The sequence below is a fragment of the Ziziphus jujuba genome, chromosome 6 (assembly GCF_031755915.1).
Source record: "Ziziphus jujuba cultivar Dongzao chromosome 6, ASM3175591v1".
Taxonomy (NCBI): Eukaryota; Viridiplantae; Streptophyta; class Magnoliopsida; order Rosales; family Rhamnaceae; genus Ziziphus; species Ziziphus jujuba.
In genome coordinates, this window is record NC_083384.1 from 29,891,480 (window position 1) to 30,035,658 (window position 144,179).

At 33.8% G+C, this 144,179-nt stretch overlaps 6 protein-coding genes, 1 long non-coding RNA gene and 1 pseudogene across 8 annotated transcripts; 1 reads left to right on the top strand and 7 right to left on the bottom strand.

Annotated features, from left to right (window-relative positions):
• Positions 1-2,694: 2,694 nt before the first annotated feature.
• LOC107429751 (TMV resistance protein N-like) lies at positions 2,695-5,399 on the bottom strand. The gene is made up of 4 exons (XM_048464105.2): positions 4,894-5,399; positions 3,395-3,632; positions 2,909-3,223; positions 2,695-2,820 (listed from the first exon to the last, which is right to left on the bottom strand). Exons 1-4 carry the CDS (start codon positions 5,397-5,399, stop codon positions 2,695-2,697), a joined length of 1,185 nt encoding a protein of 394 aa, XP_048320062.2.
• Positions 5,400-24,159: 18,760 nt separating this feature from the next.
• Positions 24,160-27,741, bottom strand: LOC132804067 (disease resistance protein RUN1-like). The gene is made up of 4 exons (XM_060817969.1): positions 27,295-27,741; positions 26,068-26,319; positions 25,609-25,950; positions 24,160-25,092 (listed from the first exon to the last, which is right to left on the bottom strand). Exons 1-4 carry the CDS (start codon positions 27,739-27,741, stop codon positions 24,160-24,162), a joined length of 1,974 nt encoding a protein of 657 aa, XP_060673952.1.
• A 26,078-nt stretch (positions 27,742-53,819) lies between these two features.
• LOC132804068 (disease resistance protein Roq1-like) lies at positions 53,820-54,322 on the bottom strand. Its single transcript, XM_060817970.1, has 2 exons — positions 54,144-54,322; positions 53,820-54,015 (listed from the first exon to the last, which is right to left on the bottom strand). The coding sequence occupies exons 1-2, from the start codon at positions 54,320-54,322 to the stop codon at positions 53,820-53,822; spliced, it is 375 nt and encodes a 124-aa protein (XP_060673953.1).
• A 10,870-nt stretch (positions 54,323-65,192) lies between these two features.
• Positions 65,193-83,746, bottom strand: LOC125419059 (TMV resistance protein N-like). Its single transcript, XM_060817971.1, has 10 exons — positions 83,666-83,746; positions 83,194-83,415; positions 82,748-83,018; positions 80,013-80,113; positions 79,613-79,956; positions 67,585-68,701; positions 67,068-67,181; positions 66,848-66,970; positions 65,912-66,628; positions 65,193-65,822 (listed from the first exon to the last, which is right to left on the bottom strand). The coding sequence occupies exons 1-10, from the start codon at positions 83,744-83,746 to the stop codon at positions 65,193-65,195; spliced, it is 3,720 nt and encodes a 1,239-aa protein (XP_060673954.1).
• On the top strand, positions 77,816-77,935 carry LOC125419208 (U6 spliceosomal RNA; annotated as a pseudogene).
• A 989-nt stretch (positions 83,747-84,735) lies between the features above and the next one.
• Positions 84,736-90,759, bottom strand: LOC125419201 (uncharacterized). The gene is made up of 6 exons (XR_009639425.1): positions 90,037-90,759; positions 87,648-88,771; positions 87,143-87,448; positions 86,100-87,046; positions 85,234-86,017; positions 84,736-84,966 (listed from the first exon to the last, which is right to left on the bottom strand). It is a non-coding gene; the product is annotated as an uncharacterized LOC125419201 (long non-coding RNA).
• A 4,167-nt stretch (positions 90,760-94,926) lies between these two features.
• Positions 94,927-102,030, bottom strand: LOC107424097 (TMV resistance protein N-like). The gene is made up of 5 exons (XM_016033792.4): positions 101,311-102,030; positions 97,920-99,030; positions 97,423-97,737; positions 96,321-97,334; positions 94,927-96,236 (listed from the first exon to the last, which is right to left on the bottom strand). The coding sequence occupies exons 1-5, from the start codon at positions 101,784-101,786 to the stop codon at positions 95,538-95,540; spliced, it is 3,615 nt and encodes a 1,204-aa protein (XP_015889278.3). The 5' UTR covers positions 101,787-102,030; the 3' UTR covers positions 94,927-95,537.
• Positions 102,031-109,918: 7,888 nt separating this feature from the next.
• Positions 109,919-116,156, bottom strand: LOC125419194 (TMV resistance protein N-like). 2 transcript variants are annotated; one of them, XR_007238196.2, is made up of 6 exons: positions 115,414-116,156; positions 113,947-115,054; positions 113,460-113,774; positions 112,273-113,328; positions 110,273-112,188; positions 109,919-110,009 (listed from the first exon to the last, which is right to left on the bottom strand). XR_007238196.2 is itself a non-coding variant. In XM_048464662.2 (5 exons), the coding sequence occupies exons 1-5, from the start codon at positions 115,887-115,889 to the stop codon at positions 111,559-111,561; spliced, it is 3,585 nt and encodes a 1,194-aa protein (XP_048320619.2). In that variant the 5' UTR covers positions 115,890-116,156; the 3' UTR covers positions 109,919-111,558. The 2 variants fall into 2 exon arrangements, 1 of the variants encoding a protein (XP_048320619.2); XM_048464662.2 differs by having other exon boundaries at positions 109,919-112,188.
• Between the last annotated feature and the right edge of the window lie 28,023 nt (positions 116,157-144,179).

Genomic DNA, 144,179 nt, shown 5'->3' on the forward strand with positions numbered 1-144,179 from the left:
AAAATTATATTTTGGGTTTTTAAATAAATTATGTTTTAAATTGTTATTAAATTTATTTTTGAATTTATGATGCCAAAAGTTTATTGATTTAAGCATATATTGCATGAAATTCATATATTTGGTTTTAAAGAAGTTATGGATTTAAATTACGATCAATTATTGTTAAATTTATATTAGAATTTATTGCGTATAATAAATGTACTTATGTGGATTTAAGCAAATATTAAATTTATATGATTTTGATATAAATTGATTTTAAGATTTTGAGAAAAATAATTGTATTAAAGTATTGAGTTCAAAATTTGTATTTATATGTTTGATTATTTATGGATCAGGTTTTCATGGTGTTGAAAATTGTTGTATTTAAATGGATGGATTTGAAATTGATGGATTTTAAAGTGATGAATTTATTACGAGGATTAGAGAAAATATGAGATTGTGAATTTGAAAAATTGTATATTTCCCACGATGAATTTTGGAAAAACTTGGTATTTTAATAAATTTAGTAATTGATTTTAGACGCACTTATACAGTACTGGTGTTCTGTACTGTATATGTGGATGAGCGCGCAAGTTGTAATGTCTCCCGTGAGTTGCCATCGGAACGAGGGTAGGCAAGTTTTATATAGTGCACATAAGCCGCTCCCCTCCATGGCCGGGATGACAGTTTAAGCAGCGGAGCTGTCGGGACGCCAAAGCGACCATACGCAATTTTCTTTCTTTAACCCCTTGCTAGATGGTGCTTGGGACGCCGGGTATCATAGGGCATCACTGGTATATAGGGTGATGCGTCAAGTTATTTTCTTGATACGAATTTCAAACCAAGATGCTTTAAAATTGTAGTTAAAATTAAACGTATTTAACTTTGTTTTATTGCTTATTTCAAACTAATATTTTCTAAAATGTATTTATTCATGTTTTTATCAATTATTTTAAATTGGTGTTTTAGAATTTTATTTTACCATGTTGATATTATTTATTTAAATTTTGAGATTTTAACATGAACTTTATTGTATTCTTTTATCTATTTTAAATTGAGGTTTAAAATCTATTAAAATGTTTCTTTGATTATTTCATTGATTTAAATAATAAATTTTATAATTTATATATTGAGTTTATTTTTGTTTTATGCCAAATTTCTTTAATACAAGTTTATTTATGATTTTATTTATTTTATCCAATGATGTCTTATTCTAAATTTAATTATTGGATTTTTAAAATGTTTCAATGTATATATTGAGTTCTAAATTAATATTTGTATTTATGTGCATTCTAAATTATTGCATTTCATTTAACTTGATATTTCCTTAATTATTTTTAATGTAAATTTTATTGTGATTTTGCTTATTTTATTTATGACATCTTGTGTACAATTTAATAATTGTTATTAAAATTATTCTTGCTTCTTATTATACATTCTAGATCTAATTTAATGTATTTTATTTATAAGTTATTTAATTAATTATTTCTTGATTTTTGGGGTACAATTATTGGGTTTTGTGAAAATGTTTTAAAATGTAAACTTTTCCAACTGAGTGAACAGTGAGGGTTTTGAGAGAAAGCAATATTTCAACTACTTATTATTTATTTGATTATTTATTATTAATTAATCAAGTTCATTTTATCGTTATATTATTTTTATTATTATTATGATTGTGTCGTAGTTAGGATCACTCACTGAGATGATTAGCATCTCATGTTTTTAAATTCCATTCCCCTAGATCCAGGTTAGTAGACGTTGATCGTTCGGAGGTGAGTTCGATATCTTGTTCTTTGCTGAAAGTTCAAGGAGCCTTACTTACTTTTCTTCACTATCTTATATTGTTTCTTTTATCCTTTGCTGTATTAAATTTCATATTTAATTGTATCTCGATAAAACTCTGTATACTGTCTTGGACATTTCTTTATTAATTATGCACTGATTTTCTGTTATTCATTTGAAGTGCTGCAAATTTATGGAATTAAATTATAGTAAGGTGGGAGGAATAAGGTGGTGTATATAGAAGTGTGTTTTCAGTACAGGAAGTTTGTGGTAAGTCCAACCCCTAGGGGAGGTTCTGTCGGATTTTCCATTGGAGGGTCCGGTAGGGTTTCCCTGGAATCAGGGCTTGTCTAGGGTTCCGATGAGGAATTTTGGACGGGTCCTGACACGGTTCTTCACTCTAAGATGAAGCACATCACGGTTGACTTCCACTTTGTCCGAGAAAAGGTTTCTCAAGGAGAACTATAGGTGTGTCATATTTCCAGCACAGAGCAGCTTGTTGATGCTCTAACCAAACCACTCTCCAAACAGCGATTAGAGTTTCTTCGACCCAAGCTAAGTGTTCATTCCACCCTTAGCTTGAGGGGGCATGATAAAGACTAGTTATTTTGGTGTTATCTCTTGTCTTATCTATCTGTTGTAAATAGTACCTATCACTCTAACGTGTAGCTATCTTTATTAACTGTCAGCTTGTATAAATACCAGTTACTATTCATTCAATAAAATAACTTTTCTGATCAACTTTTCATCAGCTCCTTTAAAATGTTGCTCAGAAAATTCTTTATGCCTCCAAACTCTACAAGATCCAAATACCATGTGCTCCTTGATATCTCTTTAAAATCGCTAAGTTTGGAGCAACCATTCAAATTTAGATCAGTAAGCTTGTGAAGGTTTTAAAGGGTTGGAAGAACTTGAACCAAACTGGTACAGCCTTCAAGATTTAAACTTTCCAGGCAGGGAGCCAGTTGAGACAAATCTGGTAATTCTATAAGGAACTTGGAATAACTGAGATCCATCCTTCTCAACATCGGAAAAGAATGTGGTGATGCAGAAAAATGGCTAAAATTATTTAGTATATATTCATGTACTTGACATATAATACAATTGAACTAAATTAAATTACTAAAAACTAAAAAGTTACACATACCTGAACTTCATGATTCCAAAGTTTTTCAACATGGTTGCCAAGTAGTCTCAGTTCAACAAGATTTTTAGGCGTAAAATTTGATGGCAGTGATTTCAAAGGGTATAAATCCCAATGAAAATAATTTTGTTTCTCAGAAAGATAAGAATCAAGGCCTTGAGGAAAGTACAATTTGAACTTATTATCACTAATATTGTTCCCCCAGAAAATTTTGAGGATTCGTAGATTGCATATCTTCGATAAGGCTGTACGACACGCTTTTATATCTCTCATCATGCCAGACATGTTAAATGATATGAATTTAACTGCTATAGTTCCCTGACAATCAAATGAACATTAATTTAGATAAACTAATATATCTGAGTAAACAATATTTTAAAAAAAAAAAATTTGAAAAACACTGTGTACATAAAAACCCAACAATTTACTTGTTGTTAAAACATAATTTCTATAATTTTTAGAAGGAGTCAATAATCCGTTTGCACTTACAGTATTTCTTTCCAACACATGGCAAACATCCTTAGCATCCCACAGTCTGCTGTAATCACCAAGTTCTGTATGTCTATCACAAGCAATTTTTTGACCCATTTGTCTCAACAAATCATGCATCCATAGCTTATTGTCTATCCAATATTTACCATCTTCAATTAATGACTTTTCAATGAAAACACTTAGACCCATTTTCACCCAACAATCACCATCATCTAATAATCTTTCTGCATTAACTCTGGAAAAAGACCCATCAAATAGACGTGCAATGTCAAGAAATATACTTTGGATCCTTTTATTTAGTCCCTCGTAACTAGTTCTTAACACATTTAAAATTTTGTCTTGATCCGGAAATCTTTTCTGGTTATATAATACATTTTCCTAGTCTTGATTATTTCTCGAATAAAGAAAAGGACTCCAAACTTTAAGAGCTAATGGATTTCCATGTGTGCAAAACTTGCCACCCTTTTAAACCATTTTATCATCTATTGGAGGAGAATTTTTCCCAAAAGCATGCAAATGGAAGAGCTCAAGGGATTCAGTGTGACTTAATCCCTCAACCTTGTATATTTTTTATCGGTAACTTTCTTAAGGACTTGCAAATTTGTAGAAGTAACTATAATTCTACTTCCAGCAACAAGTTGATCATATCCTTCAATTAAATCTAATTAGGTCAAACTATCCACATCATCAAGAACCAGGAGTACCTTTTTATAGCGAAGTTTGTCAAAAATATATGGTGATGCTATAAACGAGGTATCCATCTTTAGAATAGCTTGATCAGTATTTAATAATTCTGAATGAAGCTTCTTTCTCAAATAATTTGATCCATGTCTTGTATATAGCAACCTTCAAACCGAGAATGTGATAGGTACTCTTGATATACTACACTAGCAAGGGTGGTCTTACCAATACCTCCCATACCCCAAATACCAATCATACGCACATCTATTGAGCCAATGGATAATAATGATTTAATTTCCATGAACTTTTTTTCCAATTCCAATGAGTCACCCCTTGTAATGCTCATTTGAAAGTTGGTATTTGGGTAATTTCAATGACATATCTTCAACAATTTTTTGAACTAACTTAGGCTCAGGACTACATAAATGTGAAAAAAAAAGAAAAAAAAGAAAAGAACGTACACTTGTTAGGAAAAGAGGAAAACATGTAAGGTTAAGTAGATTCAAGTAAAAAGATAAGTAAAAGGGAGAAATTTTAAATAATATTTTATTTATTCAATTACATTATTCAATATTTTGGTTATTATTGTCATTGCCTCTACTAAAATAAAAAATAGTATCTTTCAAAAAAATTAAATTAAATTAAAACAGTATTAGTTATTGTCTGATTTGCATTATTCAACATAAAAAAAGAAAAAAAAATCATGTTTTATGTTATATTGATTGTAAACGGTGAGATACAATTGAAAATTGCTAGCCTACTTTATTATGCTACTACTGGTAATATATAATTAGGATATGTAGAAATTAATATACCTGAAAGCCTTTGAATCGAAGCCATGCAGATTGGATGCTTCTGTTAAAGCATCCTTCCATTTTTGGACCTTCTCCATTATATCCTTAAAGTGGTGTTCAAGTTCAACAAATGCAACTCCATAATTCGCCTTCTGATTCTGTACCATCGATGGATCTATATGGTAAAAGATTGGCATAACAATCTGTCCTTTTGTTCTTCTACATTCAAGTATTTGCAATAGCTCATCCAGACATCTTATGGACGAAGCATAGTTTTCTGAGAAAATGATCACCGAAATCTTGGATTCCTTGATAGCTTTCCTAAGTATGGGGGACATTTCTTCGCCTCTATCAAGTTCATGATCTATGGAAGTCAAGATCTGGTTTGCAGATAAAGCTCCATAGAGATAGCTAGCAAATGTATTGAGGGTGTCATCACCTCTGAAACTCATAAACACATCATATGTGTCTTCAAACTCATACCTTTGTTCAGGAAAGATTGGTGAAGAAAGAGAAGAAAAAGCCATGCTTACAAATTAAGCTTCCAGATTAAGTGAAGAACTAAAGTTGGGTGTGGAGAGATGGATATGGAGATGTACCGCTTTATGAAGTAGATCCAAGAAAATGTTTATACTTTCTCTCCTTAGTCAACTACAAATTGTTGACTAAAAGATAGGAGTCATAACAATATGATGTATAAGTCGGCCTCCGTCAGTGAAAATCATTGAGAGAACCTCCAAAACTCAAAGCTCGAGGAAGGTGAAAAATCTCCCTCTCGAAGTTATATTTAAAATATAATTTTGAAGTCAGCTTGTATTTAATATTTAACTACCATGCGACGGGATCATCAATTTGGGATGGTTGGAGGGTTGTATTTTTATTTTCATGTAATTAATATTCTCTTTAATGTCATTTGAATGATAATTAATCATTGAAAACTACACTTGAACTATGAATTAATTAAGCATCGTAGAACTTTGCGCAAACACATTTTAACATGTTCATTGTCATGCTAAAGCATTACTACTACTACTACTGAAAAATTAAAAAAAGAAAAAGAAAAAAAGCATTAGCCTCGACAATTTTAGCAACTATAAACTTGTAGCTAAAAACACTTTTGACAATAATAAATAGTTTATAACCACAATAATTAGTTTTAGCTACAAACTGTGTTACTGTTAAAAGCCAGTCAATATATATAGTGTATAGTGTTCCCGACCATAATTATTTGACTAAGAAAAAATCTAAGACTTCCACCTGTATATTTATGTCTTTTTCATTAAAGCTTGCTATAAAATGTGAATATACTTGCACAAAAAGTCAAGATACCACACCTTTCATTAGTAGCAAACGTATACGTGTCTGCATGCATATCTCACACACAGTTTCTTCACAACCAGAAACTAACAGAAAAGCCAAAATGCGGATAAGAGTAAATCTAAGCACAGCTCATGTTAAAATTTGTACAGCTATACGTGAATACATAATGGTAGATATTTAAAAAACTCTGCACTTTTCGATAGTGTTTTGCTTTATCGATATTGGCTAGATACTCGATCTCTGGGCTTGTTTGGAAACCACTAATAAAAGCAAATGGACATATTTTTTGCCAAATAACTTAAATTCTCTTCATATTTAAATTGTGGATATTCCTTTAAAGGGGGATGGAACAATACCTTTGTAAGTGCTTTTCAAGAACACCGGTAAGCTTTTTTGTGAAAATCTTGTAATGTTTGCAACGTTTTTTTGATTTTGAATAATTTTGAATTAATGGGCCTTTATGTGCATTATTTGTGGCCTTTTTGTAACACCCCGTCCTAAAGTACAACGGAAATTTTCCAACTTTGACCGAGGTTGACCGTTGACCGTTGACTTTGATTGTTGGCTGTTGACCGAAGGGGTTAAAAGTTGACTTTTTGATTCGGATAGAATTCTAGGTTGACTGAGGTACCATTACGAAGTACATGTTGGCACGAGTTCGTAGACTAGTAGCACGTTGAAAACGGAGCTACGGTTTGAAAGATATGAGCAAAACAAGTTAAGGTCCAAACTATCCAAGGGGTTCCGAAGTTGACTTTTCATTCATGTAAAGTTGAGCTTTGACTCATGCATGGTTGTAAAGTACTCGTCGATACGAGTTCATAGACTAGCGGCACGCTTAAATTGGACATCGGGTTAAAACGTTATAGACATGCAAGGTTTCCGAATACAGTATTATTTTAATATATTTGGCTTGAGTGAACAGTGTGTGCCATGTGTCGCAATTTCAGCCAATCCCGTGAGTGAATAGTGTCACCCACGGGTGGCTTTTATTTTGGCAAAACGCGTGAGTCGGCGGGGGAAAGGAGAGAGAAAGAGAGGAGGGGAGAGAGAGAGAGAGAGAGAGAGCTAGAGAGAGAGAGAGAGAGAGAGCTAGAGAGAGAAACCAACTGGCCGCCACTGTTCACCCATTTCTGGCCATCAGAATAGTACACGTGCCACCGCACCTTGAAGCCCACTTGAAAACCGGCCGGCCAACCAAAAATCACGGCCAGCAGACCCCCGACGCGCCGGGATCGAGGCTTTTTTAGGCGGCGCATCGATTCCTTCAAATCCCAATTTCTCCCTATTCTGGCCACCGTTTGCCTCACTGATGGTCCCATTGAGTTACCCATCACCATATCTACCTTCCCACCAAAAATCATGGCCAATGGCCATCGGACGCACCGCCGGCGGTGGCGAATTCCGATGACCACGGCGGCTCACCGGGAAATTGACTTTCCGGCGAGTTTCCGGTTGCACCGCCCCTCCTTTCCCACTAATTCCAACTCTCTGAACCCAAATCCGGTGTCCCCTTTCCTCAAATCTCAACGGATTGAGAGAATCGAGGAGTGGAATCCCGAAAGCTTTCCGGTGAGATTCCTACCACCACGGGTCCGATCTCCGAGAGGTAAGCCTCAATCCGCGTTCCTCATTCCATAAGCTTCGATTCGGTATATTATTCGTCAATTTTGGTTAACGTTTGTGTTAGTCCCCCCGGGTACCGGGTATTATTTATCCAAATAAAATATTAATTTATTTGAGATGTGTAATATTGTTGTTCTAGGAGCACGTGTACATCGTGGAATTGATCCCATGGAGGATCTTGGATTAATTGCGTGCTCGAGGTGAGTAACCCACCTTCAAAATTATTTTGGGATATTAAAATTATATATTTTGTGTTAATTGGTTATTTGAAAATATGTTTGATGTGTTGAATATTTAGTAAATTTATATTTGGAATTTTTGATGCCAAAATTGAATGGCATTAAATATTTGGGCATCATAAAATATGTTGGTTCTAAGGAATTTGAGATTTTGGTAAATTTTATCAAATTTCATTGTTAAAATATCTCATAATTAAATATTTGATAAATATGTTTTAGGTATTTGATATTAAGAGAATTTCCAGATAAATGATATTGCTAATTTATAATGTTTTTAATATATGTTTTGGTGCCAAAGGAATATATTTGGAAATTTAAAGAAATTGTGGTTTGATTTATTTTAATTATTACTATGGTTAATAGTTTTAAAAATTGTTTTGGGGTATAATATAATATATATGTGCTCGAATAATTTGGCTTATATACCATTGGATTGAATGTTTGGATTATGCATATACAAATATTTGCCTTATTAAATATGAGTTGTTATTTTACGTAAGGTTTGACAATATATTAAATGGTTTTAAATTCTAATAGGTTCATAAGTGAACTTGGAGTAATTAAATATTTTGATATTTAATTTAGGGTTTTAAATTAGTTCGGAAATGATTTATTTGAGAAGCAGATAGAAAATTTTATGATTTTAAGCACGTTCAAGTATTTTAAGAATTTTATGGGTTTAAAAATTGATTTATGGTGAATATATTTCACTGTGGTATTTCTAGTTTTCGTATGAAATGACGATTTGAAAATTTTGAAATATTTAAACAAGCGGTTGAACTTGACAATTAAATTATGATTATGATACAGTAGGATACTGTATCGGTTATTTTTTTTTATTTACATACCATATAGTACCAGAGTTTGGTTCAATATTATATTACAGCGTGCTGGGTTTACCACGGTACCGTGAGGTTGGTTTCATCCAACGGTTATCTATTATTACCACGGACTGTGAGGTTGGGTTTATCCGACGGTTTATTATTATTACCACGGTGCTGTGAGGTTGGTTTCATCCAACGGTTATCTATTATTACCACGGACTGTGAGGCCGGGTTTATCTGACGGTTTATTATTATTACCACAGTGCCGTGAGGTTGGTTTCATCCAACGGTTATCTATTATTACCACGGACTGTGAGGTCGGGTTCATCCGATGATCTTATTATTATTACCACGGTGCCGTGAGGTTGGTATCATCCCACAGATTATTATTGCCACAGACCGTGAGGTTGGGTACATCTTGACGGTTATTTATTATTTCCACGACACCATTCATATAATGAGGGTCGTGAGGTGGGTGTATCCCACGATTTACAAATTGGTACATCGTATGGTACATCGTATATGTTTGTATATATACTGTTGAGTTACAATTATTGGGGTGATTCCTGCATTTTCATATTTATTTGGTGGAACTGTATTTATTATAGTATATGCTCAAATGTTTATATCTGGATTTGAAACATTTCATAATATTACAATGATCGCTCATTCGTATTTTTGAGCATCGGTTTTTATGATATTAATTAGGGTACAAGTTTGGGTTTTGGTGAAATGATTTTTAAACGGGGAACTTTTCCAACGGAGTGAATGGTGAGGGTTTTGGGTGAAAATATTATTTTCAATTAATTATTATTTATTTATTTATTCTTAATTAATCAAGTGTACTATAATTATTATTACGGTTATAATTGTACAGTAGATAGGGTCACTCACTGAGATGATTTGCATCTTATATTTCTGAATTTCGTTCCCCTAGGTACCAGGTTTGGGAGACGTTGATCGTCCGGGACGAGCCCGACGTCTCAGCTCTTTGCCGAAAGTCCAAGAAACATTTCTTCCCTTTTTCCTCTTCATCTTGTATTGCTTCTTTATCTGACATTGTATTAATTCCACATTTATTTGTATAATGCTCTGTATATTGTATTGGACATTTAGTTATTAATTATGCACTAATTTACCGTTATTCATTTGGAATGCTGCAAATTTGTGGAATTAAATTGTAGTAATGTGGGAGGAATAAGGGGATGTATATAGAAGTGTATTTTCAGTCCAGGAAATTTGTGGTAAGTCCAACCCTTAGGGGAGGTTCTGCCGGATTTTCCATTGGAAGGTCCGGTAGGGTTTCCCTGGGATCAAGGCTTGTCTAGGGTTCCGGTGAGGAATTTTGGACGGGTCCTGACGTTTTAACTTTCCAAATGTGGGTTTTTTGACTTGATGTATGAATTTTTAGTAAAAAACAAGTTTTTGGAATAAGGATTCTCAACGGGAGAATCAAAGGGAAAGACGAAAAAGAGAAAAATTAGTTTTATGGACATTTTGGTTAGTGAGTGTGGTAAAGATCAGGTACTCTAAAAGCTCGAGGGAAATCCAAGTGGTGTTTTGTCTGAGATTTCGAATCCGTTGTATCCTGGGAGACTGCCGTCGGAAGACACTAGCACCAGTGGGACGGAAATAGTCTTAAAGACACTATGGTACCACACAGGCTTCGAACCAATATTTCAACAAGCAGATCAAATCTAGAAAAATACAAGTTCCCAATTTTTTTTTTATTTGTATCTTCATTCCACATATATATATTCATACATTATGTATATTTTTAGCAACATTCTTACGACTATTCCGTGAATATATGTTTATGTATGTGGGATTGAGGAAAAAAAAAAAAAAATTGCTTTCAACCCGTGGAGATTTAATGAATGGGTATGTTGTTATTTTTAATTTTTGTTTAATTAAAGGAATTTTATTTAAATGGTTTTATTTTTATACATGCCTATGATTCATCTCTTTATTATTATTAGGTATGAAAGCAATATATTTATATATTTTATGTTTTAATTTCTTATCTTCAAACCCGTATACAACTTGGTGAGGGGCTTCTATTTTAATTATTTATTTTGTTTTATTCTAGTAAATTTGATGCCCATGATTTTATGATATGTAGAGTTTTCAAATTTTTTGTGTATCGGGTTTGAAAAAAAAAATGAAAAAAAAAAATTTGTTCCCCGTGGGTTTGGAATTTTTTGGGCAATATTTAGTTTTGTTTTAAATCAAAATTTTTTCCTAAAATTGAGTTGCCCATGAAATTCTAAACCTTTTGGTGTTTTTCGGGCAATTTTCCGGTGCCGAAATAGTCTAAAAAGCAAGAAAAATAGTGAATCGGGTCAAAAACTCCGTTTACCAATGAAACGCGTTAAAAAAACCCGGCTGAAGGTTGAAGATGGGTCAGAAAAAGGATTAACAGGTTTGGATAGGTTTCTGGGTCAGTGGGCCTAGATTTTAAATTTGAATGGACCTGGCTCAGTTCCAAAGCCCAGCTCATGGTTAGAACAGGCTACTGTTCAGCCCAAGCCCAGTCCAAACCCAGGCCCAATGAAATTCGACCTGACTGGATATGCCATGTGTCGCTGTAACAGAACTCCACGTGGCAATATGAAACGACGACACATGGCTCACCATGGTGAGGCCACGTGTCGTATAGTAGTAAAGCCACGTGTGGGATTCCATGGGAGCAACATGTCTGACTTTGCTAGTGCCACGCGTCGACCTGTTACAGGTGACACGTGTCACATTCAAAGCAAGCCACATGTCGTCCTAAGGATGATCCACGTGTCGATCTGTAGCGGATGACATGTGGCAGTCCGAGAGTGGCACGTGTCGGTCTTTAGTGCGACACGTGGCAGTATCACATGGTGACATGTGACAGTAAACAATGACAGTGAACGGTATACGTGAACAATGACACATGAATAGTAATTTATGGGTGTATACAGAAACCCTAAAAATCACATTTTTGTATATTTTCCTTATGGAAATTGGTTTGAATTAGTTTGTTGAAATAGAAATAACAACTAATTGATTTCTGTTTTTGTGAAAAATACAGGAATGGCTGGTGGAGATGTGCCTATTGCACAAGTGCCTTCACAGACTCCTATTTTTCAAGTGCCTCCACCTGCAGGCCATGCAGAAAGACCTGAGAAGTTTGATGGAGCAAATTTTAAGAGGTGGCAAAAGAAAATGCTGTTCTATTTGACTACTCTAGGCCTTGCGAGGTTCCTAATTGAAGACGAACCACTAAGTGATGAAAAGAGTGATAAAGAAACTCTGATGGCGGTGGATGCGTGGAAGAATTTCGATTATTTATGTCAAAATTATGCCTTGAATGACCTATCTGATGCCTTGTACGGAGTGTATTGTGGCACGAAATCAACAAAAGAGCTATGGGAAACTCTGGACCGAAAATACAAGACTAAGAATGCAGGGTCCGGAAAGTTTGTGGTAGGTAAATTCTTGGACTATATGATGGTGGATACCAAGCCACTGATAAGTCAAGTACATGAGCTGCAAGTGCTTATCCAAGAACTTCTTGCCGAAGGGATGTTCATTAATGAAGCCTTTCAAGTTGCTACAATGATTGAGAAGCTGCCTCCTAGTTGGAGAGACTTTAGAAATTATCTTAAGCACAAGAGAAAGGAAATGGACATGGAGGCTCTTATTGGAAACCTTCAAATACAAGATGACAATAGGAGGGCTGATAGAAGATCCATGAAGGCTGGAATAAAGGCTAATGTTGTAGAGCATGGTAGTAGCTCCAAGAACAAGAAGAAACCTGGAAAGAGTTCCAAGTTAGGGCCTAAAGGAGGCATCTCCAAGAAGGCCAAGTTTCAAGGAAAATGTTTCAATTGTGACAAAATGGGTCACAGAGCGGCGGATTGTAGACTGCCGAAGAGAAAGAGGAACATAAAGACAACAATGATGGAGCATATCACAAGAGATGTTGATGAAATTGACCTAAGCGCTGTTGTCTCTGAGGTGAACCTAGTGGGTTCTAACCCAAGAGAGTGGTGGATAGATACAAGTGCAACCCGCCACGTGTGTGTAGATAGAAGCATGTTCACCTCCTTCGAACCAAAGGCAAATGGGGAGAAGTTGTTCATGGGGAATTCTTCATATTCATAAATCCAAGGGGAAGGTAAGATTGTCTTGAAGATGGCCTCTGGGGAGGATCTGACTTTGAATAATGTACTATATGTTCCAGATATTCATAAGAATTTAATGTCTGGATCGTTGCTAAGCAAATCGCTTAGTGTTTGAGTCAGACAAGGTTATCTTGTCCAAGTATGGAATGCTTGTGGAAAAGGGCTATGCAGTCAATGGTATGTTCAAATTGAATGTAATAACTGTAATGCCACAGAATATTAATAATAAAGCTAGTACTTCTTCCGTTTACTTGCTTGAGTCTTCCATTTTGTGGCATGGTAGACTAGGTCATGTTAATTATAATTCTTTGCGGAGGTTAATTAACTTGAATCATATTCCCATGTTTGATATTGATACCACACATAAGTGTGAAACTTGTGTAGAGGCAAAATTAACGAGATTATCATATCAAACAATTGAAAGAAATAATGAACCTTTGGATTTAATACATAGTGATGTATGTGCCTCCATTTGGAGAGTATTGTGCTCAACATGGCATAATAAGGATTCCCAACGGGAGAATCAAAGGGAAAGACAAAAAAGAGAAAAATTAGTTTTCTGCACATTTTGGTTAGTGAGTGTGGTAAAGATCAGGTACTCTGAAAGTTCGAGGGAAATCCAAGTGGTGTTTTGTCTGAGATTTCGAATCCGTTGTATCCTGGGAGATTGCCTTCGGAAAACACCAGCATCAGTGGGACGGGAATAGTCTTAAGGACACTGTGGTACCACACAGGCTTCAGACCAATATTTCAACAAGCAGATCAAATCTAGAAAAATACAAGTTCCCAATCTTTTTTATTTATTTATTTTTTATTTTTTGATCTTTTTCTGTATTTTTATTTGTATCTTCATTCCACATATATATTCATATATTATATATATTTTTAGTAACAAGTCTTCCTTGAACTGCTATATGACATGAATATCTCATAGGCAATAGTCGCTAATGTTGAAAAATTTCATTTGATCAATTATATAAATTATTATTATACCAAGAAACAACCAAAAGACTAATAAGTAAGTTTAAGTAATATTATTAGCCAATCACAAGTTTTCTTCCATATTAAGTACCCAATTGAAACACTTCATTCTATATGAATAAGTTGCTGAATTTTATAGAACTACAAGTTATTGTTTTTAACAAGAGATAGAATTGATGTATCACTGCTTTTATTTGTCTCCCACACAAAAGTCAAACTTTATGTACATATGAGTCCATTTTTACACGGTAAGGTTGAACCAGGATTTAAACTTAGATCATAGATATGATTTTGTGGAATTCTGATGATCTGCATTTTGATCACATGTCTGTTCAAATAATACAACAAAGCAAGTCAAATAATGAATAAGCCGAGACTGGTGATTGCTACATTTGTTGTGCCCATCTGTCCGTAAGAAAAGCACTGTTAAAATTAGTATACAAAAATAAGCAAAAACAAAAACAAAGATAGAAACAGAGGTTTTTTTTTTTTTTTTTTTTCTCTGTCAGAAAAAAGACAAGAGGATCTTAATTATAATTTTGATGGGAATTTTGGAGAGACTTTCAGAGGTAGTATGGAAATATGTCCCCATATATATATATATATATATATAAATCCAAGAGACATAGATATATAATGGATGCTTCTCTTAAAGCGTCCTTCCAACCTTCTCCACTATGTCCTTGAAACGTTCTTCAAGTTCATATATTTGTACTAGCTTTTGTAATTCTATATATATAATTGTTTAAAAGCTAAACATCACAACGATTCTAGTGTAACTTTGGACAAAAAATTCCTGAATAATAGAATTTTTCTATATATATATATATACATATATGAAGATCTAGACTGGACTCTCCTGTTTTTCCATTCTAGAAGTTATCATTGATTTCTTATATGTCTGCTTGTACAATTTTGCTTTCTACCCATTTCATTCGTTATTTGTAGTTATTAGAGCTGCTGTTTCTGTGTTGCTTTGGTGCTTGGTGCAGTTTCATTTGAGAGAGGGACTTAGAAATTGTCCACCTTTGCATTCCACATCAAGCATTAATTCCACATCTGCTTTTAGTCATTCCAATTCACTGCCCTCTTTTGATTGGTCCATAGTCTTTTATCTTATCTGGTTTCTGTTGGTTGATTTACTGCTCTATAGCTTCACTTACTGTATAAAAAGGTCAAAAACCTGGATTGCTTTTTATTTTCTTAGTTCTTGTTGTTTGACTTTTTATTTTCTTAGTTCTTGTTGTTTGACTTTTTATTTTCTTAGTTCTTGTTGTTCTCAATTACTGCTTTAGTGCTTTTCTTATTCTTCAATTCTATCATTCGTTTTCTCATTGCTGATAAAGGAAAAGAGAAAAAAAAAGAAAGAAAAAAAAAATCTTTCATTGCAAGTTTAAGCTTTAAGGAACAAAAAGAAGATAAATAAATTCTATATGAACACCACCCATATCGGCTTTTTCTGGTATTCCACAGGTGCGTCTTGATTTGAAACCCCTTTTTTTTTTTTTCTTTTTTTTTCTTTTTTTTTTTTTTCTTTTGCACATATCAGGTTTTCGGAAAAAAAAAATTTGTTTTCTTGTTCTACAAGTTATCCTCCCATTGGTCATGTACAATTGTAGTTGTCTGTTGTTCGATAGATGAGGTTGGCCCTATGTTTCTTTACATCCATATCCATATCTTTAGTCAGATTCAAGTAATGCTTTCCTCACTTTTATATTAGGAAATTATTGTAATTATTATGACCAAAAAAACTTCTTTGTTATTCATTTTCCCTTCTATTTTTTTGATAAAATATTTATCTTCTCACTGCTAATATGTAGTAGTATAACCTTTGCACTGTTGCCACATATGTGGAGAAAATACTTACACTTTTTTTTTTGATACATTACAAAAACAGAAAAACTTGCTTACCAAATATTAGAATCCATTTTATTTGCCTAAAAAACCAACAGCATTTTCATGCAATCAAAATTATTTACAAAACCAGTCATAATGAAATAAGTTAATATACATTTTTAGTGCTCCCACCAGAAAAAAAAAAAAAGATATACGGCTTCCAAATGTGTATATATCTAATTTTTTATTATACCCTACTAAAAAATGTCGACGTCCTTACATAGAAAGACAAGGCACCACACCATTCATTTGTAGCCAAGTGTTAACGTGTCTGCATTGACATTTCACGCACGGTTTCTTCATTTGTACAAAGGCACCACCCCATTCATTTGTAGCTAGCTATTAGCTGATCTTTATTTATACAAAAGCAAATGATCACTATTCACAAGTTCAGGTTGGATCAGGATTCAAATAGAGATCATATATATGATTTGGAGAATTTTGATGATCTGCATTTTTGTCACGTGTATGTTCCATTGGAGAATAATGAATATGCTGAGACTGGTGATCATTACTTTAGTTGCGCTCATCCTTATAACATGTTTGACATGCAAATTTTGAAGAATCTGAGGCTTTTTTTTTGCAGTTCTTGTAGTAATGAAGTTTCTTTTTATTAAGGCCCTGTTTTATATTAGGCATTCTTTCCATGGGATATATGAACGAAACAGGATGGAACAGATGAAATAAAATGTCATTTTTTTATTTGTATCTTGCTGTCAAGTGGTAGTCAAAATCTGTACAGACTTTATGTAGAAATAATGAATACGCTGAAAATGGTGATTCTTGCTTTAGTTGTGCTTATCCTTATAGCATGTACTTTCACATTCAAACTTTGAAGAATCTGAGGGGTTTTTGCAGTGGTGAACCATTTTCGGTTTTTTATTTTTTATTTTTTCCCCATATAAGGATAAATGGAAATTTACAAGCTTATTGGACCTTTTCCCAAGGCCACATCTGTTTTAGAGAAAAAATATATACCAAATTGACATTATCAAATTCAAATGAAAATATACAGTATCATTCAAGGAAACAACATCCAAACACAAAAATGATCACCAACTATACACAAACACATTTTGTCAACCATAAGCGCGGAGAATTTGGGGGGCAGGGTTGGGTGTGGATTGAAAATCAATCAAGAATACTATTTCTTTCTTATTCGGAAAATTTTTCCAGAAACCAAAGTCGGAAAGCCTTTCAAATACACATTCTTTAACCTGATATTAAGAAAGATAAGAATGTTTAAAGAAATTCATATGGATATGTGCACATATACAGAGTATACCAACTCCAATACCAGGACCAAAAAAGAGGACGAGTGAGGACTTTTCTATAAGTGTTGTGTTGCCTGCAAAGCATACAGAGTGTCTTCATAACCTGAAACTGAAAAATCCATAAAAAATACAAATAAGCATTATCTTTTTCCTGTATCATTTCAAATGAAATCAAATGCGCTTCTATTTTGAAATAACCTTATAATTTACAAACTTAGCATACAAATTAAATAAAATTAAAATACCTCAAATTGCATATTGAAAATAAAGAATACTAACTTGTAAAATTAAATTTTTGTTTTGAAATTGATTTACAAAAGCAGCCATAGAATATGCTTAATTTTCTACAAAGCAATCTTTAGGATATTCTGTCAGTGTCTTTACGATCCAATTGCTCTGCTTCTTCATCATTCACACCAAGCAAACTCCACTCGTTTGTTTGCAATTGTAAGACACTAGAGTAGTGACAACACATAACCTTGTATGTCATTGAATTAATGGTAGGATGTGATTAATCATGATGATCTTCTTCGTAATGAGAGCCAGAGGGAACAAATTCATCACTTCCACTTCCACTTCCACTTGCTTCACAACTTTCATCATCAAAGCGTTGTCTCTTTTTCTTGTATTGAATAGTTTCTGCATTAAATCTCTCTACGTCTTCCTTGTTTATGAACCAAACCTCACACTTCTTTATCTTGCAATATTCATTCTCCAAGTTGAAAACTTCAGCATATGGATTAAACAGATCAGAATAACCATTTTGAGACCTGCATAATGTACACGTGATCTAAACATTTGTCTACCGGAACAAGCATATTTGAATGGAATTTACAAGGACACTCATCATCAATGGTTTTGAAATTGAGTTTAAAATTAATACGAACTTGTGCATAAGGTTTCTTTTTATGCACATCAAGAACAACGCAGAGAGCCAAACCCAAAAAGTTGTCATCATTCCAAAATGAAGGAAGCATAATTTTCAGTGATGTCCCGGAAGTTTGATTCCTGAACCAATTTGGAATTTGGTCACCCTGATAACAAAGTTCGGCTTCTGAATTTGAATTGGCCTGTACCACATATCAATGGGAAAATAAGAACCTGGATAACAAAACTTGTTAAATAGCAACTAGCTAGGGAGAGAGATAAACATACAGATTTTAGTATGTTAAAAATTGCATTATCAGGGATGATGGTGTTGAGGGTATTCTGATCCAACTTTTGACAACCAAAAAAGTCAACTTCTGAAGGAATTTGTTCAGTGATGTGTTGAATTGCAATCCTCCAATCTGATACTGATGTAGGACAGATAGGGAAAGAAAGAAAATAGAAAAGAAACAGAAAAGATTCTAGTATCACACTAGATTGATTTTAGGAATCACTCCCAAAACTGTAGGCATCACACCTAAGTTTGTTTTGCATCACACAAAACCAGAGACAATAATCTCATAAAATTCTTGTAATATTGATTGACTCCTCCAAGAATTACAAAGAACCATATTTATATTAAAATCATCTAATAACATTAGGAAACTAAAATAATAGGAAACCTAGTTAAATAAGGAAACTAATAACATTAAGAAACTGAAAACAATAGGAAACCTAATTAAATAATAAAATACTCTAATTAAAAATAGGAAACTAAATTAATCTGCTAAAATCCTTGAAAATTCCAAATAAGCCCATCTTGTCCTAGATCATGCCTAATTAATGTTTGGGCCTTAGAATCTGTTTTTCCTCTTCTTTGATAAGTTTTCAGAGGTTGTTTCCATCTTGCATCAATTCCCCTTGGCTTAGAAAAACTCGACCCTGGCGAGTTGATGGCATGGAATTGATCATAGAGGTCTTGATTGAGTTTCTGAAATTCTTGGTCAGTGATCCATGTGCAATCTGAAAGTGGTCGGTTCTTCCACTTGACAAGATACCGTTGATATCCTCCACCTCTAGTTGATACTATTTAATAATCAACAACATCTTCAATTTCCTCTTTTAACCGAAATGTAGATGGTAGACTTGCTGCCTTGCTACTACTTGCTGTATCATTTTCATGTCCCTTATAAGAACTTAGATCCTCAATATTGAAGACATTACTTATACCCATATCCTTTGGTAGATCAAGGACATAGGCATTTGAGCTGATTTTCTTTAAAATCTTATATGGACCAACATTCCTTGAATGTAGCTTCTTATAAGTGCCCCTAGGAAAAAGTTCAGGCCTTATCCGAATCATTACCATATCCCCTTCATTAAATTCAGCAAATTTTCTCTTCAAATCAGCATATGCCTTGTAGCTTTCATTACTTAGAGCAATTTTTCTGTGAATATCATCATGAATTTCTTGAATGTGTCTTCCAAAAGTTTTAGCTTCAGCACTTGGTCTTGCTGCCAAAGGCAAAGGAACCAAGTCAATAGGCTTCCTAGGGAGCATGCCAGTTACAATTTCAAATGGGCTGCGACCTGTGCACCTATTTATGGAGCTATTATATGCAAATTCTGCCATAGGAAGTATTTGATCCCAACTATTATGTGATCTCCAACTAGACAGCAAAGTAAATCTCCTAAGCTTCGATTTATAATTTCTGTTTGACCATCTGATTGTAGATGAAAAGCAAAAGAGAACTTCAATTTGGTATTCATTGTCTTCCATAAGGTTCTCCAAAAATAACTCATAAACTTTACATCCCAATCTGAAACTATTGTCATAGGTAGTCCATGAAGACGAACTATTTCTTTGAAAAATAATTTAGCTACATGAATGGCATCCATGGTCTTTGAACAGTCAATAAAGTGTGCCATTTTTGAAAATCTATCAACCACAACCATTATGCAATCATGCCCCCTTATTGTTTTAGGTAACCCTAAAACAAAATCCATGCTTAACTCCTTCCATGGCTCATGAGGTATGGGAAGAGGCATATACAAACCTGTATTCTTCTTTCTTCCTTTTTATAATTGACATATTCGACATCGAGAAATTTTTTTGATAACATCCCTCTTCAAAGTTAGCCAATAGAATCGATCTTCAACCATGGCTATGGTTTTATCTCTTCAAAAATGACCAGGTGCCCCTCCACCATGTAATTCTCAGATCATTTGCTCACGTAAAGATGTATTAGGGAAACAAAGTTTAGTTTCCTTAAAAAGATAACCATCATGTAGTGAAAAATTAGGATATTCACCTAGCTGTCCTCTTGTTAAAGCTGCATGTATAAGGCTAAAATCCTTACAAGAAGGATAATCCCTTTTAAGAAATTCGCACCCCACAACTTGAATTGCCATAGAAGCTAAGATATACACAACTCTACTCTATGCATCAGTAACCTTGTTTTCTGCATCAGATTTGTGTTTGATAAGGAATGAGTATTCTTGCAAGAAAGAAATCCATTTCCCATGTCGATAATTCATTTTCTTTTGTGAGTTGATGTACTTGAGGGCTTCATGATCTGAAAATAGAATAAACTCCTTTGATATGAGATAATGAAGCCAATATCGTAAAGCTTGAACCATCGCATAAAATTCTTTGTCATAAGTAGAATACTTTTGCTTAGCTTCATTGAATTTCTCACTGCAAAATGCAATAGGATACCCTTCTTGACTAAGTGTTCCACCAATTCCCACATTAAATGCATCACATGCTACTTCAAAAACCTTCGAAAAATCTGGTAGTCGAAGAATCGATGCTTCAGTCAATCTTTTCTTAACCTCTTCCAAAGCTTTTGTTGTTGTATTGGTCCAAAGAAATTGGTTTTTCTTTATACAATCAGTTATTGGAGCCATAATTGAGCTGAACTTTCGAATAAATCTTCGATAAAATGTAGCTAATCCATGAAAGCTTCGTACCTCTTGCAATGAACTAGGAATTGGCCACTCTAGGATAGCTTTAATCTTCAAAGGATCCATTTCCAGTCCTCTTGACGAAACAACATAACCTAAGAAGACCACTAATGATGTCATAAAACAACATTTCTTCAAATTTATGTAGAGCTTCTCTTGTCGAAGAACTCTCATAACTTGCTGCAAATGTGAAAGATGGTCTTCCCTACTCTTGCTATATATCAATATATCATCAAAATATACTACCGAAAATTTACCAAAGAATGGCTGTAGAATTTGATTCATAAACCTCATAAATGTACTTGGAGCATTTGAAAGACCAAATGGCATTACCAGCCATTCATAAAGACCATCATTTGTTTTGAAAGCTGTTTTCCACTCATCTCTAGGCCTTAGATGAATTTGGTGATATCCACTTTTTAGATCCAATTTTGAAAATATACACGAACCAGCCATCATGTCCAACATGTCATCAAATCGAGGGATAGGGAAGCGATATTGGATTGTAATATTGTTAATCGCACGACTATCAAAACACATTCGCCAACTCCCATCTTTCTTGGGTGTAAGCAAAGCAGGAACAGCACAAGGACTTAAGCTCTCACGGATGAATCCCTTGGACAGCAACTCCTCCACTTGCCTCTTAAGTTCTGCATGCTCGCTAGGATTCATACGATATGCTGGAAGATTAGGTAATTGAGCTCCTGGTACAAAGTCTATGGCATGCTGAATGTTACATAAAGGAGGTAATTCACTTGGAAACTCTTCCGGAACCAAATCTAAAAAATCAGACAGCAACTTTTGAATCTGTATTGGAAACGTTTGCTTGCTGGTTGCTGTTTCCTTCTTTGTTTCCTTTGCTAGAACAGCATATATAACTCCATTTTTCTTACTTTCTTGCTCAAAATTCTTCTTAGTAAGAATATGTAGAGACTTTTGTGGATTGTTAGAAACCTTACTTGGTTTTTCCACCTTATATTTATCCATCTCAGCTACCGTCATAGGCTTCAACACAACTTTCCTATCTTTGAACATGAAAGAGTAGGTATTTTCTCTCCTACAGTGAAACACATCTCTATCATAAAGCCAAGGACGACCAAGAAGAATATGTGTTACTTTCATCGGAATCACATCACACCAAATTGAGTCATTGTAAACCCCACATTGAAAAGAAACTAGATAGCGTTAGGTTACCGGAATTGAAGTACTGTCAATCCATGCTACTTTATATGGATGTGGATGCGGTTCAATAGGAAGTTTTAATCATCCTACCATAGATGCCGAAACAACATTCATACTACTACCACCATCAATGATAAGTTTTTGTGCTTGATTTTCACAACGAACCAACATTTGAAAAATAGAGGTGCGTTTCCAATCTTCCTTCTCATCTTTCGAAATTGAAAGGATACGTCTAACAACAGTATTTAATGAAGTATCTACTTCATCTTCTTCCAAGTCATCAGGATTATAAACTCCATAGTTGAAATTGTCTTCATCTTCCTCTCTTTGTTGATTAGGTTCTTCATGATGTTCTACATCAAGATGTAGGTTTCTTTTAGGACAATTATATGCCATATGACCAGGCTGTCCACATTTGAAACATTGGTTGCCTTTTCCTCTAAGTTCAGAAGCATTAGGAAAAGGTACCTTGGCCTTCATAGGTTGTTTTGAAGGCTGATTTGCTATAACTCTGTTGCTACAATTTATATCAGGTCTTTTGAAACTTCCAAGATACTCCTCCAAATCCAAAGAAACTTGAAAAGCTTGTTCTAAGCCATAGATAGGTTGTCTTAATAGCTCCCTCCTAATGTGGGACCTCAAACCAGATTTAAATCTTGCTAATGTTTGCCTTGGATCTTCAAGTAGTTGGCTTCGAGTCTTCAACTCATCAAACTTCTGCATATACTCAGCAACTGACAAATTACTTTGCTTCAAGTTGATTGCTTGCTCACATAATTTATCATAGTAAGTGGTAGGCATGTATTTTTCCCTAAGCTTAGCTTTCATCTCTTGCCAAGTACCAATGGGTGGTAATCCCATTCTCCTTAAATCTCCTTCAACACACATCCACCAAATTTTGGCAAGACCTACTAGTTTCATCTTAGCGAACCTTACTCTCCGATCATCATCCATATCATATCAATCAAAATATTCTTCAATGGAAGAAAGCCAATCAGCAACTCAGTTGGATTTACTTTACCTTCAAAATCTGGTACTTCAATCTTTACCCTCTTTGTGATGTCATCAAAAGTATTGTGACGTCCTTGTGTTGATTGCAATATATTTCTCACCCAATTAGGTGTCTGTTGGGCTGTAGGGAAAGGCACTGGAGCAATTGTCTTTGCTGGCAGCTTCTCTTGACTTTTATCATCATTGGCTTCAGGATTCTCATCTTGTTCATTGTTAGTTGAAGAACTGCTAGGTTGAGATATTAAGGCTTCAATATTACTAACCCGAACATTAAGAGACTCCACTTGTTTGACCATACGAATAAATAATTCTTCAAATTGATTGTCAGTTATTCTACCTCTAAAACTCTTTCTAGATCTCATAGTCATGATTCCTTAATTCAAAGAAACAATCTTATCACTGGACATTGTTCATGTCGGATTACTGTTCACGCTACGAGTTACTGTTCACGCTGAAGAATTACTGTTGACGAAACTGCTTACGCGGCTAGGGTTGGAACCAGTCTCTGATACCAAACTGATGTAGGACAGATAGGGAAAGAAAGAAAATAGAAAAGAAATAGAAAGGATTTTAGTATCACACTAGATTGATTTTAGGAATCACTCCCAAAACCCTAGGCATCACACCTAAGTTTGTTTTGCATCACACAAAACCAGAGAAAATAATCTCATAAAATTCTTGTAATAATGATTAACTCCTCCAAGAATTACAAAGAACCCTATTTATATTAAACTAAAATAATAGAAAACCGAGTTAAATAAGGAAACTAATAACATTAAAAAACTGAAAACAATAGGAAACCTAATTAAATAATAAAATACTCTAATTAAAAATAGGAAACTAAATTAATCTACTAAAATCCTTGAAGATCCCAAATAAGCCCATCTTGTCCTAGATCATGTCAAATTAATGTTTGGGCCTTAGAATCTGTTTTTCCTCTTCTCTAATAAGTTTTCAAAGGTTGTTTCCATCTTGCATCTTTCTCCAGCGATGTGAAATGTCTTGCATCCACACTTTCATAAAATAATGGAAGTTCTGGTAGTGATTTCAAGCTATCACAACATGGGACCTTCAAAACTAACAAAGCAGGTGGAAGGGGAGGCAATTTTTGAAGTTTTGAACAACTTCCGAGGTACAAAAACTGAAGTGTCCTTGAATCGCACAACTTGTTTGGGAGAAACTCAATTTCCTTGCAACTTTCTAGTTGGAGTATTTGGAGGGAAATTAGATTATCAATGGACTCTGGTAACTCTTTAATCCCTGTTCGAGATATGGTAAGATCTGTCAAGTGTTCCATAGGCTCTAAGATTTGAGGAAAATTTTCCAATTCGCTACAACAATGCAGATTTAGCAATTCAAGAGATCTCAACTTGCAAATGTTGGTTGGAAGACTTTTAAGTCTTTTGCAACAACTCAAATCTAATTCAACAAGACCAAAGAGACTCACAATTGATAAAGGCATTGCTTCTATAGGTAAACTTCGCAAACCTAAAACTGTCAAATTCATAGGAAACTGTTGGCAAATCATGTGGGATCTAGGTGAGGAGAGGGACGAAATATTGTTCGTAAAACGTTTGAGAAATGCCAACTTCTGCTGACAAATGTTGATCAGAAAATTCTTAATGCCTCCAAACTTTACCAGATCCAAATACCATCTGCTCCTTGATATCTCTTTAAATTCACTAAGTTTGGAGCAACCATCCAAATTTAGATAAGTAAGCTTGTGAAGATTTTGAAGGGATGGAAGAACCTCAACCAAATTTGTACAGCCTGCAAGATTTATACTTTCCAGATTCGGAGCCAGTTGAGACAGATCTGGTATTTCTGTAAGGAGCTTGGAATAACTAAGATCCATTCTTCTTAACACCGGAACAGACTGTGACCAGATATGAGAGAAAAAGGGCTATAATTATTTAGCATATATTCGTCATGCAATTGACATTTAATACCATAGAAGTAAGTTTAAAAGTCAAGCATACCTAAACTTCATGACTCCATACTAGTTTTTCAACATGGATGCCACGTAGTATCAGCTCAACAAGATTTTCAAGAGTAAAATTGGATGGCAATGATTTCAAAGGGTATAAATCCCATCTAAAATATTTGAGTTTCTCAGAAAGATAAGGATCAAGGCCTTGAAGAAGGTTGAATTTGAACTTCGTTTCGAACTTATTATCATAGATATCTATGTTGTCACAATAAATTTTGAGGATTCGTAGATTGCACATCTTTGATTCGTAGTTCCTGACAATCAAATGAACATTAATACATATATATATATATATATAAACTAATATATCTAAGATACAATAGTATAAAATTCATTGAAAGCAATGCTATATACGATATTTCTATCATTTTAAGGAGAAACCAATAATGCATTTGCACTTACAGTATTTCTTTCCAATATATGGCAAACATCATTAGCATCCCACAGCCTACTACGATCACCAGGTTCTTTATGTCCATCACAAACAATTTTCCGACCTATTTGTCGCAACAAATCATGCATCCATAGCTGATTGTCTACCCAATGTTTACCATCTTTAATTAATGAATTTTCAATGAGAACACCCATTCCTATTTTCACTAGGGAATCACCACTATCTAGTAACCTTTCTGCTTCATTTCTAGTAAAAGACCCATTAAACAGACATGTAATGTCAAGAAATATATTTTGAATCCCTTCATCTAGTCCCTCATAACTAGTTCTCAGCACATTGAAAATTTTATCCTGATATGGAAACTTTTGCAGGTTATATAATACATTTTCCTAGTCTTGTTTGCTTCTGGAATGAAGAAAACAACCCAAGACTTTAAGAGCTAATGGATTTCCATCTGCATAGCTTACCACACTTTTCAACAGCATTGCATCATCTATTGGAGGAGAATTTTTACCAAAAGCATGGAAACGGAAGAGCTCAAGAGAGTCACTCTGACTTAATCCCTCCACCTTGTAAATGTTTTGATCAGCAACTTTTTTAAGCACTTGCACATTTCTGGTTGTAACAATAATTCTACTTCCAGGAGCAAATTGATCATATCCCTCAACTAAAGCATCTAATTGAATCCAATCATCCACATTATCAACAACTATGAATACCTTTTTATGGCAAGTTTGTCAAGAATATATGGTGATGCTACAAATGGCGTATTCATCTTTAAAATAGCCTTTTCATTTAATAATTCAAAAAGGAGCTTTTTTTTCAAATGATATGGTGTGCGTCTTTCACATTCTTCCTTAACATTTGGAAGAAAAGAGCAACCTTCAAATTGAGAATTTGATTACTCTTGATATACAACACTAGCAAGTGTGGTTTTGCCGATACCTCCCATGCCCCAAATACCTATAATACGAACATCTTTTGAGCCAATGGATAACAATGATTTAACTTTCTTGATACTTTCTTTAATTCCAATGAGGCCACCCCTCTTGTAATGTTCATTTGAAGGTTGGTATTTTGGCAATTTCAATGAAATATCTTCAACAATTTTTTGAACTAGCTTGAGCTCAGGCCTACATAAACGCCAAAAAAAAATAATAATAATAAATAAAAAATAATTTTTAGAAAAATAGGACCAGCATCTTGATACGGAGTTGGGTGCTTCAAGCAAAAATGAAAAATAAAACATACAGTACATTTATTTATTTATTTGCATTATTCAATTTTTCACTCCCTCTCTATATATTATTCATTTATTTATTTTGGTTCTAAGGCGCTTCAACTAAAATGGATGGAGATCTTTTGTTCCTTCTTTATTCACATTTCTATGTTATCGCTCTCACCTAGTTAAACTTACATTTTTAATTTCTCTTATGGAAATGCTTAGGGTGAGAGAAAAAAAATAGTTCTTCTTTTTCACTTAAATTTATTTTATCTTTATAATAATTTTTAATGACGTAATGTTATTTTGCTAGACTATTTTATGCTACCATTTTTTTTTTTTTTTGATGATTTGTTTTATGCTTGTATTGGTAATATAATGTTAGGATATACAAATTAAAATACCTGAAACCCTTCGAATCCAAGCCACATAGATTGGATGCTTCTGTTAAAGCATACCTTCATTGCTGCACCTTCTCCATTTTGTCCTGGAAACGGTGTTCAAATTGAGCAAATGCAACTCCATAACTACCATTCTGTTTCCGTACCACCGAGGGATCTATGCCGTAAAAGATTGGCATAACAATCTGTCCATTTGTTCTTCTGCATTCAAGTATTTGCAATAGTTCATCCAAACACCATGTTGAGAAAGCGTAGTTTTCCGAGAAAATTATTACCGAAATCTTGGATTCCTCGATAGCTTTGCGAAAGGTGGGCGAAATTTCATCTCCTCTCCCAAGTTCATGGTCATCCATGAAAGTTGAGATCTGTTTTGCAGATAAAGCTCCATAGAGATAGCTAGCAAATCCATTGCGGGTGTCCTCGCCTCTGAAACTGAGAAACAGATCGTATTTTTCTTGAATCTCATGCTTTTGCTGAGGAGGGATTGGTGAAGAAAGAGAAGAAGAAGAAGAAGCCATGCTTACAGATTAAAGCTTCCTTAGTGAAGAAGGGTGTAGATACAGAGAAATGAATATGGAGAACAGTTTATAAAGCAGATCCAAGAAAATGGTCGAACTCTGTTTCTCCTCAGTCATAAGAATGTGAATTTAAAGTGCTCTTCAAGCTGGCATAGAGGAAAGAAGTAACTCAGCTCGACTTTTTACTTTCCTCTCACCCAATCATTTTCGTTAGAATTTTTTTTATTTTTTATTTTTTATTTTTAACTCTGGTTAATTAAGTCATTTTGAAGTTAGATTTTATTTAATATTTATCTACATGGGTTTATCAATTTGGGGTGTTCGGAGGGTTATAGCATCATTTTGTTTCTTGTTGCACTTTTTTCCATTTAACGTGTAAAGGACTGCACATGGTAGACCAAGAAATTAATTTCTCGGATGTTTCCTGCAAATTTATATGTACTTTCTTATATTTTTACGCTTTTTGAAATGATGATAATCGAAGATTACACTTTTATTTATTTATTTATTATATATAGAAATTCTAACAAGCCATTAATTAATTAAGAACCATATTACATTTAGCTCAAGAAATATTAATTAACTGAGAACTAGAAAACTTTGCATAAACACATTATAACATGTTACATTGTCATGCATAGCCAGATTAGTTTTCAGATCAGATAATACGTTTTAAGTCAAGCTTATGTTATTACCCAAAAAAAAAAAAAAAAAGGAAAAAGTCAAGCATAAATATTTAAGGAACTAGAAAACTTTGCATAAACACATTATAACATGTTACATTGTCATGCATAGCCAGATTAGTTTTCAGATCAGATAATACGTTTTAAGTCAAGCTTATATTATTACCCAAAAAAAAAAGAAGAAAAAGTCAAGCATAAATATTTAAGTATTGGACGCTCCAAGTGGACCATAATATATATATATATAATAAATTAAATTCTTAAGCAGGTTATATAAAATATGCATCACAGTTAAGATGTACTAAAAGATTCTAGTGCTGCTTGTTGAGTGATATTAGTAACAATTAACAAATTAGAAAGACTTCCAGATTCACATATTATATTATTTGCCGCCCCCCTCCTCCTCCTCCTCCAACACCAGAAAAAGAAAAAATACACAATACACACATTATATTATACTCATAAAGTTTACATAGATGAGGTAGAGGAAGAATCACATACAGATAAATCAAAGAAGAAGCTTGTAATTAATATCTTCTGTAACTGTCAGATTGTAGTGCGTGTACATGTAGTGCGTGTACATACTTTGTGAAATGTCCCGCTCGATCATTGGCCACGGCGAGAACTGCAGGGGAAGACAGAGACTGCTAGCTAGAGAGAGGTGTTCTTTTTTTCTTTTTTTTCCCTAGTAAACGAAAATAGGGTCTTAATTATAATTTCGTGATCGCAATTTTGGAGGAAACTTTCAGAGGTAGTATGGAAACTTATCCACATATAAATTTGTACAGTTCTTCTGTCTAATCTCATTTACTTTGCTCGTTGCTTTTTTTTTTTTTATTGGTGAAATTCGTTTTCTCTTTGGTGATAAAGGAAAATGGAAAATTCTTTATTGAAACTTTTAGCTTCGAGCAAAAAAATAAGAAGAAAAATAAATTCAATGAACACCACGCATATTAGCTTTTCCGGTATTCCATGAGTGAATTAACGTTTTTGAACCCCCCTTTTTTTTTTTTTTTTGTTTTACACTAGTCAGGTTTTCTTAAAAAAAAAAAAATTTCTTTTCTTATACTACAAGTTACCCTCCCTTTGGTCATGTACAATTGTTGTTGTCTATTGTCTACATTATTTCTTTTACTATTCAGTGAATGAGGTTGACCCAATGGTATATTTTCTTCACATCCATATCCACCCCTTTAGTCAGATTCAAGGCAAGCTTTCTATCACATTTATATTAGAAAATTATTGTAATTATGATAAAAAAAAAAAACTTTTGATATTCGTTTTCCCTTTTATTTTTTGGTAAAATATTTATTTTCCCATTGCCAATAAGTAGTATATGAACGTCTTGAAAGTTTGAAACCATTTTCCAACGCATCAAGGTCATGCTGTAATTGTTTATAAAAACACTATACAGTGTAATTAATTACTTGCTTTAAGTAATACTTAGTTATTTGGGCAAGGTGTTTGGATAAAGATGGAGACTTGGTTATTTTATGTTTTATTGGAGGAGGCTAATTTAACTAAAGGCTATATTTTTATAAAAAGTAAGAGATAGGGGGAGAGGTACCGGAAATGGATTGAGGAGAAATGCTTTGCTAATGACTTGGTTACAAATTAGTTTTAACATCAAGTAATTAGTTTCAAGTACGTTTTCTATATTATATGACTCTATAATAACTATGAATGTTTATTAATATGTGATTAATAATTTTTTTTAGCACGTTTTATCTACCATGGGATTATCCATTTGGGGTGGTTGGACAGCAATAGCATCCTTTTGTTCTTTTGTTTTGTTTTGTCTTTTTTTGTTTTTTTTTCCTATGCAACGGGTGAAGACTAACTTTCCCAAAATAAAAAAAATAAAAAATGGACCTTAAGCTAAGATTAACAAAATTTGCATATATTGAAACTGTGAATTAGATTTGATTAAAAAAAAAAAAAAAAAGAAGAAGAAGAAAGAAATGGTCAGTTAGATCTCTGTTTTTTTTAGGAGATAGAGAGAGGCAGAGTATCATACTATCATGGAGTGCCCTCACAAAAGTAGTAGAAAATTAAGGAAGTTGATGAAGATACTTTGACCATTTCCCAAGGGCCATATATATGGACCAAATTTTGATGTAAAAAATATATAAATAAATAAAACAAAAGACAAGAAAAACAAGCTCTTAGGAAATGGACCAACTATACACGTGAGCTAGACAGCACAAGAGAGAATGAAAGATCCATATAAATTAACTATAACAAAAGCTGTGTTGGAGCCAAGCAAACCATTACCAAAATCAAGTTACATATAAACATGAATCACAGATAACATTTTAATTGAAAAATTTTCAGTGCGGCTTATTTTGTACCATTAGTAACAAAAAGTAGTGGAACAAATACAACTCAGCTTCTTAAGTCTCAAACACTGCTCCTTTGCCATTGCTATGGAGAAAAAACTTTTTATTGGACGCATAAGAAAAACTTACCAATCAAATATTAAAACCCATTTTCCTCAAAAACCAAAAACATTCCATGCTTTCACAATTATTAACAAAACCAGTCAATGTAAAAGCACGTCAATATATATTTTGTAGTGTCCTCGACCATAATTATTTTGCCAAAAAAAAAAAAAAAAATCTAAGGCTTCCCAGCGTGTATATATATATATATGTGTGTGTGTATATATTGTAAAACCTTGCTAGAAAATGTGAATATACGTCATAAAAAGACAAGGTACCATACCTTTCACTTGTAGCCAATTGTTTACGTGTCTGCATACATATCTCATACGCAGTTTTTTCATAACCTGAATCTAACAGACAAGCCGGCCAAATTGAGGATAAGCAAATTTCACCAATGTTTATATAAAAAAAAAATCATAAAAATACTTTCTTTTCCTTTTTTTTCGAATAATGGTTCTCTTTAATATATATATACATGAAATTACATTATAACAAGTTAAATTAGTTTAAAAATTAACAAAGCATGTCTCTTAGTTGTAGCACCGAATTGTTGTGCTCTCTGGCTCGTTTACATCCAGTTGCTCTCCATAGCTTTATAAGCAGTCACATAAACTTTAATTTCTCTTCCACCTGCTTCACAACATTCATCAAAGCATCTCTTGACATAATGGAAGTAAGTAACAGATGCAAGAGAAGTAAATGAAAAAGAACTAATCTGATTTCTATTGCACTGGGGTACATTACAAGCTAAGAGACTATGCATATTGATAATCATCCAATGGCAGTAATTGAGGATTGTAAGAGTCTGTTTAACTGACAAATAGGTATCAACATATAAGAGTAAGCTTTGACAGCTTATGCTAAAATTTGTACAGCTATATGTGAATCCATAATGGTAGACAATTAAACTGCTATGTGACATGTATCTCACTGGTAATGATCACTATAATGGTGAAAAATAACATTTTTCTTTAATCAATTACATAAGTTACAATGAAAAATAACATTTTTCTTTAATCAATTACATAAATTACTATTTTCCTAAGTAACCACCCAAAACATCAATAAGTAAGTTCAAGTAATATTAGCCAATCACAAGTTTTCTTCCATATTAAGTACCTAATTGAAACACTTCCGTGTATATGAAGTTGCTGAGTTTTATAGAATTACAAATTATTGTTATTAAAAAGAGATATAATTGATGTGTCACTGCTTTTATCGGTGTCCCACATAAAAGTAAAAGCTAGTTGTTGCCTGCTCTTGATTTATACAAAAGCAGTCAAGTTTAAAAGTCAAACTTTAAACATATGAGTCCATTTTACAAGTTCAGGTTGGATAAGGATTCAAACTGAGATCACATATATGACTCTAGAATTTTGACCATCTACATTTTTATAACATGTCTGTTAAAAAAGAAAAGCAAGTGAAATAGTGAATAAGCCGAGACTGGTGATTGCTGCTTTAGCTATGCTCATCCTTATAAAATGTTCGACATGCAAAATTTTTTGAAGAATCTAAGGCCTTTTGGCAGATATTTGCAATAATGAAGTTGGTTTTTTATTAAGGGACTGTTTTTTCTAAGGCATTCTTTCCATAGGAAACTGATATATCAAAGAAACATGATAAAAATCATGGAATAAAGAAAAATAAATAAATAAATAAAAAACCACCACCTTTTACAAAGATAATCAAGGCTCCCTAGTGTGTGTGTGTGTGTGTGAGAGAGAGAGAGAGAGAGAGAGAGAGGGAAAAAAAACTTTTAGAATGATTTCACCACTTTAACCCCCAAAAGAAAACAAGCTCAGTTTTTTAAGTCCTATTTACACAGTTGGTGAAGAAAACTCCAAGACATGAAGAAAATTAAATCCTAATACATAGCAGCAAGCAAACATTAAATAAAGAGAAAGAAATAGGCCATGGGACCAAGAGAGAAACCTGGCATAAGGAGCAGAGTGGAGAAGAAAGTGAAGGATTCCTCAATCCAACACTAACCCAACCCCCAACTCCCCCTAAACTGTTTTTTTTTTTTTTTTTTTTAAAAGATTCGTAAAGATCTTTCAACGAAAATTGAAACCCTAGATTCTAATTTGAACCCTCCCCTATGTAACCCTTTTTTCAAATTTTTAAAAAAAAAAAAAAAATTCTTTTCCTCGAAAGATCTGAGAGAAAAATTACAGAGACAGGTCAGAGAGATCAGAGGGGATCAAAGAGAGCGAGAGACAGAATAGAAATGCAAGTCACAGAGGGTTTCATCGGCTTCTCCTTCTTTCCGCTTCTTCTTCTTCTTCTTGCTCTTGGGTTTTTCTTTTATCTACTATTTTATGCTTTTTTCTTTTTTAACATATATATTTCTACTGACATATACTATACTATTTTCTTATACGGCAGTGACCGTATTTGTAATTATCTAAATACAAACGGTCTTCTTGTATTATTACCCAATTTAGATAAAATATATATATATATATATAGATATCCACACATATATATTATTTTCCTAAATTGGCTTCCATTTATTTACAGTTAAAACTAAAATCGAATCTCATAGGTATTTTTTCTATTTAAATTATTTTACAAAAATGTCCACAAGAAAAAGTAATTATTTTATATGCCCTTATGAAGTTTTCATCTCTAGACTTTGAATTGCAATTTATAAATAATCATTTTTTTTTCTTTTCTGTTCGTGATTTCATGAGCAATATTCAATAATGCAATCGCTACTAAACTTGGTTTTATTCCATTGCCTTTATAAGAAGATATATTATTTAAAAAAAAAAAAGGTTAACCCTAAATCTGACATTTCTATAAGATTATTATATAAGTTTGGTTTATGGTATTTAATTTAATTTGTTGATGCATGTGCAATTTGTGCATGTTCATGAACACTTTACCATCCCAGCTAAATTCAAAAACCAAATTTAAGCTGTTTAGATTATTTAAATATTTCCTTTTTTTAAGCTATCTCTACTTTTTTATGCTAACCACCTTTGGTATGTGATCTTTAATTTTGATAAATATTCCAAGTAACGGAAAAAACAAAAAGGAAAGATATATTACATCTTTTAATAAATATCAACATACTATATCCATAAAATTTGGTAATTAATCAAACTAATATATTACTTTTTTTTTAAGGAAAAAAATTTTGAAATTAGATAATATCATAATAATCGGTCAAATGTTTGCTAATGTAAAGTGTAAGGCAAACATGGAATACGTTTGAACCATTTATAGTTGAGAAATATACAGCATAGTTTATTTTATTATATCATTATTTGGTAAATTTTTAGTGAATATGAAATTTCACAAAAATAACTAAAATACCCTTTTTCTTATAGAACTCATCAATTGACTTATTAGTCAATTGACTCATCAATTGTCAATTCCCTAGGAAACCCACCCTCCATATAGTTCTTGAGAATCACCTGCTTATTTTTAACCCCTACCTCTTTCATTTTACTCTCTATCAAAAGATTCACTGAATTGCATATGTATGCAACTTAGACAGCCTTTCCTATAATGTACAAATGTGTTTCTATAATTGTTGACTTCATTTTCTATAAAAAATTAATGGAGTCAAGATATATATAACTTGAGTATGTAGAAATGTGTACTTACTTAATATTCTTAATTAGTCCTCTCTTCACTTATCAGATCACCATTTTATATTTTTCAGTTTTTTCTACATTTTTTGCCTGCGTTTTTTCTATACTTTTTTTTTTGGTATTAATTAGAGGCTAAACTGGTTTCGGCCACCCCTAACAAAGATTTTTAAAAAATAATAACAAAGAAAAACTTGAACCGTAAGTTCTTGAAAATTAACTTGTTAACTTTGTAATTTATTTATTATATGGTTTAGATGTTTCTGTATTACTTTTACTTAAATTTTGTTGGATATTAGAACTTTATTTTTGTTGGATATTAGAACATTATGAATTTGTTGTTTTTTTTTAAAAAAAAAAAAAAGTGGCAAGTGTGGTTGTTTTTCTTTACCCTTTTTTTTTATAATTATGTTCTTTACTAATGTTTCTCTGTAAGCAATTTCTTTTAGGTGTTTGTTGCTTTTACAACTTAAATTTGTCATTGCTTTTGTTAGTTGGGAAGTTTAGTAAGCTTATACATATGTTTGTTTCTTTGCTAGATATGTTTTTTAAAGTTTTAAAAAAATTAACATGGTTTTAATTTTGTTGAGTTGTTCTGTTAGTACATTATTATTGGTTGATAAAGATGAGTAGAATGTAAATAGCATGGTCCATATTAATATTATTGATAACTCTTCACTGTTTTTTTTTTTTAGTTTAGAGCAATTAATATTAGTTGATTTCCTTATTTTCAATCCGAAAAGTAAAATAAATTATAATAGTTAGTCATAAAATATTCATTAATATTTTCATACGATTAAGTTCTTTTAGGTTCGTTCATATGGAATTTAAGATTCAAAATATTATACTATTTATATCTAACACCATTCTTTAACAACACATAAATGTTATCAAGTCAACATATATAGGTGCACTCTTTTCACTTTTATATCATATCTAATTAACCAAAGTAACTCAATACATGGAAATTTCCTTTCTTAAAACTATAAAATTACATAGACTTTTGTTTAATATATTAATGCATGTATTTTACAACTTTTAGAATCTGTTATGTTTGGAAATAAGAGAGAACCATAATTAATAGTATTTGGTCAGGTTAACCAAGATAATGAAGTCTTGAAAGTGAGGCAAAAATGACAAGTTGTATAGACATTTCACAACTAAATGATACTGAGAAGAGATCACAAAAACTGCAAAGTCCTCTCCTACTTATTGATGAGGGCAGCAAGAGAACGCTTGCTCAGCCTAAGGACATAAAAAGAATGCTAAATTTGCCCTCATGGGATTTTTTTTCGTTTATATTGGGATGATAGAAAACTTAACTTTTTGTCAACTATTACAAAATACTTTGTTTTCAATTATCCTACAATAGTAGCACTAACATTGATATTTTGAAAATTGCAAGATATAAAAGAAAATAGTTTAGGTATTACCTGTTACATTTCTATTAAATCTTGCAATTATCTTAGAAAAGTATCAATGGTGTTAAAATATCCTCATTTATGATGCAAGTAACTTGTGTTTTTGCTACTCAATAACTTGTTGTTTAGTGAAAAAATATTCTATTTTCTACAAATAAGTCACCCTTGATAGAATGCTTAATATAATTATTCTATTCAAACAAATTTCCTCCTTCCTATTAATATAAAACTGAAATGATGATTAGTAGATATACACTCTTTAAATTATCATGCCATAGCAATCAAAAAATCATTTTAGTTAGAACTATTCACATTAAGCCACATGTATCGCATGTGGCCACACCTAGTATACACTACTAGAATCGCATTGATAAATGATGCAATAAATGCGTCGCACAAAATAAATAACGACGTAGCACACAGCATCGCCTAACGTCCTATCGCTAAATCCATAAGACAACAAGCGACGTAGTATGAGAGTCGGCTATTTTTTAGTTTTTAGTGATGCATATTGACTTTTAGCGATGCATTCTATCAATCCACTTATAGCGATGCATTATTTAGCGACTCTTCACAACAATGTCGCTAAAAGTATATAAGCGACTGTTTCATATAGCGTCGTTAAATATATTAGTCGCTAATGAGTCGGCTATTTAGCGACGCATTAATAGAGTGGACTACTTAGCGATACATTAATATAGTGGACTATTTAGCAACGCATTAACGTCTATTTAGCGATGCATTAATAGAGTCGTCTATTTAGCGACGCATTAATAGAGTGACCTATTTAGTGATGCATTAATAGATTGGACTATTTTTAGCAACACATTAACGTCTATTTAGCGACGCATTAATAGAGTCACTTGTTTAGTGACGCATCAACACTTTTAGCGACGCCTTATTTGTTAATGGGTCGCCCCTTCTTTTTTTTTTTAATTTTTTAAAATTTTGTGAAAAAGTGATTAAAATAGTAAAAATATAATAATAATTAAAATACAAAAAAATCAAAACTACCTTCATCCAAAATAATTAGAATATAAAAATTTAAAATAAATATTTTGTCATAACAAATTAATTATCAAATAAATTAAATATCATCTCATTGACATATTTTTACATAATTTGTAAGCTATTGTATTTTTCATAACAAATTTAATACTAATGAAACTTTCATGAATGCATACTCATTGAGATGGAAGTTGACGTCCTCTTGTTGACGATATTACACCCTCATACTGCATATGGAAAAATTAAAAAAGTTATTAACACTTATGCAAACTAAATAAAATATTAATCATTATTAAATTTGTAATTTAGTAAATGAAAATTTAAAAAATATTACCATTGTTGTGAGATCCCACATCGGTTGGAAAGGGGAACGACGCATGGCTTATAAGCGTGTGGATACATTTCCCTTCAATACGCGTTCCTGGGAGGGAAAGTAAAACCGTGAGGGGGGCTACAGCCTGGAATACCCCAAAGCAGACAATATCTTGATTGGCCTGGGAGGCCCAGGCCAGTGGAACTGGCAGGTTAAAGAGGTGGGACCTCTAACCATTAAGACGCGTTTTAAACCTGTGAGGGGCTAGGAGGGCTTTGGGCCTGAACCCGGTGAACCCAAAGCGGACAATATCTTGATGCAGGTGGTCTGGGCTGTTACAGATGGTATCAGAGCCAGTACCCGAATCGGTGTGCCAGTGAGGACGCTGGACCCCAAGGGGGGAGAATTGTGAGATCCCACATCGATTGGAAATGGGAACGAAGCATGGCTTATAAGCGTGTGGATACCTTTCCCTTCAAGATGCGTTCCTGCGAGGGAAAGTAAAACCGTGAGGGGGGGCTACGGCCTGGAATACCCCAAAGCAGACAATATCTTGATTGGACCTGGGAGGCCCGGGCCAGTGGGATTGGCAGGTTAAAGAGGTGGGACCTCTAACCATTAAGACGCATTTTAAACCCGTGAGGGGCTAGGTAGCTGGGGCTAGGAGGGCCTTGGTCCTAAACCTGGTGAACCCAAAGCTGACAATATCTTGATGCGGGTGGTTTGGGCTGTTACAATTGTTCTTAAGATTTAACGAGGCACATTTCTCCCCTCACAGTCATTACAAACATAGTCACTCTCACATTCATCCTCATTATCATTTTCATCGATACTTGGCAACTATATGACAAATGGATTGTGAGTCATCGTAGTATGTCAGGACCCGTCCAGAATTCATTCCCCGGAACCCTAGACAAGCCCTGATCCCAAGAAAACCCTACCGGATCCTCCAACGGAAAATCCGGCAGAGCCTCCCCTAAGGGATTGACTTACCACAAATTTACTTGCACTGAAAACACACTTCTATATTCATCCCCTTATTCCTCCCACAAATTACAAATGGTTCCACAAATTTCAGCACTTCAAAATAAAACAACAGCAGCAACCCAATGCATAAAAACAACTACACGTCCAATACAGTATACAGAGCATTATACGACAAATGTGGAATTTATAAAAATAACAGATAAAGAAACAATACAAGTTCAAGAGGAAAAAGGGAAGAAAAACTTCTTGAACCTTCGGCAAACGAACTGAGACGTTAGGCTCGCCCCGGACAATCAACGTCTCCAACCTGGACCTAGGGGAACAGAATTTAAGAGTGTGAGATGCTAATCATCTCAGTGAGTGACCCTATCTACTGTACACCTTTAATAATAATAGTAATATATCAAATAAAGGGATTTAATAAATCAATACCGAATAATTAACTAAATAAATAAATAAACATTGGAAGTAACACTTTCTCTCAAAACCCTCACTATTCACTCCGTTGGAAATGTTCCCCTTTTAAAACCTTTTCGCAAAACCCGATGTACGTACTCCCCGAAAACCAAAACATCAAATAATTTAATAAACAACAAACAAATAAATAAATACCCCAAATATAAATAAAATGTAATAACTTATAATAAATAATTTTAGAACACCTTTGGGGTTTAAAACATTATTTGCAATTTACACCGACGCACCACACCATATACCGGTGATGCCCTCCGATACCCAGCGTCCCGAGCACCGACTGGCGGGGGGTTAAAGAGAGAAACCTGCAACGGTCACTTTGGCATCCCGACAGTACCACTGCTAAAACCATCAACCCGGCCAAGGAGGGGGGCGGCTGTGCACAACAAACTTGCCTGCCCACGGTCCAATGGCAACTCACGGGTGAAGTAATAACCGCGCGCTAAACCACATAATAACCGCGCGCTACCACGTGTCCATACACCATACACCATACACCAGAACACCAATACTGTATGAGTGCGTCTAAAAATAAACATTATTAACCAACCGTACCGTTTTCCAAAATTACCGTGGGAAATATACCAAACTTTCACAAAATACCATCCCACATATTTTTATTTAATAACCCGGTACGAAACAGCGATAACAATAAACCACAATTTTCTCGAAATACGAGATGCAACCATAAAAATACCGCGGGCATAATTTATAAAATTTAACCAAATATTTTCGTAAAATATTTAACCCAATTATGCCCGAAAAATCATATTTGAAACCACGTACAAATACTATCGAAATACACTTTGCTCATGCACAATAAATTAAACCACAATAAAACCATAATTAAATCACACCACATGAGCATAATTTAAATACCAATTTAAATACCAATTAAACATAATTAATTGCCCAAAAATGATATAAAATCTAGACACAATCAATTACTGAAAATACTTTCTCATGTGTAATAAATACCATTTAATTACAATAAAATAATAATTGGGAATTTTCTAATGACCCCAAAATTTCATTTAGCACCAATGGGTAAATATATATATAAAATAATATTTTTCCCGATTGTATTTAAAACACGCCACATGAGCACCAATTACAGATATCGAATTAATACCACATAAATACAATTAATTACCCAAAAATATTTTTAAAGGTGGGTCACTCACCTGGAGCACGCAATTAACCCATGATCCACCACGGGATCAATTCCACAACTCACTGGTGCTCCTAGAACAAAATTCACAGACAGTCAAATAAATTAATATTTTAATCGGGTAAATAATACCCGGTACCCGGGGGGTCAAAACACAAACGTTAACCAAAATAGGCGAATGATATACTGAATCGAAGCTTGAGCGACGAGGATCACAAATCCGGTCTCCATCGACCCCAATTCCGCCGGAGGTGGCCGGAATTTGGTCGGGAAGTTTCGGCCGGTTTAAAACTTGAGGGGATCTTTCAAACGGTGGGGATTTTGGGCAATCTAACCCCGGAAATGGACTCAGAGGGGTCGAAAATAGTGGGATAAAGGTATGGAACGGGCTGGGTTGGTCGGAAACGGCGAAAATCGCCGGAAAAATTTCACCTCGCCGTCGCGACTTCGCCGGCCTGATCTGGGCGCGTCCGGCGGCGACAGGCAGGGAAATTTGGTGGCTGAGGTCATGGCGGGCTGGGCTTCCTTGGTGGCCGGCGCGTGAGGACTATGGGTGGCCGGAAAAAGTGCAGCAAGGAGAGAGAGAGGGACGGCCGGTGGAAGAAAAAAAAACTGTGCGTGTTTTGTTTTGATGGGCTCGGGGAAGAAGAAGGAAAAAAAGGAAAAAAGAAAAGAAAAAGAAAAAAAGAAATGGTGTTTTCCCACGTGGGGAAAAGAAAAGAAAAAGAAAAAGAAAAAGAAAAGGGAAAATAAAACAAATAAATTCAAATTAATTAAATAAAAATATTATTATTTAAAATAATAATAAAAATAATTTGATTTTTCACATGGTTGACATGTGGCTTCTCAACATGGTGACACATGGTCACCTTCAGTAAGTCACACGTGGCACATCGTTATGCGTTTAAAAATAATATTAAAATAATACGGTATTTGAAAAACTCTACAGGTCCATAACTTTCAAACCACGTGTCCAAATCGGACGTGCCGCTAGTGTATGGACTCGTATCGACGAGCACTTCACAACCATGCATGAGTCAAAGCTCAACCTTGCATGAATAAAAAGTCAACTCCGGCACCCCTTAGACAGTTTGGACCTCAACTTGTTTTGCTCATAACTTTCAAACCGTAGCTCCGATTTCAATGTGCTACCAGTCTACGAACTCGTGCCAATGTATACTTTGTAACTGTACCTCAGTCAACCTAGAATTCCAACCGAGTCAAAAAGTCAACTTTTGACCCCTTCGGTCAACGGTCAACGGTCAACCTCGGTCAACGTGCAAAAATTCCGACATGGTTCGGGACGGGGTGTTACATAGTATCTCCAAGAACATCTTCTTCAACAAAAGTACAATGTTGTGGTGAAGTTAAAACAATAGACCATATTAAATCAAGTTGATTTTCGACACAAAATACTTGTTGAACTTAGCAAAACAATATCAAGCAATATCACAAACAAAATTTCTACAAAAGCAAGATTAATAAAACCCAACGAACCTAACCTGCAGTTAAAATGAAAAAAAAAACAACCCACCTCATGTCTCCACCAACCATAAAGAAAAAAGAAACTCACCTACATGATGGAGACAAAGAAAGAAGAAACCCAGAAAATCACGAGGGCGACACAAAGAAATATAGCTTTCTGGCCGACGAAAACATAGGCAAATGAAAAATAAAACCTGAAATATCTCACTCTTCGAGTCTCTCTTAGATTGCTTCCAAATCTAATATCTATTAGGTAGTGTATTTGATGTAGTTTTAAAAAAGAAAAAGGGATTCAAAGGAGCGCGTAAAAATTTTAAAATGCGCCAAAAATTTTCAAAAAATGGCAAAAATGCGCCTTTTCTCCAATACAATTTCAAAACATTTTATTTTTAAATCACAGTTCCGAAAATCAGTTGATGCACCCACTATATACCAGTGGCGCCAACAGTACCCAGTGTCCCAAGGTACCGCCAGACAGGAGGTTATAGAAAGAAACCGGCATACGGTCGCGTGGCGTCCCACTGCGCCGCTGCTAACCTGGTGTCCCGGCCATGGAGGGGTGGCCACCCTCATCCGATGGCAACCACAGGACAACCTCATAATATCACCTGCGGGCTACTCACACCCACCTGCGCGCTAATCATAACCGTGTGCACACTAACCATATCACATATAAACAGAACACCAGTACGTGCACGGTGCATCTAAAAATCATAAAATCCACATATTTAAATTATATAACAAATTTCACATTTTGCATAAACACAGCGGGTATATTCCATCCGCTTGAACCGGGAAATTCTCCACAATTCCTTTATAATCAATACCATAAATTCCATGATTTTCAAATCCACCAACTCCCAAATCCACCAATTCAAATATTCACATTTTTCCAATATCACAAATAATTCTCGAAATATAATAATCAAATCTCATAATATTCCATGGGCATATTTTATAAAAATTGAAATCACCAACATGAGCAAATATTTTCCTTGAGATATTTGAAAATCAAATCGTGCCCAATTTACTATTAAAACCACACCAATTTCAAAATCCTCAAAACCATAAAATAATTTCACATGGCATAATTTTGTAAAATGCACATTTTCTTAAATCCAATAAATTCACAATAAATCAAATAAATATTTGGCACATAGAAATTAAATTCCAAATATTTAAATCACACATAATATGCACCAATTAAATTCCCAAAATTATTTTGAAGGTGGGTCACTCACCTTAAGCGTGTATCTCAATCAAGATCTTCCGTAGGATCGACTCCGCTACTCGCACGTGCACCTAAACATCCACAGTACACCAAACCACAAATATTAATATTTTATTCGGGTAATTCCCAAATGGGTACCCGGGGAGCGAACACCAAACGATATCTAAAATTTACGAATTATATACCGAATCGAAGCTCGAGTGATGGTGATCACAGATTCGGTCTTAATTTCCGGTGATCGGACCCGACGGGGTCGGAATCTCGCCGGAAAGCTTTTCGGGTTTCGGTTCCGCAATTCTCCCAAACCGTCGCAAATTGGCAGAAATGGATGCCGGATTCGGGTTCAGGAGGTCGAACACAGTGGACTGGAGCCTGCCGGGAAAAACTCGCCGCCGATCTTCGAACGTCCGATCCGGGCGCATCCGGCGGCCGATCGCCGTGACAATTTGAGGTTTTGCCAGAAATGGGGAGGGGAATATTGCTGGCCGGTGCATGTACAGTAATTCGGCCGGAAAATTTGAAAAATTCCGACCCGGTCGGACTCTCTCTCTCTTTCTCTCTCCTCTCTCTCTTCCCCGAGAATTTTATCAAATAAAAACCACCGTGTGACACTGTTCATGCCACGTGGACCAATCAGAAGCTGACACATGGTGTCACTGTGCACTTAAGCCAGATATAATAAAATAATACGGTATCCGGTGAATTTCAAACGTCCATAACTTTTTAACCAAACGTCCGATTTAAGCGTGCCGCTAGTCTATCAACTCGTATCGACGAGTACTTTACAACCATACAAGAGTCAACACAAAATTACACCACAAGAAAAGTCAACTCCGGCACCTTTTGGACTGTTTGCACTTCGACTTGTTTCGCCCATAACTTTCAAACCGTAGCTCCATTTTCGACGTGCTACTTGTCTACGAACTCAGGGCGTCATGCACTTCGCCACAGTACCCTGGTCAACTCGAAATTCCAACTGGAGCAAAAAGTCAACTTTTGACCAGCTCGGTCAACGTGCACGGATTCCGGTGCGATTTGGGACGGGGTGTTACAACCTTCCCCCCTTACAAAAATTTCGTCCTCAAAATTTCCGCACGTCACTGGAACAGATACGGGTACTGCTCATGCATCTGCGCTTCGGGCTCCCATGTTGCTTCCTCGACTAAGTGGTTCCGCCATAAGACTTTAACTAGAGGAATAGTCTTGTTGCGTAGCGTCCGTTCCTCACGATCCAAAATCTGTACTGGCTGCTCCACATACGAAAGATCTTCCCTTAACTCTATGTCCGGACTCTCGAGTACGTGCGAAGGGTCTGCAATATACTTCCGTAGCATCGACACATGAAACACGTTGTGTACTCGAGCTAACTCTTCCGGTAATGCCAACCTATACGCCACAGGGCCAATCCTCTCCGTAACCTCGTAAGGCCCAATATAACGAGGACCCAACTTACCTCGTCGACCAAAACGTACTACTCCTTTCCATGGAGATAACTTTAGGAATACCCAATCTCCTACCTCGAATTCCAAGTCCTTTCTACACACATCGGTGTAACTCTTCTGTCGATCTTGGGCAACCTTCAATCGATCCCTAATGATCTTCACCTTGTCCAAGGTCATCCTTAAATACTCAGATCCGACCGCATTATTCGTTGCAAGGAGTCTCTCTTCTCCTACCTCACTCCAACACAAAGGTGTCCGACACTGCCTCCCATATAAAGCTTCATACGGGGACATCCCAATGCTCGCCTGATAACTGTTGTTGTAGACAAACTCTATCAATGGTAGTTGTTCATCCCAGCTACCGCGAAATTGCATAATGCAAGGCCTTAGCATGTCTTCTAATGTCTGAATTGTACGCTCTGCTTGTCCATCAGATTGCGGGTGAAAAGCGGTGCTGTAATTAAGTCTTGCTCCTAATGCATCAACCAACTTCCGCCATAGTCGTGAAGTAAAATGCGGATCTCGATCGGAGACGATGGCTAATGATACTCCATAAAGACTTACAATGCGTTGCACGAACAACTGGGCTAACTTCTCGGGTGAAAAACGTTCTCGTACCGGTAGGAAGTGTGCCGACTTGGTGAGACGATCGATGATTACCCAAATGTCGCCGTACCTTCTAGGTGTGGAAGGAAGCTTGAATACGAAGTCCATGTTGAGTTCTTCCCACTTCCACACGGGAATCAGTAAGGATTGGAGTAGTCCCGAAGGCTTCTGTCTTTCTGCCTTCACCTGTTGACAAATCAAACACTTTGATATGAAGTCTGCCACTTCTCTCTTCATACCAATCCACCAATAATACTTAATAAGCGTTCGGTACATCTTGGTACTCCCAGGATGCATCGCATACATCGAGCTATGCGCCTCCTCTAAAATCTCCTTCTTGAGTCCTGGGATATCCGGAACGCAAAGTCGTCCTTTATACACGAGGGCTCCATCCCTCCTTATGGAGAATTCCGGATCAAGACCTTCTTGTACCTTGCCCTTAATTGTCCTCAACTTAGGATCTTCCATTTGGGTCTCTACTATACGATCCACCAACACCGATCGTACCTGGAAAGTAGCCATAAGAACTCCTGAAGGATGCATATGCATTAACACCCCCATCTTCTTCAACTCCACCATGGGAGGTAGTTGGATGACTTGGATGTGAGCAAGGGATCCACTAGCCTTCCTACTCAAAGCATCTGCCACTACATTCGCCTTGCCTGGGTGATAATCAATCACACAGTCATAATCCTTTAACAACTCCATCCATCTCTTCTGCCTCATATTTAACTCCTTCTGAGTGAAAATATACTTGAGGCTTTTGTGGTCGGTGTAAACTTGGCATGTGGCCCCATACAAGTAGTGTCTCCACTTCTTTAGAGCAAAGACTACCGCCGCCAATTCTAAGTCGTGCGTAGGGTAATTCTGTTCGTGCTGCTTCAATTGCCGTAATGCGTACGCTACCACCCTTTGATTCTGCATTAGCACGCAACCCAACCCTTGATGGGATGCATCACAATAGACTTCAAAACCTTCATTCCCATCAGGTAAAGTTAAAACAGGTGCGGATGTCAACTTTTGCTTCAACTCCTGAAAACTCTGTTCGCACCTGTCTGTCCAACTAAATTCAACACTCTTTCGGGTTAAATTATGAAACGGCCCGGCAATCCTTGAAAACCCTTCAATAAAATGTCAGTAGTAACCCGCTAATCCAAGAAAACTTCGTACTTCCCTTATAGTGGTAGGGCGCTCCCAACTCAACACTGCCTTCACCTTATCGGGGTCCACATAGATGCCTTCGGCCGACACGATATGTCCGAGAAAACCCACTTGATTCAACCAGAATTCACACTTGTCGAACTTAGCATATAGCTGATGCTGCCTTAGAGTTTGGAGCACTCTCTTCAAATGCCTCACGTGCTCTTCTTGGCTCCTTGAATAGATCAGAATGTCATCGATAAATACAATGACAAAATGATCCAAGTACGGATGAAACACCCTATTCATCAAGTCCATAAAAGCTGCTGGGGCATTGGTGAGTCCGAACGACATCACTAGGAATTCATAATGTCCGTACCTCATCCTAAAGGCAGTCTTAGGGATGTCCGACTCTCGGATTCTTAACTGATGGTATCCCAATCTCAAGTCGATCTTGGAGAACACCTTGGCACCTTGGAGTTGGTCAAATAGATCATCTATCCTTGGCAACGGGTAGCGATTAGGGATGGTGATCTTATTAAGTTGTCGGTAGTCTATACACAGCCTTAGACTACCATCCTTCTTCTTTACAAACAAAACTGGAGCTCCCCACGGTGATATACTTGGTCTGATAAACCCCTTATCTACCAAATCTTGCAATTGGACCTTTAGCTCCCTTAACTCCGCTGGAGCCATCCGATACGGTGGTAGAGAAATAGGCACGGTGCCTGGAATTAATTCAATGGGAAAGTCAACTTCCCTTTCCGAAGGCAATCCTGGTAACTCCTTAGGAAACACATCCGGAAAATCCCTCACAATGGGCATGTCTTCCACCCTGACCCCACTTACTCGGGTATCTATCACATGAGCCAAATACCCTTGGCAACCTTTATTCAGTAGCTTCTTGGCAGTAAGGGTAGATATCAACCTCGGTAAGGGCCTCCCAACTCCCCCACGGAATACTACTTCTGGAAACCCTGGCCTCCTGAATGTAACTTCCTTGCTGAAACAATCTACAGATGCATGGTTCCTTGCCAACCAATCCATGCCCAAAATTACATCAAGTCCGGATAGATCCAACAGGATCAAGTCCGCCTCCATCACTTGATCTTCGATGCAGAAGAAACATTCCTTGATTAACTGGCTAGGCCACAAGGATTCTCCTGCAGGAGTGGCTATCTCTACTAGACATCCTAAAGGAGTAGGGGTCATACCGACCCGAGTGACGAATTCCTTGGAGATGAATGAATGTGTTGCTCCCGGGTCTATAAGTACCAGTGCATCATTACCGAATATATTCAATGTACCTGTCACCACGTCCGGTGTAGCTAGGGCCTCCTGCTGCGTCATCGCAAACACTCGACCCTGACCCGTCTGCTGGGGCCTCCGTCCTCTACCCCTGCTCTGCCCAATAGGCTGTGGGACTGATCCCGATGAACCTCCTACTGCATAACTCCCTCGGGAACTCTGACCCCGCGATCCACTGGCCTGTTGTGATGGTGGGCTCGCCCTTAACACTCCCGTCTCTCCATAAGGGCAATTCCTCTTAATATGTCCCGCCTGTCCACACTGAAAGCACACACCCTCATACTGGAAAATCCCATGGTGTGCTCTATTGCAACGTCTGCAGAATGGCTTGGGGCTAAACCCAGAGCGCTGATATGAACTTGTGCCGCCGCTAATGGAATGGCGCGCGGGTTGGGGCATACGATAACCGCCTGTCCTCTGAAATCTGCCTCGTGGGCTGAACCCTTCACTGTCTGAGCCTGAACTATGGCTCTTCTTCGCTGCCCCCTGTCGAGGTACCCCGCTATACGAACCTTCGAATGATCTGCGCCTCGAGGGTCTATGTATCTCTGCCTGTCTCTCTAGCTCGAGCGCTGCATCCCTGGCGGACTGATAAGTGGGGTGTACTGATCCAGAAAGGGTGTAGCCGATGCTCTTGTTCAATCCGTCTATGAACCTCACCTTTTTCGCGTGATCGTCGGGAATCAGGTGCATGCAGAATTCTGATAGTTCCCGGAACCTCCTCTCGTACTCGGTCACTATCATGTTCCCCTGTCGCAGTTCCTCGAACTCTCTCCTTCTTGCCTCACAGTAGGCAGGAGGACAAAACTCAGTAGAGAAGGCAATCTTGAACTGATCCCACGTATGCCTTCTGCGAGTCTTCTCTATTTGCCACCACTTCCGGGCGTCTCCCTCTAACATGAACCCAGAAATCCTCACCATATCTTCATCGGGGCACTGCATCCCCTCTTCCAAGATTTTCTCCATGCTGGATAGCCACTTCAAGGCTGCAGCTGGGCCTTGGCTTCCATCGAACTCCACGGCTCCTAAACGTCGAGCCTGATCCACGGATCGATTACTAGAGCTTGAACCCCCTAAGGCTCTAGTTAGCTGAGAGACCAGATTTCTAAGGCTCGATCGACTCCCGGAACTCTCAGCCAAGCGTTCCTGAGTTCTACGTGTGTCCCGCCGACTCATCGTAGTAGATTCTGAGGAAACAAACAAGAGTTTAGAAACAGGGACACTTAAGCACGATTACAAAAAGGAAGGAATTTACGGATGGGCTGTACAGTAATGCATAGTCCCTTAGGATTACAAGAACCTATGCTCTGATACCAACTGTCAGGACCCGTCCAAAGTTCCCCACCGGAACCCTAGACAAGCCCTGATCCCAGGGAAACCCTACCGGACCCTCCTATGGAAAATCCGGCAGAACCTCCACTAAGGGATGGACTTACCACAAAATTACCTGCACTGAAAACGCACTTCTATAATTGTCCCCTTATTCCTCCCACAGTGCTACAAGTTGGTTCCACAATTTTCAGCACTTCAAAATAAATACAGTAATCCAGTGCAAAATAAATACATAGTGTCCCATACAGTATACAGAGCTTTATGAAGTACTACTAAGTATAGAATACAGCAAGAGTGAAAGAAATATTACAACTGCAATAAAGAAGAACAGGGTACAGCACGAACTAAAACAGCGAGGAAGATTAGGTCCGCTCCGAATAAACACCGACAACCTGGTACCTAAAGGAACGGAATTTAAGAGTATGAGATGCTAATCATCTCAGTGAGTGACCCTATCTAATATACAATATAATACCACGATAATACAGTAGATAGATAATAATTAATTGAAAAATAATAATTTCTCTCAAAACCCTTACAATTCTCTCAGTTGGAAAAGTTCCCCTTTTAAAACATTTTCACAAAACCCTTTGTTCATATTCCCCAAAAACCAAGACATTAAATAAATATCGAAAACGGTAATAATTATATTTTTAATTCCAATACAGCTTTAAAACATTTTATTTTAAAAACATAGTTCCGAAAATCAGTTGATGCACCCACTATATACCAGTGACGCCAACAGTACCCAGCGTCCCAAGGTACCGCCAGACAGGAGGTTATAGAAAGAAACCGGCATACGGTCGCGTGGCGTCCCACTGCGCCGCTGCTAACCTGGTGTCCCGGCCATGGAGGGGTGGCCACCCTCATCCGATGGCAACCACAGGACAACCTCATAATATCACCTGCGCGCTACTCACACCCACCTACGCGCTAATCATAACCGTGTGCACACTAACCATATCACATATAAACAGAACACCAGTACGTGCACGGTGCATCTAAAAATCATAAAATCCACATATTTAAATTATATAACAAATTTCACATTTTGCATAAACACAGCGGGTATATTCCATCCGCTTGAACCGGGAAATTCTCCACAATTCCTTTATAATCAATACCATAAATTCCATGATTTTCAAATCCACCAACTCCCAAATCCACCAATTCAAATATTCACATTTTCCCAATATCACAAATAATTCTCGAAATATAATAATCAAATCTCATAATATTCCATGGGCATATTTTATAAAAATTGAAATCACCAACATGAGCAAATATTTTCCTTGAAATATTTGAAAATCAAATCGTGCCCAATTTACTATTAAAACCACACCAATTTCAAAATCCTCAAAACCATAAAATAATTTCACATGGCATAATTTTGTAAAATGCACATTTTCTTAAATCCAATAAATTCACAATAAATCAAATAAATATTTGGCACATAAAAATTAAATTCCAAATATTTAAATCACACATAATATGCACCAATTAAATTCCCAAAATTAATTTGAAGGTGGGTCACTCACCTTAAGCACGTATCTCAATCAAGATCCTCCATAGGATCGACTCCGCTACTCGCACGTGCACCTAAACATCCACAGTACACCAAACCACAAATATTAATATTTTATTCGGGTAATTCCCAAATGGGTACCCGGGGAGCGAACACCAAACGATATCTAAAATTTATGAATTATATACCGAATCGAAGCTCGAGTGATGGTGATCACAGATTCGGTCTTAATTTTCGGTGATCGGACCCGACGGGGTCGGAATCTCGCCGGAAAGCTTTTCGTGTTTCGGATCCGCAATTCTCACAAACCGTCACAAATTGGTGGAAACGGATGCCGGATTCGGGTTCAGGAGGTCGAACACAGTGGACTGGAGCCTGCCAAGAAATTGGGTACTCGCCGGAACAGTACTTTCCGGCGAGCCGCCGCGATCACCGGCAACCGTCGCCGGCGGCGGCGCGTGCGGTGGCCGTTGGCTGTGATTTTTTGTAGAATTGTAGATCATGGGGAGAGCAATCCAACGGGACCGGCAGTGAAGCAAATGGAGGCCGGACGGCAGAGAAATCACGGTTTGAAGTTTTTCGGCCCCTCGCCGGAAAACGCTTCGATCCCGGCGCGTCGGTGGTCCGATGGCCGTGAAACTTGGTTGGTCGGCCGGACTTGAGGAGAGGATGAAGGGTGTCAGGCGCGTGTGGCCAGAAAATGGCCGGAAGTGGGTCGATTGGCGGTGGCCGGCGGTGGAGGGAAAAACTCGCCGCCGATCTTCGAACGTCCGATCCGGGCGCGTCCGGCGGCCGATCGCCGTGAAAATTTGCGGTTTTGCCAGAAATGGGGAGGGGAATCTTGCTGGCCGGTGTGTGTACAGTAATACGGCCAGAAAATTTGAAAAATTCCGACGCCGGTCGGACTCTCTCTCTTTCTCTCTCCTCTCTCTCTTTCTCTCTCTTCCCCGAGAATTTTTTCAAATAAAAACCACCGTGTGACACTGTTCATGCCACATGGACCAATCAGAAGTTGACACATGGCATCACTGTGCACTTAAGCCAGATATAATAAAATAATACGGTATCCGGCGAATTTCAAACGTCCATAACTTTTTAACCAAACGTCCGATTTAAGCGTGCCACTAGTCTATGAACTCGTATCGACGAGTACTTTACAACCATACAAGAGTCAACACAAAATTACACCACAAGAAAAAGTCAACTCCGGCACCTTTTGGACTGTTTGCACTTCGACTTGTTTCGCTCATAACTTTCAAACCGTAGCTCCGTTTTCGATGTGCTACTAGTCTACGAACTCAGGGCGTCATGCAGTTCGCCATGGTACCCTCGTCAACTCGAAATTTTAACTAGAACAAAAAGTCAACTTTTGACTCGCTCGGTCAACGTGCACGGATTCCGGTGCGATTTGGGACGGGGTATTACAGTTTTCTTGAGTGTGTAGAAGGTCCTGGGTTCAATTCTTAGCACGGGCCTATTTTGATTTTATTTGGCGATGCATTTGTTGAAAAATGCATTGCCTGTTCATCTATTTGGCAACGCATTCTTTAAATAATGCGTCGTCTAATACTATATTAGATAGTTTTTATTGTATTATTACATCCAAGTCATTTGGCCTGGTGGTGGGGTGATTTATTGAGTGTGTAGGAGGTCTTGGATTCAATTTTTATTAAGGTCCTATTTTGATTTTATTTTTTTATGGGTTTCTAAATGTTTAAACAAAAAAATTGAAAAAAAAAAAAAGAAAAGGCAAAGCATTTATTGAAGAATGTGCGTCCTGTTAACTATATAAAAAAAAAAGCTCAGTTTTGGTGCTCTAATATTTTTACTGGTTATTTGTTGTTGAAATAAAGTTAGATGTATTAAAAAAAACAAAAAAAAAAAAAGGTGAGGAGAGAACAGGTGACGCAAATTCTAAATAGTGCGTCGCTTATTAACTATATTAAAAAAAAAAAAAAAGCTCAGTTTTGGCGCTCTAATATTTTTACTGGTTATTTGTTGTTAAAATAAAATTAGATTTATTAAAAGAACTAAAAAAAAAAAGGTGAGGAAAGAACAGGCGACATACAATCTAAATAGTGCATCGCCTGTTAACTATATATTAAAAAAAAAAAACAGCTCAATTTTGGCGCACTAATATTTTTACTGGTTATTTATTATTGAAATAAAATTAGATTAATTAGAAGATGTAAAAAAAAAATTTGAAGAGAGAACGGGCGACGCAAAATCTTATTGGTGCGTCGCCTGTTAACTATATATATATATAAAAAAAAAATAGCTCAGTTTTTGTGCACTAATATTTTTACTAGTTATTTATTATTGAAATAAAATTAGATTAATTAAAAGATCTAAAAAAAAAAAGTGAAGAGAGAACAGGCAATGCACAATCTTATTGGTGCGTCGCCTGTTACACATATAACCAAAAAAGAAAAAAAAAGAATCAGCTCAATTATGTTGCTCTAATATTTTTATGGGTTATTTGTTGTTCAATTAAAATTAGATTAATTAAAAGAACTAAAAAAAAATGGGAGGAGAGAACAAGCGACGCACAATCTATAAAGTGCATCGCCTGTTAACTATATATATAAAAAAAATAAAAATAAAAAATAAAAAGCTCGTTTTTGTGAGTTTAATATTTTTACTGGTTATTTGTTGTTGAAATAAAATTAGATTGTTTAAAAAAACTAAAAACAATTAAAAAATAAAGAGAACAGAATAGGCGACACATAATCTAATTAGTACGTCACCTATAACATATATAATAAAAAATAAATAAAAAACAGCTCAGTTATGTTACTCTAATATTTTTACTGCTATAAAATTAGATTGATTAAAAAAAACTAAAAAAGAAAAAAAAAAGAAAAAAAGAAGGTAGGAGTGAATAAGCGACGCACAATCTAAATAGTGCATCGCCTGTTAACTATATATTTAAAAAAAATTTCAGTTTTGTTACTCTAATATTTTTACTAGTTATTTATTGTTGAAATAAAACTAGATTGTTTAAAAGAACTTAAAAAAAATTAAAAAGTAAAGGGAAATAACAGGCAATGCACAATCTAAATAATGCGTCGCCTGTTACCTCTATTAAAAAAAACAAAAAACAAAAAATAAAAAATAAAAAAACCAGCTCAGTTATGTTGCTCTAATATTTTTATTGGTTATTTGTAGTTGAAATAAAATACTACTATTTAAGAGATTTGCAAAAATAAGCTATACAAGAAAAATTATATAATTGAACAACAACCTTGTACAATTAAATTTTATTACTATGTAAACATAAATTAGTGGTTGGTATTCATTTTTCATGAGTAGCATTTAAACGTACAATACAAATCAGATGAAATATACACGCAGTATTAATGGTGACTCTGGTCAGCCCCACATTCAGCGACCTTTAACAGATGTGTCGCGTATTTTTTGTGTTTAGCAACCTTTTGAGGTCGATAATTTTTGAATGCATCGTATATTTATTGAATTTTTACTGACGCATTAATCTCAGAGTCGCGGTTTTGTTTTTTCAGATCCGTTTGTTTCGTAGCGTCGCTAAGTGAGTGTCGCTAGATATCAATTTTCGCGTAGTTATATATATATATATATATATATATATATATATGTGTGTGTGTGTGTATAAAGAAGAAAAAACAAAACCATGGATTTTAGTATGAACTTCTACAGATTTTGTTCTCAAATTTACAGATTGATAGATAATCAGCAAGCAAAGAAAAGATTAAAAAAAAAAAATGCAATGAACGATAGAAAAGTGTACGGATATCTTGGATTGAATATTTTATAATTGGGACAATAATTAATGAAATGATGATGTGCAAATTCTTTTATGCAAGGCTGTTGAGAAAAAAAAAATTACCGAGTAAGCTTTAATTTAATAATTAAGATATAACACTTAATTTACCTGAAATCCTTTGAATCCAACCCACACAGATTGGACGCTTCAGTTACAGCAGCTCTCCATTGATTCACCTTGTCCATTCTGTCCATGAAACGGTTTTCAAGCTGAGCAAATGCAGCACCATAACTCCCATTCTTTTTCGTACAACTGATGGATCTATGTCGTAAAAGATTGGCGTAACCTGCCCTCTCGTTTCTTGCATTCAAGTATGTGCACCAATTCATTCAAACACCATGTAGACGAAGCATAGTTTTCCGAGAAAATGATCACCGAAATCTTGGATTCCTCGATAGTTTTGTGAAGCGTGGGTGAAATTTCATCACCTCTCAAGTTCATGATCATCCATGAAAGTTAAGATCTGCTTTGCAGATACAGCTCCATAAGGATAACTAGCAAATGTATTGCGATCCTCACCTCTGAAACTCAGAAACACATCGTATTTTTCTTGAATCTCATGCTTTTCTTCATGGGATATTGCCGAAGAATTAGAAGAAAAAACCATTATTTACAATTTAACCTGCAAGCAAAACAACCGAGTAAAAAGTAATTAATCGACGAAAACAAAATTTTTCCAATTAGCTAGCTTTTGAACGTATAAGCTACTTTCAGAAATGACAACCAAACTTCGAACTCTCTAACTCTCTGCGAAGAAAGTTAAGCAAGATTTTTTTTTTTTTTTTTTTTTTTTTGGGGCTAAAGTGAAGGAAGATTTCTCTTCCCGGTATAAATATATACAATTGCACTGTAAAGTATAAACTACATCAACCATACACTACACGACACGTTGACTGGGTCAGGTAGCTGTGATTATAATAATAAACTGAAAAGTGGAGCCCACTGCAGCAAGAGTCTCTCATAATGCTTTTTTAAAAGCATCTTTAAAGTTAAAATGTTTTTTCAACATGTCAGCACGTGATGAAGAAAAAAGAATGTTAATTAACAATTATTTTAAAGTTGTATGTTTATATACAGCCGTGGAATTTGTCTCGATTTGGGGCGTTTAGAGGATAATAGTGCCGCTTTGTTTCTTAATGCTCTTTTTCCTATGCGACGCGTGAAAAATCACGTCAAAAAAGAAAAAGTATACTAAAAAAAAAAAAAAAAAGAGACTTATTTTAAATGTCAAAAAAATAAAAATTAAATTAAATTTTGTCGGTAATATGAGTTTTTTTTTTTTAATTACTATTTACTGAGTATGGTTGATTAATTTGGATGCAAAGGTTGTTGTAAGTTTTGTCTTCTCTTACCGGACACGTGGGCTCATATATGATGTTGTTAGTGTAATATCATTTTTGTTGCTGTCATAAGTTGCTTTGTAATGATTAGTTATTGTATTTTCAGTTTTTTATAAAAATATTGTTGTATTAGGTAGTTAAAGTATGACTTATTTTTTGGCAATATGATTACTGTAGTAGTAGGTAAAAATAAGGTGGTTTACTGTTTCTGAAAACTTATGCTTATATGTTATGTCCAAAATGAACGAGGGTGGTTTAGCCACACCAGTTTAAGCTTCTTTCTCTTTCGTTTTTGCTGTGTTTTTTGTTCTAAAAAATCCTACAAATGGTATCAGAGCTCTAATGATCTTAGTGGGCCTGTGAGTTAAATAGCAGAAAATACAGAAACCTTCCTTCTACCTTTTCTTCATTTTTTAAATGGCTTCAACTCATTTTTCTACTTCATCACCTCCTATATTTTCTAGAGAAAATTATGCCATATGGTTTATAAAAATGAAAGCTTACCTTCAAGCTTTTGACTTGTGGGAAGTAGTAGAGACCGAAAGAAATCCTCCCCTTTTGACAACAAATCCCACTATCGCTCAAATAAAGCAACATAGTGAGGAGGTTGCTAAAAAGTTTAAGGCTTTATCTGCCTTACATGCTAGTGTTTCATAAGTGATGTTCACCAGAATTATGGCTTGCACTACAGCTAAAGAGGTCTAGGACAAGCTGAAAGAAGAGTTCCAGGGAAGTGCAAAAACAAGACAAATGCAGGTATTGAACTTAAGGAGGGAGTTCGAAACTTTAAGAATGAGAATTCTGAATTGGTAAAAGACTTTATTGACAGACTTATGAAAGTAGTAAACTAGATCAGAATTCTTGGAGAGGAGTTAGGAGATAGAAGAGTGGTAGAGAAAGTGCTAGTCAGCTTACCAAAAAAGTTCGAAGCAAAGATCTCATCCTTGGAGGAGTCAAGAGACCTGAATCATATTTCTTTGTTAGAGCTAATGCTTTACAAGCAGCTGAACAAAGAAGATCTATAAGACAAGAAGAAACCTCAAAAAAGTGCTTTTTTAGCATTACAAAAATGTAAGGCTCCGGCAAACAATAATCAAAGGAAGCAGCAAGGTGGAGGAAGTAATGTCAAAGGAAAACATGGTGCTGGTACAAGCAGAGAGGGTGAAAGAAAGAAGTTTATGAAGTGCTCTCATTGCAAAAAGGACAACCATCCTGAAAAATATTGTTAGTTTAGGCCTAATGTTCAATGTAGAGCTTGTAAACAACTTGGACATATTGAAAAAGTTTGCAAAAACAAAGGAGGACCAGTGCAACAAGCACACCAAGTACAAGTTACTGATGAAGCACGGCAAAGTGAGGAAAGGCTGTTTATTGCTACATGTTATGTAGAAAATGGCAGCAAAGAAGCTTGGTTGGTGGATAGTGACTGCACTCAACATATGACTCATGATGCTGATCTCTTCAAGACATTGGATAGAAGCTTTGTTTCTAAAGTGCAAAGAGGAAATGGAGATTTTATTCAAGTTCAAGGCAAAGGAGAAGTGGCTGTGGAAACTTCAACAGGTACTAGACTCATTTCAAATGTGTTATATGTACCCGAAATTAATCAAAGCTTGTTAAGTGTGGGACAAATGCTTGAAAATGGATATTCTTTGAATTTTTAAGATAAGTCTTGCATAATATATGATCAACATGGAAGTGAAATTCTAAATGTTGGAATGAAAGATAAAAGCTTTGTGGTAGACTGGAACAAGAAGGGAAATAATGTTTTTTATGCCAAAACTAGTGATGAATCTAAGTTGTGGCATAAAAGACTTGGTCATTTTAACTATGACTCCTTGAATTTAATGCATGAAAAGAAATTGATGGAGAATATGCCTGCTGTTAGCAAAGACCTGGAAGTGTGTGAAGTGTGTCAGCTTGATAAGAAACAAAGGCTGCCATTCCCTTCGAAAGGCGCTTGGAGAGCCTCTGAAAAGCTTCAGTTAATTCATAGTGATGTATGTGGACCTATGGTAAGAATTCTATCCATGGTTGTAGATATTTTCTCACTTTCATAGAGGATTTCTCCAAAATGTGTTGGGTGTATTTTCTAAAACAAAAATCTGAAGTTGCTGAGATATTCACCAGTTTTAAAGCCATGGTAGAAAATCAAGCAAAATGTAGCATCAAGGTGATACGATCAGATAATGGGACTAAATATACAGCTCAAAAGTTTGAGTTGCAATGCAAAGAAGCTGGAATTCAACATCAGATGACCTCTCCCTATACTCCTCAGCAAAATGGGGTTAGTGAGAGGAAGAACAGGACTATTAGGGAGATGTGTAGATACTTATTGTTTGGGAAGCAATTACCAAAGAAGTTTTGGACTGAAGCAGTAAATACCTCAGTGTATTTGCTAAATAGATTACCAACTAAAGCATTGGAGTTTAAAACTCCATATGAGGTGTGGTATGGGGTCAAGCCTACTGTGGAGCATTTGAAGATATTTGGGAGCATTTGTTATACACATGTTCCTGAAATTAAGATAGACAAGTTGGATCAAAAAGCTTATATGGGAATTTTTGTTGATTACAGCAGCAACACAAAAGGGTACAGAGTATATCATTTGAAAACTAACAAGCTAATTGTTAGTAGGAATGTTAAAGTTGATGAAGTTGCTGTTTGGAATTGGGAAAAAAGTGAAGTTCAAGCCTCAGAAAAGAATTTTATCCAAGAACATGATGAGATTCAAGAGGAGAACAATTCAAATGATGAAGATGCTGTTAGAATCTGAGGTACAAGATCCTTGACTGATGTATATGAGAAAAGCATCCGAGGTACAAGACCTCTGAATGATGCATTCGAGAGAAGCATCCGAGGTACAAGACCCTTCACTGATGCATCCGAGAGAAGTGTCCGAGATACAAGACACCTATCTGATATCCGAGATACAAGACCCCTCCTGTCCGATGTCCGAGATACAAGACCTTTGTCCGATGTCCGAGATACAAGCTTCCTGTCTGATGTTCGAGCTATAAGCCTCCTGTCTAATGTCCGAGATACAAAACCCATGTCCGATGTCCGAGATACAAGATCCTTATATGATGTCCGAGCTATAAGACCCTTGTCCGATGTCCGAGATACAAGAACTCTGTCCGATGTCCGAGCTATAAGACCCCTGTCCAATGTCCGAGATACAAGACTCCTGTCCAATGTTCGAATTACAAGACCCATGTTCGATGTTTGATGTACAAGACCCTTGACTGATGAATATGAAAGATGCAACCTAGCATTGTGTGATCCAATTACTTTTTATGACACAAATTAGTTTTAGACATGGAGAGAGGCCATGAAAACAGAAATCAATATGATAAACAAAAACAAAACTTAGGAATTGGTGAACAAACCCCAAGGCAGAAAGGCCATTGGAGTGAAATGGATCTTTAGGACCAAGGTCAATGCAGATGGTACAATAAATAAGCATAAAGCAAGATTGGTAGTTAAAGGTTATGTGCAGCAACTTGGTATTGATTATGGAGATACATTTGCACTAGTTGCAAGACACGAAACAATCAGATTTCTACTAGCACTTGCTGCTAAAAAAGGCAGGAAAATTTACCATTTAGATGTGAAATCTGCATTTCTAAATGGTTACCTGGAGGATGAAGAATATGTTGAACAACCTGAAGGCTTTGTTGTTCAAGGAAAGAAAGACAAAGTTTGTGAATTACATAAGGTTCTTTATGGCTTGAAACAAGCTCCCAGAGCTTGGTATAGCAGAATTGACTCACACCTTATTGGAAAAGGATTTAAAAGGAGTGAGAATGAGCCTACTTTGTATGTGAAGTCAGGTTCAAATGATGAAAAATTGATTGTTTCTCTATATGTTGATGACTTATTTGTTATAGGAGGAGATTCACAAAGTGTGTTGGAGTTTAAATCTGAAATGCAAAAGGTGTTTGAAATGTCAGATTTAGGAGTGATGAACTACTTTCTTGGTATGGAGATATATCAATTTAGTCATAGCATTTTCTTATCCCAAAAGAAACATGTTGTGGAACTACTCAAAAATTTTGACATGGAGAACTGTAATCCAGTTGACACTTCAATGGTTTACAATCAAAAAATTGAACTCGAAGATGGTGCTGCCAAGATTAAAGTTTCAACCTATAGAAGCCTTATTGGAAGTTTGCTGTATTTATGTGCTTCTAGACCTGACATTATGTTTTCTGTGAGTTTGCTTTCCAGATTTATGTATGCTCCATCACATATGCATTATTCTGTAGCTAAAAGAGTGCTAAGGTACATTAGAGGCACCATAGACTATGGTGTTTGGTTTTTGAAGCAAGAAGAAGGCAAGTTGATGGGCTATGTTGATAGTGATTGGGCTGGAAGTATGGACGATTCAAAAAGTACTTCAAGGTACTTATTTTCCCTTAATTCAGGTCCTTTTTCATGGAGCTCACAAAAACAGAGTTCAGTTGCTCAATCCACAACTGAAGCTGAATATATTGCTGCTGCAGCTACTTCAAATCAAGCTTTATGGCTAAGGAAATTGCTTGTTGATTTAAATGAGAGGCAAGAAGAAGCTACCACTATATACTGTGATAACAAGTTTGCAATTTCCATTGCTGAAAATCCAGGTCAACATAGAAGAATAAAGTATATTCCAGTCAAATATCATGCTGTGAGAGAAGCTGAAAGAAATGGTAAAGTGAAGCTGGTTCATTGCAGTTCTAAGGTCCAGCTTGCTGATATTTTGACAAAAGCTTTGCCAAAAAACAGGTTTGAAACATTAAGAAATGATCTTAATGTTTCCAGCAAAAGTGCCAAGGAGGAGTGTTAGTGTAATGTCACTTTTGTTGCTGTCATAAGTTGCTTTGTAATGATTAGTTACTGTACTTTCAGTTTTTGATAAAAACACTGCTGTATTAAGTAGCCAAAGTATGGCTTGTCTTTTGGCAATATGATTACTGCAGTAGTAGGTGAAAATTAGGTGGTTTACTGTTTCTGAAAATTTGTGGTTATATGTTATGTCCAAAATGAATGAGGGTGGTTTAACCACACCAATTTAAGCTTCTTTCTCTTTCGTTTTTGCTGTGTTTTTTATTCTAAAAAATCCTACAGATGTCTTATATATTATAATCCCATGATGTATTATGGAACGACTAAAGTCTCTCCATTATTAATTTCTTCTGTCTTCTTTTTCGACAAAAGCTTTGTTAAAGCATTGTTGTATGAGAATTTAGATCATAATTACCACTAGTCATAATTTTATATTTTTTAACTTGACCAGATTTAGTTTTAAAATTCTTTCTTAATTTTTTTTTAAAAATATATATCCATGTAGGATTTTATTATAAATGCAGGCATGCTTTTAATATCAAGAGCATATGCTCTGTCTCTTATAGATTATATATAATTGAATTAAGTTCTCTTTTATAACCTAATGAATTACATATAATTTATCTAACAAGTTTAATATATTTTATAATAAAACTATTTATATATATATATATATATATAAAGACTGCCCAGTTTATATATTTTACACATATTAATGACAGAACAATTATAAATTTAACTACAATTCAAAAAAGTATATTAGAGCCTAGTACTACTAAAAAAGCAACAAAGAAACTAGTATTATCAGGTTATACATGTAAAAACTAGAATCAGAAATGAAACTGTCGCTTAGAACTGATCCAGTACTGCTGCTTTTGAGTACAATTAGTGACAAAAGGTATTGATACATACACAACTGATTAAACTTCTTCAGCGACAGTCTTAAGCACTACACTAGTACTGCCACTGCTGGGGGCCAGAATACTAACATGATTCCTTGGGATTTATATAATCTTGAAGGCCAAATCATTAAACTCAAGAACGTGACTTTCTTTTGTCTTTGATGATCGGTTTTTCCTTAGCTGATGATCTCTGTATTTAATGTTTGTGGCATTGAGTTTCTTACCTTCAAACGTCTCATCCACAGAAAATTTGTTGAAGAAAGCAAGAAAAAAGAGTTCAACATTCTAGAGAATGAAGGAGAGAAAGAGACTAGATAAATGGGATTTGAAGAATGGAGGTGAGGAGGGTGAAAGCTATATAATGTTCAATTCTGTTAATTATTTTTCCAAATAAGATTCTCTCTTTGGAATAAAGTCCTAGAATACTCGGGCTGACTTTGGTAGACAAATAAACTATTCCCAATTTAAATAAATTGGGATTAGTTATTCCTAATAATAAAAAGCATAAGAATAGAGTTATTATTTCTATCCATGAGTTTGGCTACAACAAAGGATTTAAACATTGAATAGGGATAAAATAAAATAAAAAAATAAAAGGACATATGTTATCTTCTTCCTCTCACTCTCCATATCTCTATATGAATTCTTCTTTCAAAACCAAAACTAAACTTAAAAACTATTCACCCATCTCTGTGTAATCAACATCCATACGGAGGTTCTATTGATTTTGAAAATAGCGAACAAAAGAAAGGGGGGAAAAAAAGAAGAAGAAGAAACTTATGAAAGCTATGATAAAGGATATATATATATATATATATATATATGTGTGTGTATATTTATATATAAAGAAGAAATGATTAAGGTGGTACTACAAAAGGAAGAAGAAAAAAAAAATAAAGAAAAGAAAAAGGGCGATTCTAGGAAAGATGAAGAAGAAAGAAGAAAAATAATAAGAATAAAAATAATAATGTGATGATACGATAGAAAAAAAAAAAAAATATATATATATATATATATATATATATAAAATACAAACTGAGCGGTTGTTAAAGGGTTTCTAAAAGTAAGTGCATTATTCACTTATTTTTTTCACCTAAACATATGAAATATTTATTCTGATATTCTTTTTAAAAGGATTGGTAGTTCCTTAAATATAGAAATGGCTAATCCTCAACAATAGATAAGCCTTACTAACAAATTTAACTAAACATAGGAACAAGGATTATCTATTCCATTCCATCACTTAATCCTATATATCTAGCAAATATAACCTCAGACTTTTTGAAAGAATTGTCCAAAAACGTGAAATAGACAAAACTTATGTTCTAGCTAGGACTGGTGTTCTTAAAATGGACCCTAACCTAAGATTAACAAAATTTGTATATATTGGAATAGTCAGTAAGATCTCTGTTTCTTATGGGGAGATTGATAAAGGCAGAGTATAACAGAGTTTTCTGAAGAAGTATAAAGGAAGTTAATGGTGCTATAATTTGTATAAGCTTATCCCGGGCTCCTTAAAGCAGAGAGGAAAAAGTTGCACAAAGCTCAACTTTTGTCTTACATTATCATTCTCATAAGATTTCAACTATTGTTAAGTTTAAGTCCATTAGGATTCAAACAGAATATTAGTTGGACAACTAGTTTTTGTACATACTATAAGTCATCTTAGCTTTAATATATGGTCAGGTAGTCAAAACATATCTAGTAATGGAGTTGTGGAATTGAATTATAAACTATTAATCAGAAAATTGAATCATATTAACTTTCTGATCAGGTTGGATCAGGATTCAAACTGAGATCATAGATATGTTTGTGCAGAATTTTGATGATCTGCATTTTCATCACATGTGTTGATCAATCTGATACAAAAGGAAAGCAAGTGAAATAATGAATAAGCTGAGACCGGTGATTGTGGCTTTAGTTGTGCTCATCCTTATAACATGTTAGACATGCAAAGTTTGAAGAATCAGAGGCCTTTTTACGGATCTTACAGTAATGAAGGTGGGTTTTATTAAGGGCCTGTTTTATCTTAGGCATTCTTTCCATGGGAAACCAAGTACTTCTAGGATATTAAAAAAAAGGAAAGAACCCATGGAATAAAGTGTCCAACAATGTGAAGGATTAATAGAAGTATAAAAGCCTATAGGACCATTTCTAATATATATAGACCAAATTCCCACTGCATCTCCAAAATATCACCTCTGATATTTGATCTCATTGTCAAGCAGTGGTTAAAATCTTAGAAACTTTATATACAAATACACTTGAAAGTTCATGCCATATTTGTCAATAAAAACAAAAAAACTGTTTAAACTTGGCATGCCAAACATTGTAATTAAGTTACATTCTAGTAACCAGTGCTGCTTATTTAGTCTATTATACCATGCTGGGACAAGAACAGCCAAACTTCTTCAGATAGTCTTAAGCACTGCAGCATTGCCAGTTCTATGGACCATAATACTTATCCAATTTATTTGATACATAACCAGGACTTGACGATGAGCATAATCCATTTTCCTGAAAAAGGAAGAAGGAAAATAATAATAATAATAAAATACAATTCATGCTTTCACAATCATTATCAGTAACAAAACTAGTCAAAGTGAAATAAGGCAATATATATAAAGTGCCCCCACCATATTTTAAAAGGAAAAATCAAAAGCTCCGCAAGGGATAAAAGCCTCTCAATTGAACAAACATAATGGTATATGTATAAATGAAGGAGCACAGGTCCCAGAGTATAATCACAGATTAAGAAGAAATATGGAAAACAATAACAAAAAATTGAAATGGAAGGTTCTATTAAAGCTTCTGCTTCTTAAAGTACTTGTTGATTTATTTATCTTTTAGCTATTTTTTCATCTTGAAGATCAAAGGCTACAAGAGTCTCAAGAAAATGCCAGAGAAACACAATGACATTACTTCCAAATTTCTTTGTATGGCCTGGCTAATCGAGAACATTTATGCTGCAACTTTATTTTATAGGACAAACACATACAGTTTAATTAGCAAGTATTCATTTTGTCAAACAATTCAAAAACAGAAAAATGGCTACCCATCGTAAACACATTTACACTTGGTAGAGTATATAAGTACCGAACTAGGAAAAGAAAATTCAATGAACAATGTTGCTTCATTGCCTTTTAACAATATTTTTCAAGAAACCAGATTAGATAGCCTTTCAAATACACGTATATAAAATTATACTGAGAAAGATTAATAAAGAATGTTCAAGCAGATATGTATGTACTCGCAAGATGCAACATAATCAATTCAGAAGCATAGTAGTTAAAGGAATTCATACTGATATCCGATAGACATGTTATTCAAATGCCTTGGCCACAAAAAAGACTGAGGAAGAGAGGAATTCATAATGATATCATACTTGGGTGCTTAACTTATTGGTTGTAATCAAATAAATATTTCAAACGCATGCATACCAGAAGCAACTGATAATAAAAAGGGAATACATTTTGGCAAATTGACATTATCATATTCAAAACCAAATCTCTATGCTGACGCAGAATCTACTATTTAGCTGGTGATGGAAAGAGTATTCATTATGGCAAAGTACAGTTCAAAAACACATAAATGACCACCATGCGTAAACACATTTTATCAAACACTTTGGCAGAGAATAACACCAAATTAGGGAATTAAATAAAATAGACAAATATTATACTCAGTCCGTTAAGAATGTTCAACTAGATGTAAAGATGTATTCACCAATAAAATGCATCATAAAAAACTCAGAGTCATAATTCTTAGGTGATACATTCTTTATTTAATTTAATTTTCACTGCTACTCTATGTAAAGGAATTCATATTGACATCACAAAACAAGTAATCCAATACCAAAATAAGAAGAAAGACACACGAGAATGAGAGAACTTCTCCACGGTACCACACCATTCATTTGAAGCTACGTGCCGTGGTGTCTGCATAGCTTACACGCATATTCTTCAAAGCTTGTAACAAATAAAGGCACGCCAAATGGTGACAAAAAAGCTCACGAATATGTACATGAAAAATCCATCAAAATACTTTTCATAAACAAATATTTTTATTTTCCCTTCTGTGTAACATTTCAAACAAAAGACAAAATTTTCCTTTAAACTTATTAGTTTGCATGTTAATACAACTAAAGTACTACAAAATGCATGTTCTAAACAGAGTATATTAAAATACTCCTGCAAATTTCCCCCCCCCCAAAAAAAAAAAAAAAAAAACAATTTAAATGGATTTACCTTAGCAAACACGGAATATGCTTTTGATTTTCTCCTTCATTATCCATCAGACCCAACAATGATTTCATAATTAGCTGCAAAGCATGTCTCAATGTTGAAGCACATATTTGTTTTTTTTCTTTGGTTCCTTAACTTCCAATTGCTCTGCATCTTCTAAACAGTCACATAAGCTTGAGTTTCTTAGCATATGATTCATCATCTTCTTCTCCGTCAAGAGAGACAACAGCTTCAGTGCTTGCACTTGATTCACCACATTCATAGAAGCGTCTCTTATTCTTTCTTTCAGTTTCTGCATCACATCTCTCTATGTCTTGTTTGTACACAAACCGAATCCCAACCTTCTTAATCCCGCCATCCTCACTTTTAATCATGTTGGAAACCCTTTCAGCATAAGCAGGACAGACATGGATAGAGGCCTCAGTGCTACAAGTAAAGGGCCAATGTAGTCTACCCGTCGATTGCAAAGACAGCTTTTCTACATTCCATATGACCACGCGATCTGAACCAATAACCTTGTAATCCCATAAGTAATCAATACAACGAGAATCTTCGTAAAGATGATCATCATCGATGGTTTTCAAATTGAGTTTGAAATTAACACCATGACATGAATTACCGTCAATTTTATTCCCACGAAGAACAATGCAGAAAGCGAAACCCAAGAAGTCGTCATCATTCCAATATGGAGGAAGCATAATATTATTGATTGAAGTCCCACAAGTTTGATAACTGAACCGCTTTGGAATTTCATCTCCTGGATATCGTAAGACTAGAAGATTGTTAATTGTGTCCTGTTTCATGAACGTGGGAAATTAATAAACTTTGCTAAAAAATTATAAACCATCTCAGCAAACTATGGGAAATTAATAGATATACGTACAGTTCTTAGATGAGACAGAATATTAATTGCCACGTGATCAGCAAGCACGGTGTTGCTTGTATTCTGATCCAATTTTTCACAACCAAAAAAGTCGATGTTTGCAGGGAAAGACTGATGTCCCGTGACATCCAGATCGTTTAATAGTGGAGCTCTCCAGTTTGATATACTCTCCAGTGACTTGCAGCCATATGCATTCAAGCTCAAACATCGTGATGGAAGCTCTGGTAAAGATTTCAATTTCTCACATCCGGACACCGACAAGTAGAGCAACGACAGTGGAAGCGAAGGCAAATTTTGAAATTTTGAACAGGCCACGAGGCATAACATCTCAAGTTTCCTTAATTTACGTAGGCTATTTGGGAGAAACTGTAAGCCCTTGCATCGTGTTAAATGGATATTTCTGATGGATACTAGATTTTCAATTGACTCTGGCAACTCTTTAATCCCCGAGTGATCTAACAAAAGTAATTTCAAGTGTTCCATAGGCTCCAAGATTTCTGGAAATATTTTCAGTTTCTCACAACCAAACAGGTATCGTTCTTCAAGAGAATTCAAATGACAAATGCATGATGGAAGACTTTTAAGTCTTGTGCAATAACTCAAATCTAATTGCACAAGACCCGAGAGATGCCAAATTGAGGGGGGCAATGTTTCTATTGCCGTCTCACGCAAAAGTAAATATCTTAAATTGGGTGCAAACTTTGGAGCAATGTGAGCCTGCGATGATGAGTAGAGACATAAATTGCTTATAAAACTTTGGATGCAACTTTTGAGATTCGTGAAATTATTCAGAACATTCTTAATGCCTCCAAAACTTAAAACATCCCAGAACCCCTCTTTTCTCATTGATATTTCTTTAAAAAAATATCTGAGTTTGGAGCATCCATTCAAATTTAGACAAATAAGCTTTTCAAGATTTTGAAGAGATGAAAGAACCTGAACCAAGCTTGTACAACCTTCAAGATTTATACTTTCCAGATTTGGAGAGTGTAACATATCTGGTAGTTGAGTGAGGAACTTGGAATAACTGAGATCCATCCTTCTTAACACGGGAAGAGACTGTAAAATGAAGGAGAAAATGAGTTAATTATTACTTCATCCATATGTGCATGTACTTTAACATCTAATACAATATAAGTAAATAAAGCATATATACCAGATCTTTACGATTATTCCAAAGCTTTTCAACATGGCTGCCACGAAGTACAAGTTCAACAAGATTCTCAGGAATAAAATTTGATGGCAACAATTTCAAAGTGTATAAGTCCCACTGAAAATACCGTAACTTATTAGAAAGATAAGAGTCAAGATCTTGAGGAGTGGACAGTTTGAACTCGTCACCACCAATATTGTTCGGATAAAGGCAATTTCCAAGAATATCATCATAATAATAAATTTTGAGAATTCGTAGGTTGCGCATATTTGAGAAGGCTCCACGACACACTTTCACATTTTTTTTCATTTTAGACATGTCCAATGATATGACTTCAACAGCTGTGGTTCCCTGGAATTTAAGATGAATATTGATATTATTATATACATGTAAGGATACAATAAAGGGCAATTTATTCAGAACTTGTAGGTATGGATCTAATTTTTTTTGTTTGAAATGGTTTTTTAAGTGTAATCAATCAAACAATTTTAGATGAAATCAATAATGCATTTCTACTTACCGTACTATTTTCCAATACGTTGCAGACTTCCATAGTGTCCCACAACCTACTACAATTACCGGGTTCATTATCTTCATCACGTACAATTGCCCGACCCATTTGGCGCAACAAATCATGCATCCATAGCACATCTCCCCTGTGACCTTTGGTATTTTCAATCAAAGACTTCTCGATGAGAACACTTACTTCTATTTTCACAGATGAATTACAATCGTCTAATATGCTTTCTATATGGTCTCTAGTAAAAGATGAATTAAATAAGCAAGCAATGTCAAGAAACATATCCTTCATCTTCTTATCATCTAGTCCTTCATAACTAATTCTCAACACATCTTGAATTTCTGGGTTTGGAAATCTCTTCAGCCTCTTCAATGCACTTTCCCATTCTTTTTTACTTCTAAAGCAAAGGAAAGAACCCAATACCTTAAGAGCTAATGGATTGCCATTTGCATAACTTGTCGCTTCTAACACCATTTCATTATCCGTTGCTAGAGAATGTTTACAAAAAGCATGCAAATGGAAGAGCTCAAGAGATTCATTGTCATTTAACCCCTCAACCTTATAAATGTAGTTGGCTACTTTCATAAGCACTTGCTTATTTCTAGTTGTAACAATCATTCTGCTTTCAGGAGCAAGCTCAAGAGATCCTTCAATTAAAGCGTCTAATTGGATTGAAATATCCACATCATCCAAAACAATGAGAACCTTTTTACATCGAAGTCTATCAAGAATAAATGGTGATGCAATAATTGTGGTATCCATATGAAGAATAGCTTCATCATTTAACAACTTAGATAGAAGTTGTTTTCTCAAATGATTTGGTCCATATCTTGCATATTCTTCCCTAAAATTCCAAAGAAAGCAACAACCTTCAAATGGAGAATACGATAATATTTGATATACAACCCTTGCAAGGGTGGTCTTACCAATACCTCCCATGCCCCATATACCTATAATGCGAACATCTTTTAAGCCAATGGATAATAATGATTCAATTTCTTCGATCTTTCTTTCAATTCCAACAAGATGTCTTTTGAAATGATGATTTGAAGATAGACATTTAGACAATTTCAATAAAATGTCTTCAACAATTCTTCGAACTAATTTGGTTTCAGGCCTACATAAATCAAAGAAACAAACAATTGTTAGAAAAATAGGACCAACATCTTAATATAAGTTAGGTACATTTCAAAAATAATAATAATAATTACAACAAAAGAAGATGGAGCAATATGAATGAATGCTCTACTAATTTATTTGCAGTATTCAATTTTTCACTATATATATTTATTGTGGCTTGCAATTACAAGCAAAAATTGTGTCATCTGTGGATTGATTTTCATTATCAATTTATGCTATTTCATTGTTTTATTATATTGTAAAATGGAATTACAATTCATTCTCTTGTTGTTCATTTAGATAATGGATACTTTTTATATTATGTTTGTAAACTCTAACAATCTTAAAAGGGTTCTAACTAACTAGCTAGCATATATATATATATATATATATATTGGCTTTGCTATAAAGAGAACCAGATTTACTTCATAAGGTTAGAATCTAATGCCAAATATAATTTTGAAAGGTATCAATTTTGTGCTAGTTAGATTTTTACCTTATAGAGTAAATCTGGTCCTTTTTATAGCGAAACAAATATATAATTTTGCTATAAAAAGCACATGGCCCCCTCCTTATTATGAGCATTTAAAGTTAGGTAACATGTTGCTTGAGTTTGACAAAGATTTCTCACAGTATATTGTTTGATGTTAGACATGCACAATATGGAGGATATGCACTTTCTATAACAAAACTGTATATATATATACATATTTATGAAAAAAAGTATGCATATTTATTAATTAGAAGTGTCAAATATAATATTATTAGCCCTCATTTTCTCGTGGAGCCTATTTTATAGTATATTGGTGGTATTAAATTTGTCACACCTAATTGAGAAAATTACGTTGAGAAACTTACTAAAGAATGTGGAAGAATATATGGTAATCAACAATGCTATGGGCATAAGTCCTTTGAAATAGAATGCTAGAGTTATCAAATAAATTGATCAGATTATAACCTAGTTATAGATAAATGAATCATTGAAAAGGCAAGCCCAACTAAACATATAAGCTAATAAAATATATAAATATATATACATACATTTTTTTTTGTCAAGTAAACCAATCAAATATTAACAAATGATACTTTATATATTTTGATAGATTTATTTAGTATCTCTAGCATCATTAACTCGACAATTTTTCCAAAAGAATGTTGTGGACATAAGTTATTTTCCAACTTGTTTAACAGGTGATGACATGTCATTCTTTTATTAATTGTATCCATTTCAATTTATCCCTTTAAAAAGTTCACTTTTTTTTTTTTAACAAAAACAATTGCTTGTATTAATCAACTAGAGTAGTTACATCATTATCTAAGAAAGCCTGTAGCCACTTATGTAACATCTTGCCTCAATTGGTGGACCTATCATCCTCTGCTGATATTATTCCCAATTTAACTACCGCACCCAGTATGCGATTTTTTGTTCAGAGCTTCCTAGGAGGTCACCCATGTGAGATCCCATATCGTTTGGAAAGGAAAACGAAGCATGCCTTGTAAGGGTGTGGATACCTTTTGCTTGTGATCGTTTTAAACCTGTGCGGGCAGGGCCCAAAGCGGACAATATCATGGATTAGGCTGTTACAGTTGGTATCAGAGCTAGTACCCGGATTGATGTGCCAACGAGGATGCTGGGCCCCAAAGAAAGTGGATTGTGAGATCCCACTATTGGTTGGAAAGGAGAACAAAGCATGCCTTATAAGGGTGTGGATACCTTTCCCTTGTGACTCGTTTTAAAGCCATGCCGGCGAGGCCCAAAGCGAACAATATCACATGTAGATGGACTGGGCTGTTACACCCATCCTTAGATTGCTCTCACCTAAGCACTCTTAATTTCAGAGTTCTTTCAAACCCTAAAACCAACTGCTCTAAAAAGTCTCAACATTATGGCAGTAACTATTATTACATTTGAATCATCCTCTAATTTACACTTGGACAATGTGTGATTAGACATAAGGTAGCTTTTGAATCATCCCCTAATTTACACCTAGGTAATGTGTGATTAGTCACCAGGTAGCCTGCCAATGTCCTGTTGTAACACCCCGTCCTGAAGTACACTGAAAAGTTCCCAAATTTGACCAAGGTTGACCGGGTTTGACCGTCAAATGTTGACTTTTTGCTCCTGATGAAATTTCACATTGACCAAGGTACCATTAAAAAATACACATTGTCACAAGTTCATAGACTAGTAGCACGTTGAAAACGGAGCTACGGTTTGAAAGTTACGAGCAAAACAAGTTGAGGTCCAAACTGTCCAAGGAATGCTGGAGTTGACTTTTTGTTCATGCAAAGTTGAGCTTTGACTCATGCATGGTTGTGAAGTACTCGTCGATAAAAGTTCATAGACTAGCGGCACGCTTAAATTGGACATCTGGTTAAAAAGTTATGGACCTGCAAATTTTTCAAATACTGTATTATTTTAATATTATTTTTAAATATGTGGACAGTGTGCCACGTATGACTTACTAAAGGGTGCCATGTGTCACAATAGTGAGATGCCACATGTCAACCATGATTAAATACCATATTATTTTATTATTATTCTATACAATAATATTATTTTAATATTATTTTATATAATTGTTTATTTATTTTATTTTCTCTTTCTTTTTCTTTTTCTTTTTCTTTTCTTCTCCCCACGTGGGAAAAAAGGGGGGAAAAAGATGGGACTTTGTTCTTCTTCTTCTCCTTCTTCTTCTTCCTCCCGATGGGTCCCTCTCTCTCGGTCTGCATTTTTTTATTCCGGCAATCGGACGGCCACACGCGCAGGGGCGATGGGATGGCCCACGGCTAGGCGAGCTCAGCCGTCGATTCTCCGGCCGGTTGGCCGACAGACGCACTAGGATCAGCGCCCAGCATCGGCGTCCTGCGTCCTCCCTGTTGACCAGTTTTCCGGCGGCTACCGGCGGCGTGATTGGTCCTTTCCCATGAATTTGGGCCCCTTGAATCCGTTTTCAAGCTTGGATTGGCTCAAATCTTGCTCATTTGTGAGATATGACAAGAGACCCATTTCAGCAGCAACTTCACGGTAGGATTCCGGCGACCTCCGGTGGCAATTGGACCAATTGAAGGTATCTTCTTGATGCTCTCATTATAAGCTTCAAATTGGTAGCTAGAATGTGAATTATAATTGAGTAATTAGGAAGTTGCCATTGATGGAGTTAGGTTGTGTTTATGTTGAAATTGGATAGAGATCGGACAAGTACTTAGCCAATTGCCATTACATTTAGGTTCTTAATGATTGTTAGAGGCTAAAGGAATGGTTAATTTGAATTAATGGTCAAGATATTGAAAAATTCCAAATTTGCAGTTTAGGCCATACGGGTTCATCTGATTTTCTATCAAATTAGAATGGACAATGTTGATAATATTAAGCAGAATGTGTAAAAGGATTGTTATAGATTTTGTGAGTTTACTTGTTATGTTGATTGGAATTATTATACAAAAATTATAGTAGTGTATAGATTGATATATATATATATATATACACATGTACGGTAAACATATGATGCATATATGTATGTGTATATATATATATATATTTATATGTATTGTTAATGGACATATACATACATATATATATATATATATATATGGAGATGTGTGATGTTATATGGAAATACATAATTATATATATGTGGATATATAAGTGTGTGTGTGTGTGAATATATATATCTATGTACTTGTGTGCATCAAGACATTTATACATATGTATTTTAGATCATTCAAAATTTTGAAGTATATCATATAAGTTTTAAATTTTAAGAGATATTGTTATTTGATTTTAATGTGTTATTTTAATGTGATTTAAATATATTCGTTCTATAAAATTTATTATATCACATGTGTTTAATATTTAAGAAACTGCTATTTAAATTTATGATGCTAAGTTATGTTGATTTAGTATATATATTGCCTCATATTTATATTTTGGGTTGTTAAATTAAGTATATCTTGTGTTAATTAAATATTTGAAGAATGAATTTTATGTGTTGGATATTTAACTAAGTTATTATTTATATTGAACATGCCAAATTGTGTTGAATTGAATTATTGTGGAAGAGACTAATTTTATGAAATTATGATTTAAATTTTATTATGTTTATTGATGCTAAATGGAAATTTGGTTTATTAAGGAATTCTTGATTTTTATTATTGTGATTTAATTGTATTCATTACGTATGAACAAGTTGTTTTCATTTAATTAATTGTATTTGGATTTTAATATTATTTTTGGGTATGATTTGGTTTTAAATATTTCGAGGAAAATATTGATTTAAGTTTGGTGGTTTCAAAATTATATAATTTTGCCCATGGAACATTATTTGATTAATTTTATGATTTGGGAAAAAATTATTTGTATATTGTTATCAGTGGATTTATGCTGGAAATATTAAAGAAAAATGTAGGATGGTGAATTTGAAAAATGGTATAATTCCCACGGTGAATTTTGGAAAAATTGCATATTTTAATAATAAATACGGTTATTTATTTTAGGTGCACCCATCCACGTACCGGTGTTCTGTACTGTATATGTGATTATGATAAGCGCGCAAGTTATAATGTCTCCCGTGAGTTGCCATTGGACCGAGGGCAGGCAAGTTTGATATTGGCCATAAGCCGCCCCCTCCATGGCCGGGATAACGGTTTAAGCAGCGGCGCTGTTGGGACGCCGAAGCGACCATATGCAAGTTTCTCTCTTTAACCTCCCGTCAGTCGGTGCTCGAGACGCTGGGAACCTTCGGGCACCACTGGTATATAGTATGGTGCATCAAGTATTTTTTTTTATATATGTTCGTACATATATTTGTATGTTATATTGTTTGATATTATATTGCATATACCGCACCATACGGAGGCGGCGAACCAATGTGGTCCATGTAGAGCTAGCCCCATAATCATGTTGCCTACGAGTCGATGGGATCGGACGGCCAATATAGGCAACCACCCTGGTTTGTATTAGTAGCAGAGTGCCGGCGACAGCTAGAATCATGGATCACGTAGTATGTTAGAAGGTATCGTACGTATCTCCATTACGAGCGTGCATATTTTATTTTATGCTATGAATTTTAAGATATGATTTTACGTATTTATGTTATGTTATCTATTTGTGAATTAATTTCTTACTAATATTCTTAATCGATGTCATTATATTCTTATTAATATTAATTGTATTTAACTATTTATTTAATCATTATTGTTACTGTTATCGGGATTGTTATTATTATTTATAATGATTGTTTTTATTATAATTCCAATTCCTAATATTATCATTATTATAATTATAGTTGTTATTAGTGATTATTATTATTTTTATTTTTATTAACACTATTATGAGATCTTTAATTTTAATTTTGTTATTGTTTTTATTATTATTACTACCATATGGTACCTTCGGATAAGTATCACAGCCTACATGCAAGAAAGATAGCCATCGGGCAAGTATAATAGTCCTCGGACAAGTGGTAGCCTTTGAGTAGGTGAGATAGCCCTCAGGCAAGTTATATTAATATATGTATGGGAATATAATAGCCCTCAGGCAAGTTACACCATTACCATCATCATTAAAACGTTTGATATAGTTTTTGATTTTTAATGTGATGTTGTTTTTTCCTTTCTTTCTATGTTATGCATGGGCATATTTGTAAAATGATATTTAAAGAGTATTTGACATGTGTAACACTAAGTGGGTGGTGTGGGCAGACGAGAATCTATGATGGTATATCTTAATTGGTTAGCTACTAAATTAATTCCATTATATGCCTTTTATATAGTTTGTTATCGAAGTACTACCAGTTGTGAAACTTAAATTGTAGTAATGTGGGAGGAATAAGGTGGTGTATATAAAAGTGTATTTGCAGTGCAGGAAAATTGTGGTAAGTTCAACCCTTAGGGGAGGTTCTGCCGGATTTTCCATTGGAGGATCCGGTAGGGTTTCCCTGGGATCAGGGCTTGTCTAGGGTTCCGGTGAGAAATTTTGGACGGGTCCTAACACCTGTACCCGCCTACACTGGTCATCATAATCCATCCCCCTTGGGACCTAGCATCCTCATTGACACACTTTCAGTCGATTACAAGCTCTGATACCATTTGTAACACCCCACCTCTACTGACGGACCTATCACTCTCTGCCGATATTATCTCCAATTTAGTCACCACACTTGGTACAAAGTTTTTTGTTCAGAACTTCCGAGGACGTCACCCATCCTAGAATTGCTCTCACCTGAGCATACTCAACTTCAGAATTCTTTCGAATCTTGAAGCTAACCGCCTTGACAAGGCCTTGGCATTATGAGAGTGACTATTATTACATTTGAATCATTCTTTGATCTACACCCAGATAATGTAGGATTGGACATCAGGTAGTCTGCCAGTGCCCTACACCTGTCCACACTGGTCATCACAACTAAGGGCCTTCTTCTAGCGATATCTAGTTTATATTTTTTTTTTCAACTTAAGACAATAATAACATTGTTATCTCGCTTCATCACTTGATAAACAAATTAGTATACAACTTAGTGTTATAGCTCCATTAATATTGTAATTACAATAAAGCTTTCACAGCAAAGAAAAAGATATAGTCAATTATAGCTTAGAAATTGTCTTAGTGATTTGGAAGTGTATATATATATATATATATATACAAAGCATGCATAGTCAATTATATGCAATTTATTGATTATATTAGATAAATTACACGTAATCCTATCATTTAACCTACTATGGCTGGTGGGTTACTCATAATTGACCAAACAAACATTCAATAACAAAATGGTGTCCATAATTTATAGCAAATTACATACAATCAGTCTCATAGCAGGTCAATCTGATGATTTTAGAATCAAATCTTTTTTTATTAACAATCGGATCATATCAAGAACAAAGATTTTAAAGTTAATTTTTCATCAAATATGGGTTTAATGATGTACAAAAACCTTATCTAGGAAAAGTGAAACATGTTGGGGCCTACTGAACCATATTTGTTTAAATCTCAACCCTTAAAGCAATCCAAAGGCTAAAAATGGAAATTCTTATGATTTTATCTAGATCTAACAAATTTCAAACCAACCTGTTAGCATAACACAAACATCCACCCACATTTTTAGGGGTTGGGTTTAGGTGTAGCAAGAAGGTCCATAACAGGTCAACCTGTCAAAACCCATTAACATAATAGGTCGTTAATCAATTAACCCGCAAAAACCTGTTTCACTTGTTAATAAAGGCCTTGTTAAGTAATTGTGTAAAATATTGTTGAATATGCCAATATATATATTATATATTATTGTTCTTTTATTTCAAACAATCTTATTAGTTTTTAATTCTTGTACTTTGGTTTGTAAAAGGATATAAGTATAAGGTATATGTATGTATTTTATTCCTTTTTTTAATAGGAATTAATATTAAGTATGTTGTTTTAGTTTTTTATTGTACTTTTGGTTTATAAAAGGATATAAGTTATTTAAATACTACGTATGTGTGTTCTGTTTCTTTTTAAAAGGTATTGTCCTTGTATATGTGTATGTGTATGTGCTTTTTTTTTTTTTTTTAGCAATTATTAACAATTAAGAATATCCATTGGATTTATAATAGTTATTATTGTTTATTTAATTTTATATTATCCATTTAATACTTAATTTTTTAAATATAATTATTTTTAATTACTTTTTTGTAGTATGAACTATAAATTAAGTGTAATTTTGTATTGGTTTGTATTCAGTTAAATATTTTTATTTCTTAAAATAATTTTGTAATTAAGTTTAATATTTAGTAGATTAGGTAACAAGTTATATAATAATTTGACAAACATGTTTGTGTTTGTATATTCCAACATGAAAGCTTAAAGGATCGAGTTTTACTGAAGAAATTTTGACATAAACATAGCACGACACAACATAATCAAGATATAACATGATATGTAGTCAAGTCTAGAACTTACCATCAAGTCAATTTGATAGGAGCCTTATTTTTTTTTTTTTAAAGGGTTTTAGTATGAACTTATACAAATTTTTTTCTCAAATTTATGACATATTTGTTAGTGTTTTTTGAGCAAAATAGTGCTAAAAGATAGAAAAAGCACTTTGTTAAGTGTCAGGCAAAACATTAGGGAGTGCTTTCTGCATTTAAAAAAAAAAAAAAGAAAGAAAGAAAGAAATGACATTCAATGCATTAATTATAATACAAAAATACCAACATTAAAATTAAAAAGTGCTTTCTATTGTGGTGCATAAAAATAAAAACAAAGCAATGAAAGATAGAGAGCATATATATATAGTTTGGCTAAATTCAAATCCTTAAAACTAACATCAAAACTTCATTTTTCATTCTTGGATTGCATCGAAGTTTAAAATTTAAAATTACATTTTATAAGATCCACAATTTTTATAGGTCTTTAAATAGAAAGAATTCAATATTTTGTTGTTCAATTTGAATGTTTATGGTAGGGATTACTTTAGGAGTGTTATTGTGCATTTGTATAAAAAGATGATTTGGCCTCATCTATTTGACACATAGTAGGGGTATAATAGTTTTTTACATTTTTATTTATTTATTTGTGTTTATTTTCATATGTCTAGAAATTAGACTTCTTAAGTGGAAAGAGAGTGTATAAATGACTAAGTCTGATATGATTTGATGATTTTGCAGCCAAGAAAGCATGAATAGAGTTGGGTTAAGCTTACGAATATGGACCAATTTTGCAATTTTCTCTAGAAAGTTACAAAAGGAATTATGGAACTTATAAGTTATGGACCATTAGCCCTAGAGGTCAGCATTCCAAATAATTTCAGGGATTAATTTTTCGAGCTTTCTAGAGGAAGTTATGATGGTTTTAATGACTGTATATGTCAGGACCCGTCCAGAATTCCTTCCCCGGAACCCTAGACAAGCTCTGATCCCAGGGAAACCCTACCGGACCCTCCAAGGAAAATCCGGCAGAGCCTCCGCTAAGGGATTTACTTATCACAAACTACCTGCACTGAAAACGCACTTCTATAAATTCCATATTTGTTGTATAATGCTCTGTATACTGTATTGGACGTGTAGTTGATCTTTATGCACTGGGTTGCTACTGTTGTTTTATTTTGAAGTGCTGAAATTTGTGGAACAATTTGTAGTTTGCTGGAGGAATAAGGGACATCCGATAAAATTGGAACGATACAGAGAAGATTAGCATGGCCCCTGCGCAAGGATGACACGCATAAATCGAGAAATGGTCCTGACAGTATATATATTTGTTGATGGGTCTACCTGATTTAGGATGGGTTATAGAGTTGGTTTTGAATTCAAATGACCCACGATACCTAGTATTAGGGTTGAATGATTTTTTTGGTTAGGAAAAAAATGGTTTTTCACTTTTATTTATTTTAATTAGTGTAAGATAACAAAAGAGAAATATTTATTATTTTCTTTTGAAAATCTTTCTTATTACTAGTACAAATAGGTTTTAGACAACCCTAAGTGCATTTAAAAGTTATGTTAGTGCTATCATTTATTTTTTAACCTAGGTAGGAAGAGAGAGAGAATACGGAGTAGAGAAAACAAAAAAAACGATAGTTTGCTAGGTTTTCCAAGGGAAGATTAGAGGAGTTTGAAGGTCCATAGAGAAATTGAGGTAAATTTTTATTCCTTAGAGCTTTTATTAAAGTTCTATATGTTTTAATCTAGTATGGAAACTAATATTATTTTGTTTTTTATTCTTTATTTTTCATAGTTGGAAATCAAAATCAAGGAAGGAATTTTGATTTGTGAAGAACCAAAGTTATTTTCCTTATTATAGAGAATGGTTAGAATGTGTTCTGTATATATTTGATCTAGATTTCACGTGTTATTTTGATTTAATAGTCTTTGTATTGTTTAGATTGTGTTTACTTATGCTTTTATGTGGATTAAATGGACTTGTACATGTTGTGGAATATATGTTATATACATAATGAACTTTACATGTTTTAGTATGAGTCATGCATATGTTATTGTACATATGATATGGAACAAGTTATTAACTTACTATGGTCAATACATGTTATCATTATGTCCCATGCATTATATAATAAGAATTATGTTGTTTATTTTTTGTATGTTTACATGGTAGACATATACATATTTATTCTTTATAGTTTGGAAACATACAAAGTTTACCTCTAAACTCACTCTTTATTTTTTATTTTTTTTTCTCCCCTGTAATGACAACAAGTAAGATTTATTTATTCATCTTGGTGGATCGTTGGAACATTTTGACAATTTCATGTTAAAAAATAAAGTTGCTTAAAGTTACTCCTATTTACTTGTCTTAAATCTTTAATTAGATTAAATTAATATTTAGTTATTAATTTTTAAATTGTTTAAGTTACTTGTTGGTTTAGTTTAAATATGATTTTGAAAATACTGGTGACCATTCAAGGTATGAATGTATAGGATTTTTAATTTATTTATAAAAAAAAAATTTAATTTTCATATTTACCTTAAGTAAATGGTAATTACTTTAATAATGCTCGACTTATGAGGCATGATTAGTGTCTTACGCATTTATGAATCACCTGGTACCAACATGATTTATTTATTAATATGGATCACTAAATCTATATTTGACAATTTTAAATTTTATATCATAACCTTAACATGATTTAAAAACTAATAAAATAAGAGCTAATGTTAACCATTAAGTCACCCTGAACGACTTTCTCTGTGTATGTATATAAATATAGTGGACTGATATTTTATAACTTGGGACAATAATTAATGAAATGATCATAAACAAATTCCTTTTGCAAGGCTTTCAGAAGGAAAAAACAAAAAGAGAAAAAAAAAAAGTACGGTTTTCTCTTGTAAATATATATGTAATTATTTAAATAAGTTTGAATTAACAATAAGGATAGAACTTTTAAAAAAATATCTGAAATCCTTCGAATCCAACCCACATAGATTCGATGCTTCTGCTAAAGCAGCCCTCCATCGATGCACCTTCTCCATTCTGTCCTTAAAACGTTGTTCAAGTTCAGCAAATGCAACTCCATAACTCCCCTTCTGTTTGCGTACAATGGATGGATTTATGCCGTAAAAGATTGGTATAACAATCTGTCCATTTGTTCTTCTGCATTTAAGTATTTGCAGCAGTTCATCCAAACACCATGTGGACGAAGCATAGTTTTCGGAAAAAATGATTATCGAAATCTTGGATTCCTGAATTGCTTTGCTAAGTGTGGGTAAAATTTCATTGCCTCTTTCAAGTTCATGATCGTCCATGAAAGTTGAGATATGCTTTGCAGATAAAGCAGCATAAAGATGACTAGCAAATTGATCGCGAGAGTCCTCACCTCTGAAACTGAGAAATACATGGTATTTTTCTCAAACCCATGCGTTTCTTGAGGGGCGATTGCCGAAGAAAGAGAAGAAGAAGACATGTTTACAATGTAACCTGCAAATCCACAAGTAAAAAAACGTAATTAATGGATGAAAATTAATGTTTGCTTACCTAGCTTTTGAATATAGCATACCTTCTTTGATGCCAGATCCAAGCTCTCTTCTCTGTGTGAAGAGGGTGAAGAAAGATTATCAAAATATAATTACTCTACAAACTAGATCAACTGTATAAACTGTAGGTTGGCTCGGCCGGTCATGCCGTTGTGATCATAATAAACTGAAAAGTGGAGCCCACCGCAGCGAGAATTTCTCGTCATGTGTCTAAGACTTAAAGAGCACTCTACCAAAAAACTTTTTGCCACGTCAGAACTTGATCATATTGAATTGGTGCTCATTAGAATATTATGATAAAGAAATGACAAAGAATATCAATCAATAATTTTAATGTTGTTTGTTTATCTTCAGCCGTAGAATTTTCAATTCAATTAAGTGCTAATTGTCTCGATTCAGGGCAAGTAGAGGGTAATAGTGTCTTTTTGCTTCTTAATGCTCTTTTTCCAATGCTACGCGTGAAAATTCCAACAAAAAAAAACAAAACAAAACAAAAAAAGTATAGTAAATAAGGTGACAATTTTTCATGTAAAAGAAATTAAATTCTGAAAATTTTTCATTTAGACCTTTGATTTTGTACTAATTGCATTTCAATCCAATTCTGAGAAAAATTAAACTTCTCACCTATTCATTTTTATTAGTTACTTTTAAATAATTTCCAAAATATTATACAATCCAAAATAGTTTGTGGTAACCTTTGTTTTAACTTTAGCCACCTTTTCAAAAATTGATATTTTTACCATTTTTTCAAGTAAACCTTCGCTCTTTAAAACTTGTGGATATTTGTTAGAAGGGGTGTGAAAATTTTCCAACACCTTCTTGAAAATAAAATAGCAAACTTGAAAACAATTTGTTAGAAGGGATGCCAAATAAATTTTTCAGAGCCCTTCTAAAAAATAATTCAAATTTGCAAATCTGTTTGGTAGGGGTGTGAATAGTTTTCAGAGTCTGTCTGAAAAAATGGCAATGAATCATATATTTATTGGCGTAGTCAACAAGGATAAAGAAAGATGATCAAAATATGATTGCACTATAATATTTAGATCAAAGGAAAATATAATTTATTAAACACTTTTCTCCTTGGTTAACTTTAAAAAAGAAGTTGGAAATTAAGCTCTGATATACCAACTATAGTTTACATGTTGACTCGGTCACGCGGTTGTGAATTATGAGAGGAGCCCACCATAGCGAGAATCTTTTATCATGTCTCTCCCTCAAGCAATTTCCCTGAAACTGCTCCAAAAAAAAAAAAAAAAAAAAAAAAAAAAAAAAAAAAACCAATTACAAGTATTTTTAACACTATTTTCTAATTAGCAAAATTATTAAATATTTCGTTACTCTAATGAATTTATTATTCCATATTTTATAAAATATGGGGGGGGAAAGAAAAAAAAGAAAGGTGACTCAAATTTAATCCTTTGATTAGTTCACTTTCACATTTAAGAAAGAGCATTACAACAAACTACGCGCCAGCCACAAAATAGACTGCTTTTAAGCCAACTTCTATATGGTATACAGTTCCGTTTCATCATCTCCTCTCGTCTCCTTGGTACCTTGATCTCCATCTATTTCATCTCCAAAGTGCCCAATCGGTCAAGCGGATTCCATCTCCTTCATCACCTTCTCGGTCAAGTCGCATTATCATTTATCATCACCGGTGAATGTCATCAATAGTACTCTTGCTAATGTGTTAAATAATAATTTATTATATTTAAATTAATTTTAACTTTTAAAAAAACTAAATTCTGACATGAAAAAGTAAATCACTAATTATAACCGACACACACACACATATATATATATATATATATATAAATGGATCCTACTGCTGATATTTACAAGTGGTAACAAATATTATTTTTCTTTAAAAAATATAATATATTATTAAATAGTTTTTTTAACATACAAAATAGCATAATTTTATAAAATATAGATAACTGCATGTAATTTGATAAAAGATACAAAATACCAAGCATTTTAATAAAATATAGATATCCACGTGATAAATTTTTGTATCGTAAATCTTTTGTGAATCGATAAGTGAAAACCAAAAAACCAAAAAAAAAAAAAAAATTGATAAACAAATGAGGTCTCCCTACATTTCCCAAGCAAACAAAGACAAAGAGTAGAGAAAGAGAGAAGTTTTCCAACGTACCACACGATTCATTTGAAGCCAAAGGGTGGTCATCAGGTCGTGCTGCACGTATCACACAGCTTCCTCATACCCTGAACCTAATACACGCCAAATTGTGGAGAAACAAAATTCACCAATACATTCATGAAAAATCCATCAAAATACTTTCTGTAACAAATTATAAGGATTTTTTTTTATTTTTTTAGTATTATTATTTTTTATTTTTTTAAAGGAGCAGTCATGCTTGTTTCATTTCAAATAAAATAAAACAAACTTTCATTTAGAAATTAGCTTCAAATTTGTAAGCTTATTTCATAAACTAATATAATTAAAATACTTAAGAAATGCAAGTTCAAAACAGAGTATATAAATTAACTTCTACAGACTAGTTTGCAAAGAAAATAAATCAGTTTAAACTGGTTTGCCTAAGGAATCACAAAATACGCTTGATTTTCTTCGAATTAGTCATGGTATTTTCTTCTTCCTCATATGTCAAAGCCATCAACTTCACATTATAAATTGGTTCCATAATCATCATCAAAGCATGTCTCTTTATCTGTAGCACAGAACTTTTCTGTTCTGTTGGTTGCTCAACATCCAATTGCACTGCAACTTCCAAACGGTCATATAACCTTGAGTATCCTGGACTTAATGGTAGGATGTGATTCATCAACCTCATCTTCCTCATAAGAGACAACAGCTTCACTTCCACTGGCTTCACAATATTCATCAAAGGGGTCTCTTATTCTTACTTCTAGTTTTTGCATCAAATCTCTCTATTTCTTCCATGTATACAAACTGAATCCCGAACTTCTTATGATACTTGCTTCCAAAGTCGTTGACATCATCCCAAACTCTATAATTACAGTAGGTAGGGCAGACTAAGAGACCTCAGTGCTCCAAGTGGAGGGCCAGTTTAGACCAACCATTTCGTCTGAATGTTGCAAAGTTGGTTCTGGGAAACACCACATGAGCAAGTGATCTGAACCAATCTCATACCCAATTTTCTTAAGATCCAAAGAATTGTGATATTCATACAGACGCTCATCATGGACTGTTTTGAAGTTGAGTTTACTATCACTACCAAGATGTATATCAGTGGCAAATTTATTCTGAACAAGAACAATACAAAAAGCCAAACCCAAGAAGGTGTCATTATTCCAATATGGAGGAAGCATAATATTATTGACTGAAGTCCCACAACTTTGATAGATTAACTACTGTGGAATTTCATCCCCTGGATAACAACATTCATGAGAATTTGGGCCCTGTATCAAGAATATCTGAAATATATCAACATGCTGAAAAATTATAAACATTTCGTAACTGATTAAAGGGAAAAGGAAGAGAAAATGGACATACAGTGCTTCCAAATTTTGTACAAGACAGAATTTTAATGACATCATGGTCAGCGAGTATGCCCTTGCATGTATTCTGATCCATTTTTTCACAACCATAAAAGTCAAAAAGTTTAAGAACTATGGTTACTAATATTTCAATCTTTTAAGAGTGGAGGCCTCTAATTTTATACGTTCTCCAATAACATGCACCCTCTTGAAAACGGCCCAAAACGTACTGATGGAATCACTGGTATTGATTTCAAGCTCTCATAACCACTTACCGCTAAGTCAGCAAAGCAGGTGGAAGGGGAGACAATTCCTTACGTTTTGAACATAACACGAGGCTTATCCTCTGAACTTTCCTTAGATTACACAGGCTATTGGGTAGAAACTCAATGTCATTGCACGCTTGTATATATAGATCTCTGAGGGAAACTAGGTTTTCAATTGACTCAGGTAACTCTTTAATCCCTGTTTGTCTAACCAAAGATCTCTCAACTGTTCCATAGGCTCTAAATTATCAAGTTGTAGACAACTATATCGATTATACATATAATTTTGTAGAATTCTGTTGGTTTCTGTTTTCAATGATACAAAAGGAAAGCTAGTGAAATAATGAACATGCAGAGACAGATGATTGTTGCTTTAGTTGGGCTCATCCTTTCCACATGCGAACTTTGAGAATCTGAGGCCTTTTTGCAGTTCTTGCATCAGTGAACTTGGATTTTTTTTTTTTTTTTTTAAGGCCTGTTTTCTATTTCTGAAGTACTTTTAGGATGTGAAAAAAAGCAAGGAACAAATGGAATTAAGAATCCACCATCTGAAGGATTAATGGAAGGTTAAAAGCCTATAGAACCATTTCTGAATGGCATATCTGTTTTAGAGGACAAACACATACCAAATTGACAATTCAAGTACAAATCCATATGCTGAGTCTACTATTTGTTACTGATGAAAATAGTATTCATCCAAGCAAACAATTTCCAAATACAAAAATGATCACCAACTATACATAGACACATTTTATCAACCATTAGGCAGAGAATAACACCAAATTGACAGGAAGTAGGAGAAAAAATAAAATAAAAAATAGATCAAGAATACTGTTCCTTTTCCTTTGACTCTATTTTTCTTGAAATATAGGAAAGCCTTTAAAGTACAAAATTACAACATGATACTAAGAAAGATAAGAATGTTTAAAGAAATCCATACGAATATATGCACGCAAACAGGGTATCCCAACTTCAATACTGCAAGTAGAAAAGAGAGGGAGCCTTTCTAAGTGTGGTGGTGCCTGCGTAGCTCACAGAGTTTCTTCATAACCTGAAAGACAAGTAAAATTGAGGATAAGAATGTTCACCATTTTAACATAAAAAAAATGTGGAAAAGGTACTTTTTTGTAACAAGTAAGCATTATCTTTTTCCGGTATTATTTCTAATGAAAGAAAATTAATTGGCTTTTCTGTTCAAATTACCTTATAATTTGTAAACTTAACATACAAATTAACATAATTAAATGCCTCAAAAAGCTTATAGAAAATAAAGAAAACTAACTTGTACAATTAAATTTGTGTCTTTAAGTTGATTTACCCAAGGAGTCATAGAATATGCTTCATTTTTGCCGAAGTAAGCTTAGGATGTTATGTCTTTGTCTTTAGCATCCGAGTGCTCTGCATCTTATCATTCACCAACACTAGTTCACACGCTTGTTTGAAATTGTAGGCCACTAGTGACATCACATAAGCCTGAATTTCTTTGAACTAATGGTAGGATGTGATTCATCGTCATTTTCTTCCTCACGAGAGCCAGAGGATACAAATTGATCACTTACTCTTGCTTCACAACATTCATCATCAAAGCCTTGTCTCTTTCTCTTTTAATAGTTTCTTCATTAAGTCTCTCTAAATCTTCCTTGTTTACAAGCCAAGCTCCATACTTCTTTATCTTGCAATAATCATTCCCCAAGATGACATCTTCCCTAAGTCATAGAACGAAGGCCAGACATGTAAAGAGCCCTCACTGCTATAACTAGAGGGCCAATTTAGTTTAGGCAGTTTCTTTGCCCTTTTGGGAAATACCGCATCACTTGTTGATCTAAACATTCTCTGTCTGCTTCAAAAACCTGGCTTGACCGGAACTCACAAGGACAATCATCATCATTTGATATGAAATTGAGTTTAAAATTTATTGAAATATCTAGAGAAGGTTTAATTTTATTCAGATCAAGAACAATGCAAATAGCCAAACCCAAGAAGTTGTCATTATTCCATAATGGAGGAAGCTTATTAATTTTCAGTAAGCTCCCTGAAGTTTGATAGCTGAACCACTTTGGAATTTCATCACCTGGATAATAAAATTTGAAATCTGATTTGTCCTGTATCAGGAATGAAAATTAGGCAACTGGATGACAAAAAACTTGTTAAATGGCAACTAGCTAGGAGGAGAGATAAACATACAGGTTCAAGCATTTTAAAAAATTGCACAATCATTGATGATGGTGTTGCGTGTATTCTGATCCAACTTTCCACAACCGAAAAAGTCAACAGATCTTCTATACGCAGGGAACTCGTAAAAGCCAGAGCTCATCAGTTCGTGTTGTAATGCAGGCCAATCTGATATCTTCTCCAGTGATGTGCAGTGTCTTGCATTCACACTTCTACAAAATAATGGAAGATCCGCTAGCGATTTCAAGCTCTCACAATATTGGACCTCCAATGTTAACAAAGCAGGTGGTAAGGGAGGCAATCTTTCAAGTTTTGAACATCCTTCAAGCCACAAACACTCAAGGTTCGTTAAATGACATAACTTGTTTGAGAGAGACTCAATTTTTAATTGCTCTGAAGGCTCTAGGATTTCAGGAAACTTTTCCAGTTTTACACAACCAGATAAATCTAGTGATTCAAGAGATTTCATCTTGGAAGACTTTTAAGTTCTTTGCAATTATACAAATCTAAGTCAACAAGACCAGAGAGACTTCCAATTGATGATGGCAGTGCATCTATTGGTGTCCCAGACAAATTTAGACTTGTTAAATTCATGGAAACTTTTGGCAAATGTGGGCTCCAGGTGAGGAGACAGACAAAATATTGCTCGTAAAACTTTTGAGAAATCTCAACTTCTGCTGACAAATATTGCTCAGAAAATTCTTACTGCCTCCACTCTTTACTAGATCCCAATACCATGTGCTCCTTGATATCTCTTTTAAATCTCCAAGTTTGGAGCAACCATCCAAATTTAGATAACTAAGCTTCTCAAGATTTCCAAGGAATGGATGAACTTGAACCAAACTGGTGCAACCTTCAAGATCTAAACTTTCAAGGTTCGGAGCCACAAGAGACAGATTTGGTAGTTCTGTAAGGAGCTTGGAATAACTAAGATCCATCCTTCTTAACACTGGAAGAGACTGCGGCAGAGTATAGAGAAAAATGGCTACTTATTAAGTATAAATTCATGTACTTGACATTTAATACAATAAAACAAAGTTAAAAGTTAAGCATACCTGAACTCCGTGACTCCAAAGTTTTTGAACATGGCTGCCACGTAGTATCAGTTCAACAAGATTTCCAGGATTAAAATTTTATGGCAACAATTTCAAAGTGTATAAGTCCCATTGAATTAATGTATCCGAAAAATAAAAATCAAGACCTTGAGAAAGGTATAGTTTGAACTTGGCGTCAACCATAGCGTCACAATAAATTTTGAGAACTCGTAGATTGCACATCTTTGAGAAGGCTGAACGATTAATTTTTACATCTCTGCTAATTTCAGACATATTGAATTATATGCCTTCAACCATTTCCGTTCCCTGACAATCACATGGAAATTGATATAGATAAGGAAACGATATAAGAAAATTTAACTTAAAAATAAATAAATAAATAGAGACTCTTTGTATGCACGTCGATTTTAATTTTTTTGTTGGAAATGATTTAGTACATAGAGTTTTGTTTTTTTATGACATTTATGTCTTTTTTAGATGAAATCAATAACACATTTGCACTTACCTTATTTTTTTCCAAAATGCGACAGACATCTTCAGCGTCCCATAACCTACTACGGTTACCGGGTTTTTTATGTTCGTCACGAACAATGGTCTGGCCCATTTGGGGCAATAAATCATGCATCCGTAGATCACTGTCTGCGGCAAATACATCATTTTCAATCAAACACTTGTCAATAAGAATACTTATTCCTATTTTCACAAATGAATCATGGAAACCTAATATGTTTTCTGCATGATCTCTAGAAAAAGATTGATTAAATAAACATGCAATGTCAAGAAATATATTTTGGATCCCTTTATCATCTAGTCCCTCATAACTAATCCTCAAAGCATTTAAAATGTCCTTGTTTGGAAATATTTGCAGTTTATTTATTGCACTTTCCCACTCTTCTTTGCTCTTGGAATTAAGGAAAGAACCCAAGACTTTTAAGAGCTAATGGATTTCCATCTGTATAACTTGCCACCCTTTTTGACAGTAATTCATCGTCCATCAGAGGACAATTTTTTTCCAAAAGCATGTAAATGGAAGAGCTCAAGAGATTCAGTGTCAGTTAATCCCTCAACCTTGTAAATATTATCAGCAACTCTCTTGAGCACTTGGACATTTCTAGTTGTAACAATGATTCTACTTCCAGGAGCAAGCTGATCATATCCTTCAACTAAAGCATCTAATTGGATCGAACTATTAACATCATCCAAAACCAAAAGCACTTTTTTACGACGAAGTTTGTTAAGAATATAAGGTGATGCTACAAATGGGGTATCCATCTTTAGAATAGCTTTATCATTTAATAACTCATAGAGAAGCTTCTTCCTCAAATGATTTATTCCATGTCTTTCATATTCTTCCCTCGCATTTGAAAGAAAAGAGCAACCTTCAAATTGAGAATTTGATAATTTTTGAAATATAACCACTAGCCAAGGGTGGTTTTCCCAATACCTCCCATGCCCCAAATACCTACAATGCGAACATCTTTTGAGCCAATGGATGGTAATGATTCAATTTTCTTGATATTTCTTTCAATTCCAACCAAATAGCCCTTGAAATGATGATTTAGAAATAGATATTTAGGCAACTTCAATGAGATATCTTCAACAATTTTTTGAACTAATTTGGCTTCAGGACTGCATAAAGCAAATAAAAAACAGTTAGAAAAACAGGACTAACATCTTAATGATAACTCGTTGAAAAAATATATAGAACCACCATCCAATTCTAATTCATTTAGATAAGGTACTTAATAATAACTTTTTATATTTTGTTTGTAACCTGTGATAAAACTTAAAAGATGCGTGCTAGCTAGCTAGCATATATATATATATATATATATATTTTGTGAAGAAAAGTAGACATATATAATAATTAGCGGTAAATTATTAATGCATTATTGGATCTTATTTTCTAGTGACGCCCCATTTTGTACCATGTTGGGATTAAATTTGTTATACAGCAAATTGACCAAAGTATGTGCGAAACTTCCCAAAGAATATAGAAAAATATATGGTAATCAACAATGCCATGGACATAAATCCTCCTCCCCAAAAAAAAAAAAAAAAAAAAAAAAAAAAAAAAGAGGCTGTGGACACTAAGTTTTTCACAAACTTGTTTACCATGTGATATTATATTGTTACGTTATTGGTTTGTATCACTTTCACTTTATCTCTTTAAAAATTCATTTATTCATATATAGTTTATATATATATATATATATACACATTTGCTAAAAAAATGTGCAGTAGAGCTGTGTATATATATATATATATTTTCCAGCCAATACTGTAATAACAATGATATCTTGCTTTATGATGCGGGATTGGCATGCATCATAGCACTGTATATACATAAATATATGTTGAACCAATACCATAATAACAAAGTTGTCTTGCTTCATCACTTGGTAAACGAGTTATAATACTTGGTGCCTATAGCTCCTGATATTGTAATTAAGAGAAGAGTTTCACAGCAGAGAAAAAAAAAAAAAAAAAATCAGTTTTAGCTAGCTTAGAGATTGTCTTAGTGGTCTGAATATATATAAATATATATATATATATATATATAAAGAAGAAAAAAATAAAACCATGAATTTTAATATGAACTTAAACAGATTTTGTTCTAACAGATAGATAGATAATCAGCAAGCAAAGAAAAGGGGGCAAAAAAAATGCAATGAAAGATTGAAAGTGTACAGATATCTTGGATTGGTAATTTATAATTGGGACAATTAATGAAATGATGATATACTAATTCTTTTTTGATAGGCTTTCAAAAAAAAACAAAAAACAAAAAACCAAAAAAAAAAAAAAAGAAAGCAAAAACAAAAAAATTAATAAATAAATAAAATTACCGAATAAGCTTTAATTTAATAATTCAGATAGAACACTTAAATTACCTGAAATCCTTTTAATCCAACCACATAGATTGGACGCTTCAGTTAAAGCAACTCTCATTTGATTCACTTTCTCCATTCTGTCAATGAAACGGTTTTCAAGTTGAGCAAATGCAACTCCATAACTCCCATTCTGTTTTCGTACAACTGATGAATCTTTGCCGTAAAAGATTGGCATAACAACCTGCCCTCTCATTTACTTGCATTCAAGTATTTGCACCAGTTCAACCAAACACCATGTAGATGAAGCATAGTTTTCCGAGAAAAATGATCACCGAAATCTTATATTCCTCGATAGATTTGCGACGCGTGGGTGAGAAATTTCATCGCCTCTCTCAAGTTCATGATCATCCATGAAAGTTAAGATCTGCTTTGCAGATAAAGCTCCATAAAGATAACTAGCAAATGTATTCCGAGTATCCTCAACTCTGAAACTCAGAAACACATCGTAGTTTCCTTGAATCTCATGCTTTTCTTCAGGGGACATTGCTGAAGAAAGAGAAAAAGAAGCCATTATTTACAATTTAACCTGCAAGCAAAACAACCAAGTAAAAGAGTAATTAATCGATGAAAACAAAAGTTTCCCTAATTAGCTAGCTTTTAACTGCATAACCTACTTTCACAGATAACAAAACCAAACTTGAACTCTCTCACTGTCTGCGAAGAAAGGTAAAGTACAGCAAGATTTTATTTTTATTTTTATTTTTTATTTTGGGGCTAAAGTGAAGAAAGATTTTCCTTCTCGGATTATACATGTATAATTGCAGTATAAAGTATAAACCACCTCAACCACACACTACACGACACGTTGACTGGGTCATGTAGCTGTGTTATGATAAATTGAAAAGTGGAGCCCACTGCAGCTAGAGTCTCTCACAATGCCTTTTTGAAAAGCATTTTAGAGTTAAAATTTTTTTTCAACACGTCAACAAGTGATGAAGAAAAGAGAATATTAATTAACAATTATTTTAAAGTCGTTTGTTCACCTACAGCCGTGGAATTTGTCTCGATTTGGGGCACTTAGAGGTTATTAGTGCCGTTTTGTTTCTTAGTGCTTTTTTTCCCATGCTAAGCGTGAAAAATCACATCAAAAAGGCAAAAAAGTATGGTAAAAAAGAGTGACTTATTTTAAACGTAAAAAAAATAAAAATTACATTTTTTTTTTTGGCTATTATTATTATTTTTTGAGTATGGTTGACTAATTTGGATGCAAAGGTCGTTTTGATCGAGGAATTTTTTAGACAAATGTGATCTCATATATGAGGATTTATATTTTATAATCCCATTATGTATTATTGAACGGCTAAAGTCTTTCAATTATTATTATTATTATTTTTTTTTTCTTTTCAACGAAAGCTTTGTTAAAGCATTGTTTTATGAGAATTTAGATCATAATGACAGTTAGTCATAATTCTATACTTTTGAACTTAATCAAATTCAATGTTAATATTCCTTCATAATTTTCTTTAAAATATATATATATATATATATATATACATGTAGAATTTTATTATAAAATGCATGCATGCTTTTAGTATCGAGAGCATATGCTCTATCTTCCTAATCGAATTCAATAATCTTTTATAAGCTAATAAATTATATTTAATTTATTGAATAAGTTTAAACATATTTTATAATAAAACTATATATATGTATATAGATAATTATATATAAAGAGTGCCTGCTTCATATATTTTACCAACATTAATGGCAGAACAATTATAAATTTAACTACAAATTAAGAAAGTTTGTTAGAGCCAAATACTACTAAAAAAGCAACAAAGACAACTAGTATTATAGCATGATACGCATGTATAAACAAGAATCAGAAATGAAACTGTCGCTTAGAATTGATCCAGCACTGGTGCTTTTGACTACAATTAATGACAAAGGGTATTGGTACAAACAAAACTAATCTACAATTAATGACAAAGGGTATTGGTACGAACAAAACTAATCTAAGGTATTGGTACAAACAAAAGTAATCTAACTCCTTCAGCGACAGTCTCAAGCACTACACTACCCCTGCTGGGCCTAACATTATTCGATGGGATTTATACAATCTCGAAGGCCAAATCACTAAACTAAACTCAAGAACATGACTTTCTTTTGTCTTTGGTGATAGGTTTTTTCCTTAGCTGATGATATCTCTGTATAATGTCTGTGGCGTTGGGTTTATTACCTTCAAATCTCTCACCCACAGAAAAATCGTTGAAGAAAGCAAGAAAAAAGAGTTCAATATTTTTAAAGGGTAATGAGAGAAAGAGATTAGATAAATGTGATTTGAAGAATGGAGGCGTGGAGGGTGAAGCTATTGTTCAATTTTGTTAATTAATTTTTCCGAATAAGGTTCTCTTTGGAATGACAGATTCATTATTCCTGGTAAATTGGAATTAGTTATTACTAATAATTAAAAGCACAAAAAATGGAATTATTATTCTTGTTCATGAGTTTGGCTGCAACAAAAGATTTTAACCTTGAATAGAGAAAAAAATATAAAATAAAAAATAACATAAAAGGAGACATGTTATCTTCTTCCTCTCAATCTCCATATCTCTGCAAGATTTCTTCCTTTAAAACCAAAATTAAAATTTAAGCCCATTCACCCATCTCTGTATAATCAACATCCTTACGGAGCTCTATTAATTTTGAAAATAGCAAACAAAAGAAAGAGGCAAAAAAAAAAAAAAAAAAAAAGAAGAAACTGATGAAAGCGATGATAAAGGATATATATATATATATATATATATAATGAAGAAATGATTAAGGTGGTAATACAAAAGAAGGGGAAAAAAAAAAAAAAAAAAAGGCCAATTATAGGAAAGATGAAGAAGAAAGGTGAATAATAATAATGTTACAATACGATAGAAAAAAAAATACAGATTGTGAGGTTTTTAGATGATTTCTAAAGATAAGTGCATTATTTTTTATTTAGGTAAACATATAATATATATTCTGATATTCTTTTTAAAAGGATTGGCAATTCTTTAAATGTAGGAATAGTTAATCTTAAAAAATAGATAAGCCTTAACAACAAATTTAAGCAAATGTACCAGAAAAATTTAACTATTCCATTCCATCACTTAATCCTGTCTACCAAACGTAATGTCAGTGTTTTTGAAAGAAAAACTTGTCCTTGAGTGTGAAATAGACAAAACTTATGTTCTAGCTAGGACTAGGTGTTGTTAAATTGGACCTTATGCTAAGATTAACAAAATTTGTATACATTGAAATAGTCAGTAAGATCTCTGTTTCTTATGGGGAAATTGACAAAGGCAGAGCATAACAGAGCTCTCTGAAGAAGTAGAAAGGAAGTTGATGATACTATAATTTGTATAAGCTTATCCTGGGCTCCTTAAGGCAGAGAGGGAAAAGTAGCACAAAACTCAACTTTTGCCTTACCTTATCATTCTCACAAGATTTCAACTATTTTTTAGGTTCGTTAGGATTTTTATACATACTAAAAGTCATCTTAGCTTAAAAAAGAAAAAATTACATAAAAATTTCTAAGCTAGCAACACAAGAGACAATTAACTGTAGCTCTCGTCAATATATGGTCAGGTAGTCAAAACATATCTAGTAACGGACTTGTGGAATTGAATTATAAACTATGATAAAAGTCAAACAATTCAAATCATATTAGCTTACTGATCAGGTTGGATCAGGATTCAAACTGAGATCATAGATATGATTTTCTAGAATTTTGATGATCTGCATTTTTATCATATGAGTTGTTCAATATGATACAAAAGGAAAGCAAGTGAAATAATGAATAAGTTGAGACCCGTGATTGTGGCTTTAGTTCTGCTCATCCTTATAACATGTTAGACATGCAAAGTTTGAAGAATCTGTGGCCTTTTTGTAGATCTTGAAGTAACGCAGGCGGTTTTTATTAAGGGCCTGTTTTATATTAGGCATTCTTTCCATGGGAAACACAGTAATTCTAGGATATTATAAATAAATAAATAAATAAATAAATAAAAAGAACCCATGAAATAAAGAGTCCAACAATGTTAAGGAATAAGGATTAATAGAAGTTCAATAGCCTATAGAACCATTTATATAATACATATGGACCAAACTCCCACTGCATATCCAAAATTTTACTTTTTATATTTGAATCCAATTGTCAAGCAGTGGTTAAAATCTGTAGAAACTTCATATACAAATACAATTGGAAAGTTCATACCATATTGGTCACTACAAACAGGAAAACTGCTTAAACTTGGCATGCCAACATTGTAATTAAGTTACATTCTAGTAAAAAATTCCAGTGCTGCTTATCTAGTACTATTAATAACATACTGATATCATACTTGGGTGCTTAACTTCTTGGTAGTAATCAAATAAATATTTCAAATGCATGAATACTAAATGCAACTGATCATAACAAGAGAATATATTTTGGCAAATTGACATTATTGTTAAAAGGAAATATATTTTTAGCCTTTAATATTTAAAGAAACTTACCGTATAGAGAGAAGATTCCTATTTTATAGTGGTATTATTCAATTTAAATTGGTCATATATTTGTAATTACTCCATTCAATTGATGCCGTATATCATGGTCATCAATTAGTTACCTTGTATATCTTTATTTCCATTTGTACTGTTATTTCTTTTTGTATAAATTGCTTGTACATCAATGAGAAAGTAACACGTTCCACCAAAACTCTAAACATCCACAATTATCAAATTCAAAACCAAATCTATATGCTGAGTCAGAATCTACTATTTAGCTGGTAATGGAAAGAGTATTCATTATGGCAAAGTACAATTCAAAAACACACAAATGACCACCATGCATAAACACATTTTGTCAAACACTTAGGCAGAGAATAACACCAAACTAGGAAATTAAATAAAATACACAAATATTATACTCAGCCAGTTAAGCATGTTCAACTAGATGTAAAGACGTATTTACCCATAAAATGCATCATAAAAAACCCAAGAGTCATAATTCTAGGGTAATACATTCTTTATTTATTCAATTTTCTCTGCAAATCTATGTAAAATGGCTCATAGACGTTATTAAAGAAATTCATATTGATATCACAAAAACTAGTAATCTAATGCCAAAATAAGAAGAAAGACAAAAGAGAATGAGAGAACTTCATTTGAAGCTACGCGACATGGTGTCTAGATAGCTTATACACATAAGCTTCAAAGCCTGAAACTAATAAAGACACGCCAAACGGTGATAAACAAAGTTCACCAATATATACATGAATCCATCAATATATTTTCCGTAACAAATATTCTTATTTTCCCTCTGTGTAGCATTTCAAACAAAAGACAAAATTTTCCTCGAAAAATTACCATACAATTTGTAAACTTATGAATGTTGTAAACAGAGTATATTAACTCCTACAAAATTTTTGCAAAAGAAAACGGAACAATTTAAAAGATTTACCTTAGCAGACACGGAATATGCTTTTGATTTTGTTCTTCCTTATCCATCAGGGCCAACAATTATTTCATAATTAGCAGCAAAGCTTGTCTCAAAGTTGAAGCACAGAATTGTTCTTCTTCTTTCGTTCCTCGACTTCCAATTGCTCTGCATCTTCTAAACAGTCACATGAGCTGTAGTATTCATCATCGTCTTCTTCTTCAAGAGAGACAACAGCCTCACTCGCACTTGATTCACAACATTCATTGAAGCTTCTCTTATTCTTTCTTTCAGTTTCTGCATCACATCTCTCCATGTCCTGTTTGTATACAAACCGAACCCCAAACTTCTTAATCTCGGCATGCTCAACAAACCAAACCCCATACTCACTTCCATTGTTGTTAACATTTTCAAAAAGACGATAACTAGGATAGACATGGAAAGAGGCCTCAGTACTACAAGTAGAGGGGCAATCTAGTCCACTAGATTCCAAAGACTCTCTTTCTGCATGCCATATGACCACGTGATCTGAAATGAAGTCGTCATATATCTCGCCCAAAGTTGAATAACAATATTTGTAAAGATTACCATCATCGATGGTTTTGAAATTCAGTTTATAACCAATATATAACTCTTTATCATCGCCAATTATATTCCAATGAAAAACAATGCAGAAAGCCAAACCCAAGAAGTCGTCATTATTCCAATATGGAGGAAGCATAATATTATTGATTGAAGTCCCACAAGTTTGATGGTTGAACCAATTTGGAATTTCATCTCCTGGATAGATAAAACTATAATAATCCACGCTCTGTTTCATGAACATGGGAAATTAATCAACTTGGTCAAATATTATAAACCATCTCTGCAAATGAAGAGAAATAGATATACATACCTTTTGAAATTTTATACGAGCCAGAATTTGAATTATTGCACGATCAGCTATCATGGTGTTGTCTGTATCCTGATCCAGTTTTTCACACCCGCAAAAATCAATGTAATCATTATAAGAATAATCTCCAATGAATTCGTCCACATGGTGTAATAGTGGAGCCCTCCAGCCTGAAACGTTCTCCAGTGACGTGCAGCCACTTGCAGACAAAGACAAACATAGCGATGGAAGCTCTGGTAAAGATTTCAATCTCTTACAATTAGTCACCAACAATAGTTCCAAAGACGGTGGAAGGGAAGGCAATTTTTGAATTTTTGAACAGAAGCTAAGCCGTATCATCCCAAGGTTCCTTAAATCACATAGACTGTTGGGGAGAAATTCAAGATCCTTGCAACTCTCTAGAGATAAATCTTTGAGGGATACTAGATTTTCAATGGACTCTGGCAACTCTTCAATCCCCGAGGAAGCTAACGAAAGATATCTCAAGTGTTCCATGGGCTCCACGATTTCTGGAAACGTTTTCAGTTTCTCACAACCACATAGATCTAATGATTCAAGAGATTTCAAATGACAAATGCCTGTTGGAAGACTTTCAAGTCCTGTGCAATAACTCAAATCTAATTTAACAAGACCCGACAGACGGCAAATTGATGGGGGCACTGTTCCTATCGTTGTCTCACGCAGAAGTAAATATGTTAAATTGGGTGCAAACTTTTGAGAAATGTGATCCTGAGTTGAGTAGAGACATAAATTGTCAGTAGAATTTTGGATGCGACTTCCAACATCCAAATACCCCTCTGATCTCTTTGACATCTCTTCAAAATCTCTGAGTTTGGAGCAGCCATTCAAATTTAGATATGTAAGCTTTTCAAGATTTTGAAGAGATGAAAGCACGTGAACCAAGCTTGTACAGCCTTCAAGATTTATACTTTCGAGATTTGGAGCCTGAGACAGATCTGGTAGTTGAGTAAGGGACTTGGAATAACTAAGATCGATCCTCCTTAATATTGGAAGAGACTGTAACACAAGGAGAAAAAACGATTAAGTTAATTAGTATGCAAGTTCATAATATCTAATTACAGTGCAGCATATATATTAAGCATACCTTAACTTCATGATTATTCCAAAGTTTTTGAACATGGCTGCCACGTAGTACCAACTCAACAAGATTTTCAGTAGAAAAATTTGATGATAAAGATTTTAAAGGATATAAATCCCACCGAAGATATGTTAACTTATCAGAAAGATAAAAACCAAGACCTTGTGGGGGGTGCAGTTTGAACTTGTTGTTACCAAAATTGTCACGATAAATTTTGAGTAATCGTAGATTATACATCTCTGAGAAGGTTGCATGGCACAATTTTATGTCGTTATGAATTTCAGACACGTTGAATGAGATTCCTTCAACTGCAGCAGTTCCCTGAAAATCAAATGAATGCTAACATATTTAAGGATACAATTATATAATTAAGGATATCTATCAAGAAATTTTATATACACATGGTAATTTTGATTCTTGGAAAAAATTTTGGATTTAGTGTTTCTTTTATAAGAAAATGTCAGTCATTTTTTAACAGAAATCAATGGTGCATGAGCACTTACCGTGTTTCTTTCCAAGACACGGCAAACATCTGTAACATCCCACAATCGACTACGTTTACCAGGTTCTCTGTGTTCATCACGAACAATTGTTTGACCCACTTGCCGTAACAAATCATGCATCCATAGCATGTTGTATTCATGACTTTCAATTAAAGACTTATCAATAAGAACAGTCAATTCTATTTTCACAAAGGAGCCACCCGCATCTAACATGTGTTCTACATCATCTTTAGTAAAAGGCTGATCAATCAGACATGCAATGTCAAGAAACAGATTTTGCTCCCCTTTATCTAGTCCCTCATAACTGATTCTCAGCACATTTAGAATGTCCTTGTGGGGAATTGTTTTCAATTTACTTAATGCACTTTCCCATACATCTGTGCTTTTAGAGCGAAGGGAAGAACCCAAGACTCTAAGAGCCAATGGATTTCCATGAGCGTAGCATATCACATGGCTTACCAGCTTTTCATAATCTTCTGAAGGAGAACTTTTTCCAAAAGCATAAAAATTGAACAGCTCTAAAGATTCCATGTGATTTAACCCTGCAAGCTTGTAAATATCATCAACATCTTTAATTTCTAGCACTTGCTTGTTTTTAGTTGTGACAATGATTCTACTCCCTGGTGCAAAGTGGTCGTATGGTGTAACTATAGCTTCAAACTGGTCTAAACTATCCACATCATCTAGAACAATGAGCACCTTTTTGCGGCAGAGATTGCTATGGATAGAAGGTGATGCTACAAATGGGGTATCCATACTCAAAATAGATTTGTCCCTTAATAAGTCAAACAGAAGTTTCTTTCTCATATAATCTGGCCCATGTTTTAAATATTCTTCCCTAACATTTCTAAGAAAGCAAGAACTTTCAAATTGAAAATATGAAAATCTTTGAAATACAGCACTAGCAAGGGTTGTCTTGCCAATACCTGCCATACCCCAAATACCTATAATGCGAACATCTTCTGTCCCAATGCATAATATTGATTCAATTTCCTTGATCTTTTTTTCAATTCCAATGAGGTGCCCATTCATATGCATATTTGATGAAGGATATTTAAACAATTTGTTTGAAATGTCTTTAACAATTTTTCGAACTAACTTGCTATCAGGCCTACAAAAATTATTCCCCAAAAAAAATATAATTGTTAGAAAAATAGAACTGACATAGATTAATTTATATATGGAGATAGAACTAACATACATTTATAAATATATGAAGTGTATTTCCCTGTAAGAATATAATTGTTAGAAAAATAGAACTAATATACATTTATAAAATAATAAATTAAAGTATATCCTCATACATAACATATTTTAAATATTTTTACATATACAAATATGATTATGTGGAAATAATAAAGATATCTTCTTATTTCGACTAAAAAAATTACACGAATAATATAATTTTATTTTATTAGTAAAAAAAATTTGAGATCATGTTCTAAACATGGAAAAATAGGATTTATATTTAAAACAAATTTGTTGATTTTATTTTATTTATATCCTTATATTAGTTGTACCAAAAATATATATATATATATATATATATATTTATTATAATATTATATATGATGTTTGATTAAAAGAAATTTCATTAAAACAAAAATGTTAAGTGTATAATTAGGACAAAAATATAATATTGTATTTGTAAAATAATAAACTAAGTGTATCTTCATATATAACGTATTTTAAATATTCTTATATATACAAATGTAATTATATAGAAAATAATACGGATATCTCCTTATTGGACATAAAAAAAAATTACATAAATGATATAATTTTATTTTATTAGTGAAAAATTTGAAATATCATTTTCAAAATATAATTGTTAAATATGGCAAAGTTGGATTTATATTTAAAATAAACTTTTTAATTTTATTTTATTAACCAAATAAGTCAAATACATTTTGCTTTTCATTAATATAAAAAAATTAATTATTAGTAAGGAATTAAAAAAAAAAAAAGCTAGTCAAAACAAAAAATATTAAAAAAAAGATTTATAATCTATATATTAATATTTTTGTTGATATGTCATATTTATTTTACTATAAAATAAAAAATGTTATATATGGTAGTTAATAATTAGATTTTATATATTTATACATATACACATATAAAAAATATAATAAATGGAGTTTCAATATCAAAATATATAAATTTCAATAATAAAATTCATCTTCTTATTTGATTTTTTAAAAATATATATACCCATAAATTAATTATCTTTTAAGGTAAAAAAGTATTTATAGGGCAAATAATAATAATAATAAATATTATTAAATTATATTATGAAGAATTAATAGGAAAATTAATTATTGCAATGAATTAAAAAATACATTTGAATTTAAATTTTATAAATGGAAGCTATTATACAAAAAACATTTGAATTTAAATTTAAATTTTAATTTCTTAGATAAGAAAAATTAAATAGGTAAATACTTTTAATTTGAATTCTTTAATTAAATGGTATTATATATAAATGTCAAACTTTTACTTCTTAATAAAATTTTGCGATAGATATTTAAAAAAAAAAAAAAAAGATCCAAATATACTTAACGACAATAAAAATTTTAAATAAGTTTTTAAATATAATCGGATAAGTTAATTTTATCAAACGGATCAATACTAACAAGATATTGCAGATGTTCAAAGATTGAGTCCTAAGATTTTGAGAAATTCTAAACTTAGTAATGTTGATATTGTTTTAATGGATGAACATTTTTTTTTTGTTACATATTATTATTATTTGTTTCAATATATCTAATTTCTATTTATTCTTAATTTATTGTTTTAGATTTTTTAAATTATTTTTTATAACAAATAATATATATAATATAATTTGAAATTTTGTTTGTAATATGCATCTAATATGTAACAACATCAAAACTTAAATATTGGTATTTCATTGTTATTTAAGATATCACATATATATATATATATATATAAATATATTATCTATATTATATATAAAAGTAAGATAGTAAATTTTTTTTCCCATATCATCATTAGATTTAAATATAATTAATTATAATATTATTATAAATTATTTTTAAAATTATCTATCATTGTTATATATACTGTGTATCACATGGATAAATGCTAGATTATATAAAATGTCTTATGTGAAAAAAGAAATGAAGCAACTTTAGTAATATATTTATTTATTTATTTGAATTACACAATTTGTATATTTTCACTGCGGTTCTTACCAATTTAAAATGAAAACAGATTTTTATTTTTTTTATTTTTTATAATTGATTGCATTTCATCATTATTATATTATATCTTCATATCTTTTAACATCTTAAAATGGAATTTATCAATTTTCTCTCATTTTTTTCATTCGTTTAGAGAAATTTAGTTGATGATTGTAGAATAGAGAAGTTACCTGACATCCTTTGAATCCCAACCGGAAAGATTAGACGCTTCTGTCAAAGCAGTCCTCCACTGATTCACCGTCTCCATTTTCTCTCTGAAACGTTTTTCAAGTTCAGTAAATGAAACTCCATAACTCGCCGTCTGATTTCGTACGACTGATGGATCTACGCAGTAAAAGATCGGAATAACGATCTGCCCTCTTGTTTTCTTGCATTCAAGGATTTGCACAAGTTCTTCCAAACACCATTTGGACGAAGGGTAGTTTTCCGAGAAAATGATCACCGAAATCTTGGATTCTTCGATGGTTTTGATAAGTGTTGGTGAAATTTTATCCCCTCTCTCGAGCTTGTGATCCATGAAAGTTAAGATCTGCTTTGCTAATAGAGCTGCATAAAGATGGCTAGCGAATGTATTGCGTGTGTCCTCACCTCTGAAACTGAGAAACACATCGTACTTTTCTTGAAAAGAAAGAGAAGAAGAAGCCATGCTTGCTATAACCGGCTGCAAATCCACGAGTAAAAGGAAAATATTTGATGGGAAAATTAAACCTTAATCAGAAACTCTCTCTTCAGTGAAGAATGGCAGAGATAGAGTTAATCAGAAAATAGTTACACTTTACCATATACTAGCTAGATCAATCGGAGAAAATATAATAAGCTTAAGCTTAACATTAGCATTAGCAAGCAGACCAACTTCTGCTACATGTTTGACTCAGTTACTTGGTTCTAGGACCTGGAAATTAAAGCTACGACAACCAGACCGTGTGGGGTTATCGGTACCAACTTTTTCTGTTTTTTTCCACGTACGCGTTTCGACATTTTGCCAAGGATTATCTTACTTTTTCTCCCTTTACCTTTACAATTTTGGCCGTCTACTATATTGAAAATGGTCAAAAAGATGCTTTTTTTTTTTTTTTTTTTTTGTTTTTTTGGGGGAGATTGAGAGAGGCCAAGTGTCTCGGAAGTAGCAGAAAGGAAGAAGCCATGCTCTTGCTATAACCAGCTGCAAATCCACTAGTAAAAGGAAAATACGAATGGGAAAAATAAACATTAATCGGAAACTGAAGGGGGCAGAAATAAAGTTAATCAGAAAATAGTTACATTTTACTATAAACTGGCTAGATGAATCGGAGAAAAAATAATAAGCTTAAGCTTAGCATTTGCATTAGCAAGCAGACCAACTTTTACTACATGTTTGACTAGCTTACGTGGTTATAGGACCTGGAAATTAAGCTGCTACAACCAGACCGCGTTGGGTTGTCAGTTACCAACTTTTCCTTTTTCTTTTCCACGCCTTTCGACTTTTTGCAATAGATTCTTTTCCTTTTCCCCTTTACCTTTACTATTATGGACCTGAAGTGAACGATTTAAGCTAAGATTATCTAAATGTATATATATTAAAAATGGTCAATAAGATCTCTGTTTGTTTGTATTTTTTTTTCTTTCTAATTTTTTTTTTTTTTTTAAAAGAGATTGAGAGAGGCAGAGTATTTTGGAAGTAGTGGAGAGGAAGTGGATGATATTAATTGTATAAGCTCACTAAAGTCTCTCCCATGTTCCACCAAGTTGGAGGCTCCTCAAGACACAGAGGAAAAAGCAGCCCAAAATGACGAGGTTTTAAGTTATAACCTCATTGTTTTTATAAGATTTGAAGTTTTTGTATAAGTTCTATTAGGATCCAAGCAGAAGATTATCTAGACAGCTAGTTTTTTATACCATATTAAGTTATCAGTGGCTTGAAAAATTTAAATCTTAAGAAATGACCCAAGTTATGTAAGCAAACTATCACACATGGTGGCAAGTGATGATTAGTAGTTTTATGTTAGCATGATCGTGTTGATCAATGTGATCTGCCATTGTCACATATGTTTCTTTCTATTTCATGCACTTTTTCCATTACTCAAATATATAATGAAAAATCTTTCATTCAAAACTCAGACTTTAATAGAAATGGCCGTGCAGAATTTTGCTTATTTCAAGTTCCAGTTCAGGTTGGATGTGATTTCTGCTTAATAGGTATAAAAGGAAAGCAAGTGCTTATTGCACACGCGGAGACTCATGATTTTTTCTTTAGTTGTTCTCATCCTTCTAACTTGTTTAACAAATAAATTATGAAGAAATTGAGGTCCTTCTGCAGATCTTGAATTCATAAAGTTGGTTCTTTGCATAGGAAACTGGATACTTCTAGGACACAGAGGAAACAGGAAGGAGCACATGAAATAAATTGTCATTTTTCTAGATTTGAATCTTGCTGCCATGTAGTAGTTAAAATCTGTTCAAACTTTAAATATTTAAAAAACAAAAAAAAAAAAAAAAATGATACACTTGGATAGCTCATACTTGTTACTGACTACAGACAGATACACAGCTTAGAATAGGAATGCCAATATTTTGTAGTTCATGTATTTTTCATACTGCTATCAAAAAAGCAGGGCATTCCAATGCCATGATCAGAAAGAAAACAAGTGTATTTTACATCAAAAACATGCAAACAAAATTAACGTGTCAAGGCTGCCCAGTTCATGTCAAAATTGACATCTCTCCATTCATTCGAAAACAAGTGTTTTGGTGTCTGCGTAGCACACACACGGATTCTTAATTTATTTAATTTTCTCTGCGAATTAATATTTGTAAAAGGGCTCATAGACGTTATCAAAGAAATTCATTTTGATGTTGTGATGATTTAATCCTCAAATTTATCTTATATTGCTGCTGTAATGTGCTGTAGAAACTGGTGCAGAAACTGGTGCAAAATCTGGTGCAGAATCTGTTTTGAGTGTCTTGAAGCTTCAGGAGGTCAAAACGGTGCACTTCATTATTTTGGAAGTAAAGAATGGCAAAATGGTCACTTTGCCTCACATCTTAAGTAGAGTGATGTCGTTTTGAGCAACACTTGTTATATTTATATAGCTTTCTTCTTCACAACGTGACAGAGAGTAAAAAACACGAAATTTCCAGAAAATTGCAGAAGGCGGGAAAGCTCCAAGACTCTTTTTCATTCCCTCGCGTTCTTCTTTGTGTAACTGATATTCTTTGTGAGTTCTTTGTGAGTTTGGTAAAGAACTTAGCGTGAAAAGGGTGTAACAGGGGCTTTGGGTTGTGAATATCTGAGTGTTTCCATAGTTTGAGTTCTGTAATTGTTTCCTAGACAGCAGCAATTCAATAAAATACCAGAAGCTCTCACCGGAGCAACGAGGACGTAGGCAATCTTGGCCGAACCTCGCTAAATCTTGTTGTTGTTTGTGTGGCTTAGTTTTTCCAGTTTTGCTTTCTGATTTTCCAACAGATGTCACGAAAAACAAGTAATCCAATACCAAAATAAGAAGAAAGACAAAAGGAAGAGGGAACAGAGGAAATGCATTGAAACATGGAAACAGAGTCAGAAAACAGAGAAAATGAAAATGAAGCAGAATCAGCAACAACAACAAGAAGAAAGGAAAGAGCAAGTGGGTTTGTGAAGGAAAGCAGTTTGTGGCAAAACAGCATGAGGGTTAAGATTGTTGTGACAAAAGAAGAGCTAGAGTGATTGATGCTTAAGCACAAGAACAGAGGGAAGAGTTTGGAAGATGTTTTCGACGAGATTGAGAGAGGCAGACAGAAAGCTGAAAGTTGGAAACCTTCTCTAGAGAGTATCATGGAGTGCCATGAAGTAGCAGAGATGGGTAGATTATCATGAGGCATTAAAACTGCCAAAAAAAAAAAAAAAAACTTTGTTGAATTTGTAAATTAAAGGATGAACCAATTTTTGTAAATATATTTTTTGTTCAATGGTGAGAGCTCTAGTAGTTAAGGTTCTTATGCTGCAAACAACATAAAGATATATATATATATATATATTTTTTTTTTTGCTAGTGTGGCTGGGCCCCCAGGCTCCCCTTCCCCCCCTAAGACTCGATCCCGAGCACACACAGGCTGGGATGTGGAAACTCTGTCACTTGAGCTCCACGGCGAGTCCTGTTTGTTTGTTTTTGTACACAGTTCATGAATATATGCTTGCATATCCTTATTTTGCTAATATATGTAAGACAAGCTTTCTTTGGGTTGCATTTGAATACTGCTTTTTCTCAAAGTGTCATATCAAATGTATGATGTCTTTGTGCTTCAAGATTAACATTATTTTAAGGGAAAATTGACTCAAAATTTACATGTTGACTCGGTCACAGCGGTTGTGAATTATAGGAGGACCCACCATAGCGAGAATCTTTCATCATGCGTCTCCGTCAAGCAATTTCCCGTAAACTGGAAGCCTCAAGAAACGAGCCCATTAAAGTATTTTCAACAGTATTCTCAACTGATACCGGACGATCTAAGATCGAAAAAAGTATTTTCAACAGTATTTTCTAATTAGCAAAATTATTTAAATATTTCGTTCCTGTAATGAACTGATTGTTCCATATTTAATGAAAGAAAAAAAATTGGACGACTCAAATTTAATCCTTGATTAGTTCATTTTTATATTTAAAAAATGCAAAGTATTATTAAATAGTCTTTTTCACATGTAAAATAGCAGTACCAAACATTTTAACAGGATATCCATAAATTTTTGTATTATTAAAACTTTAATAAATTGCATAAAATTTGAAGAATTTAAAAGAAAATAAGAATTGACCCTTAAATAAAGTAATGAGAAATTATTCAAATTTAGGATTAATTTTATTTACCTCTTTTGAAATTTAATTTAAATACAATTTCGTTTTTGTAGTTTTAAAAATATTATTTATCTTCCTTTAGCTTTCAAACTGTTTTCATTTTCTTCTTCTTTATTATTTCACTCACAAATCTCAAAACAATTTAATTTACATTGTTAATTGTAATTTTCAAAATTTAAGGAACCAAATTAAAATTAATATAAATCTCAGAAAAATTAAATGGAATATTGCTTTAAATTTATAAAATATATTCCTCTGCAGGGTATCCTAGCTCTGAAACTGATAAACACATCGTATTTTTCTTAAAGGGAGATTGCTGAAGAAAAAGAAGAAGAAGGAGAAGCGGCCATGTTTACAATATAACCTGTAAATCCACATGTAAAAGAGTAATTAATCGATGAAAATTAAATTAAAGTTTTCTAATTAGCTGGCTTTTGAATGAATAGCATACTTATGCCAGATCCAGAAACTCTCTCCTCAGTGAAGAAGGATGAAGAAAGATGATCAAAATATGATTGCACTATAATATTTAGATCAAAGAAAAATATAATTTATTAAACACTTTTCTCCTTGGTTAACTTTAAAAAAAAAAACAAAAAAAAGTTGGAAATTAAGCTCTGGTATACCAGCTATACTTTACATGTTTGTTGACTCGGTCAGGCGGTGGTGAATTATAAGAGGAGCCCGCCATAGCGAGAATCTTTCATCATGTGTCTCCTTCACGCAATTTCCTTGAAACTGGAAGCCTTAAAAAAAAAAAAAAAAAAAAAAACCTTTAAAGTATTTTTAACAATATTTTCTAATTAGCAAAATTAATTAAATATTTCGTTTCTCTAATCAATTTATCGTTCCATATTTTATAAAAGAAAAAAAAATAAGTGATTTAAATTGAATCCCGTGATTAGTTCACTTTTACATTCAAAAGATGCAACATGTTATTGAATAGTCCTTTTAACATGTAAAATAGCATAATTTTACAAAATATGATAATTACATATAATCCAGTTAAAAAATACAAAACTACACATCATGAACACATTAGATAAAACAAACTTAATTCAAATCTTTGTACTTACTATAAGAGATTTGGTAATCATGATTTTATTATTTTGCTATGTATGTTGACATGTTGATAACAGGCCAATAAAGATCACATTAAAGACTTGAAAAAACAGTTAGTTAGGAAGTTTGAAATGAAAATTTTAAAACCGACAAATAAGATTTTAAAAATACAAATTTACCAAAACTGAAATAATAAAAAGATATAGTTTTCTTAAAAAAAATTATTTGAAAAGAATTTTACAACATTTCAACATGTAAAATTATAAATCAATTCTTAACCTCCTTATTAATTTCATTTTATTCACAAACATAAATCCTAGCAACGGAAAAAATTAAAATAAAAAAGTTATAATAAAAGTAATTTTAAATAAAAAATATATTGCAATAAAACCACTTTTTGACCATAAATGATGTTGACAAAGTCAAATTGGTAGTGCAGGTATTTATTGCTTTGCTGCAAGCTTCCTCTCCCTCTTACTAAGGCGGTGAACGTTGAAAATCAATTAAAAAAATAAGGGATCAAGTCAGGCTGTCATGACAGCTTGCAAGAGAAATTTCACTTCCTTCTCTTTGTGACCGCCGTACTACACCTCCAATTTTACCGCCTCCAACGCCTATATATACACACACACATACTTTCATACTTAACTTCCTTATCCCATTCTGAAGCAAGCCGTTTCCATTCTTGGTGTGAGAAACATAGAAAGCAGAGAGGAAAAGAGCGAGTATTAGAGAAAGAATAAAAAAATCTTCTCTAAATATTTGTGTTTTTTCTTTTGTAAAAAAGGTGTATATTTTTCTTTCATTATAAAAAATAAAATATTATCAACTGCTCTTCTTATTTAAAAAAAAAATTATTATATATTTTTTTATCATAATATTTGTCAATTATTTTATACGTATTTTATTCAAATATTTCACAAATAATTTTTTTTTTAATTCTATTTCAACTGTAATTGTATATCCCATATTTTAATTTCCTAACAAATTAAACTCTTTCCTAGATGTGAAACCGAACTACGTTGGAAATTTATCCTATAAACTAGCAAACCAACGTGTAATTAAACTAGTTGCTGACTCGTGTAACGCGGCTGTGATTATAATAATCTGAAAAATATATTAGTTCGCTGGAGCAAAAATGTCTCATCATAGTGTGTCTTCCTCAATTTTCCTGGAGGTGGAAAGCCCCAAAAATTGGGAAATATATATAATTAACATCCAAATTTTGAGGAGCTCACCGAAATTGATTTCCTTTTCTTTTTTTTTTTTTAACAAATTCATTCTCTAATTATTAATTTACAATATTCTTTTCTTTATTTTTTTCTTTGATTATCTAATTAACAATATTCTTAAGCATATATATATATATATATATATATGACAAAAAAAAGGCATATACAAATAAATATATATAGGTTATATAACTACTAAATTAATTAGACTAAGGAAATGTGAACGCTACTTTTCTTTTTCTTGTTTTGAAAAGAAATATGAACAATACTCAAATGATATTCCATCCAAGACCAATGCGGCTATGCCCATGCAGCTTTATTTAACATTTCATTTCATACCCGAGGCCCCTGTCTTTTTTAAATTAATTTGGAGGCACGGCTCATCGGCAATAAGTAACACACACATATATATATATATATATATATATATATATGAAGTCTATTTTTTTAACCTTTTTTCAACGCAACATGCTGGTTGTGTGGGATTTGTTTATTGAGGCCCATATGACCTTTAATGGGCCTCTTTATTTTACGCATCAAGGTTATATTCAAACATCTAAGGCATCCCATATGGCTCCAGATTGGAATTTTAAACTATTGACTGCCTATGGTTTAACACATAGTTTAAAATATGATATATTTTACCTTAAAAGTAAAATTCCATCATTAATGATCATTGAATTTTATCTTTTATGTATATAATGAAGCAATATATACATATGTATATACATATATGAATACATAATTAAAAATTTTCAAGTGGACTTGTTCTTTATCTGTATTCTGTACCACTTGTCAAATTCAACTATAATTAGGAGATGTGTGTAGGGCAATAGAGTTATTTTGTTTATTATTATTATTCTTTTATCTATGTGAAGCTTGAAACAGGGGCTTGTTGGTTTTATATATAATTTATACCGTTGGGGTTTGATATGTTGGGATCCCCTACTATTTAGTCAAAATGAATAATTTTCTCTCTTTTTTTTTTTTTTTTTTTTGGTTCTTTTAATTTAAAAAATGTGTCTTATTGTCGTACCATGAGTTTATATGGTTGATAAATACGGATGCAAAACACAATTTTTTTAATTTTTATTTTAATTTTATTTTGGGCGAAAAGCAAAAGATCTTTTCAATTGAGGAATTCTTAGAGAAATGATAAAGTGGTCGTCGCATGGTTAATTGCACTCTCTCACTGCAGTCTTCAGGGCATGCGAGTCTATTAGAAATTTATATTTTACAGTCCTATGATATGGCTTTACTTATAAATTTTTTTAAAGTCTCAATTATTAACTCCAAATTAATATTATCTTCTTTAATTATTCTTCTTGCCTCTCCTATTTGCATTGTATGTATAGAAAAGCACTTGGAGAGTTCATACATCATTGTAATTAGCTAGTAATTAACCTCAAGGATTTGGTGGAGTCTGCTTACTTATGTATATTTTACGGAAAAATGACAGAAGCCCCCGAAAAAGAAAAAGAAAAAAAAAAAAAAAAACCTCTTTGTTGAATCCCAGTAAGCAAACTAGTACCAAATCAGGCTATACAATCATGATATTGATTGCATCTCCTGCACAGAGAAAATCAGGAAAATTTGGCCCCTGTTTCATGAGCTGGGAAATTAGTCAACTTTGCTCAAAAATTATAAAAATCGCAGCAAGGGAAGAGAAATAGACATACATAAATACAGTTGTTCCAAATTTTATATGAGACAGAATTTTAATTACTGCACGATCAGCTAGCGAGTATATATGGTGTTGGGTGTAGTCTGATCCAATTATTCACAACCATAATAAAAGTCAATATCATCACAGAAAAAAAGAAAACAGAAAAAAAAAAAAAAAAAAAAAAAGAAAACTATCTCTAGAAACTAGCTATGCTTCATCCACATGGTGTTTGGATGAACTGATATACATAAAAGAAATGGACAGATTGTTATCCTCTCCTCATTTCTTTTATTGCATTCAATAATTTGCACTGGTTCATCAAGCACTATGGAGACCAAGGATAGTTTTCCGAGAAAATGATTACCAAGATTTTGCATTCCTTGATTGCTTTGCCAAGTGTGGTTGAAATTTCATCACCTTTCTCTAAGTTGATGATCAATGAAAGTTGAGATTTTATAAGCAGATAGAAGCTCCATAAATATAGCTCGCAAATTGATTGTCGGTGTCCTCACCTGTGAAACTGGGAAGCCCGCAATCAATTTGCTAGCTCGAAACATCTATTAGCTTTTGCGGATTGCACATATAGGATTGATAAAATTAATGGTGAAGCATATCCTATAAACATCTTTATAACCGGAGGAGGTAATATAAAATTGAATATCCAGAATAATCTAGAATTGCTTAGGCTCAAAGTTAAAAACATGTGGCTGTAAAATAAAGTAAAAAAAAATTGGGTGGTTCTAGATCGATTGAAATCAGCCACAAGGTAAAGTCGGTTAAAGTAGATCATTTGAAGAAAAGCGACGTTACCATCCTATAAACAGCACTTGCTGTTCACATGTGTACTGTGCTAACTAGACACTACTAAGCCAAGATTATCTAAATTTATATATATTGAAAATGGTCGAATGGTCAATAAGAACTCTGTTTTCTTTTTTGGGGAGATTGAGAGGGACAGAGTATTTTGGATGTAGTAGAAAGAAAGTGGATGACACTAATTTATCCTAGGCATTCTTTGCAATAAGAAACTGGATACTTCAACGACACGGAAGAAACAGTATTTTTTTTTAATTTTTTTATTCATACATTATTTTTTAAAAAATTTTCTCTGCAAATATATGTAAATGGCTCATAGACGTTATTAAAGAAATTCATATTGGTACACAAAAGCAAGTAATCCAATGTCAAAATAGGAAAAGAGAACTTCTCAAAACAGCATTCATTTGAAGCTACGCGCAGTAGTGTCTGCATAGCTCACGCCCATATTCTTCAAAGCCTGAAACTAAAAAAGACACTACAAAATTCACCACTATACATACATGAAAAATCCATCAAAATACTTTTCATAACAAAATATTTTTATTTTCCCTCGGCGAGTATCACAAAATTTTCCTTTAAAAATTACCTTACATTTATTAACTTATTAGTTAATAACTTGCCACTAAAATACTACAAAATGCATGTTGTAAAAACAGTGTATATTAACTCCTATTAACATACGCGGAATATGCTTTGATTTTCTTATTCCTTATCCATCAGAGCCAACAATGATTTCATAAGTAGCAGCAAAGCATGTCTTGAAGTTGTAGCATGGCATTGTTCTGTTTTTTCGGTTCCCCAATATTCAATTGCTCTGCATTTTCAAGACTGTCACATGAGCTTCAGTTTCTTAGAATGTGATTCACCATCGTCTTCTACCTCAAGAGAGCCAACAGCTTCACTTCCACTTGATTCACAACATTCATTGAAGTTTCTCTTATTCTTTCTTTCGGTTTCTGCATCACATCTCTCCATGTCTTGTTTGTATACAAACCGAACCCCAAACTTCTTAATCTCGCCATACTCACTTTCATTGTTATTGACATTGCCTAAAAATGGATAAAGAGGACAGACATGGAAAGAGGCCTCAGTACTACAAGTAGAGGGCCAATCTAGTCCATTCATTTCTTTGCTAGATTCCAAAGACTGTCTTTCTACATACCAAATGAACACGTGATCTGAACTGAACTTGTTATACTTGTAGGACGAAGTATAATTATGATATTTGTAAAGACTACCATCATCGATGGTTTTGAAATTCAGTTTACAACTAGTATCTAACGTTGCATTTCTGTCAATTTTATTCCAATGAAAAACAATACAGAAAGCTAAAGCCAAGAAGTCACCGTCATTCCAATATGGAGGAAGCATAATCTTATTGATTGAAGTCCCACAAGTTTGATGGGTGAACCAGTCCGGAATTTCATCTCCCGGGTATAAAAAACTGTGAGAATGTACGCCCTGTTTCATGAACATGGGAAATTAATCAACTTGCTCAAAAATTATAAACCATCTCGGCACATGAAGTGAAATATATATACATACCCATCCAGATTTTATACGAGCCAGAATTTGAATTATTGCACGATTAGCTATCATGGTGTTGTGAGTATTCTGATCCAATTTTTCACATCCGTAAAAGTCAATATAACCAACAGAATACCAACTGTAATCGGCGTGATGGGGTAATAGTGGAGCCCTCCATTTTGAAATGTTCTCCAGTGATGTGCAGCCAACTGCAGACAAACCAAAACACAGCGATGGAAGCTCCGGTAAAGATTTCAATCTCTCACAATTATCCACCAGCAATTGGCGCAAAGACGGTGGAAGGGAAGGCAATTTTTGAATTTTTGAACAGAAGCGAAGCCATATCCTCTCAAGGTTCCTTAAATTACATAGACTGTTGGGCAGAAACTCAAGATCCTGGCAACATTCTATAGCTAAATCATCGAGGGATACTAGATTTTCAACAGATTCTGGCAACTCTTTAATCCCCGAGAGAGATAACCGAAGAGTTCTCAAGTGTTCCATGGGCTCCAAGATTTCTGGAAACGTTTTCAGTTTCTCACAACCAAGTAGATATAATAATTCAAGAGATTTCAAATGACAAATGCTAGTTGGAAGACTTTTAAGTCTTGTGCACCAACTCAAATGTAATTTCTCAAGACCCGACAGATGGCAAATTGATGGGGGTACTGTTTCTATTGCTGTCCAACTCAAATCTAAATATCTTATATTGGGTGCAAACTTTTGAGAAATGTGAGCTTGAGATGAGTAGAGACATAAATTGCCTGTAAAACTTTGGATGCAACTTTTGAGATATGTGAAATCCTTCCAAAGATTCTTAACGCCTCCTAGCCTTGCAACATCCAAGTATCCCTCTGTTCTCTTTGATATATCTTCAAGATCTCTGAGTTTGGAGCAGCCACTTAGATTTAGATAAGTAAGCTTTTCAAGATTTTGAAGAGATGAAAGAACCTGAACCAAACTTGTACACCCTTCAAGATTTATACTTTCCAGATCTGGAGACTGTGACAGATCTGGTAGTTGAATAAGGAACTTGGAATAACTGAGATCGATCCTTCTTAACACTGGAAGAGACTGTAACAGAAGGAGAAAAAAACGATTATGTTAATTAGTATGCAAGTTCATAGTATCTAATTATAGTACAGCATATGTATTAAGCAAGTTCATAGCATCTAATTATAGTACAGCATATGTATTAAGCATACCTTAACTTCATGATTGTCCCAAAGTTTTCGAACATGGCTGCCACGTAGTACCAGTTCAACAAGATTTTCAGGAGAAAATTTTGATGGCAAAGATTTTAAAGGATATAAATCCCATTGAAGATATGTTAACTTATGAGAAAGATAAGAACCAAGACCTTGGGGGAGGTACAGTTTGAACTTATTATTACCAATATTGTCAGAACAAATTTTGAGAATTCGTAGATTATACATCTCTGAGAAGGTTGCATGGCACAATTTTATGTCTTTATGAATTTCAGACATGTTGAATGAGATGCCTTCAACCGTTTGAGTTCCCTGAAAATCAAATGTACATCAACATATTTAATGATACAATATAATTAAAGGATATCTATTAATGAAAATCAAAGGTACTTTTGTTTCTTGGAAATAATTTTGGATTTAGTGTTTATTTTACAAGAAAATGTCAGTCATTTTTAAAACAAATCAATGGTGCATTAGCACTTACTGTATTTCTTTCCAAGACATGGCAAACATCTTTAACATCCCCCAATCGACTACGTTTGCCAGGTTCTTCGTGTTCATCACAGACAATTGTCTTACCCATCTGCCGCAACAAATCATGCATCCATAGCTTGTTGTATTTATGACTTTCAATTAAAGACTTATCAATAAGAACAGTCAATTCTATTTTAAAGGAGCCACCCGCATCTAACATGTGTTCTACATCATCTCTAGTAAAAGGCTGATCAATCAGACATGCAATGTCAAGAAACAGATTTTGCTCCCCTTTATCTAGTCCCTCATAACTGATTCTCAGCACATTTAGAATGTCCTTGTGGGGAATTGTTTTCAATTTACTTAATGCACTTTCCCATACATCTGTGCTTTTAGAGCGAAGGGAAGAACCCAAGACTCTAAGAGCCAATGGATTTCCATGAGCGTAGCATATCACATGGCTTACCAGCTTTTCATAATCTTCTGAAGGAGAACTTTTTCCAAAAGCATAAAAATTGAACAGCTCTAAAGATTCAATCTCATTCAACCCTTCAAGCTTGTAAGTATGACAAGCTTCTTTTGCAGTTAGCACTTGCCTGTTTCTAGTTGTGATAATGATTCTACTCCCAGGTGCAAAGTGATCATATCCCCCTACTAAGGCTTCTAATTTGATTGGATTATCCACATCATCTAGAACAATAAGGACCTTTTTACGGATGAGTTTTTTAAGAATAAAAGATGATGCTACAAATGGGGTATCCATCCTTAGAATAGATTCATCACTTAATAACTCAGACAGAAGTTTCTTTCTCAAATGATCTGGTCCATGTCTTAAATATTCTTCCCTAACATTCCAAAGAAAGCAGTAACTTTCAAATTGAAAATATGAAAATCTTTGAAATATGGCACTAGCAAGGGTTGTCTTGCCAATACCTGCCATTCCCCAGATGCCTATAATGCGAATATCTTTTGTGCCAATGGATAATAGCAATTCAATTTTTTCGATATGTTTTTCAATTCCAATAAAGCGTCCCTTGAAATGCTCATCCATCGATAGATATTTAGGCAATTTTAATGAAACGTCTTCAACAATTTTTTGAACTAATTTGTTTTCGGGCCTACAAATATAATCCAAAAAGATATAATTGTTAGAAAGATAGAACTGACATACATACACACATATATATATATACACACACACACATATAAAGTGTCTTATGTGAAAAAAGAAATGAAGCAACTTTAGTAGTATGTTTATCAATTTATTTGAATCAAGCAATTTAGATATTTTCACTATGGTTATGACAAATTTGAAAGGAAAGCAGAGTTTTTTTATTGACTGCATTTCATCATTATTATACTATTTTAATATCTTTTATCTTCTTAAGAAGGAATTTATAAATTTTTACTCTTTTTCTCCCATTTTCTCTCATTCATTTAGGGAGATGTAGTTAATGATTGTTGAATAGAAAGACACCTGAAATCCTTCGAATCCAACCCGCATAGATAAGAGGCTTCTGTCAACGCAGCCCTCCACTGGTGCACCTTCTCCATTCTATCTTTGAAACGTCCTTCAAGTTCAGCAAATGAAGCTCCATAGCTCCCTCCCTGTTTTCGTACAACCGATGGCTCTACGCCGTAGAAGATTGGCATAACAATCTGCCCTCTTGTTTTCTTGCATTCAAGTATACGCACAAGTTCATCCAAACACCATGTGGACGAAGCATAGTTTTCCGAGAAAATGATTACCGAAATCTTAGATTCTTCGATGGCGTTGCTAAGTGTGGGTGAAATTTCATCCCCTCTCTCAAGCTCGTGATCCATGAAAGTTAAGATCTGCTTTGCTGATAAAGCTGCATAAAGATAGCTAGCGAATGTATTGCGCGTGTCCTCACCTCTGAAACTGAGAAACACATCATACTTTTCTTCAAGAGAAGGAGAGGAAGAAGCCATTTCTCTTGCTATAACCAGCTGCAAAATCCACAAGTAAAAGAAAAATGTCAATGGGAAAATTAAAGTTTTCTTAGCTAGCTTTTTTGTATATTAAGATACACTCAGAGATGACAGATCGAAGACTCTCCTCCTCGGTGAAGATGCACACCGAAAATAGTTATCAGAAAATAGTTACAGTACTTTACTACAAACTAGATCGGAGGAAAATATAATTGAGCTTAGCTTTCGCAAAGAAGACCAACTTTTGTACTACAGGTTGACACGGTCACGCGGTTCTGATTATAATAAAATGAAAAGTGGAGCCCACGGCAGATCAGACGTAAATTATACGTTTCCACTATTTATTTATTCATTTATTTATTTTTAAGGTTATATGAACATGGAATACCATTGTGATTTGTTGGTTTAAACTTAAAGCACAATACAAACGATAAAATAAATTACAAAACCAGACAAAGACCAGTTAATTTGGATAAAAATATGAGGTTGTTAACGTTTTTAATTTTTATATAGTTTTTTTAATTGTATATAATTTTTTTTTATTATTTGTTAATATTAGTTAATGATAATACAAATATGAAGGAAGAAAAAAAAACTAAAAACTAAAAACTAATATTGTGATTGATTTTGTATTTATTTATTTTTAGTTAATAAAGATATCTAACTGTTATTAACCAATATAAATAATAATAATAATAATAAAATAAATAAACTACGTATAATTTTTAAAAAATTAGATACGTTAATAAACAACACCTTAAGTTGACGTTTTATGGTGTCTGTGCCAATTGTTTAATACATAATCAATATCTGCAGTACTCATCAAAAAACCCAGAATCATAATTCCGGGGGCCAAGTCAGGAAAGTAGGTTAAGGCTCAAACGATAATTTATTATTTTAAAAAAATATAATATGGCATTTTTTTTTATTAATTTAAATATTTACTAACACAAAAAAGTTGTTAATTTTATTTTACAATAAAATACCAATTTTTTTTTTTTTTTTAAGGAAGAAATACCAGAAGCTCCTACAAATATTAAGTACATTAAAAATTTAACTATAACATTTTTTTGGAAACTAATATTGAGTAATAAATACATCAATATGAATAATTATCACTAATCACTTCTTGACAGTTATCACTAATAACTTAATATATAATTACAATATTATCTAATAATTAAATTAATTAAGTCTATAATTTAAATAATGTCTTTTATCAACAAAAAAGGAGATAATGTCTTATATTTAACTAAAAGAGTTTATAATATAATGTATATAGATAAGTTATTGGGGGGGGGGGGGGGGGGGGGGCGTAATTTTTTCCACGCGTTTCGAAATTTTTGCAGAAGATTCTCTTCCTTTTTCCCCTTTACCCTTGCTCACAGCCACGCTTCCATCATCCCCACTGTCTTTAATTTATTTATAGAATCCTATTTCCGCCGAAAGTTCTTCAACAAATTTGGAATAAGTATATGAAAGTCTTTGATGTTGAAATCATTTTGCAAGCAAGTTGTTTGAGAATTGATATTGTTATTTTTTTTATTTTATTTTTTATTTTTTTAAGATTCGTTTTGCAAATAAGATCGTCTCGGAATAAAGTCTAAAATACTCGAGTTTTGATAGAAAAATGCTATTATGGACCTGAAATGCACGGCTTAAGCTAAGATTATCTAAATTTATATACATTGAAAATGGTCTATAAGATCTCTGTTTTCTGGGGAGCATGAGAGAGGCAGAGTATTTTGTAACTAGTAGAAAGGAAAGGAATTTAATGGTACTAATTTTATAAGCTCACAGAAAATCTGTCTTATTTTCCACCAAATTGAATCACTCAGGCTCCTGAAGACAGAGAGGAAAAAACAGCTCTAGTATCCAAGCAGAAGATTAGTTAGACAACTAGTTTTTGATACCATATTAAGTTATCATTAGCTCAAAAGTTTAAACTCTTAAGAAATGACGAAAATTATGTAAACCGGCTCTCACACAAAGTGACAGGTGATAATTAATAATTTTATTTTAGTATGATCGTGTTGATGAATGTGGTGTGTCCGTGTCACATATGTTTCTTTCTATTTCATGAACTTTCTCCATTACTCAATTACATGTGGAAAATCTTTAATTGAGAATTCAAGCTTAGATCATAGAAATGACCGTGCAGAAATTTGATGATTTCAAGTTCATGTTCAGGTTGGATGTGATTTCTTCTTAATTGGTATAAAAGGAAAGCAAGTGAAATAACGAACATGCTGAGACTCATGATTGTTGCTTTAGTTGTTCTCATCCTTATAACTTGTTTGACAAACAAATTATGAAGAAATTGAGGCCTTTTTTTAGATCTTGCATTAATGAAGTTGGTTTTTATGAAGTTTAATTTTGGGCATTCTTTCCATAGGAAACTGGATACTTCTTGGACACAGAAGAAACAGGAGGGAACACATGGAATAAATTGTCATTCTTTAGTAGTATGAGAATATTTCGCAGTAGAATATTTCTCTAGACTCAGAATATTTCGCAGGAAGGAACACATGGAACAAATTGCAGCCAATATTTCCAGTTCATGTATTTTGTAGATAACCATATAAATCAACTCCAACAAAAGCTTTGTTGGATCCCAGTGGTTAAAGAAATTCATACTGCTATCACAAAAACAAGGCATTCCAATGCCATGATCAGAGAAAAGATAAGTGTATTTTACATCAAGAACATGTAGACAAAATTAATGTGTCGAGACTGCATAGTTCATGTCAAAATTGACAGCTCTCCATTCATTCCAAAAAAAGTGTTTGGTGCCTGCATAGCACACACAGACAGATTCTTTTATTTTATTTAATTTTCTCTGCAAATTAATCTTTGTAGAAGGGCTCATAGATGTTATCGAAGAAATTCATATTGATATCACAAAAACAAGTAATCCAATGACTAAATAAGAAGAAAGACAAGAGGAACAGAAAACAGAGGAAATGCATGGAAACAGAGTCAGAAAACAGAGGAAGCAGAATCAACAAGAAGAAGTGGAAAGAGGAGAAGTGGGTTTGTGAAGGAAAGCAGTTTGGGCAAAAATAACATGAGGGTTAAGATTTTTGCTACAAAAGAGGAGCTAGAGTGGTTGATGCTTCAGCTCAGGAACAGAGGAGGGAATAGTTTAGAAGATGTTTTGGAGAAGATTGAGAGAGGTAGACAGAAAGATGAAGGTTGCAAACCTTCTCTAGAGAGTATAATGGAGTGCCCTGAAGTTGTCGAGATGGATAGATGATCGTGAGGCAATAAAACTGCAAAAAAAAAAAATTGTTGAATTTGTAAATTAAACGATGAACCAATTTTTATAATTATTTTTTCAATTCAATGGAGAGAGCTTTAGTAGTTAAGGTTCTTTGGATATATACAATGTCAAGTACTTTATTTTTTTTTTCGTTTGTGATTTTGTTGTGCTTGTTTGTTTGTTTTTGTATATAGTTCATTAATATATTCTTGCATATCCTTATTTTTCTAATATATGTATGACATGCTTTCTTTGGGTGCATTTAAATGATGCTTTTTCTCTTCAGTGTTAAGGAAAAAGTATAATGTCTTTGTGCTTCAAGATTAACCTTATTTAAAGGGAAATTTATCTCAAAATTTACAATGGTGGATGATTTAGTTGTTGAGAATCACTTTCTAAAAGCCATTTTGTAGTATATCTTAAATGATTAATTGGTTAATGTATTCTAAACTAGAGGATCTAGCAGTTGATTCTGAATCTAAGGGAGAAAAACCAGAAAGAAAGTTGATGTTTGAAAATAAACTCAGGGAAACTTTTTGGTTCACCAAATTCAATCCGTAACTCAACTGAATTTTCCTCTCCCAGGTAGTCCTCTTACCTTTTACAATTTGAAAATATTTGAACTTTTTGTGAAGTTAAAGTTCAATTCAGGATATGAACAGAACATCAATTAGACAACTTGGCCAAAGAAACTTAAAAGAAATTCTATAAGCTGTTTTTTGGTCAAAGCTCAAGTACTTAAGACAGGTCTAGTAATATACTTGAGGAATTGAATTATACTTCAACTTTGATCAAAGTTCATAATTCGATTCAAACTTACAAATCAATGCCGCAATATTGAAATAATAAGTAATTAGTGACCAAAGTTTTGCGCATTGAATAAATAATATTAGTAAGTAATTAGACAATTGTGGTCAAGTTTACTTTATTAGTCAACCATACAAAAAAATTAAATAATAACTAAGTCCTTTCTTTTACAAGGTCATATTGGATAAGAAAATTCAGTTTCTGATCATATAAATGTTTTTGCAGAGTTTTGATGATTTGAATTCTGTCCATTAGGGAGGATTTCTGTAATTCTTGCAAATGAAAGCAACTTAAATGACGGATATCCAAGCTTGTCCTTAAAAACATCTATGACATGCATGATTTGAGGAATCTGAGGGCTCTTTGTGGTCTTTGCTGTAATGGACTTGGTTTTATCAATGAAAATCCAATACTTCTAGTTGAAGGAATTGAAAGTTTGAAAAGGCTATAGGTCCATTTTTCAAGGCCCATTTATAACGAAATAGGAGAATTTGGCTCAATGCTCCCATAGGGATGAGCTTTACGATTTTTACCCCTTCATTTGGTATCTTTTTTTTTCTACTCTTTCAATTTTTAATAATCCCAAAATACCCTTATATCCAAATTAAATATTTTTACTTTTTTATTTTATTTTATGTTATTTCTTTCTTTTCTTCACCCGACTGCTCTCTTCTCCTTCATCACCCTTCCCGAAAGCTGGCTCATCTCTTCTCGTTCATCAAGCTTTCTTCACTTAGTTGCCCTTTTGCCAAACAGCCCCTTTTCGTCTCTCTGATCACCAAAATTCCATACAAAGAAATTGATGGTTTGGAATTCGAAATTAGGGTATTCTGAAGAAGGAAGACGTGGATTTGTATACGAAGCTCAAGGGTGGTACTGCATGGCGGAAGCAGATGCCCAAGCTTGCTGTTTCACTTGGCCTCTTTGATAAAATGCTTGGTCTGTTTGCTTCATTTTTCCTTTGACTTTTCGATTTGAGTGGTTTCTAGGGTTTTTTTAAAACATTTGTGGGGTGTGTTTTTTTTTTTTTTTTCCTGATTGCTTTTGGGATAAGTTGGAATCGAAATTAGGGTTAGCTTTTTTTTTTTTGGCTATTTCTGTAATTGTTTTCCTTATGCTTTTGTAATTTTTGTTTTAGGTAGTGTTTGGTGTGCGATTTGACGGTCCGATAATGGAAATCGGCAAGGATTCGGGAATGGAGGACGGGGATTTTATGGTGCAGACTTGTAATACACGTACTTTACCCCCGGCATTAACGCTTGAGAAGGGATTAAAGAGTATCAAAGATGCTGTGGGGAAGTTGAAGCTGAATCCTCCTTCTACCTCCAGTGGGTTCTTTCGATTTCAGGTATTGGAAAATTCCGTAAGACTTTGCTGTTTTGATACTATGTCGTTTTGTTTGATTTTCATTTCATATGTGATTCTATGAGGATTTCTAAAGGTCGCTGTGCCTTCTAGTACAAAAGCTTTGGATTGGTTTGCCTGTCAGTTAGAGTCTTGCGAGATTTTTCCTCTGTTTTTATGTCGAAGGAAACAGAAAATCCTGATTGTAAATTGTTTTATGTGAATGAAACCGTTGGAGTTTTTGGAATTGGGTCTGCTATTCACTTTACACGGAGTTCTTCTTCTATCTTAGGAGAGAAGACAATGACCAAAAGGTTTAGATTCTCATATCTCTTATTTCTCACTCATCAAAAGTGTCTCCTATGATGACTTAGGGGTTGCATTTGGTTTTTGTTGTTTGTTGTCTGTTGTTCATTATATATATATATATATATGTAAAAGTAATTTTAACTTTATTAGGACAAGAGTTCGTTCTTTCCTGTTGAGCTTGATTGTTGAACTGGTTAAAGTTGGGGGTTTGTAATACGGTTCCCCAACTCCAAAAAAGAAAAGATTTCCCTTTGAATAGTTAGTCTGAAAGATGGATGTTCCAAACTTCTATTTGGAGGGTCATGGACAATTTTGGAGCTATTGAGACTTACGGCTTACCCTATTCCATTGACATCAAGGTGCAGGAGGTTATCTAATCATTTTTTTAAGTGGCTTTAGGCTAGCGAGCAGAATATGTGTTGAATAAAAACCCAAAATTTGTTTGGTATTTTGTTGAAAGGTCTATTTGGAAAATGACAAGGCAGAAGTGAAATTGAATATTAACGTGAACTCTTCATTGGCAATTATGTAAGGAATGTTTCAACATATATGCTAAAGGCTTTAAAACATTTCATGAAATTTAGAATAATTTTGTCCATTTATTGGAAATTTGTGGTTGGTATGAAAAATTGATTAAGTGATGATGGTTAGTTGCTTATGGTTATGCATCTAATTATGATGCAAAATCTGTTGCCCTTAAGGTTCCTGCGTGTTTGCTAATTTGCATTTGGTATTGCAAATATGATGCATACTGTAGTGGCAATTTTTTTATCTGCATTTAGTTGTACGTTGTTTTGCATGGATACTTGGGTCTTTTAGATTTGTATGAATCTTCTTTCTTGACAGCTCTAAAAATGGTAGCTAGATGCTATTAAATTTAAGTAATGTTTGTGGTTTCTCCATATATAGAACAAATGAGCTATTGCAAAATAAGGGTAAAACTTCTACTGTTCATTAGTCACGGTTTTGCATGTGATACTTATTTAATTTATTGCTTTACGTAGTTGCATGTGATGCTTATTTAATGTATGTCTTTGCTTTACTTAGTTGCCTGGTGCCATTGCTTATCTGCCACTGGTTCTGTATAAATTATGATTGGCTGACATTTTGAATGATGATAGTTAAGAGGAAATGAAAAATGTGTTTAATATGTATTATTATTATTATTGGTATAAATATATATATATATATATATATATATAATTTTTTTTTTTACTAGATATGACTTTCTGGAATAGACAAAGATGGGAGGAAAAAAAAAAAAGACAAATAAGTTTATATACATTGTTAGGAGTTAGAACCACACGTTATTTGTCATAGTTTCACCAGATAAGCTGGGACTTAATAAAGGATGAGCAAGGTGTCTCTGTGTTTGTCTCCATGCTTCATTGGCTATGCTTAGTCGATGCATTACTAAAATCCATTTAATGGTGAAGCAATCATAGAGTTTCATTCATCTGAATCTCTCAATAAACGAGAAATCTATGAGAGTATTGAAAACCCAAGAAGTAAGTTAAAAAAAAAAAAAAGTTGGCGGAAGAGAGTAGAGAGAGGCTACTGAAGAATGTGGTTTACTATGAGAATTGCCCAGGTTGTAAGGTGGAACAGTATAAAGAGATACAAAGTGGTTTACCAATTCGAGGCCTTCTTTTTATTTGGATTATTGTGTTGTGTAATGGTATGCTTTTTCTTATTCTTCTACTGTTTGTTATTTATTTATTTTTATTAATTTTTGGTTATTGGCATTCCAAAGCATTGTTAAATGTTGATCATGTTGATGTTTTGTTTGATTTGTTGCATCTGTGATGTGTATTTTGTTCTCTACTACATGTTTTGTACTTGTTAGATTACTGGTGGATGAATTTGATGCTGCACTTTGGAAGGTTGGCAGAGGTTGACAAGGAAGTAGCAAAAGAATTTGATGGAAAACATTTTCACATTCTTCCTTCTTCTTGACACTCTGTTTTTGATAGACATGCTTTGAAGTAGGATTGAATGAAGATCCAACAAACATTTTTAACTTTAATTCAGTTTTGTTAACCTTTTTAAAGTCCGACTTATAGCCTTGTTTCTTTTTCTTCTTCGTCATCCTTCTTTTTTTTTTTTTCAAGATATTTTATTTTATCTGTAAATAGATTAGACATTTATTATTGCCTTTTGTTTTCCTTTTCAAACAGAATTTAGTTGTGCATCACAGATATTTTTCATCATTTGGTACTTTTTACTTGGATCAATCTTATTTATACCATGTTTTTATAGAATTTGTTTAAGAAATGATCTCTTCTTCATTTCTTGCTTGAATCACACATGTCCAGGACCACTTGTATGATGTATGATCTATATGATTTTCTTAGCATATTAGTTGTTTATGATTGACTGTCTTTCTCAATATGTTTGCAGTGCTACCAATAACATCTCTGTTTCCATTCCTTTATTTCATGGTAAGTGTGTATTTTACTTGTGAGTGTTTTTTCCTTCATTATACTCATTTGTAGATAACTTCCAACATTTATAGCATTTTCCATTCCATTGATGGAATTTTTTCACTGTTATTTGAATTTGACATGTTTATAAGTTTGAAGGTGTTACTTGACATGGAAATGTTTCTTGTGTTACTTTTAATTATATCTCATGTTATTTGTCTTGCCTTTAGGAAATTTATAGAATGTATCTGCGGACATCCTTTTAGCATATTTTTCTGACTCTTTTAGTTCCTGAAGATGTATGAAATTAGATATTATTTTTTGAAACGAATTTGGGTGAATGCCCCTATTTTGAAAGCTTTAATGAAAAATACTCCCCCTTGTGTTGATATGTATATATGTTAATAAAATATCCCTTCTCCCTTTCAAAATTTTTTTATCTACCCTCTTATACCTATTTTATCCTTGAAAAAAAATTTAAAATGACTTAAGTGTCTTTTTTTAATATTTATATTTTTCTGGCAGTCTGGATTAATATTTGTTGAAGGTTGGCCATCTACTCAATGTATTGAGTGAAATTGATGTTTTATTTGCTATTTTGGAGATTTGGGCATCCTTTAGCAAATCAGTCTATGAGATTGGATTTTGGTTCTATACAATTCATAGAGAGCAAGGGATGTTACTGGGTATAAGCTATTGCCTCAATTGTTAGATTTGAACCTTTATACTTCTTTATGGATACTCTAGGCATTTAGTTATTTGTTTTTAAACTTGTATGCTAAATATTGTAACTAATTGCAGATATCTCATTTGATTTCATCCAGGTATCAAATCGGTCTCCGTTTTAGTGGAGGTGCCCCGTATGCTTTTAATGCTGTCACTAAAGTTTGGCATTATACCAATTGTGGTGTCAGTTGGTGTTCGAGATTTTGACATTGATGGGGAACATTGGGTCAATTCGGGATTGATACCAACAGAGCCTTTTGTAGGAGCTGTAATATTCTCTAGTTTTTATTCATAAAACACTTGTACAATTTTCTCTTGCTAATTTAGATTTAGTTTTTAGTTTTTGTACATGATTCTCGTGTCAAGATAATATGTAAGGATCCAATTTCATTATTAAATTCTCTATATTATTTGAGATGTGGAAAAGCAATAAATAAGAATGATGAGAATTTAAATGGATGGTAATTGAGTTCTCAAATATTGGCTCTCTAGTTTTTGACCATTTGAACTTGTTTGAATGGTATTTATTGAAATGTAGTTAGTTTTAGATTGTAGACTATTCCCAGCTTGCAAGCTTCTTCCAATCACTTTTAAAATGCGGCTCCATGGCAGTATGTCCAAACGAGACTTGTCAGGAAGGAATTAATTGTGCACTTGTGGAAAATATTTAAATAAATGGATATGAAAGTGTATAATAAATGTAACACTCTCCCATTTCTCATTAACTGTCGAATAAAGTGGAAAATATTTAAACAAATTCTTTTACCATCTCCCATTTCTCATCTACCCTCATTAACTTCTATCCCTCTCTCTTACTCTCCCTGCTACCACATTCAATGAATCCTATGTGTCTCCCTCTCTCTTTCTCTTTTGTTGGTTATGTATCTTTCAGCCTTTCTTTGCACTGACCAACCATTGCAGAAAACACAATACTACCTTCAGTTCAGTTCACTCTCCCTGCATACCCCCAACCTTTTGTGATAACAAGAAGATTGAAAATCTTCATTGTGGAGCCCATTCGAAAGGGTGTAATTAAAGTGTGCATTTGTGCGAATCAGAGTTAAAGATTTTTTGGTATGTGTATATATATATTTATATATATAAATATATGTATATTTTTCTCTTATATTGGATTCATTGTTTGTCACGTTTTGACATGATATATAAGTGCAAGTTCTATGTTGGTGCTTTTTTATGTAAAACAATCCATAAATGGTTTGGAAAATTCCATTTGAAAATTACAACCTTTGTTTGTTACATACGGTCCATCGGTAATTACGAAACACTTGCTTGTTGGAAAATTTAACGGTGGTTCCATCGGAATATTTAATTTTTCTATTTTCTGAAAGCAAACCGATTGGACAATCGAATTTGTCCACTTTGATAATGTTATTGTATACAAATGACATGCTAAATGTAACTATATTTATGATGTTGAACAAAATAATCCACAGAACACCACATTGTCAACATTGCATCCATTCAAGCTAACATTATGTTATGATTTAGCACATGTGCCACAAACTTGACATCTTAATCTACTTGATCCACTATGTCTATCAGGAGTAGCTATTCTACTAGGCTTTAATATACAACATTTAAACATAATTGTTTGGCTTATTTTCTGTACTCATTTACTGAAAATGCATTTGTATTTTTTCATTACTTTTGCTTCAGGATTATAGTTAAACCTTCTAGCAAAGATTCTACGATTGTAATTATTTTTAGTCATACAACCTCACGAATTACCACAAGCTTATGACAAGGAGATACTTATTATGTTTTGAATTGGTAAACCCTTTGTGCTCAATGTCATAAATTTCAGTTCTACTATTCTATGATGGAACATGGAGTGTATGTTCTGAAGGTACTTGGAGATACCAATGTCAAAGAACGAAGATTATACGCATCAAAAGGAATTGTACGTTGGCAGAACTTGAAGATGTTGTCCACAACGCTCTCAACTTAGATTCTACACAACATCAATTAATCTTCAAGTTTATATACCATGTATGTTTGTCATGTGAGCCGTACGTTGTGGAAAATGAGGAAGACCTATAAAGTTTTATAGAAGAGTATAGTTCACATAGACCTCAAGACAGATCTCCACTTATTGTTGATGTGTTATCCAAGGTTCCACTAAGTATTAATATTGCTGGATGTGTTATGAATAGGATACCTACATATTCAAGATTTATGACTATTGCCCCACTATCTGCAGTTCCAGAGACAACTATATGTACCTCTGATGCTGACATGCAGTCCCCAGCGACTGAACTTCATGTGCTGGAAACTCAACCTGGATTCTCCAAAAATCAAATTTGTGAAAACAATGTGCAATCTGTGGAACATGATCAAGATAATGAGTGCTTCAACATTAATGATATGAATTAATATCATAGACATGATTATGATAAAGATGAACAATTTGAGGTTAAGGTCAACACTGATCGTAGTGAAGATGGGTTATGTGACATTTGTCGGACCCAACATTCGGGACTTTCAGCTGGTGATAGTCGACATGATGATTCTCCTTATGGTAATAGTCCAATTGATAATGTGAATGATGATGTGCTTGCTTCTCTTTATACCGAAAACCATTTGGACATTCGATAGGATTCTACCACATCCATGGTTGACCATAGGGTTAACCGTCGCTTCTCATCTATCAATGCCTATGAAATCATTCAAATCAACCAACTCTTTACGAGTAAGAATGCGCTACAGAAGAAGCTTAGTCTTTATGCACTAAGGAGAAATTTTGAATTCAAGGTCAAGAAGTCAGATAGGGTCCGATATGAGGTTTTATGTGTAAATGACAATTGCATGTGGCAAATGTGTGCTACCAAGCTACATGGTGATAATACAAAGACCTTCATGATTAAGGCCTTTAAGGATGAGCATATTTGCTCTTTAAATATCATGAAAAGGGATCATCGTCAAGCAACAAGTTCAGTTATCAGAGACATCATCCAGCCAACATTTGATGGGATTTCATGGCAATACAACCCCCAAGATATCGTACATGACATTTGCTCTAATTACGAAGTAAATATAAGCTACAACAAAGCATGGGCCGCTAAGGAAGTTGCACTATTAGGTTTGTGGGGCACGCTAGAAGAGTCATATGCAAAACTTCCTCTATGGAGTCATGTTTTGAAGAGCAAAAATTCAGGCACGTTTACTCGAATTGAAACTGACGATCAAAACAGATTTTTATATTTTTTCACGGCACTTGGAGCTAGCATTAGAGGGTTTCAGCATATATGGAGAGTCGTAGCTATCGATGGAACTACGCTGAAGAATAGATATAGAGGTTTATTAAATATTGCATCATGTTTGGATGGGAACAATCAAATTTATCCACTTGCTTATGGAATAGGCCCTGGGGAGATGGATGCGGCTTACACGTGGTTTTTTTAGAGATTTAAAGAAACGTTTAGGGATGATTCGAATATAGCTTTTATATCGGATAGACATAAGAGCATTGCTAAAGTGATACGTACAGTTTTCCCTAATAATCACCATGGCCACTGCACATATAATCTTGGTAAAAATCTACGTGCTAAGAAGTTTAAAGGTAATTTCAATGCGATTATATCAACTTTTAATGATTCAGCTAGAGCATATATTGTTGAGGATTTTGATAAGGCCATGCAGCTTTTAGAAAGGGTTAGTATTGAAGTTGTACAATATCTCAAGGATGCAAATCCTGCAAAATGGGCTAGATCACATTTTCTGGGCAATAGATACAACATAATGACAACTAACATCGCAGAGACCATGAACTCTGTGCTTCTTGATGCTAGGGATAAACCTGTCTTGCAAAAGTGGTGGTATGAACATCGAACTAATGCAGCTGCAATACAAACTCCTGTTACTAATTGGTTGGAAAATATCATGCAAGAGCACTCAAATAATGGCAGAGGCTTACATGTTATTCCATTGAACTTATATGAATTTCAAGTTATTGGCCATGGCGTGTTTGTTGGAGTTGTTAACTTAGAAAATAAAACATGCTCATGCAAGGAATTTGACATTGATGGATTTCCTTGTGTCCATGCAATTGCAGCATGTAAGCATCGACATATTTCTCCATATATCCTTTGCTCGGCGCATTACTCAGTTGACTCACTCCGTGACACATATTCGGAAACCATATATCCACTTTAAGATAAATGTCAGTGGCATGCTCTAGATGATGTCATAAACCAGGTTCTACTTCCACCTCAAATTGGCAAACAGTCAGGAAGACTGAGAAAGAAGAGGATTCAATCTCAAGGAGAGGAGCATCATCAATATAGATGCGGGAGGTGCAAATAGATTGGTCATAGCAGTCGATCATGCTCGGCCGCCGTACCTCTTGATAGCACTACCAACCCAAAACACCATTGAACCGAAGGACCATAAATCGCTCGACGCTATATTAAGACAATGGGGGCATGTTATACGGTATGCGTGTGTTATGCATTGTAGTCAGGAATGCAATTAGTAGCTCAACCGCGTAACATGTGTTTTGGCATAATAAACGTTGGTTTTATGTGTTCTTTTATTGTCAAATTCATCTGTCGTATTGTGTTGATAACATATCATTCTGTGTTCAGTTTTTGGTTCAGTTGTTTGTAGGTTTCTTACTGTTGCACGGATGATATTACTGCCCAATGGTAATGATTGATGCATCGTCGGTAATTGACATTTGTACACCGTCGTAAAAGAATCACCACAATTACATCCGACAACTTCAATCATGTGTGTTCCAACAAATAACATGCTAAATGTAGCATTATTAATGATAACTTCTGAGAAAGTAAGAGAAAACATGACATTAATAAGTGAAAATGTTCAATTTGTTTTTGCTTCAAACATTACCGTAGGTTTTATCTGTAATTACCGAAATCCCTATGCTAATCACATTTTACCAAATTTTGGCCCCCACAAGTCTCGTAATGTGTGTTAAATGAAAAATCATGCAAAATATAGACTCTTAAATGATCTTAAGGGGAAAAAACCGCAAAATTTTAGAAAAAGTACTCATTGGCAAAAAATATGAATACAATAGGCCTTCGGTAATTACCGATGAAATCTACGATAGGTTTCATCGGTAATTACCGAAACACATATGGTAATCACATTTTACTAATTTTTTGGCCCCCACAAGTCTCCTAATGTGTGTTAAATGATAAAACATGCAAAATAAATATTGTCAAATGATCCTAAGGAGAGAAACCCCTAAAAGCTCTGAAAAATTTCTCAAATTGGCAAAAAAATACGATTACTGTAGGCCTTCGGTAATTACCAATGCAACCTACGGTAATCAACTTATACTTTCTGGAAAAATTATAGTAGGTTTAATCGTTAATTACTGAAACCCCCTATGGTAATCACATTTTACCAATTTTTTGACCCCCACAAGTCCCTTAATGTGTGTTAAATGCAAAAAAATGCAAAATATAGATTCTTAAATGATCCTAAGGAGAAAAACCCCAAAATGTTTGAAAAAGTTCTCAAATTGGAAAAGTAATACGATTACTGTAGGCCTTCGGTAATTACCAATGAAATCTACGGTAATCAATTTATACTTTCGGAAAAAATTACCGCAGGTTTAATCGGTAATTACTGAAACCCCTATGGTAATCACATTTTACTAATTTTTCGGGCTCCACAAGTCCCCTAATGGGTGTTTAATGCAAAAACATGCAAAATATGGATTCTTCAATGATCCTAACGAGAGAAAACCCCAAAAGTTTGGAAAAAGTTCTCAAATTAGCAAAAAAAATATGATTACTGTAGACCTTCAGTAATTATCGAGAAAACCTGCAGTAATCAATTTATACTTTTTGGAAATATTATCGTAGATTTAATCGGTAATTACTGAAACCCTTATGGTAATCACATTTTACCAATTTTATGGCCCCCACAAGTCCCTTAATGTGTGTTAAATGCAAAAACATGCAAACTATATATCCTTAAATGATCCTAAGGAGAGAAAACCCCAATATTTCTTAAAAGTTCTCAAATTGGCAAAAAAAATACGATTACTGTAGGCCTTTGGTAATTACCGATGAAACCTATGGTAATCAATTTATACTTTCTGGAAAAATTACCGTAGGTTTCATCGGTAATTACCAAAACCCCTATGGTAATGTGGTTTTATTCATTTTTTGGCCCCCAAAAATCCCCTATTGTGTGTTAAATGCAACAAAATGTAAAATATGGATTCTTCAATGATCCTAAGGAGAAAAAACCCTAAAGTTCAGAAAAAGTTATCAAAGTGTCAAAATTTTCCAAATTGTTGGGGTTTTTTCTACTTAGGATCATTGAAGAATCTATATTTTGCATGTTTTTGCATTTAACACACTTTAGGAGACTTGTGGGGGCCAAAAAATTGGTAAAATGTGATTACCATAGGGATTTCGGTAATTATCGATGAAATTTACGGTAATTTTTTCCGATAGTAAAAATTGATTTCCGTAGGTTTCATCGGTAATTACCGAAGGTCTACAGTAATCATATTTTTTTTGCCAATTTGAGAACTTTTTCAGAATTTTGGGGTTTTTTCTCTTTGGGATCATTTAAGAATCTATATTTTGCATTCTTTTTGCATTTAACACACATTAGGGGACTTGTGGGGGCCAAAAAATTGGTAAAAAGTGATTACCATAGGGGTTTCCGTAATTACTGATGAAACATATGGTAATTTTTCTAGAAAGTATAAGTTGATTACCGTAGGTTTTATCAGTAATTACCGAAGGCCTATAGTAATCGTATTTTTTTTGCCAATTTGAGAACTTTTTTCGAATTTTTGGGATTTTCTCTCCTTAGGATCATTTAAGAATATATATTTTGCATGTTTTATCATTTAACACACATTAGGAGACTTGTGGGGGCCAAAATATTAGTAAAATGTGATTACCATAGGGGTTTCGATAATTACTGATGAAACCTATAGTAATGTTTCCAGCAAGTATAAATTGATTATGATGTGATTCTGCCCGAGCGCACTCAATTGATAACCCACTAGGATGCTGACCTGACACGGATGAAGACTAGGCCAATCACAAGAGCTCTAATTAAGAGATTTAAGGACAACCTGGGGCATTTATATAGGGGGTAATCAATCTCAATAGAGCTTCTCCATACTTGAAGATACAAAGCCTATTCTAAGCATCCAAGTGGTGGAAGCCGATACGTACCCGGGTAGCAGTTTTGGTGCAAATATGGACAACGGGCAGCAAGAAATGATTCAAACTCTTTATGGATTCAATACATATGTCTAATAGGATATGGAATCAAGTCAAGGCAGCTTCAAAGGCATTCAAAAAGGGGTTGTACGGACAGCTTCAAATTTGGCCTATTTTTTACTGTAGTTTGTGCTGGCTTTACTGTATTTTGCTAAGTTGGCTTTTTCTTCCTCTTCCAAGCATGGGCAACGTGTGGGACTTCATATTCAGCTTATTTGGCATCCTAAAAAGCATATTGAAGTTGATTTGGAGCTCAAATTGGTCAAAGAATTGTCAAAATCAACTTAGTTAAAAAGCTAGTATTTTAGTTTCCTAATTTAATTCTACTTTTTGTTTTAGGAAATTACCATTACTTTTTATTTTTTTATTTATTTATTTTCTGGAAAAATAAGTTTAGGAAAGTTATTATTTTATTATTTTCATTGTAAATAAATTAATTCCTAATTCAAAACAAATGAATTAATTAATCCAAATTAGATTAGGTAAGGAGTGAGAATTTCGGCCACCATAGGAAACTACTTTGTATGGCCGGTTTCCCTTTGTTTTTAGGGTTTTATTTCGTGGCTTTGTAGCCTATTTAAAGGCTCATTTTTCTATGAGAATGAAGCTTGAATTTTATACAGAAAATTATTTTTGAGATTGAATTCTCTTTGTTCTTTTGAACAACTAAAACACCATTAGTGAATGAGTGTTTTAGTTTAACTTATCAATAGGCCTTCCATCACCTATTATGGCGTCTTCATTATATACCAAGGTTTCTAATCATAGGTTGGTTAGGGGTTGAGGTGACCATTAGAACTTGGACATAATTAGATCCGGGCTAATATAATACGGGTTTAGGAACAGGTCGTCCTAGGTTCGTATCAAATTACCATAGTTTTCATCGGTAATTACCGAAGGCCTACAATAATCAATTTTTTTACTAATTTGAGAACTTTTTCAGAACTTTTGGGGTTTTGTCTCCTTTGGATCATTTAAGAATCCATATTTTGCATGTTCTTTCATTTAACACACATTAGGGGACTTGTGGGGCCTAAAAAATTGGTAAAATGTGATTACCATAGGGGTTTCGGTAATTATCGATGAAACCTATGGTAATTTTTCTAGGAAGTATAAATTGATTACCGTAGGTTTCATCGGTAATTACTGATGGTCTACAGTAATCATATTTTTTTTGCCAATTTGAGAACTTTTTCCGAACTTTTGGGGTTTTCTCTCCTTAGAATCATTTAAGAATATATATTTTGCATGTTTTATCATTTAACACATATTAGGAGACTTGTGGGGGCCAAAATATTGGTAAAATGTGATTACCATAGGGGTTTCGGTAATTACCTATTAAATCTACAGTAATTTTTCCAGAAAGTATGAATTGATTACCATATGTTTCATCGGTAATTACCGAAGGTCCACAGTAATCATATTTTTTTTGCCAATTTGAGAACTTTTTCTAAAATTTTGGGGTTTTCTCTCCTTAGGATCATTTAAGAACATGTATTTTACATGTTTTTGCATTTAACATACATTATAGGACATGTGGGGGCCAAAAAATTGGTAAAATGTGATTACTATAGGGGTTTCGGTAATTACCGATGAAACCTACAGTAATGTTTCCAGCAAGTATGAATTGATTACCATATTTTTCATTGGTAATTATCGAAGGCCTACAATAATCAAAGTTTTTGCCAATTTGAGAACTTTTTCAGAACTTTTGGGGTTTTGTCTCCTTTGGATCATTTAAGAATCCATATTTTGCATGTTCTTTCATTGAACACACATTAGGGGATTTGTGGGGGCCAAAACATTGGTAAAATGTGATTACCACAGGGGTTTCGGTAATTACCAATGAAACCTATGGTAATATTTCTAGAAAGTATAAATTGATTACCGTAGATTTCATTTTTGTCTCCTTTGGATCCTTTAAGAATCCATATTTTGCATGCTCTTGCATTTAACACACATTAGGGGACTTGTGGTAAAATGTGATTACCACTGGGATTTCAGTAATTACCGATGAAACCTACGGTAACCAAATTGTTTTGCCAATTGGAGAACGTTTTACAAACATTTGGAGTTTTTCTGTTTGGGGGTATTGATGAATGTATATTTTGCATGTTGTTTCCGGAAACACCCATTAGCTGAGTCTTTGGAGTAAAAAAATATGTGAATTGATATTATTGAAAGCGTATCGGTAATTATCGATGGTGCATTGGGAATTATCGATGCACCATCGGTAATCATCTTTGCTTGAATTTTTATCACAGCCGAAGGTCTTCTTTTCTCTTTTTTTTTTTTGTCAACGGTTATCATTACTAAATCTAGGTTCAGCATATTAACATAACATTAGTATAGGGTGGCATAATATTAAACATACAATCTACATTGAAAGTTTATTAAAGTAAAAATCAACAGCATATTTTTTTCTAAAAAACCTAATGTCTTCCGGGCCAAATGAAAGATTCTCCTCACTGCTCTTGTATTCAATAAATTTCAAAGCGTAGATGCCACAATCACCACTGTAGAATAGCATTAATGAAAACCAACCACGTGTATTTCCACACATAAGCACAATTAAACAGCAGCAATAGAAGTGGTTTGAAATGACAACACATTCATACCCATTATCTTGGCGGGGTGCATCTTTGATCATGGTCATCATGAATGGCTCTAAAGTGGGAGGCACATCCGAATTCATCTCGTAATATCCCCCATCCCTCAATAGGCAAGGCAACATATATGTAAGGCATTCTGCATTGTTCAACTCTTTATTCTGGACATATTTATTTCCTATTTTTGGATCGTATAAATCAATATGTCGCGCCTTCAAGTCCACACATGCTGCCAACCAATGGGCACCTCTGTTGTTGACAGGGATGTACACTTGCAAATTAGAACCTAACCTCATTATCCACAAGTTAGGAAACTTAGTCAGAATTTTTTTAAATATATGTAGGGACTTACATAATCACATCTCCGCCACAGCATGCTAGGTTTGGGTGACTTCCCACGCACACAGCTACGAAGTGTCGAATCACATAAATATGTGCTTCGAGATGCCCCCCATATGGGATAATGCCCTTTGATGGATGACTACCAAATAATGAAATAGATACAATATAAAATGTCATCAATATAACATTAAGCAACGCAGTAACGTCCCATCATCTTACCCAAAATAACACATCTAATATGGCATAGGTGTGGGTGAACATCTTCTCATTCTCAAACCGCCTTTTTCGTATGAAATACAAAATAGTGTCAATATGCTGCAAAACCACATTAAAGGAAATAAATAACAAGTGTGAGGTGATAAATAAAACATCATTCCAAATGTAGGAACACAATGAGTTTACATGAAAATAAAGTATATAACTTACATCGAAAGTCAACCATCCTTCAGAGGTAAGTAGCTCAAAAAAAAATTTCTTCCCCACCGTCATATAAAATGTACACATGGTTGCTTCATTCGGTGCTACCCTATACCACTCATCGAATGCCCTCTCCTTCGAATGCATCAATATGTCGATTAAGATTAAATTTGACCTTCTTCTTACACGGGTCGGTGTAAGGAGAGATGACGTGATGTGACCGGTGGTAAACTCTACCGAATCGGCTTGTATCACCAACGTTATGCGTCCAATCCTCCACCTCAATCTCAGCTGATTGGTCATGATGTGGACTGTCAGCTGAATAACTGATATCCCACCCAAATGCAAAGGTCGATATGGCACCAAATCGCAGGAATCCTCCACATAGGGTCCTCCAAGTACGATAGGCTCAAATGGTGTAGTACAATCATCATCCTCCTTCCTACCATTGGAACCTCTATGGGTGCAGCAAATTCTTCTGCTTGCTCTCCAAATGACGGTGCCACAGGGGATGATGGTCGCACCGAAGATGACGGTGAATGGGTGTGCATATGATGTTTGGCCTACAAAACACAATGGTTATTTTGCAGTTCCTAAACCCTAACAACAAATAATTGCTGAATTACAACATATAATTTGATAATGCTGAAACCCAGTATACTAAGTTATCTAAATGATACCTGATGCTTTTGTTGGTCAATAACAAAACTAAACATCTTCCTTAATGATGCCATCTCTTTCTTTAATTCATCAAATTTTGCCTCCAAGCAAGCAAGCTAATCAACATCAATATCCAAAACATAAGTTAATATATATTAGTACAACATATGAAATACAAATTTGCATGCAAGTAACAATTGCATACCCTGAAATTAGCAACTGGAGGGCCACTAGAATGCTTTTTAGCTTTGGACGCATCTTTAGTGCCAACGGTGGCTATCAGTGCTACAAGTGGTGGTGCTGTATAGCGAACTTCATGTATTTTCACTGCTATTTTTTGCCAGTAATCCATAGTCTTCTTCCCATCGGTAGCATCTAACCTCCAGTGCACAACATACTACATGAAATGAAGAAAGGAAAAAAAAGTAAATTTGGAAATTGACTTTGGTAATGTAACTTGAATGTAGTCGTACCATGTAGTCTAAAAAAAATTGCCTTACATTGCTATTTGAGGTGAACCAATTATGGGCAGCAAAATGATTCAGTTGACTTGTAGCATGCCATCCAAGGATCCTTGGACAATGGGTTTCCTGCCGCTCGCCAAAATGGTTACCAAAATCAGGGATTGTTTCAAACCCCCACAACTACAAAATATAAATTATAGGTTATTAAATATAATTTTTAAGTAAACGCTACATGTATTAAATATATTACCGTACCTGAAACGCCAATGGAAAATAGGTTATATGACTGTGATTTATTCTTTACTGCACGTCCTCTATGCTGGAATGCATTGTGGAATGAGTTGATCGTCTCCTTATAGCTCAAAATGCCCCAAGGGTAGGAATTACATACCTCAATATCAGCAACCAAATCAACGAATTTTTTATTTATTTGAACCCTCGGATCCATTTCGAGTACACCATGAACTAAGAAATATAGTAACATAATTCTTACAGAATTCCAATCATCCACAAAATGTGCACCATTGAATATTCGTTCTAGTTTGGGCAGTTTCAAGTCAATCCTGTCATCTAGCAACCTCGTGAGCAGCTCCTTTCCTTTGGAAATTTGCATATCATACATGGAAGGATACCCACAAAACTTTAATCCACTAATGAGTGCCAATTCCCACTTCGTAAACCGCACTCCAGATCCGCTGAAGTTAAACTCCAGTACTTCTGGATTGTTGGACACAACTCGTCTGCAAAGCAGGTGATACACTAGATGACCAGAGAACCTGAGGTTCTTCATGTCAAGTAAGTGTCCAAAACATGTTTGTCTATACTTTTCCAGCTGCTCACTTATGAGGACACTTGTAATTACTTTGTTCGCTTCTATTGGATTCCCGAATGAATGTGCCCTAACTTTAAATATATCGGCATCCTGAAATATCCGTTCCTTTGGAGCGTCGATGGGTTGCAAAATGAATTACATAAATGGAACTGATGTCAACGATTTAATCATACCCTATTTTTCCACCCTAACTTGATAATAATAATTTCCAACCAAATCTTAAGACATATGGGTTCACATTTTTGCATTAGTGGTAATTACTGATGAAAGCATCGGTAGTCAACCTACAATGAACTAAAAAAAATTTCGATGGCCTATCGGCAATTACCAATGGCCATCGGGTGAAGTTTTTCTCAAGTTTTCACATTCATGAATAAATACTGATTGATGTCTTATCATTTACCCCACAAAACAACATAAATGGATATAAAACTTACCATCTCAGATGGGGGAGAGGAAAGTGGAACGTGCCCTGGAAGTTTGGTGCTTTCCATCTCAGCTTTGGATTTCTGCCTAGTAGTTTGTCGACGCTAAGAGTTGGGTGCTAATGTGCTATCACCGCGTCTCTTACTTTCCACCTTCTTACCTCCCTTCTTCGGGTTGAGCTCGCAAGTTCCTTTTTGGTGCCATTATAAAGTACAACCTACAAATGTACATTGACAACATTAATAAATTTTTATCTACCTTTAACCACATTGTCAACTATGTATACATATATAAATATCCGCAATCCTTAAGTTCATACACTCTCTTCCTAAGGATATTGTGTATGCCATCTACAAAACATTTACTGTATAGCAGTGTGTTTACTTCTAAATCTTTCTATCTTCTTCTTCTTTTTTAATTTTTTTTTCTTTTTTAGGGATAAAGTGTTTGCATGTTTGCTTCTAGCTAACCATGTACCTAAAATTTTATGCACCGATCTTCTCTCTCTCTATATATACATATATCTATACCTTTAGAAAGTACTAACAATTAACAAGTACTAACTTTGGAATTCTCAACTTCAATTCTAATTAATCATAAAATATTTTTCTCTTATCTCCAAGTATTGATTTTTAGTAATAAATTACCCTAGCAAAAAGGAAGAAGAAAAAACTTAAAAGAAAAAAAAAGGTCTGAAAAGCAATTAAGATTTCTAATGCAGCTATAGTCTAAAGTGGGGTTTTAATAGGGCAACCCACAATTGTGGCCAATTATCATGCTACATACAGAAGCAGATAAAGTGAAATATTGAAATGATTGGAGAGGAAGTAGTCAATTCACACAAAATAGAAAAACAAGAAAGTGAAGTATAAAGGTGGAAGACTACATAGAAGCTACGCAACAGACAGATTGTTATAAGCCAATCAAAAGCAGCCCTTAGACTGTATATATACATATCATATTCATGTTATATTTAATTATTTCTTAACATACAATATATGTCTAAACAATGTGTTATATTTAATTATTTCTTGACATACAATATATGTCTAAATAATGTGCACAGAAAGTTGCAGACTATAATCTGAACATATAGGTTAAGCTTGACTGCAAACATGTCGACCACTTATATATGAGTATGTCAACTAAATAAACAAAAATATTAAAACAATTACCTCAGAGATAGCCGTTCAAGGGTGCTAAGATGAGATGAAATTTTATTTTTTTGTTTTTTCTTTGTATTTTTAAAGGGTGCTGAGATGAAGCTTCCTTTGTTTTTTTCATGCAAGTTTTGTTTTTTTGTATTTTTGTGTAATCTTGTAAAAACAATTACTTGATGTACTTTGTTTTCGTTTTCTAAAAAGTAGATTTTTGTTCTTTGTTTGTTTAAAACATAAAAGGATATCCAAGTTATTTTTTATTATTTGAAGGTTAAAATAGATATTAAAGGGTAGAAAAAAAATAATAACAAATGAAGGGGCAAATATCATCAAGCTCATCCCGAAAAGGATATTAGGTTAAATTCCCCTACCAAATATCTAAGTTCATATCCAAACTATCATTAGTTGGACTTGTATCTCATTGCCAAGCAGCAGTTAAAATTTGTTCAAAATTTATATAGGGAAACACTTGGGAGAGTTCATATGCATATATATATATATATATATATATTGATGAAAACATCGTAAATTTTGTATATTAATCTCACGGTCCCCAGCAAAGAAGTGTGTTAAAAAAAAAGACAATCCCATCAACCTCAAGGTCAAGACCGCCCAGTTCATTTTTTTTAATTTTTAATTTTTTTTACATGAAATGGTTAAAACGCATCATCTGTGAGATGTTCCAAAAAGGTTTGAAGCCTTTCTACTCGTGTGTTATGTCTCTTTCATATTCATGTCCTCTCTCTCTGACTCAAATTTTTGGTTACCTGGGTCTTAATTTATACAAATGCAGGTCAAAACTAATCTAATAGCCAACCTTCAAACAAATCGATGCCTTCTTTTTCAAGTTATTGTTGGGTTAGTCATTCAGATTCAAAATATAGAAATGTTTTTGCCAAAATTTTGTGAAATGTCCCTCAGGATGATTTTTGTGCAAGCCACATTTTCAAGCATTGCATTATACATCCAATATGGGAAAGACTGGCCTTTATGTTGCTTTCTTATTTCAAGAGTTATCAGTGAGCTTTGGAAACCATCTCGAATAATTTTTATATATTAATTAAACATATTGTAACATAAAGGAGTTTAAAATGTGATAAAGCATAAGCTTATGAGAAGGATGAGAGTCAATTAAATATGGACAACAATATTTCAATACTTATTGATTGAGGCACGAATACCAATAGTTGAAAGGAAAAGAGAATAATTTTTGAATTTTTTATTCATTAACAACTGCCATTACAATTGCAAAATTAAAACTTAATAGAAGAGGCTAAAAGAAACCTTAATGCCTCAATAATGATTGAAATTACAATAAATATAAAATTTGCTAAAAAAGTTTAAAATATTATCAAAAATAGTAATTTGACTTCTTAAAACCCTAAATGATGGACTTTCGCCATGGGACCCTATCGATCACTACTAGAGGGGTTAGTATGATTTGTGGCATTATTTTTCATCAAATTAGGCTAAAGGACCACCAAAATCCCACACTTTCCTAAAGGCACATAAAAGCACCTATATTTATCTGGATGTTCAATGCACTTTATGTAACTTAATGCTAAATGCACTGCATTAAAATGATTTAAGCAAATACTATATGTTGCAACTCCACTCATCTCATACTACAAATTATCATGGTCATGCATATTATTTTGTTGGGTACATGAATTTAAACCCTTTCTGCACTGCTAGAACGTTGGAACTCCACTTATCTTATGTGACAAATTATAAAGATAATGTAGATAATTTTGGTGGGTGCACGAATGTCAAGCCTTACTTCACTGCTAGAACTTTGGTTCCTGCTTGTTGCTTTTGTCAATAAAACTTTGATCCCACACCCAAATGATTTATGAGCAACCAAGTGTGACTCAAAAGTTCTCCATTTTTACTTGGCTTCTGTGTATGTACAATTGGTCTGCAATTAATAGTTCCATAGGACATTATTTCCACCCAAACACTGCTCATCAACATCCATTTTTCTTCCTTCAAATGTTGAAGCTGTTATGAAAGTATACATGCATCAAACAACACTGATTTGCTCTAATTCCTTTAAATGCAGCATGCCTGAACTTGGTTTTCAAATTTATTAGTTGGTTAGCATGGTTGCATGCTTTGTTACGATCTGATATTGAGTATTTCATCAAGTATTTCTTTATCTCTACATGTATCCTAGAATACTATCTGCTAATTTCCCAAAACTGATGCTAGAATTGCAAGCTTCATGATCAAAAAATAAATATATAATCTGAAATTGGCTTGCAAATTCTTTACTTTTTTCATCTTCTTTTATTGTAGATTTGTTTGCCTTCTAGTAATAATAAATTTTATTAGGTGCCATAGAAGAAGGCTTTCAAAGTTTCAAAACTCACTCACACTCCCTTTAAGCTTGATGTAGCTTTAAGTTCCCAAGAAAGCCCAATCCCTTTTTTGTGAACATGCTTTTATTGCATCACTCATGCTATTTGTTCTCAATGATTTGATACTCAACTCATCAAAAATATCTTAATTTTTCAATCCAAAGATAAAAAACCATATGATTTTGATCTTGTTTGCCATGTCTTTAACGTAGTCAGCCAATTTGTAGTTCCATATCCATTGTTAAAATTAATATTATATTTAATATAGAAATGTAATATATTATTATTTCTATATTATTATAGAAAATAATCATTACAAAAAATAAAAACTTTTATATTTTATAATTATTTTTTTATATTTTATTTTAAAATCATTTCCTTATATCTAAGAAAAACTTTTAGATTAATAAGAAGGACGCTTAATCGGAATGAATCAGCCAAAAATTTGTATCCATTTTTCATGATATTATGCGTGGATCAGATATATCATGGCGAATTCTTCAGAAAAAATTGTGTCTTCCACAATGGAATATGATAAGTGAGATTTCGAGTAAGTGTTTACATAATCTTCTTCTGTCCGAAGATTCTATAGATATAGAAGATATCAATTTGAAGGAAGATATAAGACTACCAATAAAATAAATACAAATCTTTCTTCCAGATGTTGTATCAAATTGTATGGTACTTATCGTGTGTAGAATAGATCTGCTTCCTTTTGTTCCTACAAACTAAATTGTTCCATTATTACTAAAAGAATAAAACAAATATTAATCCTTTCCCCGAGATAATCCACTCAAAAGGGAAGGTCTATAGTATAGTTTCTTTCCAGTGCAATAAAGTTACATAGTGTGTATTTTTCATTGATAGAGGGGTATTTCCATGGGTTTGCCTTGGTATCATGTTCATACTGTCGTATTGAATGATCCCGCTCGTTTGCTTGCTGTCCATATAATGCATACAGCTCTGGTTGCTGGTTGGGCCGGTTCGATGGCTCTATACAAATTAGCGGTTTTTGATCCCTCTGATCCTGTTCTTGATCCAATGTGGAGACAAGGGATGTTTGTTATACCCTTCATAACTCGTTTAGGAATAACCAATTCATGAGGTGGTTGGAGTATCACAGGAGGGACTATAACGAATCCGGGTATTCGGAGTTACGAAGGTGTTCATGTCCTTTATTTTTTATAGACAGACGGATTGGGTCAATAATCAATATTCCCTTTTTCATTAATTCTATAAGAGTTAAATCTTTCTGAATCAATAGAATATCTAGGCTCAATTCGCCCCTTTGAATAGAGGATATAAAAATTTCTCTTGGATTTATTAGTATAAGCAGGAGGCAATATACTTTGATGTTATCGATCATTTTTTTATTTAAAACACCATCTCGGTTGTGGGTGAGGAGGGATTCGAACCCTTGACACCGTGATTCGTAGCCACGTGCTCTAATCCTCTGAGCTACAGGGCCCACCTCGTCTCCACTTGATCTGTTCCCGGGAGTGCCCTAAAAAAAAGGAACCTTTCCTCTCCGCAGTCGTTTCGGGTTAAGAAGATGTGAAAGCGCCTCTCTCTAATAAGTTGTTTAATAGTTGGCATGTTGAATCATATACATAATGAGCTGGTTTAGATCGATCCTAACCGGATGATTATGAATCACTTATATATTAATGGATTAGTTTATATATACTGGGAAACCAAATGAGACCACCTTCTTCTTCCCAAAACATAATGTGGGATATAATTTTCCATCTCTTGAGGGCATTGGAATTGAGGATCTAATCAGAAAAAAAGAGCTTAAATATAGATTTGATATCAAGCCCTAATGCTCCAATTAGCAAAGCATAAGTAAGGTGTTAAGACCCTCCCAAGATTCTCTACTGGAATCCTGGACTACCTTAACTAAACGAAATCCCACCAGAAGATTTACCAAAAAACCCAAATATTCTCTATTAGAATCCTACGCTAGCCTTGACTAGGAAAAACCCCACTAGAAGATTTACAAAAAATCTGACAATATCTTTTTAATACCTTGCCTTTACCGGCAAAGCTGTCACTCTCTGCCTATATTATCCCCAATTCAGCCACCGCATTTGATATAAGATTTTTTATTAAGAGCTTCCCAAAAGGTCACCCATTCTAGGATTGTTTTTGCTTGGACATGCTTAACTTCAGAGTTCTTTCAAACCTTAAAGCCAACTATTCAGAAAAGGCCTTGGCATTATGAAAGTGACTCTTGTTACATTTGAATCATCTTTTGATCTATACCCAGGGGATTGGACACCAAATAGCTTGCCAATGATCGCAACCACAGACATTGGTCTTCACAACCCAATCCTTTTGGGGTCTAGCATCCTCGCTGGCACATTTTTGGTCAGGCATAGACTTTGATACCATTTTTAACACCCTATTTCCATTTTTAGACCTAACACTCTTTACCAATATTATCTACAATTTAGCCATCACACTCTATGAGATTTTTTGTTCAGAGCGTCTAAGAGAACACCTATCTTAGGATTGCTCTTGCCTGAGCACATAATTTTGGAGTTCTTTTAAACCCTAAAGCCAATTACTCTAAAAAGACTTTGACATTATGAGAGTGACTATTATTATATTAGAATCATCCCTTAATCTATACATAAGCAATGTGAAATTGGACACCAGGTAACTTGCTAGTGTCCCACACCAGTCCACATTGATCGCTATAATCTCCCCTAGGATTGGACTTACCCTCAAATTTCCAACATTGAAAACGCACTTTAAAAAGTTATAGCTATCTTATTCCTACCCTTTATGACAAAACTACCGTAAGATTATAGCACTTTGAAGATAAATATACAAAACACAAAAATATTAATTAATAAATATGCAACATCTAATGCGTTATCCACAATTTAGTACTTTAGCATTC

Bases quoted from the DNA above. Each gene is read 5' to 3' on its own strand.
- LOC107429751 (XM_048464105.2), bottom strand. From the start codon at position 5,399: ATGGCTTTTTCTTCTCTTTCTTCACCAATCTTTCCTGAACAAAGGTAT. The intron at 3,224-3,394 runs GTAAGTGCAAAC...TTTGATTGTCAG, and splicing joins ATGTGTTGGAAAGAAATACT to GGAACTATAGCAGTTAAATT. The intron at 2,821-2,908 runs GTATGTGTAACT...AAATAATTTTAG, and splicing joins TTTGGAATCATGAAGTTCAG to CCATTTTTCTGCATCACCAC.
- LOC132804067 (XM_060817969.1), bottom strand. From the start codon at position 27,741: ATGGCTTCTTCTTCTTCTTCTCTTTCTTCACCAATCCCTCCTCAGCAA. The intron at 25,951-26,067 runs GTAAGCTATGCA...TTTCCATATCAG, and splicing joins CAATGCTGTTGAAAAGTGTG to GATAAAATTTTCAATGTGCT. The intron at 25,093-25,608 runs GTAAGTGCAAAT...ATCTGGTCACAG, and splicing joins ATATATTGGAAAGAAATACT to TCTGTTCCGGTGTTAAGAAG.
- LOC132804068 (XM_060817970.1), bottom strand. From the start codon at position 54,322: ATGGTTTTTTCTTCTAATTCTTCGGCAATATCCCATGAAGAAAAGCAT. The intron at 54,016-54,143 runs GTGATGAAATTT...CTTGAATGCAAG, and splicing joins GATGATCATGAACTTGAGAG to AAACGAGAGGGCAGGTTACG.
- LOC125419059 (XM_060817971.1), bottom strand. From the start codon at position 83,746: ATGGATCAGAATACATGCAAGGGCATACTCGCTGACCATGATGTCATT. The intron at 80,114-82,747 runs GTATTTTGTGAT...GTGGATTTGCAG, and splicing joins TAATTCGAAGAAAATCAAGC to GTTACATTGTAAACATGTCT. The intron at 79,957-80,012 runs GTGAGGACTCTC...TTATCTGCAAAG, and splicing joins TGTATTTCTCAGTTTCAGAG to CATATCTCAACTTTCATGGA.
- LOC107424097 (XM_016033792.4), bottom strand. From the start codon at position 101,786: ATGGCTTCTTCTTCTCTTTCTTTTCAAGAAAAGTACGATGTGTTTCTC. The intron at 99,031-101,310 runs GTAACTTCTCTA...TAATTTTTGTAG, and splicing joins TGGGATTCAAAGGATGTCAG to GCCTGATAGCAAGTTAGTTC. The intron at 97,335-97,422 runs GTATGCTTAATA...CTTGTGTTACAG, and splicing joins GGAATAATCATGAAGTTAAG to TCTCTTCCAATATTAAGGAG.
- LOC125419194 (XM_048464662.2), bottom strand. From the start codon at position 115,889: ATGGCTTCTTCCTCTCCTTCTCTTGAAGAAAAGTATGATGTGTTTCTC. The intron at 115,055-115,413 runs GTGTCTTTCTAT...TTATATTTGTAG, and splicing joins TTGGATTCGAAGGATTTCAG to GCCCGAAAACAAATTAGTTC. The intron at 112,189-112,272 runs GTATGTATATAT...TTCATGAAACAG, and splicing joins CTCGTATAAAATCTGGATGG to GGCGTACATTCTCACAGTTT.